General features: G+C 35.5%; 1 protein-coding gene across 1 annotated transcript; it reads left to right on the plus strand.

Moving 5' to 3' along the window:
• Positions 1-22205: 22205 nt before the first annotated feature.
• Positions 22206-81911, plus strand: MMRN1 (multimerin 1). Its single transcript, XM_019024933.4, has 8 exons — positions 22206-23076; positions 36532-36651; positions 39204-39310; positions 50396-50500; positions 55015-55188; positions 62073-64061; positions 78889-79035; positions 80282-81911. The coding sequence occupies exons 1-8, from the start codon at positions 22454-22456 to the stop codon at positions 80701-80703; spliced, it is 3687 nt and encodes a 1228-aa protein (XP_018880478.2). The 5' UTR covers positions 22206-22453; the 3' UTR covers positions 80704-81911.
• The last annotated feature ends 62268 nt before the right edge of the window (positions 81912-144179 follow it).

The following is a 144179-nucleotide window of genomic DNA, read 5'->3' on the forward strand; positions in this document are numbered from 1 at the left end:
TTACACATTTATACATTTTAAAAACAGAATAAATATTCTGATTTCAGGTTTTAGAAATCAGGCTGGTCTCGAACTCATGAGCTCAAGTGATCTGCCTGCCTCGGCCTTTAAAGGAATTAATTTCTTAAACATAGAGTTTTGTTATAAAATTATAATTGACTTAAACATTAACACTATGCATACTTCAGAACCTCACCGCCACTTTATTCTTTCTATCCATTTTCTAGCTCTTATTTGTCTAAAGTTCACCACCTCACCTGGTATATTCCAACATGGTCTCATCTTTCATCATATTCCCATTAAAACGTTCATCATTTCTTGATTGTCACAGAATCAACTATCTAAACTTTCATCATGAAGTATAAGAAAATAAAAGTTTAATTTTCCAAAAGGCTTATTTTAAAGCAGAACTTGTGAATCTAAATGAAATTTTAGGGTGTGAAAAGTTCTCTGAGATATTTTTGAATGAGGGAATATTTCTGCACTTTTTGGCCTATATGGGCTGTGAGTCACATTTGCAATGTTGCCTTTCTTCCCTCAATACCTTTTTTTCATTCTTTAAACCTTTGCCTAGTAACCACAAGCAGAAATATAGCTACTCTCTCATCTTTCAGAATCTGTCCTATTACTTTATTCAGCAAGTACTAGAAACATTGCTGTTACTAGAGCAGAAGTAAAATTCTGCCTTAACAGAGTTTACATTCTACTGAGGAGGGGGGCAAATAATATACACAATTAAAAGTAAATTGTGGCTGGGCGCAGTGGTTCATGCCTATAATCCCAGCACTTTGGGAGGCCAAGGCGGGCAGATCACTTGAGCTCATGAGTTCGAGACCAGCCTGAAATTAGCCAGGCATGGTGGTACACACCTGTCGTCCCAGCTATTGGGAAGGCTGAGGTGGGAGTATGGCTTAAGCCCGGGAGGCAGAGTTGGCAGTGAGCCAAGACAGCATCACTGCACTCCAGCCTGGGCGATAGAGCCAGACTTTGTGTCAAAAAAAAAAAAAAAAAAAAAAGTAAATTGTGTAGTGTATTAGGCAATAATAAGCAGTATAAGAAAAATAAAGCAAGGAAACATATACAGAACATTAGGGGAGGGTGGTGGGTATTACTGTGTAAATCAAATAATCAGGGAAAAGCTCAATGAGGTAATAAATAAAGAAAGACTTGAAGGGGTGAGGGAGCAAGCCCTCTGGAAGAGCCCTGTGAAACCTGGGCAAGAGTGTTTCTGAGAGAAGAAACGGCCTCTGCAAGAGTCCTTAGGAAAGAGCCTCCAAAGCAGCCAGTGTGGAAGCCAAATGGATGGCGTTTTCAAAACGACTGTCATATTTATTTTTTATGCATTTCCAAGCAATCAATTTTTCATTGATTTTGCCTATTTACTCAGTTCTCCATTTTAAAAATTTAGAAAGAAAGAAAATAATAAATTCCCATATACCCAATACCCAAATGAAAGTATCACAATTTTGACAAAATTGTGTTTTTAAATCTTTTTTCCTTTTGCTGAAGTATTTTAAAGCAATTCTATATCACTGCATTCCTGTTCTTCAGCATGCATCTCTAAATGTATAGCCATATTCTTATATAACTACAAAATTATCACATGGAACTAAATCAAATTATTCCTATTTATCTAATACCCAGTCCATAACTAAATTTTTCTGATTTTCTCAAAATGTCTTTTTGCAATTGATTTGTTTGAATCGACACCCAAATTTGATGGCATTTCTTAAAGTGAAATGACAATTTCACTGTATTTGTACTACTGCCTTAAGTGTATGCTATTTTAAAAATATTTTAATCTTTCTTGAATATTAAATTAAGGAGATAATCGAGCAGTTATTTATAATTATAAATATTCTAAAATTGACACTATATATGACTTCAAATAAAGGTGCACAACCCAAATAATGCATCTGTATGATTTTTATCATTATTATTATTAATACAACTAATTTGTTATACTATCATCTAAATCACATATCGGCGATTTTTTTTTAATCATAGAGGACTTAGCTCACATAGGTACAGCTTAGATGCACTTAAACATTATATGAAACAGCTAGAGAAAAGAAAATAGCAAAAGCAGCCCAGGAGATGATGACAGAGCACAGAAAATGAAAATGGTCCCAGCAGGAGTAAGTGGAGACCCAGTATTCTTTCAAATAAGCATTTGTTCAACCTATTACAATTAGTAATGTCAGGTCTTAGTTCCAACATTATTTCAACACGTTTACAAAGCAACATTTGATTCAGGCCACATGTACACTCAGTAATAAAATCTGTCAGGATTTTTACAAAGCCTTAAATGTTTTCTTTATATATTTCCCTAAAGGTTAAATAAGGTTTTCATAAAAATAAAAACTGTTCTCCTTTTTTAGTTCAAAATCAATGATAGCATTTCCTTCTTTTCATATATGTATTGAGTTTCGCTTTCCTTTATTAAACACTCTTCAATAGCAAATCACCTGATGTGAGGAGGGTAGAAAATGATTTGGTGCTGATCACGCCATTCATCAAATCCCAGAAAAATATGATTTTGTGTCATTTTCCAATGCACATTTCCAAACCCAAACTGAACAGAAGAGACTCAACTTTAATTAACCATCCTATCCTTCTATTCCAACAATCATATGCTTACTGATGGTGAATTTATCTGTCTCATTCAAATTTGAGAGAGAGATTTTTGGAAGATGATACTTGAAAATTCTGAGATATTCAAGTCACCATATAGTTTTCATAATAAAGGCAGATACCTCACTGGCGTTGGATTATAAAATTAATTTCCAGCATCTAGAATTGTTTTTTCACCTTTGCAGCATATGTACATATATACATATATATGCAATATTTTACATATAAATGTAAAATACTGAATTTTTTCCACTTTCATGGATAAATGTTAATTATAAGTTTTTTTAATATCTTTTTTATGTTTTATATCTTTTTCTTGCCAGTAGTTCAGTATGGCAAAAGTATCCTTGAATTGTTTTTCATAAAGGTGTTCTATGGATTTTTTTCATAAATAAAACTTTTACTTTCAACTCATTTTTGTCTTAAATACAAAAATAAGTCATTATATCCACTCAAACATATATCTCAAATAGATGCTTTAATTCTCTCTCCTAAGCTAGAGCCTTTGCTTGGTAATATACAGAGACAGAGAGAAAATAGACATTACTGATAATGTTTTTATCTAACATTTATTAAATATTTTCTACATGGAAAGTCTTTTGCTAAATTCTGTGTTATTTTATTTACATTTTGTAATAATTCCTTGAAGCAGGTATTACTGGCAGATGAGGCAAATGAAGATTGTAAAGTTAGATGAACTTGGTTATCAGATACTTTGCCAGTACTGCTACAGACAAAGAGACCACACCTCCATCTACCAAAAAACTCAGTGTCCTAAACAAAAGTTTCATAATGTTCAATTCCAAGTTCAAATGTATTAGTACGTCTGTCTATATACCAGCAGAATTATAGAGTGTCTTAGAGTGTGACACTGGGAGTTGCATGTACAGTAATTCACATCATCTACCACAGCAGATATATAGCAATATCTGTCACCAGTGCTATAGGAGACAAAGAAGGAAATCAAAACATATGCACTGGACTCATGGAGGACCTTACATTACAGTTACATTCCAAATCACTCTAATACAAGGTAGAATGAAGTGCTTATAGCACAATACAAATAAAGAGCTATGGGAGTTCAAGGTTACTTTTCACCACTCACTTAAATATTTATTAAGCACCTACTGTATGTAAGATATCATACCAGGCAGTATGATCAAACAAATGAACATGATAGATATGTTCCTTTGCCACTATGGAATTTAGTGATTCAAGTGGGGAGAATGATTGAAAACAAGTAATAAGTAAAGGAACAACTAATTGTGATATGTGGTAGGAAGGAAATGAGCAGTAAATGAATGACTAATTGTGAAATATATTGTTTTTAAGGAGATACTTACAGAGAAGAGGGAGTTATATAAGCTGAGAATTAACCATGAGAAGGAAGCAGCCATGGGGAGAAGGGAAGATAGATTTCTAGGCAGGGAGCAGAAAATGTTCAATTACTAAAAGGCAAGTTTGAGAACTGAAGAAAGCCAGTGTGGCTGGGACCTAGTAGGCAAAGGAAATGGTGGGTGTGAAGATGCAATTGTAGTGGTAAGAAGACCACTTCGTGCCTGACAATCTGAGCAATGTTTTAGACACAACGGGAAGATAAAAGTTTAACAAACACAGGAGCATACATACTCTGATTAACATTTTCCATAAACTACCCCTGGCTGCAGAAGAAAAAGTAATACTGAGAGATGTAAAAGGCTTCAGAAAAAAAGCCGGGTATGGTGACTCACACCTGTAATCCTAGCACTTTGGGAGGCCAAGGTGGGCAGATCACCTGAAGTCAGGAGTTCAAGACCAGCTCGGCCAACATGGTGAAACTCCGTCTCTATTAAAAATAAAAAAAATTAGCCGGGGGTGGTGTAGGGCGCCTGTAATCCCAGCTACTCGGGAGGCTGAGGCAGGAGAATTGCTTGAACCCCGGAGGCGGAGGCTGCAGTGAGCCTAGATCGAGCCATTGCACTCCAGCCTGGGTGACAAGAGGGAAACTCCATCTCACACACAAAAAAGGGCTTCAGAATATGTGGCGTTACTTAGTTTTTGAGAACTGCTTTTAGCATTCGTTCAACAATTATTTATAAAACATAGAAATGTGCCACTTTCTAGAAATACAGTGATGGGATAAAAGACAACATTTCTTGCCTTCTGACGCTTACTTTTCCAAGCAGAGAGCCTCTCTCTTTCTCTATACGTGCGTGCATGCACACGCATGCACACATACACACACACACACTCATTTGTAAAGATGAATGAATGAAAAGAAACCTCTGAAAACTTCCATAGCTCTTTATTATTTTTTGTTCTTTGTTCTTTAAAATGCTTATTTCTTCCTATATTTTATTGGTGTTATTTAGTATGTGTGCACATATATATATATGTGCATTCACACTACACATACACTAAATTATGTATGTATTTCGTATGCTATATGTGTATATTATGTATATATGTTTATATATTATATATGCTAAATATATAATTCTACATAGATATTATATTACATATAATATACTGTGTATTAAATTATGCATTGTTGTTTTCATATTTTTTGTAATATTTGAGTAAAGATACGAATTTTACTCTAATAATTAGCACATGGTGAGCTCAATTTTGTCATGCCTGATACTGTGCCTCATGGCCACACAGTGCTCTCTGTTGAATTCTCAGACTTGTGTTTTATGTTGCTGTGAAATCACAGCAACATTAATAAAAATATAAAATGTATTAATAAAATATATTAAAATATGAACATAATTTTATATTTTATTTTGCTGGATAATTACTGTTATAAATATCTGCCTGTTTAAATTATGTGAAAATATATCCACCTAAGCATAATTTATTTTAAAAGGTAATGTTTAATCAAACATTAGTGTCAAAGCAAAAATATTTTTACTTATAACTCATTATTAATTTAGTCTACTTGTGATGGGATAATTTATTTATAAAGCAATTAAGAAGTTATGTACCCTGACTCTAAATAGGATAGGATAGGGCCACGTAGAGAAGAGCTGAACTCAATGCTGTTCATGAATTTGGTAAGTCATGTTTGCATGGAATTCTATGATAGAATTTGTATTATTTTATGAGAGAGATTTATGATAGTATGTTATGGTTCTACTCATTTTATAAAAGCAAAACAACTAGTGGAATGCCTGCTTCACTTTAAAAAAGAACACCATGTTCTAGTTTTTCTTTCCTCTGTATAGACTCTGTCTTGTCTCTCAAAAGTATAATATTTTAAAACTCGCTGAAATTTAGATACAATGGCACTTCGGCCTTTCAAAAGGGTTCAAGCAGAGGGATCTGAATGTGCAAAGTCTGGAGACTTTTTCAGCAGTGAACAGCCTGGAGACTGTTTGTCAACAAAGAACAATGTGCTTAGTCGGGAGTCTTAGCTGATCAGTGAAAAATCCATAAGAGAGCAAAATACATGTGGGGAAGAACTCAAACTTATGTCACAGCTTCCACCACTTTGAGCTACAAAAGCAAATAGGAAGTCACTTCAATTCAAGACATTTATCAATCACCTGTCATGTGCAAGATTGGACCTTTGGTATTAAAAAGATGAACAAAAGCACAAGTCCCTCCCCACCACCAATTCGGAGAGGAAGGTCTGGTTACTCAACAGAAGAAATAGGACAAATGTTGCAACAGAGAAGGACTCTAAGTACAAGAGATTCAGCTTACTAGAGCTGACTGAAGTTTTCTTACGAAACAAACTCTGGCAACTCATTTTCCATCCACTTAAAGAAGCTGTATAAGAAATTATAAAATACTTTGGCTAAGTCTTGGAGATTTTATCAATGACTTGTGGGTGACTATGAAATGCTCTCAGGAATGTAATCCAGGGTTGCAATAATCTTGTTAATCAAAAAGCTAGAGCAGGAGATTACCCCAGCTTCCATGATTTTTTTGTTTTGTTTCTAAACTGGGTGGAATTAAACATTTAAATCTTAATGTATAAGATTTATCTATTAGGCCTATTTTCAGTACTGGCTGAAGTATTGTTAATCAAGAAGATATAATACCATCAATATTTTTGAGAAAATTATCTTAACCGTAACATTATTCTGAACACTTTAATCATGGTGGCAGCTAAACCTTCAGGTTGTACAACACTTTTTAGTAAGAGCTCTAGGATCCTAGCTACACTGAAAGGACGTGAGGCAGGCTAGGGGGTCAGTGCCCTCAGACATCTTAGTTTCTAGGTCCCTGGACTTCTGTTGCTAGGCATTCACTGAGAGAATAATGGCAGGGCTATTGTAAGGGTGGTTTTCTCCCCGCCCTCTTCAAACTTGTCTTTCTCTGCTTCTGAAAATAAGTGAATATTTGGAGACAGCCTACAGAGAGGCCAAGAGGTTTCTGCTTCTATTGATGTTAGCATTTGATTATAACCACGGGCAAAGAATATTAAGGTAAGAGCTACCGATAATTTTTTAAATTAACAAGTGCTTATTTTTGTAAGATAGAACTTTGTTAATGTTTATTCAAATAAGATTACAGGCCTATTTCAAGTATTAGTAGTTTAGCTCTTTGTGTAACATACACTGTCTTTAAAAAAAAAGCATAATTTTCCTTTATAATGGGCACTTAGAATGCAGTAAGAGTGTGTAGAGAAAATGTTCTGGCAGAATTCAACAAGACATGTGAAAATAGCCTGAAGAAAAGCATTTATGTTGAAAACTGTTATCATGTTATTGTTTATGGCATTTTGATTGACAGACTGAATCCACTACTAAATCAACAAACTTTGTACTGTGGAACTGTTAATCTTTTGGACATGGTATGATGCTGGTTTTAATTTTACAGATATTCTGACTGCTCTGGGTATAGAAACCCTGGGGGAGGACAATTGGTGCACTTACAAATATAGCTGCCTGCTTTTCTTTTGAAGCCAAACTCTGGTTTAGCTGTTTACATGTTTTCTAATGCAGCAGAAATTGACTTCTTTGTATCAACACAATTTCTAAGAATCTAAATTAAAACATGAAATCAGTTAAGTTGGGGGAGAAGGTTGAGTTTAAGCCCTAAAGCAAAAGGATTTGGGTTTAAATGGCAGTTCTGTCCCCTCTCAGCTGCCATATCTTGGGCAGTTACTTGACTGCTTGTTAAAATGGGGATTCTGAGTCACTATGTCACAAGAGTTTTAGAGAAATTAAAAAATATATTATAGCTTATATGCCACTTAATAGAGTGCTTAGCACAAAATCAGTGTACAAAGAGTTAACCATTACCTACTATAATTACCTAAAGAAGGAAATCAGTATTAATCTGCCCTTCTATTGGCATCAGAAAATTCAGAAAATCTGTAAGTTGTCCAACAAGAATTTACAGAAAAGGTGAGTCACATAGAAGGCTCTGTGGTGCTTAGAGGAAGAATAACTTTGCCTTGAAGATCAAAGAAATTCAAGGATAGGTGAGTCCAGTCCCTTCTCATGATGAGAGGAGAGAAAACATAATGGGCATTTAAGAATTGATAAATTATAGCTTTGGTTTCTTATATAACATCTCTCCTTTTTACCAATATCTCGCTTTACATTGTATGGAACAGTCCTAGGCAGTGACCCATGTAATCATGGGAAGAAGAATACAGAGGAGATAACTGAGGCTTGGCAAGATCAAGGGATGTGTCTAAGACCACACCAGCAATCCCTGACAGCAGGGATGTTAAAAAACAGTCTCAGGCTTGATCCTCATATTTCTTTCTACACTGCACTGCATGTAATTCTAAAAGAAATGTTAAAGGGTTGGGAGGGAAGAAGTCCATAAAAATATGAGAAAAACTATGTGCTTTCATAAAGTCGATAAATGTAATAACTATTGGGATTTAGGAGCAGAAGCACTGATAAATTAAGGGTAAGGCATTTGTTGGCTCCTTTAATGCAAATCTGCAGAATTGCTTTGCCTGTATTCACTGGAACTTTTTCAGTGACTAATTTCTTTAATTTAACCAATGATAACACAGTTTGCATACAGTAAGCTAAGCAACAAATTAACTGCCAGCGGAGGCAACTTCTTAATTTTATTGGGGCATATGCTAGCATCTAGTTAAGTTTAAATTCCAATCTGGCACATACTTACTTCAAAACTCAAACTACATTTGTAAATTTTAAGCAAATACATTTGTAACACATTTCTTAAATGTAGGACCTGCTTATTTTGAGGTGTTAAAGGACTCCAGCAGAATGTGGCCGTTTTCTAGTCATGACATACAAAATCTCCACAAGTTGAGAATGAATGTTGTATGTACTTGTTTTGTTAAAAATGATTTCTTCTAACTGTAAAAGCAGGTGTTCTCATTTTGTATGAATTCTAATGTGTGTATAAAAGAATTATATGCCTTTTCATTTTCTTGTAAATGAAGGATGATAGAATATTATTGATATTAATTAAAGAATATTATTTAATATTCATTAAAGCCGTTTTGTGTTTGTCAAAGGTGCCCATGGTGAATGGAAGAAGTCTTTTCTAGTCAGTACTGTTACTACACCTCTGGTATTGATTCATCTAGTATTGATTCATATTTTTGCCCAATTAAATGCTGTACACCTGCTTCAATTCATTAATATATTGTTGCAAGTTGTGTACCGAATTCACTTTGGACTTATAGTTAGCCTTTGAGAGCTAAACAGTAATGAGTCTAGTATAATAACTTATGCATTAACTATTATTGAAAATATTTCAGATGAATGTAAAGTGCTTTCTGGGCTATTTTGTATTTTCACTTTGATCATAACACTTGTTTCCAATATGTATACCTTAAATTTATTACTAATGAAAGTTTGTCAGCAGCAGGGATCTCTCTAAATTTAAGCTAAATAACCCTCTCAGAAAGATTACGTTAGTATTTTGGTGATGTTGATGTATCACAATCACATTCACTAGAATGACCATACGTCTTTAATTTAATTACTATGATATGGAGTGGGGGATATTGTTGTCTCTTAATTTTACTGCCTTAAGTGGGTTTTGTCATGTAAAAAAGAGAATTTGGATTGCTATTCGACTACTTCCTATGAGTTTTTATTGTTGCTGTCTCTATAAATCCATGTTCCTAATATTGAAACATTTCTATCAATATTATTTTGTGTAACAGTATATATATAAATATATATAATCTTAAGAACAATACTTAACATTTTTTCTTTCTTTAATAAAATTAGAAAAAATCTTCTCAGTTTTAAATTTATGTGCATTTAGGTGATTTTAAGAGGACATGAATGAAGACGGAGTAAGGTATAGAAAGACTACTGATCTAGTTTTAGAAAACTTACATTTTAGTCGAACAGTTTTAACAGTGAAGTTTTCTTAATGCTCTTCTGCATTTTTTTCCTCCATTTAATGTCCTAGTCATATTACATCTTTGATAAATGTCAGTTCAATTTAAGTTGACTCTCTGTGCTGTAGATAATTGCTGCTGTCCAGAAGAATATATATGTGTTGCATTCAGTAAGCAAAAGATTGAATACTTGATTTAAGAAAGATGAATACAATGATAGGAAGAGGCAAACATTCTTTATTACATTTTCATTAAATTCTTTTCTTTCACTTTAAACACTTAATGTGTAATATATACACAATAAAATGCACAGCTGTTAGGTGTTCTGTTTCATGAGTTTTGACAATTGCATCTACTCAGAATCTACAACCGAAAGCAAGATGTAAAATATTTTCATCATCCCAGAAATACTTTCCATGTCCCTATCCAATCAATCTTTCCTCCTCTCCTCCCCAGAAGAAACTTCCTTCTGATTTCTATCATTGTAAATTAGTATTTCTTGCTCTTGAACTTCATATAAATATAACTATAACATAAGCATTATCCTTCATCTCAAATCTCTCAGTAATCATATTGATTTTTGACATTCATACATGTAATTGCATGTATCAGTGTTCATTCCTTTTCATTGCAGAATATTATTTCATTGTATGAGTGTAATATTCCATTCCTTGTTTATATCTTCTTCTCTTGATATTCTCTTATATTTGGGCTGTTACGAATATTCTTGAACAAGTCTTTTTGTAGACACATTTTTTATTTTCCTTGTGTAAGTATCTCAGGCAAAATTCTTGAATCACGGATGACATGAATTTTCAACTTTGTAATTGCTGCACAATTCTCCAAAGTGGTGGTACCATTTTATTCTACCTGAAATGTATGAGTTCTGATTGCTTCACTCCACTCCCATCCAACATTTGGTGCTATGAGGCTTTTTAAATTTTAGGTCTCTTAATGGGTGTGAAATGGTATCTCAGTATAGTTTTAGTTGCTTTGTTTTGCTCTGATCACTAAAGATGCTGAGACATCTTTTCACATGTCTGTTAGCCAGTTGTGTATCTTCATTCGTGATGTGTCTGTTCAGGGCTTTTGACAATTTATTAATTGGATTGCTTGTCTTTTCATTATTAATTTATAAGATTTCATTTTATATTTTAAATGGAGTAATTTGTTCAAATATCTAAATTTCTATTATTTTCCTCCAAGATGTGGCTTGCCAATTTGTTTTCAACTATGTCCTTTGATGAATTAAAGTTTTAAATTTGGAGGAGATGCAGTGTTTCAACTATTTTTAAAAGGTTCATGTTTTCCATATCTATCAAATAAATCTTTCTCTATACCAAGACCATGAAGACATTTCCTTACACTTGCATCTACAAGGTGTATGGTTTTAATGTTTATATTTAAATCTATGAAACATCTCAAATTAATTTTTGGATTTGGAGTGGATTCAAGGTAAAGTTTCATTTTTTTAAATTCACATATTTGTTCCAGTATCATTATTTAATAAGATATTTTACCATTGAATGGACTTGGTGCCTTTGTCCAAAATTGGTATAGATTGATTTTTGGACTATTTTGTTCCAGTGCTCTATTTTTCTATTTTTACACCAATATTATGCTATTTTTGCTTATTGTAGGTTATGTCTTGACATCATGTAGTATTAACTATCCAATTTTTTTGGAAAATTGTTTGAGTTTTTAGATCCAATGTATTTCCTTATTAATTTTAGCATTGCTTAGAAATTTAATCAACAAAAATCTGCTAAGATTAATTAATATTGTATTGAAGGTATAAATAAACTTAAGGAGGATGGACTTTTTTAAATATCAAGTTTTCCAGTCCTTGAACTTGGCATATTCACTTATTCAGGTGTTTCAAAAAAAATTTGGCAATATCTTGGTGTTTACACTGCAAAAATCTTGCAAAATTTTGTTTATTCCAAGATTTTGATTTTGGTGGGTTTTTGATGCCATTATAAACGGAACTTTAATGAATTGCTGTTCCCATTGCTTGTGGCTAGCATATGAACTACGATTAATACATGAATATTAATCCTTTATCATGTGAACTTGCCTAAATTCACTAATTGTGAATTGTTTTTCTTTTTCTTTTCTTTCCTTTTTATAGAGACAGGGTCTTGATATGTTGCCAAAGCTGGCGTTCCTCGGCTATTCACAGTTGCAATCAGAGCACAGTGCAGCCTAGAACTCCTGGGCTCAAGTGATCCTCCAGCCTCAGCCTCCCAAGTAGCTGGGACTACAGGAGTGTGCCACCACACCCTGCTTTAAAACCTTTCAGAATTACATAGAATTTTTATGTGCACAGGCAAGTCATTAATATATAATACAGCACTTTACATTTTCCTTTCCAGTCATCCTGCTAATTTCTTTTATTCCTTATTGCATCAGCTAGGATTTTCAATGCAATAGTGAACATAAGTTGTGAGAGCAAATATTTTTGTTTTTTCTTTTTATGTTAGGGAAAAAGCATTCAAAGTTTCATAATTAATACAGATGTTAGCTATAGACTCTTTGTAGATGCCTTCTATTTCTAGTATGCAGATAGATTTCTATATAAACTAGTGTTTAGTTGTGTCAAATGTTTTTACGGTATCTACTTAGATGTATATACTTACATTTCCTTCCCTCCCTCCCTTCCTTCCTTCCCTCCCTCCTTCCTCCCTTCCTTCCTTCCTTCCTTCTTTTTTCCTTTCTCTCTTTCTCTTTTCTGTCTCTGTCTCTCCTTTCTCTCTTTCTTTCATTCATTCTAACATGGTGAATAACATTGCCTGACTTCTGAGTGTAAATCAACCTTAACTTCTTTGAATTACCCCTGTGGGATCATGATATATTAGCTTTTTATATAATGTTATAATTTTGTTTAATACTTTTCATTTTATGTCAATGAAAGATATTGGTCTGAAGTTTTGTTTTTCTTGAAATATTTTTTGTAATATTTGGTATTAGGTTTTTATGGCCTTATAAATGAGGTTAGGATGTGGTATCTCCTTTTCTGTTTTTGAAAAGAATTCATGGAGATTTGTATTGTTTCTTCTTCAAATGTTTACTAGAATTTACTAGCGAAGCCATTTTGACCTGAAGCTTTACTTGTGGAAAAGTTTTTATTATGAATGGAGATTTTTAGTTTTCTAAATGTCTCTTTCTACCAGTTTTAGTTTTTAAAGGAATATTTTCATTTCATTTAAGTTGCCAGATACATTGGCATAAATCGTTCATAATGGGACCTTACTATTCTTGCAATGTGTGTAGTCTCTTCATAATGTCTCTACTTTTATTTCCTAACATTTACAATCTCTTCTCGCTTGTTTTTCTTGATTAGTCTTACTAAAGGTCAATTAATCATATTAATTTTTACAAAAAATCAACTCCAAAAATTATTTTTCTCTCTTCTTTGCCCATTTTCTGTTTCATTAATTTCTGCTATTATTTCCACTATTTCTTCCTTCTACTAACTTTGGGAAAATTTTGATCTTTTTTACCTATTACTTAAAATGGAAGCATACCTCAATAACTTCATCCCTTTCTTCTTCTTTTTTTTTATTTTTTATTAGCAACTATGCCTGGCTAATTTTTTATTTTTATTTTTATTTTTATTTTTGTATTTTAGTAGAGACACGGTTTTGCCACATTTCCCACACTGGTCTCAAACTCCTGAGCTCAGACAATCCGCCTGCCTCAGCCTCCCAAAGTGCTAAGATTACAGGCCTTAGCCTGAACCACTGTGCCTGGCCCCTTTCTTCTATTGTAAGATAGGTATTTCAAGTGACAAAATTGCACAAAATTTGATATGTTTTGATTATCATTCAGTTACACATATTTAAGACATCCCTGTTATTGCTGCTTTGACTGAGGATTATTTAGAAGTATATTGTTTTATTTAAAATATTTAGGGATTTTTAATACTTACTTTTATTTATTGTAACAACAGTTTTGTGTTTATAGAATATTCTCTTTACGATTTTTATGCTTTGTAACTTACTGAGAAATAGTTCATGATCCAAAACATATTCTGTATCAATGATGGTTCCATGTACATTTAAAAAGTATGTGTTCTGTAGTTGTTGGATGTTCTATGAATATCAATTCGATCCAATTGGTTAATAATCTTGTTCGAATCTTCTATATCATTGCTGATTATGTGAATATTTGTCTACTAAAGGAAGGATGTTAATATCTCTGACTATGATAATAGATTTATCCATTTCTCCCTTTAATTCTGTCCATTTTGGCTTCATGATTTTTATTTTTTTATTTTTTATTTTTATGGCTACATAATGGTTGTACATACTTATGGGGTACATGTGATATTTTGATACAAGCATACAATGTTTAATTATCAAATCAAGGTAATTAGGATATTGATCACCTGAAATGTTTATCATTTTTTTGTGTTATGAACATTTCATATCCACTTCTCTAGTTATTTTGAAATATACAATAAACTATTGCGAACTATAGTCACCCTATTGTGCACTATAGTCACCCTATTGTGCTACTGAACCTTATATCTTATTTCTGCCATCTAACTGTATTTTGTATCCCATAACCAACCTTTCTTTATCCCCTGCTCATCACTATCCTTCCCAGCCTGTGATAACCAAAATTCTACTCTCTACCTCCATGAGAGCAAATGTTTTAGCTCCCACAAATTAAAGAAAACATGTGTATGTTTCTGGAGCCTTTGTCAAAAATTATTGATGAAAGCAATTGAAGGCGACACAAAAATGGGAAGATATCTCATGTTCATGGATTCAAAGGATCAATATTGTTAAAATGTCCACACTACCCAAAGCAATCTACAGATTTAATGCAATCCCTATCAAAATACCAATGACATTCTTCCAGAAATAGAAAAAAATCCTAAAATTTAAATGAAACCACCAAAAATACAGAATAGACAAAGCAATTCTAAGCAAAAAGAACAAAGTTGGAGGAATCATATTACCTGACTTCAAATTATACTACAGAGCTGTAGTAACCAAAATAGGATGGTGCTGGCATGAAAACAGACCCATAGACTGATGGAACAGAATACAGAACCCAGAAATAAATCCACATATTTACAATGATTTTGGCCTCACATATTTTGAAACACTACTAGGCACATTTATATTCAGTATTATGTGTTCTTAACTGAGTCTCCTTTCATCTTTTCTTGCCCTTTTTATATGAAGTGAGTACTTTCTAAATATTCCATTGTAATCCTACATTGATTTTTAAACTACATTTTTGTTCTAACAATTAAAATATGCATTTTAATTTATTCTAGTATATTTTCAAATAACATTTTACTTTTCACATATAACATCAGAATCTACTTATAACTGTGTAATTCCATTTACACACCTGCAGGCTCTCTGTGTTCCTCTGTCTTGAATTTTAACTACAAATGCTATCAATCTCACCATACATTATTGCTGTGATTTTTATCTCAACAGTCAAATTAAAAAAAATTTAATTAATTATCATTTCACACTACATATGAAATTATGATGCTCTCTCTCTTCTTCTTTATTTCCTCCAATTACAGGTATGTTGAACCATATGAAATTGTTCTACAGATCTCAGACACTGTTCATTTTGTTCACATATTCATCTTTTTTGAATCTATAATGAAGATAATATCAATTATCTACCTTTTTCAATCGATAATAAAGATAATATCAAATTTGTTTACGTATATATTTAATTTTTCTGATGCTCTCCATTCATTCTTGCAAATCTAGCTCCATTTTTCTATAGTTTCTCTTTAGCTCAAAGGGTTTCTTTAGTATATCTTGTAGGGTGGGTCTTCTGAAATCAAATTCTTTCATGTTTTACCTATTAAAGATGTCTTTATTTCCCCTTAACTTTTGAAGGATATTTTTACAAGATATAGAATTATAAGTTGGCAAGTTATTTTTTTCCTTTGAGCACTTTAAAGAGGTAATTCTATTGCTCTCTCATCTATTTGACTTAATGAAAAGTCAGCTATAATTGTGCTCCCCTTTATGTGATATGGCGTGTTTTTTTTTTCCTGATAACTCATCAATTGTGTCTCATCAATTTTGGAAAATTCTTACCTATAAATCTTTAAAAAATTATCTTTTGTCCTATTTAGTCTCTCTTTTCTTCTTTATTCCCTCCATTTATAGGTGTGCTAAACCATATGAAATTGTTCCACAGATCTCACTGTGTATTTCGTTCACATATTCATCTTTTTTGTGTTTCAGTTTTGATAATCTCTTCTGACCTATCTTCAAGTTAACTGCTTATTTTCTTTGATATTTCCAGTATGCTATTAAGCTTATCAAATGACTTCTTCATTTTTGATATGTCTTACTTCTGGCATTTTCATTCAACTTTTTAAAAAATAATTTTTATCTCTGCTGAAATTCCCGTTCTGTTCAGACATGTTGCCCATCTTCAATACCACATTCTATCATAGTTATTTGAAATTCTCTCTCTTATACTTCCAGTATCTTGGTGTTTTCTTGATTTTTTTTTAGGGTTTCTCTCTTGACCATTAATTACATTTTCTTATTTTTTCATTTGTCTTACAATTTTTATTGTATGAGGCATTATGCTTAAAAGAATAATAAAGGCTATAGTAAATAATATTTACCTCAGAGAAGGACATTCTTATCCTGTTAGCCGTTTAGTGTAGGAGCTGAGTTATCCCAATTTGTAATTGAGCTAGGTCTAATATAAACCAAAATTGTTGTAGCATTAAGTTTTAACTCACCACGCTCTTAAAATACTTTGAGGACGTGATAAGGATTTTCCTTTCAACTAAGTTTGAGATGTGAGCACAGGCAAAGCTCTGGAGAGCTCTTTATCCTTGACAACACAGAGAAAAAGCTCTCTGAACTGTGTGTGATACGAGGCCTAAAATTAAGACGCAGAATTATGTGCCGTCTTGACATCTGAAACCAGAGGGCGTCGAGGGCCTTAACCCAAAAGTTTCCTTCCCCACTCTGCTCTTGTGGATAAGGTCCCCAGCCCAATATCCACTGCCTTATCAAAGGGACCAGGCATAGTTCCTGCTTATCCCTGAGTAGTAGGTTTCAGTTCCCTTCCAGCCCACAGAATTATTCGAACAAGCCAGTCACATCCGCCTGTGGGAGCCAGGGGACACCTCATACTCTTGATATTACAAAGTCCGCCTTCTAGCATTGTTGATTGTTCACTGTATTCCCGAGGGCAGCCCTGGTGTGGCCCTGCGTGATGTGCTGTGTCCTCTTCCCCAGGGCTTTAGTTTATGTATAAACTGCTTCCAATCTCATCAATTCAACACTAGACATCATGTGCTCACCCATTCTTATAACCTTAGGGTGGGAATTCCTCCGTCACCAACCGGGTGAAGAGAGGATGATTAAAACACTACTTTACAATGAAAAATCTTCTTGTACTTGCAACGAAAAATCATTTTAAAAAAAATCTCTAGTACATTCTCATTTCTTTCCAGACCCACCCCTGGATTTCTATACCTTGGAAGACATCTTTCCAACCTCTTGCCTTATCTCTAGCCTTTGGAGGACCTTTCCTCCAAAGTCACTCAGTGAAGACCTGCCATGCCTCGAAGCTATTGATTTTCATTCTTTTCCTTTCACTCAGCTTTTGGAGAGCTATGGCAGTGTACTCAGGCGAGGCTTCTTGATGAAGAAATTTCTGGCTCCTCTGTTGGCCTTCTCTGAGACTACCCCAACAGGAGAATGAGGGTTGGGACACCTTGTTACAACCTCATGAGGTGGAAGTTTAATTCTCCCTTCAGGCTTTGCTGGCAAGGGTGGGTTCTTTTGTCTTTTATTTTGCTTTTTTTTTTCCCCCTGTGCTGTATGGTGGGAGTAGAGCGGTTATTTTCTAAAAACTTTCTGTTCTTTCCAGGCTGACAATTCTCTAGTCCTTGGCCTAAAGAGAGCTTTTACTGGGGCTTTTATTGTTTCTGCCCATTAGCGTTCCTAGTTTGCCAAATTCCCCAGTACCCAGAAATGAGGCAAAAGTAAACTTGGGAACTCAGTGCTTCATTGTTCCTTGGGTCACCTAGCCATTCTGCCTTCTTTTCTCCACTCTTCAGAGTCTTCTTCTATTTGTTCTATATATAATGTCCATGATTTTCAGATGTACTTAGCAGAAGGAATAGGGAGATATGTCTATTCCATATTTCCAGAAGTGGAAGTCACTAATGATAATCACTTGATAACCAGATACAGCTTTCCATTAAGAAAATGAAAATATGGTTGTTTCTAAAATGATCAAAAGAAATGCGTTTTGAACTCTTTCACTTCAAGGGTACTGTTCTGCTTAAATGGGAAATATGAAATCAGCAATGACATGGTTCTGTGAACTATTCTTACATTCATTTTCTCATGAGGGGCATTTGGTCATCTTTATCAGTATGTTCCTTATGATCTTATAAAGTTAAAATTTTAATATTAGGACAAATATGTTGTTTTTTTCCTGATAAACTAATATGTTTCTCTCACTTAATATTAAGAATTATATAATTCATTAATTTTCCATCTTCCCTTTCCTGCCAGCCCACTCAAACCTAAATTTTCTTACTTTCAATTTATTTGCTTATCTTTAATTTTTCTAGCATCGCTACTGCTTCATTATCTTTTATTCTACAACTCCCAGTCTTTGGTTTATTATTCTAATGTGGCTGCGACGGCTTCAAAATAAACCTTCTCATATTTATTTTGAGAATAGATAATATAGAAACAATGGGCTTTCTGAATTTTCTTTAGGAGTAACTTACAGGAGGCAATCTGACTGAATGGGTATTTCAGAAGACTTTTGAAGGTGTGTTCCTGGAACAAGTTCATTATATTTGTTTAGATTACTTTTTTTTTCTTTTGTGTGGCTATAATATGTGAAATAGAGCCCTCTTCAACCCATTTGTTATCACTATACATAGGAGTATGGTCATAGCTTCATCTATTCGTTCAGTGATTCAACAAATATTTATCGAATACCTATTGAATCAGGATTGGGCGTAAATATCTGTTCTAACAATTACTAATGTGTTACCCTAGGAAGTTATTTAACTTCTTTAAGTTTAACTTCCCATGAGTATAATGAGAATAGAATACTTACCTAACGTGTTTGTAAAAATTAAATGATATGCCAAATTTAACTTACTTAGCACATTGACTCATCAAAATCATGCAGAAATCAGTTTCTCTTCTTCTCCAGCCCTTTTGCTGTATGTTGATAACCCCCTTTGTCCACATGTAAATTTGACAGGTTTTCAATATTTTTCAAACACTATTAAATTGAAAAAGCTCTAAAATTTGTTTTCTTCTATTATTTTTGACAGATACGTCTTATGGAGGAAGGTAATAATGAAATCATATTTTGGATGTTTTAAACTATTTTAAGAAAATAGGAATTTCTCATGTGAAAAATGAAGAAAACAGCTGCTGAAAAATCTTATTAATCTGGTGGAAGTTAGCCCATACCCCCAACATTTTACAAAGAATAAGTCTTGCAACTATAAAAATGCTTTGAATAGTACACAGCACCATCTACAGTGAACTCCTCAATCTAAGATTCTCTTTTAACTCACATTTATATTTTCTTTTAGCTTAATAATCTTTTTTTGTTTTTTTTTCTTGTGGTTAGAAAATTAATTCATATGCATTATAAGGTGGAAAAGAACCAAACCCATTATCTCATCACCTACAGACAACCCATGTTGCAGTATATAGTGAATCCTATGTTTATGATACAATGAAAAATGACATAAAAATCTCCTGATAACTCATAATATAATAAGTTTCATGATTTTTATCTTATAAAATATTCATGGTGAACAAATGGCAAGATGGTAAAACATAATTTAATATAAACAACCAAGTGGGAAATGGGAGGTATAGCAAAATGACAGGGTCCAGTTATACAAAACTGATGATATAGTTTAATCCAACAATAGTATTTTAGTATCTAGTATCTAGTATAATAGTATCTAGAAGAATGAGTAAACTGAGTACTCTTCAGCCAGGCATCTCAGCAATATTATTTTTCTTAATTGTTATTTAATGAGTATTAATTAGTCTCAGAAAGCAGAATTTGAGACAAGGTCTCTGACAGTTTCTGGAGTATTTTATACCTCTAATTAAGGGCTGATCCATATACCCAAAATCACTAAATGAGCTTGAGATTCTCTGGGGAGTTAAAGCGCAAGATGGCTTAGTAGATCAATAGTGAGATAAGGAACCTTTAGCCTTCTGATTTCAGGGTCCCTTGTAAGCTAGGATAGGGGTGAGCAAAAGTCATTATTGGTCAATACCTTATAAGTGGTTAAATGAATTGCTTAGCTTTGTTCAGTTTTTATTATCATTGGATAACTATTTGTTATCAGTTATAGATCCAATGGGTGACATTTTACCACTAAAGTTCACTTGCCAGACCAGGTTTGAACAGTCTTTCAAACTGTAGAAGAAAACAAAAAATCAGTGAATGTCATTATTTTGGCAGTTTTGTAAATCTTCGAGACAGTCCATTCATCTATTTTTACTAAAGCTAGGAAAATTGGTGTAAAATTGAATATAAATAGGAATATTTTTCCTAAATTTTATGAAATTACTGCTCTTCTATAAGCCAAAGCTAGTTTCTTCTGTGTTTTCCAGATAAAGACACTGTAAAGCCTTTTTCTTTCTACTGAAAACCATGTTTGTATTGTGACAGTTGTGCAGTTTCATTGCTCTTTTTAGTAACTAATCGTTTCCTGAATTGTCTCTGCTGGACCTTTTTGCTCCTTTACTAAGGCAAGGTTTGTGGATTGTTCCGTGGTATATCTGAGAAACGGATGCTTTTTACTCCATATCAGAGTCTATTGGGGTTGCTGATGATTGTCTTAGTTTAAATAAATACTCTCTAGTAGGTCAACAATACACTTACGGAAATAAATGGCAAAGATTGAGGGAAGAAAAAAATATTAATCCCAAGTAGTTAGTAGCTCAAGGAAGAATTAGGCCTTATTTCAAATCCTGGTGCACTGTGTCCAGGAATAAGGACTAGAGAAAATATCTACAATAAAACATAACCAAGCAGGCATTAGATTTCCAATTCTCTAATTTTGAAAGAAGGAACTTAATAATCTAATAACAAAAAATAAAATCTAATAATAGTTTAACAATCAATGACTGAATATTTAGCAAGAGCGTAATGCCTGGCACAGAAGTTGACAGAAAGATGGGTTACACATGGATTTAGCTTTCAAATAACATAACAGACAATTAGCAAATTGACAGCAAAGAATATTTTTGTTTTCCTTATAATCCTAGCACATAAGAGAGTGCTTTGCACAGAATGAGGGGTTACGTAACTACTGAATTCATGAATACATAAATAAATGAATGAGTGAATGAATGAATGAACTATTATAACTTAGTTTGTATATCTATTTAAACAGACTGATATGAAATTTTATAGATAAGAGGTTAATTGAAATCTGAGGATCAGAGATTTGCTGGAGAAATTAAATGATAAATCTCATGAAACATCTCTACCAGAAAAAAACCCATAGAAAACTCAGATAAATCTGGTTCTCTGCTACCTACAACTGGCATAATTTTGTCCTACAGTAAATGTATAAAAGCATTCTATATGATCCCATTTTAATTTATTTTTATGTGACTCCATTTTTTCTTCATCTATCCCTTACTAGTAAAATATTGGTTACCCCCAACCATCAGACAATCATGATTGGAAAATAAAGGAAGTAAAATTCTGATTATTTATTCCATTAGTGGGTATCTCTGGTAGAAGTTCCAGGAGCAAAATTTAAAGTGACTTCCTGGTATACCTGTCTAATTCAATTACTTATGCTTTCCTTTTCTGTTATTACTTATAATCATTGAGATTAAGTAATGATACAGCTGAAGTGTATTTATAAAAATAGAAAGATATACATGTATGTAGATAGATGTTTTATAATTTAGAGTATATGTACCATATGAAAGTATAGAGACACTGTAAACAAGCTTTTGATTATGTGTATGCATGTGGATATACACTTGAACAAAATGCAGCTCTCTGGATAGAGCACAGCAGATAAGTATCTTAAAAACTTTTCTCAGTGTCTTTATGTAGTAGAACAAAATGTTAAAACTGTATTCAGCCTATATCAACAAAATTTTACACTCTCTATCGTGAACCTGAAATTTCTCTTTGAAATCAGTGAAACGTGAAACCAGGGTGTGCTCAGGAAAAGAAAGTTACTTCATATTTTTTCATGGGTTTTCCTGATAATAATTGCCTGTGTTTTCCCATTTACCCTTAGCTTTGTCAGAGACCCTTCAGCATTTCCATAGAGCCATCCCACTAGAGGTCACAGATCACAAAAACCCTACAGAAACAGGAAACCGAACTTCCTGAGTACACTACAAAACACAGAAACCTGTTTCCTCTACACATCTTAAATTGGCAAAGCTCAGTCTTAGCAGATTCAGTGTGGAAGCAGCTATCAAAAAGGCCATACGGATTTTGTCCCCAAATTTCACATGAGCTACCTTGCTTCAAACTACTGAGATGAAGGGGGCAAGATTATTTGTCCTGCTTTCTAGTTTATGGAGTGGGGGCATTGGGCTTAACAACAGTAAGCATTCTTGGACTATACCTGAGGATGGGAACTCTCAGAAGACTATGCCTTCTGCTTCGGTTCCTCCAAATAAAATACAAAGTTTGCAAATACTGCCAACCACTCAGGTCATGTCAGCGGAGATAGCTACAACTCCAGAGGCAAGAACGTCTGAAGACAGTCTTCTTAAATCAACACTGCCTCCCTCAGAAACAAGTGCACCTGCTGAGGGTGTGAGAAATCAAACTCTCACATCCACAGAGAAAGCAGAAGGAGTGGTCAAGTTACAGAATCTTACCCTCCCAACCAACGCTAGCATCAAGTTCAATCCTGGAGCCGAATCAGTGGTCCTTTCCAATTCTACACTGAAATTTCTTCAGAGCTTTGCCAGAAAGTCAAATGAACAAGCAACTTCTCTAAACACAGTTGGAGGCACTGGAGGCATTGGAGGCGTTGGAGGCACTGGAGGCGTGGGAAATCGAGCCCCACGGGAAACATACCTCAGCCGGGGTGACAGCAGTTCCAGCCAAAGAACTGACTACCAAAAATCAAATTTCGAAACGACTAGAGGAAAGTAAGAAATCTTCTTTTCTTTTTGTTCTTTCTCTGTCTATCAGGTCTAGAAGATTGCAAGTGAAATTTACCTCACTCCCAGAAAATTATTTCAAATTCAAGATGAAATTGGATCATATTTATAATTTCACCATTTCAGTTAGATAAAGTTATTGTTAATTTATCTAATAGGGAAAAATGAACAAATAAAATGCAGCAATTTTGTTTTAACTGAAATAATCATTCACTTTTCTACTCATTTATAGAGGTAGTTTTACTTAGAATAGTCATTGCCAAGCAAACTAGCACCACAGTGGCTGTTAGTTTAATTCAACTCAAGGATATGTTGATTGTGTTCCCAACCATACCCACAATATGAAAGACAACAATAAATAAATAAATAAAATTGGGGCATGAACAGATGTGAAAATTGGAATAGCAGTATTATAAAAAGTAACAGTTGTCAAAGATCGAAACAAGCACACCAGGGGTGCAATCCTGGCTTCAGTATGGTCTAGTTCCATGATTTTGAGCAACTCAATTGATCTCTGTGAACCTCAGTTTCTTCATATGGAAACTACAGATTTAATACAAGGAATGTCAATAAAAATAAAACTTTGCAGGGTTCTCATTCCGATAAAAATGAATGAAAAGTGCTTAGATGCATGCTCCTCACAGAATAGGTGCTCAACAACTCAAATTTTGCTAGTACCGTGATTATTTTGAGTTGTGTTGCCATCATGAATATGATGAATCAGAAAACTTATTTTTCAAATTAATTTTAATTTAAAGTTAGAGCAATTTGAGTGGTTGAAATAAAATAAAACAAATTTAAAGGAGTATTGTTAAAGAGGGTTTTCAGAAGAAGTGATAGTCAAATCAAAATAAACAAAGAAAAGATATCTGGGTGGGTCAATATTTTATTCATTTAATGCTCAGAGTCATCTGTATGTTTGGAATACTAGAAGTTTAGTATTGCAAAACTAAACTTACAAATAGTTTTTACATATAATAATACAAAGTCAAGACACCAGACATGTCTTGGGAGCAAAATGGGGTTAAATATCTTACTAATAATAAAATAAAATTCAAGTTAAAAATAGAAGTTGACACACCTGCTACGTGAAAGGCATTTGGTTACAGCTGTTGCTGATATAAAGGTGAGAAGAAGAGAGACACTGGTAAGAATTCTAGCCAATGAATTTACTTATTTCTATATTATTTATTATTCAAGTCTATTTTTCACTATATTTCAAAAGTTATAGAATTTTTCGAAATATATAAGTAAATCTGATTGTAACTAAAAAAGTATTCACTTGGTGGACTTTGGAACAATCCCAGCTTACTGTAAAACACATAGTACAGATTACAATATGTTCACTTTGGGACAAGTAAATTTGCCATTAAAAAAAGCATTTAACAGACATGCATTAATCTTTCTCACTTTGGGGGACAACAGGATTTTATCTATTAAATAATCAGAAATGTCATTTATTGAGAGCTTTTTCTAAATCACTTGAATGCATCATTTCTGTTAATCATATTTTATTAGAAGCTGTAATTAAATTTTTTAAAACTAATTACAGTAAAACCCTTGGACATTCATGGGAAACGATTGTGAGATTTTCAGAGATGCTATAGCTAAGAATTTTTTTCTTTTGAGACGGAGTCTCGCTCTCTTGCCAGGCTGGAGTGCAGTGGCACGATCTCGGCTCACTGAAATCTTCGACTCCCAGGTTCAAGCGATTCTCCTGCCTCAGCCTTCTGAGTAGCTGGGACTACAGGTGGTGCGCCACCACACCCAGCTAATTTTTGTATTTTTAGTAGAGATGGGGTTTCACCATGTTGGCCAGGATGGTCTCCATCTCTTGACCTCGTGATCCACCCACCTCAGTCTCCCAAAGTGCTGGGATTACAGGCATGAGCCACCGCACCCAGTCAGAATTTTTTAATAGAAAGGAAAATATAATAAACAGAACAAAGAGAATTCAAGTTAAAATAGCATTTAAATTTTACATACCATATAGAAAGTGGCATACAGTTGTGTCATAATTAGAACTAGTAACTAATAGTTTGATAAATACTAGTTTTTAAATAAATGCTAGTTGTTTTATCCAAGGTCCTTGCTTTCAAATGTTGGGAACAATTTGATGAATATTTATAATTTGCCCATCATGTGCCAGCACTGTGCTAGGCTTTGGGTTACACAGAATTTAAAAAAATAATAATAATTCCTCTGTCTAAGGAATATTCCCTATAAAAAGTAAACACTAGCATACCTATCAGACTTCAAAAAATTTTAATATGTGCTATGAGAAAACAAGATACTAAAGGTATAACTCGCTGAACAGAACTTTATCCTCTGGATTTTCCAACAAAAATAATCTTAAACTCTTTCTATAGAAAAGTACTAACTGCATGTAGGGATTCTCTCATTTGAGGTCCTAGAGAGCCTGAGGTTTTCTTTTAGTAATCCTTTCCATTACCAAGATTCCTTACTCATTAGGCCATGCAAATGACAATGCATTAGAGAAAAACCTAGGTCCTTCGCTTTTGGACACAGTGCTGCTGCAAACCCTTGATAAGGTCCAAAGAAGTCCTTCGTACTTTCATTTGATTGGCAAATAATAATAATAATAGTAGCAAACACTTATATGGCATCTGTTACTAGTACTCTACTATTGTGAGTGAATATATTCACTCATTTAATCATTACTATAACTCCGTAAAGAAGAGGAAGATTTTATCATTATTTCTTTACAGAGGGATTAAGTAGCTTACCTAAGGTCACTTGGCTAACAAAGCTCAGGGCAAAGACTCAAATCCAAGCTGGCTGGCTTTAGAGTCGTAGCTCTCAGCTCCTACATTACACTCCCTTGGCAGGTACAGTCTCTTATCACAAGTGGGAGGATAAGCGTGACCAGTTCACTTCCCAGCTCGTGAGGCTTCACAGGCTATTCGTTGCCTCCAGAATACAATCTAGATTTGTTACCCATTTAGTCACACGATGCCATCCTAGATCTGCCTCCTGCCTACCTCCTCAACCTCATCTTCCGCCACTTCCGGCTATTCAAATAAGTGGTTCTCCGGTACAATATGTGCTGTTTGTTAAACCCACCTTTCTTCCCTGTCTGCCCCTCTGACTAACAATGGGCCCTCTTTTGCCATCGTTGTCTCTTTTCACACCTAATAATAACTCCAGGAAGCCTTCTCAGGTGAAGTTAGGTGGCCTTTCTAACTGCTCCTACAGGTCTCTTTGAATTCCCCTGTTCACTGCACTTACGACACTGCATAATAATCATAATGAATTTGTAGTATCTTTGCATATAGGGACTTATTTTCAGAGCTAGCAAAGTCTCTGGTTTATAGCAGGTACACAATCAATATTTAATCATACTGAATGTGAAATATGAGGATTAATATGTGAATATAAAGAAGAAAGCTTCCCAAATAAATATTTGCATTTGTTTATGAAAAAAACCTGGTTATTTAGAATAAACTCATATTTGTTCTTTTTTCTACCATTCTTGGAATTTTATAATAATTCTTAGTAAAAGGAATATTTATGTTTATTACAGGTTCTTTTCTAGATTATTCAGGATTATTCTGGCATATTTTTGTTTCATCTTGTAGTTTTTCTTCTTTTTTTTTAGCCTTGCAGGAACTCCTGGCTAAAATAGACGTATGGTTTCCTGTCTGGCAGAGTGGGTGTTAGTCAATGACCAAGCACTTTGAAATAGGAAGGATGGAAATAAGAAATTAGGATTAGTGTATTTATATGTTGAACAAATATTTGCTGAACACCTTATCTGTCCCCAGCACTGTGCTTGTGCTGGGAGTAAAACAATGAACAAGAACTCCTACATGTCCTGCCTTACGGAACCAACAGCCCAGTGGCAGAGGTGAGAGGGGGAATAACAGTGAATCACAAATGCTGATTCTGAATGAAGCTTAAGAAATTGTAGTGTATAACAGGGGGAATGGCCTACCAGTTGTGAATGGGGTCAGTAAACCTTGCCTGAGAGGATAATAGGTGAAATGAGGTAATGATACAATCTAACTGCCTACTTAACTTTTCCCACAATTCCCAACCCCTGTACACATGTATCTTAATTTTTACCAATCAGTGAATGGCTAGTTCCATAACTAGAAACCTTGGATAGATCTTTGGCATTTTTCTCACCCTCTTGGTTTTTATCTAATCTATCAAAAAGTCTTGTTACACCTCTAATACATCCCAAATACCTCAGCTTCTCTCCATCTTCTACTTGCCATTATTCACCACTAGTGTTCTAATTGGTCCACTTCTTTCCACTCTTGTCTACCATAATCCATGATCCACAAAAGGGAGGGATCTTTTGAACAGTTAAGTCAGATTAATGCGTTTCACTGGATTAAGTCTTCATTATTGTAAGTGACACATTATTTAGGTACTAATCGGAAGGAAAAGTATGACATCATACTTGCTTAATTTGAATTTTTAGATTTGTCTTTCAGACTTTGAGATTTTGGTCACATATCACTTTTGCAAACTTAAGAAGGAAATGTAAATGAAACTGGTAAAGTATTTCGAAGGCAATGGCAACAACTGCTATCTGACCGCTAGTGACTGAAAAATGCCTTTGATTTCAAGACACATTCTTGATTTCAGAGATGTGTGTCTTAAAATGTGTGAAATTTGGTCTTTCATTCATTGTCACACTCCAAGATCACTGCACTTCATTTCCTCCAGCCACGCTGGCTTCCTTTCTGTTTATTGAACATGTCAAGTTAATATCTCAAAGGAAACTTTTTTTGCTCTTACTGGAATGCTCTTTCTGCACCTTTTATAATGAAGGACTCCTGTTCCACTTGCACATCCAGCTTTAATGTCACCTCTTCAAAGGGACCTTCTCTTACCACCCAATGTAAAGTTAACTATGCTCTCACTTGCCATTCCTTATTTTGTCACCTTTATTTTTTTCTTTGTAGGAATTATTTGAAATTATTCTACTTATATAGACAATGGTGTATTTTATGTCTTTCCGCAATACATCCCATGAAAACAGGGACCTTGCTTGTCTTATTACTGCTCTATTTGCTGCCTAGAACAGTGCCAGGTGCATAGAAAGAGCTCAATAAAACTCTGTAAAATCATGGATTATTAGATGGATTTGGCATCCAGAGGGGAGATCAAGGCTAGAGATATAAATTTGGCAAAGCATTGGTGTATAGAAATGTATTAAGTCATAAATGTGGATGATACTGAAAGAAAGAAGGACCTAGAATTATGAACGGAGAATCTCTAATATTTGATGAACTGATAGTGGTGGATGCCAGCAATACAGCCTTAAATGGGGTGACCAGAGAAGTTAGGAAGGAATCTATAAAAGTGTGGTGTCATAGAGCAAAGGAAGAAAATATTTTAAGAAGGAGGTAAGTGATCAACAGTGTGAAATGCTGCTGAAAAAGACAAAATGAGGACTGAAAAATAGCCACTATTTCAGTTTAGTGAGCACCACGCTCTGGCCTGAGAGAATTGAGGTATGAAGGAAGGCAAAAGAGAGCCATTAAAGCCAACTCAATTAAGGAGGGCTTTTATGAAAAAAAAAAAAAAAAAAAAAGGGAGAAAGTGGTCAGAAGCCAAGGCTAGTCCAGTTATTTATGTTTTGTGTTTGTTTCTTATTATATTTCATTTTATATACAGAGGGCTCATACATATGTTAATATGTTAATGAGAAGGGTCAGAGGAAGGTAAAATTTGAATATGTAGAAAAAAAGGGATTTTTTTTCTGAGTTTAATGACAAATTAGAAAATTAGAAATTATTATTTCTGAGTTTAATGACAAATTAGAAAATTATTCTGAGTTTAATGACAAATTAGAAAATTACAAAAATTAACCATTAAATTCTGCTATCATACTTTTTTCTGCTCATTTTGTGTGAATTATGAATAGGTTTTAGAAGTGAATTATCTGATCAGCTAAATTCTTGTGTTGTTTTCAAAGTTATTATTAGGCCTAATAACATCCAAAATGGGTTATTCTTACATGCTGTTAAATTCTAAAGATAAACCATTATACTAAAGGGTATTTTCTTATATCTTTGTGAAATAGATGTCTCTATTACATTACTGCCAGTGAAATAAACACTACATAAAGTATATTCTCTATCAACTTTTACCCATTAATCACATTCTTTATTTCATTACTTTGCTGTTTCTACTATGTTACTATAAATATATATTGCATTTCATATGCTAGAATTTAATGAGTGCTTATATATTCCTAATAATTAAGTGGGAACTTTTTGTATTCGCACACCTTCTGCTTTTCTGAATATAAAACTATAATTTTAAATGTATTATTTGGGGGTAAATGCTAGGAGAGTCAGTTTACAGGAACTGGATTAAGCATAGAATTCTGCATCACGGCATCTGTTAGCCTGCCTTTGTGGTCTGCACGCTGGGAAAGCCTGACACCTACTGGAATAGAAACAGTTTACAATGCCCGGAATACGCTCAAGTCACAGTTTTGCAGGGAAGGGGGAAACAAAAAAATAAAATTAGGTAAAATAAAACAAATTCATGGAAAAGGTTATATTAAAGGTTGACTTTAATAATCATTACTTATAAAATATATATGTTATACATATTTAATTCGGTGTACCACTTTAAAAATATACTACTTTTCACTTTAAAATTGGAAAATAGGTTGGATCCAAACAGCAAACTCTATGTACATCCTGTGATGGGCATACATTCGGCTCGTTCTCATAAAACTTTACACTGACAATATTGTGTATAGACAGTAATTTGTGGCTGTGAGTCACTCTACAGTCGTCTATCATTGAAAACTCAATTACATTCACCACACTGTTCCCACTACAGAAAGCAAATAAAATTATGCCTGACAAAAATATTTTAATTGCAAAAGTTGGTACATAAAAAAGGGTTTCTTCTTAAAGTCTAAATTAACCATAAATCAAAGTATCTAAAATTCCCCATAATCTGAGCTTTGCATAATTGCTTTTCAAAAAATTATTTTAAATATCAATTTATTTATATGATTCTTTTACAAAACTGATATTTTTATCTCAGTTTGAATACTATATAAAATTTTGTAAAAGGATTAAGCATATAAAGATACACTACAAAAAGAGAACCACAAACATAAATTATTTTGTCGTTAGGAAATAAAACAATGATTTTCTTAAGGAAATAAGTATTGAGATGAACTTGTCTTTTGGACTTTTAGCCAAAGCTAAATATCAAATGTCTAACGCTTTATTTAAATATAATTTACATATCAAGAATCTTTTCATTAAGTGTAAATTATTGCTTCCCATTTTTATTATCTTTTTTTATGTTGTATATATTTCCCTTGAATTATTTTCTCATTTATGACTAGTGAACTACATGCAAATTATAGTCTTTCAAGTTAATAATTTGATTAAAAACTCCTCTTTTTAGCTTGATTGGAAAAAATAAAGATTTTAATAAATAGATTCTATAACACTTTGGAAGTATTTATGTTCATGACTTCTTAAGACTGTAGAGACATTCTGAACGTTTTTTTTTTTTCCTGAGAGGCAAGCTTCATCTGAATTGAACATAAATGATGATGATGGTCTTCTGTATTGGCTTTATGGAAATTATTGACTTGAAACATACAAGCAATTATGGTTAAGATGAATTTATCAGGTCATTAAAGAAGCAAAACAGGAGCTGTGTTTCTTTGTATCTGAGGCAAAAAAATATTGAGGCCATATTATATATATCCTCTTCAAAAAAAATCACACTTAACTCTGAATCATTTAATTATTATAAGCAGTGATAGCAGCAAATATTTTGCTTTTCCTAAAACATTTAGTCTCACGACAATCGTGTGAGGTAGATAATTTTATTGTAGATGCTTCGTAGATGAGGTAGTCACTTTTCCCAGACAAAGTCATGGCTATAAATTGTGGAGTCAAGATCTAAAAGCAGGTAGCCTGGCTCCAGCGACCAACTATGTTATGGGAAATTTTTCAGGGAAATTTTGCTTTATTTTCCTTTGCTTATGCAGGTGTGCCCACTGCCCCCACCCCTCACCCTTGCCTAATTCAGGATTAGAAAAAACAAAAAAAAAACAAAAAAACTCTAGGCACAGAAATACACTCTCTTCTTTATTCACACCTATGTGTGCAGTTAAAAGGAGAATAAAAATCTTGTCCAGCAGGCAGACCTTCATCATCAGAAATGACCTTCTAATTCTGATCTACGAGGTGAAAAAAGCATGTATTGATGACAACTCTGATGTTGCCAGAAATACCTCATTCCCCTCCTCCTCTCTTCTTTTCCGCTTTCCTGTTATTTTGTCCTATTTTTTCATCCTTTGCTCTATTTCTTACTTTTTCTTCTTCAACTCTCTGATTTTGACAAGAGATATGCAAAATTATTATTTTTCACTGTGTGTGGCATTTTTTTCAGTATGTATGTATTTATTTATTTTTATTGTGGTAAAATATACATTAAAAAAATTACCATTCTATCCGTCTTTAAATGTACAGTTCTGTGGCTTTAAGTAGGTTCACATTGTTTTGCAGTCATCACTGCCATCTATTTCTGGAATGTTTTCATCTTCCCAAACTGAAGCTCTGTACCCATTAAATAATAACTTCCCATTGCACCCTCCCTACCATCCCTAGCAATCACCATTCTATTTTCTGTCTCTATGAATCTAACCACTTAAGTACATCATATAAGTGAAACTGTACAATATTTGTCCTTTTGTGTCTTGTTTATTTCACTTAGCATAGTATTTTCAAGGTTCTTCCTTTTCAAAGGTTGAATAATACCCCATTTTGAGTGTGTGTGTGTGTCTGTGTGTGTTTGTGTGTGTGATTTTCTTTTTCCATTCATCTGTCAATGGACACTTGAGTTGCCTCTACCTTTCTGTTATTGTGATACATGATATTTTAATGACGTTCTCAAATTAGGGTAGTGTGCTAGGGAGAACACGTACTCTGACTAGTGGTGCTATCTAAAATCTGTTCTATTTTTATTGACTTAGGACACATAGTTTTCCTCAGGGACTTAATAATTGAACCGTTAAAACAAATGAGGGTTTAGCTGAATTTTTTCCCTGATTATTGACACCAATAAAAATAGGTTTGTTAAGATATAGTTACCTTTAAAATTCTATTTTCCTCTTTAAACAAATTATTTTTTACTAAGTGATATTTTTTAAAAAGAGAGAGGGGGGAATTAACCACATATGTCAGACTTATAGAGTTGAGAATGAGATGAGCAGGTTGGATTTGCAAAAAGTAGTAAACACTTATAAAAAAATATAAGACTAACTTTTATATATTTAGGATATGTTTGTCCCACTTATCACTGAATTGGGTGGGGATTTTATCGCTATGGACTTCAGGAGTTTAGTGTAAAATGGTGTACAACACTATTATTTCATAATTTTGCCATTAGTAATGGTCAAACAGTTAAGTTTTGTTTCGATGTATTTTCATGCAATAATAATCTTATAATTAAGATGATAGTATTTTTCATGAGGTAAATTAGGAATAATATGAATAAATTATTCTCTTATGAGGGATTAATATTTTTCTCTCTAAATTAAGTCCCACCGGAGACTTAGTTCTTCCCCTGAAGCATTTATGAATTCATTAATGTATTCATATGTTGTCATTTGCGAACTGTAGTCATCTTTAAGTACAAGGTAAAGAAATGGACATTTGAGATCTTATACTTTCTCAAGTCAGAGAGGCATGGGTGGGTATTAGGTGAGGTGTGAGGGGTTATTACTAGAGTCACCTGATAATCTTATTTCTTCGAGAGAATGTTAATTTTCAGAAGCAGTTATGTCTGTCTTGTCCTATTTTGTTTTCCTCTTGTTCCCTTTTAAATCTCTACGTTAAAGGGGATGATGGGAAACAAAGGTCATTCAATCCATAAAGTCTCCCCCAGAAACAAAATCTTCTCCCACTTCTCAAAGAAAATTATATACCATTGGCTTGGTTTATGGTGGCGATTTTATTGTCTTACCTTGACTTCTAATGAACATCCTCAGGACTTGGTATTTTCATACTATTGTGTCAATTAAAGCCACAGTTTATTAATATGAAAGTTTAAGTATTTAGCTTCTTTTGAATTAGATGACAAGCAGTCTATTCATCTGGGTTCTAAGAACTAGTATAACTGAATAATGTTAGTTCTTAGATTATCCCTTTATTTCTTGGGAAAATATTCTGTGTGGTCATTATTTAAAGCCATCTTTTTTGCTTCAGTCCTCTCTCACTCAGTTCAGGATAAGAATTGGTATGACTGGGCCATTATTTAGTCAGTTAATGGAAGTTTTTTACATTAGTCTTTTCACTAGTTTCCTGAAAGACTGAGTTTCTAAAATGTCAAAATAAAAAATATAGTAAACTGTTTATTTATGATGCCTTCTCTTAGTTCATTATCCACAAGTCTTTGAGTTTTATGAATCATAATAGAATCCTTTCCCCTCTCTATTTTATATGTTCAACAAGCTAGGCCTTTGCTCATAACCAAAGATGTCTGCTTTTCCCTAGAACAAACCTTTTACCTATTAACTTGGAAAATCCAAAGAATCAATACAAGCTTTTTTTCAGTACATGTTGCTGCACAAAAGCAACAGAGTTATTACCCTGAAAGAGAATCCCAAATGTGGTCTGCTGGATGGAAGGTTATGACCCCATGGAAAACTAAACACTTCAAAGTAACTGCTCTCCATCCACCATAATCAGTCTAGAAAGGTACAAAGGATTACTAGGTTTAAGCAAAATGCTTGTCTGGGATCATTGCATTTGCCTTTAAACTGCCCATCACCATTTTGCCATGCTTCATTTTCTATTTTTAAACCTACATTTTCAGATAATTTGGCTTTAAAATTATATTTACGTTTTTAATATGCCTTAATGAGCTTATTTCATTGGTAGCATAAACCTAATTATGAGTCACACCAGGGGCTCTTTTGCTGTGGATAGTTCTTCCAATTTACCCTGGATCAAAGATTGCTGGGCCATGAGCAGTCTGCTGATCTGCTTCTTTGCCTCCTCAACTATTTTAGTCATGAGATTGTTTTAATATTTAGGATTTCAAAAGGTCTCTGCCAGGTGACACTATCATTTTGCCTCACAGAGAATGAATATACTTTTTTTCTTTTCAAAGTCCTGAGCATGTAGTGACGGTGATACTTGTGTTGTTTCTGCCCCACACTCCCTCCTTCACAGTCATTCAGAGAATGTTCATGTGACAATTTAATTGTGCTTCTGTTGAAGTGAGTCAGTCTCAGTAATTAGGATCATCATTGCATTTGCATGAGGAATCTAGTTAATTTTTTAAAGATCCCTTTATAGTGGTCCTCTCAATTTTAAATCTTTTTATTTTTATTTCTTGCTTTTTCCAGTTCTTTGTTTTACATTATTTTTTGCCTCAGTTGTCACCAATGATTTAACAACATGTGCCAGCATGTCTTCTTACTTCTTTAAGGGGCCTGAAATTTTAAACATCGCATTCAAAAGAACACAATAAGTTCTATGGAGCTCAATTTCTCTGCCTTAGATGAATGACAATGTGGAATGATTAAATCAAGCAATTAACATATCTTTTTTTCTTTTTATGTGTTGTTTTCTGGAATTTGTGTATGATGTACTTAAGTGAGGTTTTACTTTGTGTTTATCCTCTTGGAATTCATTAAGCTTCTTAGATATGAGGGTTGATTTTTTTAAAAAACAATTTTAGGAAACTTTCCCTTTTTTTCTTCTCATGTTTATTCTGCCCAATCTTAGGACCACTTCAGTTTTGCTCATTTATATTTTTGAATTTTTTTCTCTGTACTTCAGTTTGGCTGGTTTCTCTTCCTTATCTTCGAGTTTATTGGTCTTACTTTCTAAAGTGTCCAAATTTCTGTTAAGAACATTCAGTCCATTTTTAATTCACATATTGTATACTTCTCGTTCTATTTAATGGTTAATTGTTTTAAAGTCACGGGTTGCTAATTCCAACATCTATGTCATGCCTGGTTTTTTTTTTTTTTTTCTATTTACTGGATTTTTTACTCCATATACTGGTCCTATTTTGCTGCTTTTTCTCATATTTAGTTTTGTCTGCTTTTCATGCTGGGCATTGTGGATGCTATGTTATTAGTGTCTGGATTTTGTTGTTTGCAAGCACAAAATAGTATTCAGTCCAAGATTCAAGGGCACCCCTATATTGACATTTAAAATGATATTTCTGTCTGGCCCCCTCATTTTATTAATCTTTAACACATTTTTTAACCATGCTAGTATCCCCAGACTCAGATCTCTATTTTCTTTACTTGGTGTCTTTTCTGGAATCCATCCTTCTGTGATGCAGTTTGATAATTGTTCCCAGGCACAAAACTAGATTGAATGTGGAGCTAACATCACATATTTTCCCTCAAGAATCATATCACTGCATTGTCTACTGCCCAACATCTGAAAACTGTTGCTTTATACATCTTGTCCAGATTTATAATTTTTGCCATAAAAGGTAAATCTGATAGTTTATATAGCCAGGGACAAAATTCTCTGAAATTTATGTTTTTAGTTTATTATATGAAAAATTATAGAATAAGCTCATTTAACTCCTTATATCAAGCTAAGATTTGTTGTGAAAATTCATAGAATTTGAAGATTAATTTGTGGAAAATTGACATATTTGCATTGGGTTTCCCATTAATTAACATGATTCATTGGCTTTTTCTTTAAAGCTTTTCAATAAAGTTTAAAATTTTTACATATTAAATCTAACACTTCTTTTGCTGAATTTATTCTTAGGTACATTATTCTTGTTGTTATTTTTTGCTATTGTTAATAGTGTCTTTTTGAATTTGTTGTTGGTACAGAGAAATGTAACTGATCTTAACTTTGTGATTGAATTAATATAACTTAGTCTTGTATTAACTCATAAACATTTATATTTGATTACATTGCTGAATTGTCTTTTTAATTATAATAATCGGCATCTAGACCATTTTGTATTTTGTTTGGTTACAATCATATCCACTGCAGCTAATAACAGTTCTTTCTCTTCTTTTTTGATTTTTAAACCATTTATTTACTTATTTACTTATGCTTTACTGCACATAATTTAAAGTAATGGACCCGGATCTGAGTTTTTTATCTCAGTACTAATATTAATATTTGCTACAAGAGCATTCTTGCATTTTGATTTATCTTATAGCTAAACTCTGCAGGTTTCTCATTTTAGCTTTGATTTATTCTTTTCTTTATTTTGATCTTGTTAGTGTTTCCTTATAGTCCCTGAGTACAGCAATACAGTAATAAGTTATTTTCTCTTATATTTAAATATTTTAAAGCTAAATAGCAATCTTACAAGGTTTCTGATCTATAGTATGGCAAAAATAAATGTTTGTCTGTGAAAATAATTTTGATGAAAAGAATTCTTTTTGACAACAGTTTTTTCCCTAACAATTATGATCTTCTTTAGGAATTGGTGTGCTTATGTACATACCAGGTTATCTCCCACAGTGATATTGGACAACCAGGTCACTTATGTCCCAGGTGGGAGAGGACCTTGTGGCTGGACCGGTGGATCCTGTCCTCAGAGGTATGTAATATTTCTTGAAAATAGCCACTGTTTTTGCACCATAATAAATTATAGCTGGGAATATATAATGTTATTCATCCAAGGTACATAATACATAGTACGGTCAGGGGATGGTAGTCACATTATGCTTTAGTAAGTGAAAATGCAGACACTAATAATATTTGCCTCATATGATCATTTTTAGAATCATTTGAGATAATGCAATACTGTATTTAGCCTAGTGCCTTGTGCCTTATGAGCATTCAATAAATGTTAATTCTCATGCTTATTTCTATTTTTACTATCACTATTACTTTTACTCTATATCTGGTCAACAATCCTGTCCTTTAATTGCTTATGAATTTCATGCACAATTTTGAAGATTTATTATTTTCTCTTCATGCTAGGTCAGAAAGAAGTTTATAATTTGGTTCATAGTCTAAAATTAGGAGAGCTTCTAGTTACAATTATGCATGGTAAAGCAGCTAGGTGAAGCTTTTCTTCTTGTATCTATTGTAATTAGCCATGTCATTTGATTATCATTTTTTAAAAAAGTCTATGCTGTTGTCCTAAAAGATGGGGTTGAGTAATTGATAAATTCTCTGAATTCATGTAGTCACAGTAGCTCAGCTGGGGGTGTTTCCAAAGAGCCTGCAATAAAAACTCCAATTGTTATTCAGGCCATGGTGGCTAATGTTATGCAAATAGCCATACAAATAACTCAGGCAATGAATCTGACACATGGCAATCTGGAACAGTGCACAACAAGGATACATAAAATCAAGGTGTTTCTTAGTCCCTTGAGGAATAGCTAAGGTTCATGGTCCAGAGAGCTAAGCACATCTTAGGGATTTGGGAGAGCTGAACTCTAGTTTTGTTTTCAGCCCTCACTCTCTTTGTGACAATTTCCTTGCCAATACGAGACACAAAGAACACATTGCTAATTCTTTAGTAATGAAAACTTTACCACAGTAGCCCCTAGCATACTGCCTTTCTGGATTCAAGGTGAGCTCTTTTTATTTTTTTCTTTTCTTTAAAAAAACCATAAGTATTTATCTTTATTCTCGAATCTTATCTTTTTTATGCCTTCTGAGTGGGTGCATTCATTCGCTATTTTTAATACTCATGTCATAATTGCCACTTTTTCTTTTATTATGTCTGAGCTACATGCAACAGATATTCAGTTTGCCAAAGCAGGAACATTGACCCCAATAATAGTTCAACTAACTGCTTGAGCTCATCCTTACAAACTCTATATACAGTCCCTTTCCAAATTGCTTTGCTTCCTACTTAGCTTTAACTATGAGAGTGCAGATAGTATTTCACCAGACAGAATGATTTAGTGAAATAAATGAGGGTAGATGATTAGCATGCTTTTCAGGTGGAAGGGATCTTGTAGCTCATTTTGCAACTGACAAATAGCCTCAGACATAACTCGGTTACCTGTCATGTTATAGCAGAAACTGAAACTTAAGTCCCTAAAGGCCAGTCTGTTATAATGCTATTGCTCCACATATTCAGGGTTTACCCATGTAGATGACTGTTGTCTCCATATAGTTGTACGTGGCAAACTCCAGGATAATAACAAGGGAGGCTAGCCCACATGACATGGGCTAAAATCACAGCTCTACCCCTTTTAGATATGGGACTTTGAGAGAGTTATTTCATCTCTCTGTTCTTTGGATTCCTCGTCAGCAAATCAGGATAATAATAATGCCTTCATCATAAACTAAAATGAAAATTAAGCAAGATAGTATGTACCCATTTTACAGACCCATTTGATAAATAGCAACTAAATATTAAAGTCACATGGGTAAGACTAATATGGCCAAATTGTACTTATGACTTACATTTACAAACACACAGAGCTCACAATTTAGTAGCAGTCACTAATTATATTGATTGTTGTGTTGAACTGCTATAGTTTCCTTATTTCTTTCCTGCTGTTCTATGATTTCATCTTAGAAATAAAATTTCCTCATATTACATCCCTTCTCTCTCTCTGTCCTTCTCTCTCTCTCAGAGAAATACTATATGACAAAAATAGTAGGTAGCATAATTTCAAAACTTTGAAGATAAAAAATTCAATGGGAAAATGATAGTGGTTATCATAATTTCAATTAGGTCACAAATATCCAATTTGTTTCAAGTTGTTTGATACTGATCTGGAGGAAATACAGATCTTTTTAAATATAACAATATAGGAAATCATATGAATTGAAGTAGAATAAATTATCTCCATATAACTTTAAAATTGGAATGAAAATAAGTTTTAACATTGATTTAGCTAGAAGTATTATCAAGAGAAAAGCTATAATATCTTTAGAAAGTCAATGGCAGGTATCAATTTAAAATACCAAATACCATAACTACTAATGCTTTTTGTAATGTATTGAAAGAAACCTAAGTTAGGCAATAATATTGATGATGAATATTATGGTTATAACAGCCGATACTAAATAAATGCTTGTTATATTGTAGGCATTGCCCCAAAAACTTTACATATATTATTCCAACTGATAATTTAATGTGAAACAAATAATCGATTTCCCCCCAATTGCTCAACTCTCTAGATCTCAGAAGATATCCAATCCTGTCTATAGGATGCAACATAAAATTGTCACCTCATTGGATTGGAGGTGCTGTCCTGGATACAGTGGGCCGAAATGTCAACTAAGAGGTACACTCTAATATTAATAATCACAATTCTGAACAATAAGAAACTGATTCTATTGAAGAAAAGAATAGCATTTCCCCTTTTGAACCAAGGTAAATTAACATGAAGCCAAACTCCTAGGACTGTTATACTTTCTAAGCTTTCTAACTTGGTAGCTTTTATAACACTCTGAAGTCTCATAAGCTATTCTTTAACTTCTCACCCCATTTTTATGTTGGATTTATATGATGAGCAAATGGAAATCTGATGAAAGATCTTACTTATTCTTAACAACAAGCTATAGAGGCATGCCTTATTAAAATATCAGGAATGCTAATTTTCAATTTTTAAATAAAGTGTTATTAGAAGTGACTCAATATAAAAATAAGACTACCATCTAGTTTTGTTCCAGTTCAGTTATTTGAAATACTGTGCATATGAATGAAATTTAGTATTAAAGGACATACAAAGTATGTCATGAATAATTCTCTCTTTTTCAAAATTCTAATGGAGCTATTTTTTTGTTTTCAACTGAGGTTTTAAGGACCCTCTGGTGGCAAGGCTGATCAAACACATGGTAACCCGCTGTGGCCTAATATCCATGTGACTATTATTTTGCTTTTGGCTTTAAACAGGTTTCCTTTGAAAAATAAGATATGGCATCAGCATACATATTTTAAATGAATGAATATTACAAGAAAGGCCATTAGCAGTGGTGGGGAATTCAATCAACAGTATAAGAGACTGTGATTAAAAATTAATATAACTGTGGAGAAACCGTTATGACTCACATTAAGAAAAAGAAAATTGTAATACAAAGGCTCTAGGAATCCTGCATTTTAGTTAGGGATATTATTTATGGTTTTACTAGCCTATACAATGAGAATCTACAGGCAAATTTCACCATAATGCTATTTGTTCTGGGTCTGGCCTGAATTTCAAAGATGTTATAAAAATTCAATTTATATTCAGACTACAGAATGAATATGTACTTCATTTATAACCAGGTAAAATAAACTTTTAAATAAAATATAATCTATGCTGAAAATATTTGGAAATAAGGAATTTAGCATATTTTAAAAAGACCCAAATATGGCCCTGATTTCTGATTTCCATGAAGTACACAAATATATACTCACAATGGTAAAACATATTTGTGTCTAGAATTGGTGAATTGTTAAAAGTTCTGGATAATATTTAGAATTCTGTTTCTGAAATCTGTATTTCTCTTCTTCTACAAAGAAGGATATCATGAGATTATTAATTCCATCATTATTTCTTGATGATTCAAGTTTGTTTGCAGAGCACATTTCTAGAAATTTAGGATGTTATTACACATCTTATTAGTAGACACGTGGCAGGGAAAAAGTCTACTAATGAAATGTCATGGACTCTAGTTGATCAGAGCGTTGTTGCTCCGTGCTTCAACCTTTTATACTTAGGAATCAATTCTTTATCACTGTGGTGGACTACATACATGTAGGAAGAAAATACCAGAACATCACTGTAAATATAGACACAAGAAACAAAGACTAGCTGACAGTTTCAAATATAGACTGTGTCCTGCCACTCTCATTTTTCAAAGTATGATATGAAATATTTATGAATTCAAGTAGTTTAGGGATTGTCTGATGACACCTTATATCCTAATTAGAAGCAACCTGTGGATAGGTTTTATACTAGATTTACAAATCATTGTATTAATTTCCAGTGGCAAAAATGTCCCAGAACAGTTCTGATTATGACCTTCTGTCATAATAGTGTAATTGGAATCACTCATAATTCAGGTATCTGCTGATTAAGCTGTTATTGAAAGGCCTCTTTTCTATGGAAATCTACAATGGGAATAATGTTCCAATGGCAGATATGCATATTGTGTCATATTGTCATACAACCAATTCTTATATAGCTTTGATTCCAAAAGAGCCTCCTGTTGCTCTCTGCTATACTTTGACCATTCTACTTTTCACTTTTTAGTGCAGTTGTATTTTCAATGGCTGAATTTTCTATTAGTGCAATTGATGCACTGGTTGTATTAGGAACTACTGTGTCCCTTTGTCCCTTGAACCTTCATTATATCTCTCCTGGGGGGATATTTGCACATTTTCCCCTTCTAATAGCTAACCAAATTGCAGTAGGAAGATCTTCTAAATACGCAGGGAATATCACCAGTTCAGGAATAAATTGGAGCTGTTTGCAATTGTACTCTTTTTTACTTCTTCTCCCCCACTTTTGTACCCTTCTTTCCATTTCTTTCTTTTATACCCTTCTTTCTATTTCTTTGGGGATGTGGATCCATCTCGAAACTGTTAGAAAGAGATGTGGTGACTCAGAATACATGGCAATTCTCTCTTTATTCCACAATATGCTAATCTGCTACACACGTACTTTAGCTGCAACTCAGATAATCAAAATACTGGTAGCCACAGTTCTAGATTACCTTATAAAAATATTCATCATATTATCAAAAGGAAACCAATTTTTAAAAATCTAAATGAATAGAACTTTATTGGGGGAAAAAAGGAGCACTAAGTCCAACATCAAAGTAATAGTTCTGATATGTTTTACATTTGTTATGTCATTTTCTCTTTTCAAACATACATATTTGTACATAATGAGGAGTGAGTCATCAAAGACAGTTTGCACAAGGGTTTTGCCTTTAGAAAGGACCTAATTTTGTGATAAGGTATTCAAGATACTTTTCAAAAAGTCAGCAGTAACATACACTTAAACCTGTTTTATAAAATTTGCAATAATGCTCTTTTCCAGTAGATGTCTCTAAAATATTCTGAAGTGGAACAAGGAAAGTGTGACTTGCTTTAATGACACAAAGGGCAATGATTTAAATACAAATAGTGTTAGATTACAGAGGATGAAGAAAACTTGTTTGCAAATCTGTTTTTAAAAATCCAGTGGCTTTAATCATCAGATCCCTTATAGGAAAAAGGTATCTTATAACATTCTGTTTTGTACTGCAGATATTATGAATGCTGACAAAATGTGAGCATGTACAAGTGCTGAAATAAACTGGCCCCTACCTTATGTTATGAATATATAAAAAATATTTGGTTTTACAAATGCTGTGAAATCATGCAATAAATTATATAAGAGCTACTGTAACTAACATTTGAATATGGGGCTCCTCCAGCAGGAGTATTTTAAAATGCATTCCCTGTAGTTTTGCATATCTAGTTCTTCCCAGCAGTAGCAAATGCTTTCTTCTTTGAGAAAGAACATTACCTCCTCTAAGCATCTTTCACAATAAAATTATGATGCATTTAGTGAAGAACACTGTGTACCATAAGTGGTTGTTGCACCAAACTGCCTACTTCAATTTACCTAGTAAATCTCAGTAAAGCTTAGTATGTACACCGAACATTCACCATGCAAGTTTTCACTTGATATTGAGGGATCAGCTGGAAATCTGTCTCCTCAAGCCACACAGGAAGGTTTTCTGGTTCTGAGTGAGAGAGAGCAAACATCCTCATTACTGAGTTGCCATTAATGACATCCTCCATATGGCTCAAAGGCCTGGAAGGAAAACAAAAAAAACTTGCAAATAAAATCCATCTAATTAAAAAAAAAAGCGTCTAATAAGGAAGCTGTTGCTCCTACTGTAGACACTTGCTGACCTTGCTTTTCTAAGTCCTTGATCTGTCAAGGTCAGGGCTTCCATTGCAAGGGGAAAAAAAGAGAGTAACTGTCCTGGGAGAAAAGCAAAAAGGAATCCAACTTAAAAAATATATTGCATTTAAAAAAATCTGAAATGCACAAACATCTTTAAAAATTTAGTTGACTGAAATAAATGTCCTTCTGTCCCTGTACCTGTCGCTTAGAAGGGAACAAGAAAAAGAAACTTAGAAATCTGTCCTGTATGGAACAAAGCAAAGGTCTGTGCTCAAGCGAAAGACAGATTGCTTGGAAAACCTAGAATCTGTGGCAGTCCTTGTGGTAGAGAATACATTTGGGGAGACAGAAAGATTGCTAAATGAAAAAACAAAAGAGCATCAATCAACGAGGCTCTTTATCACAAGAGAGTAACTGACTCCACTGTCAGAGATCCTATCAGCTCTTTGCTGTGGCTGGTTAAATCCCGTGTAATAAATTGGGATGAATGCAAGTACTGAACTCCAGTCAACAAACAAAGGTAGGGAAAGATAACATAAACTATTGAATTTGTAAAACAGGCATTTCAAGTTTTCAACAGCCTTGGCAGGGACTCCATCCAATGAATTCCGGAGCAAAGAGATTCATGTGACAACTGGATCTCAAGGATCTTTGTGTGATGCTTAATAGTTGTTTCTTTTATTCAGGAGTACAGTTTTCTCACTTAGATTCTGAAAAAAAAAAAAACAATAAATTTAACAATGCTGCTAAAAGCAAATGGGAAGCTTTATGAACATGCATGTGCCCACATGCAATTACATTAATTTTTGACATTTAATACTAAAAAATTTAATCACATTTTCTTTCAAATTAGTGATGTTGAAACTATAAAATATGAAAAAAGCTTAATTTTTCTCATTTTATATATATTATTTTCATACACTGAGGAATGAATCATCAAATTTTAGTGTGCAGGAAAACTAGATTTTCACTTGATACTTCTATGTATGTTTATTTTTTATCTTTTTCAATTGCTTGTTTTTTTTCTTTCTGACAGCTTTTCAATTTACTCTCTCCTCTCCTTCTTCTCACTGATTTTAAAGTTTTTTCTTATGTTTTTGGTTACTATTTTCAATCTATTGATCATCTCCCGCATATCACTGTCTATTCCCTTTTTTAATGTAATAACATTTTCCAAGATCACATGAATGATATATGTCTCAAATTCTTTTGACCCTCAGGTCAATAGAAAATTAAACTTTGATGCTCTTCATTTGCTTCCTTTCTATTCTTGACACTTTACCTCTCACCTAGGTAAATTTTTACTTCTTGAACATTCACGATCTTTCCTAGACTGGGTAGCACAGAGGGAACTATATCTTGATGACATGCTCCTACTGAAGTCTCAAATAGGATCCTAGAAGAGTTAAAATCCCCCCACACATCCGTGTGTGTGTGTGTGTGTGCGTGTGTGTATGTGTGAAAGAGACAGAGAGAGCCCTTGTCCTTGTTTCCCCAGTCTTTGAAGGATGTTAAGTAAAACACTGTTATAATCTTCGTATTAAATATGCAGCATGTAATACTTTGTAAGAAGTAAAATTAAGAGACCTGATTAAAATTCCATTATAAAATGCAACTTAAAATAACATGTCGCTATTTATAATAAAGCTTTACCAAAGTATTTCGAACCCCTGGAAATAAATCCTGTGTAAAATGCTTTTGTGATTTGTATTGAGGTCTCTCCACTTTGGGATCACGAGCACCCAAACCAATCTGCCTCTTGATTATGATGATTGGTGGGAAGGGGCAGCAGCCACAGTCAATATTGTATATAAATCAAAAATTAAGAATGCATTACTTTTTATTTTCTTAAATTAGAGCATTGTCTATAATACAGTCTAAAACTACAGACCAAGTAATATACATCATACCAAAAATCACCCATATCATTCTAATAATTTCTAAGCAATTTATTGATTTCTACAAATTACATTGGTGTCGTCTTTCTTTTGCCATGGATGATACCAGCTAAATGATGTCCTTGTCAGAGAGGTAATTTAATATAGGGAACCCTCTCAACCTCCTTTAATGACTTACCCATCAGATTTAGAGTCACTGGGTGACACGAGGTCTCAATAAGTTTGTAATTTTATTAACATCAGTTAAATTATCCTCCTGCTGAATTATCTATTGGGCTTTCCTGAATAAAAAGTGATTGCATTCGATTTTTATCAGCACTTAAATACTGTGTGTATTTTTGAATGTTTACTGTCTTTATTATTAACTAAATCATGAAAATTATTATCTAATTATCCTATTTAGTTTATAGAGCTTTGTTAAGGTCATTAGGCCAAATTCATCTGGCAGCATAAATCAAGGAATATTTATTGCATTTTTTTAGTTTTGTCATATAAATTTTATTTTCAAACAATTTATTAGAAAATCTTTTTCTTATATAATTGGCCTTTTACTAATTTTTGTTTCAAATAGTATATATACATCTATATATTTCAATTAATATATATTCATTTAAAATAGAATATATACGTTTCAAATGTATATTTATAGAATACATGAAATTTTTATATCTATACTATCTTTGATCAGTTTTTTAACTATCTCCAGTTTAATAAGGGGAATTTTCTTTTCTTGTAAAGCTGAAAAAGGATTGGCATTTCTGTTAGAGTATCATCTCTGAAAATCAGTTATTTTTTTAAAAAGTCTATTTTCCAAATGTTAAATTTCACAATTTATATGAAAGTGAATTCATAGGGCTTGATATAATTTACAAAATGCCTTTTTAGCTATAACATCACAGGCTATCTTTGAAGTCCAAATATCCTTCCAATTTTTATTATTTTAATTTTTAGCATGTGCTCTTGCTTTCCATCTCTCTTTCCATCTTTCTCTCTCCCTCTCGTCTACTTTTATTGTCTCTTCTTTATTTGATATATAGCAGTAAATATGAAATTCATCTAGAAAAGATTTCAAGTGTTTACTTGATAACACATTATACTTTCAGTCAGAAATATTTGAATACAGTAGCTTATAGTGCCAAAATTTTTAAAAAACAGAAGTCTACCTAAAACTTTGCCTGGAACTCCTGGTTTACTTTTTCACTATTATTGCACAGGCTTCACCTATGTAAAAAATTAAATTTTCACATACACAAATTTTGTGGAAAATTCCTTTCTCAAGTGTTCATATGTATTACTACACTACTAATGTAGTATTAAAGATGTTTTTCCTTCTAATTTACTGAGATTTAAAAAAATTAACTGCTTTAAAATTCTTGATTTTTACATTTTAGGAAAATTATGAAAATACTTGTATATGAAAGAGTTCAAGTTTCATTAATAAATACTTTTAAATTTTATTAAGTTGACTTTTAAGTTTTCTGAGAAGTTGTCTTACAAAAAGCAGTATCATAAAACTCATTTGCAATTATATTCCTAGATCAGAATTATTATATTAGGTAAGTTCTGTAATACTTTTCTTTTCTAAAATGCTCTATTATTTTTAAATGCTCTTATTATTTTAAAAAAGAAATAATTTAAAATTCTGATTTTTTCTAAATATTTTATTATTTTATGGGCATTTTATTAACATTATCTGATAAAGTATTTTTTAAGTTTTTTACTTCAATTGATTTCATTGAACATTTTTATTATTAGGAATACTTATTTTGTGAGACTAATTTCATAACATTTTTTAATATTTTCTTCTTCATGATTCATGGTTGCAAACGATCTTTAACATAGTGGGTGAATGCCATTATGATGAAAAATGAGTCTAATAATTTTATTTCTATATTATACAAATTTGTAGGATTGTTTGAATCCAACATTTACCTAGCAAGAAAAAATAATCTACCAATATTGAAAATCAAGTTGATTTTCATTCCAGAAATGTAACTTATTTATTTTATATTGAATTTATTTTTTATAATTATTTGGTATTATTTAGATGTTGTACATATTAAAAGATGTTCCAGACTAACTGAGTTTGCAGAGTATCATTACCTAATTTACGACTAGGTTCCTAAGTGATACAATTTTTGTTTTATTCTCAGATTCAAAAAATTCATACTCAAGATACCTGAAACAAATGCTTTTAAAATTTGGTTAAACTTTTGTTTCTTTTTCAGTGTCTTTAATAATTTACTATAAACTTCTGGACCATAATTATCAAATAACTATGCATTTAGAACAATTAGCACATGCTAATAAGTAAAGTAAATTGAGCATCAAACTATCCGGAAGTTGTAGCAAATACATAAATCATAAGCAATGATGAACTGTTCATTCTACTAAAACACTGACTGTTTCACAAAATCTATGCACTGCCTGACATCAGTCCAACAAAATGCTAATTCTGAAAAATAGTTTTCAGATGTTGCCACAGTAGGAATTCCATTCATCACATATCCTACAAAATACATCCTTTATCATGTATCCATGATTAACTTGTAATTAGTTAATATTATAATTTGTATAACTCAGCTTGTCAGTTATTGGACTTCAGCATTATATATTTGCCAACAGTTGTGGCTTTATTATATTTCAATATTTTAACAATTGGCCGACCACATTGCTACATACTGGCAAAACACAATCATGGAGTTGGGGAATGTGCAATGTTGCTAGATGGGAGTAAGGAGCAACAGTCTGGCTTTTGAGTGGAAAGTGATTTTATTTCTGAGACATTCTAAAATTGTCATTGGGCTGTAGATTTGATTGCTGTGAAGGCAGCACAAACACTCTTCATATGTTTCCATGCTTAACAGTGCCTCTTTAGGGATCTTGTGTTATAACAATAGAAAGAATGGCAATATCTGCATGAGGAAATCAGGAAGCGGTGAAAGGTACCTTCCACCCCCATCCCACTTCACTTACTCTTTAAGGAATTGTGTGAGACTCAAGGTTTTCATTTCTTAAACTTTATTAAATCTGTCTTCAACACACGCCTTTGTTATTAACAGGAATGCTATTTAAAAGTCTATGAAGATTGATTTCTGGATTGCAATTTTAGTATTAATATATCTAGTATTTTCTGCATTATAACAATGAATTTACCTCTTAGAAGTAGAAAGCTTAGCAATTTGTTCAAAATTAGTCTTCCTAACCATGGCCATACATAGAAATCACCTGTAGAGTTTTGTTTTTTCTGTTTGTTTGTTTTTTTTAAATACGCACCTGCCCCATTCCTCAAAATAGAGCTACTGAATGAGAATCTCAGGTGAGGGAGTGGAAAGAACATGGACACTTAATGTTTCAAAGTATACAGGAACTTCTGATTTCCATCCATGAGGAAAAAAAAATCAGTATTCTAATGGGATGTAAAGAAATATGTGTTATAATAAAAGTTAATGATAGAAAAGGAAATTCGAATAGTAATCTTGTTTGTATTCAACAAAACAATATTATCTTTGCTTTCACTATAATTGTGCTTCCCTTCCTAACAAAGTATCCACAGCCTACTGAGTTATGGTACTACCTTCAAATGCACCAGCTCTTTTTTTTCCTATGATCTAGCCAAAAAGGTAAGCAGCAAATAAATGAAAAGATATTGTTCATCTGTTAAATTCACCTGTTCTTACTGCTATAAATATTTATAAGTTAGTATCCTTAACATTCATATTTAAATTAATAGATCTAAGGTGGGACTCTAGAAGTTCTACCTCCAAAAGTTTCCAGGTGCTGCTCATACTGCTGATTAAGGGACCCCAGTCTGAGAACCACTGCTTTACTCTCTAGTTATACTCCTGGATGGATTTACATTTAAGCTGCCAGAATAAAATGCCTTAGTACACCATTTAAGGAGGAATCGTGATAAAAATTTATGCAATGATTAAATGGTTGTATCTGTATGAATTAATCTAAACTTACACTATAATAACCTTATTGCTAGGTCTTAGAAGATTTACACTTTTCCCCACCCAATCCATCCCTTAAATAATTACACTATTCCCCAAGCTGCAGATTGCTTTTGTCCATCAGATGAGTCAACAATTACACAGGACTTTATAGAATACAGCGGAGGAAACGAAAATCAAAAAGAAACAGCATCAAAACAAAAATCTTGGACATGAATGGAAATTCATTAATTTAGCTCAATGCCCTGAAGAAAAACAATGCAAAATTCAATCTAACGATATAGACTCACCCAAATTAATGCCAAATATACTTCCTGTGGAGTAGAGAAGCTTAAGTATTATAGTCAAAGCCACATATGGCTTAGGGAGCATAATTAACATGTGCCAGAGATGCAGAGTTTCATTGGTTCATAAACTCACCTGGGAAGAAGCACGGCTAAACACAACACTTGTTTCCTCATGTCTGTCATGCAGACTTTAACGGATAAATTTGTTTGTTAGAAGTCTGCAAATTAAAGCCATATTATTTGATGTTCTCAATATTTTATTTATTTTTAATTATTGATTGCTTGATTGATTGATAGGCAGAGTCCTGCTCTGTCCCCCAGCTGGAGTGCAGTGGTGCCATCTCGGCTCACAGCAACCTCCGCCTCCCGGGTTCAATCGACTCTCCTGCCTCAGCCTCCCAAGTAGCTGGAATTACAGGCACCCGAGCCACCACATCTGACTAATTTTTGTTTTTTTAGTAGTGACGGGCTTTCACTATTTTGGCCAGGCTGGTCTTGAGCTCCGACCTCAAGTGATCCGCCTGCCTCGGCCTCCCAAAGTGCTGGGATTACCGGTGTGAGCCACCGCACCTGGCCTGTACTCAATATTTTAAATAGATCTTTTCTCTAAATTGTTTTCCCCAATGAAAAACTATATTGCCATTTAAAATATTATTTGATTCATGGGAAATATTACTTGCCATTTAAAATATTACTTGATTCATGTTAAATTCTTCAATAGAGTAGATTTATTTTAAAAGAATTTCTATTTAACGAAATTTCACTGACTTTACCAGCTGATTTGCTTGAAATGTGCCTGCAATAGTTTACTTTTATTTTTAGTCCAGTTTGAGACTATCAAAATCTGGAAACAATCCATTTAAGTGGCACTATTAATGAAATAGCTATTTTTATCTTAGTAAGGAACCTGTAGCTCTCCCTTTTTTCCAAGTAGACACCAGTTGGGAATTGCCTTGTTAAACAATCAGCCTTTGTGGCAGTCCACTTATAAGAATGCTATAGCTTTTAACACAGCGGATTTAAAAATCCCCTCAATTATGCAGGCAGTTTACATCTGCTAGTTTACACAGCTCCTCCAAACTACCATCCATTTTCACGGAAAGGAGGCCTGAATAATTTTATTTTTTTTCCAAGCAGAATTAGAGTCCTGCATTTCCCACTCCAATGTGGTGTCGCATTGCCCTATGGTTGGGGGCGGAGCAGCTTACTCTACAATCATCCCCGACCATCATGCTTCAGTACACGGGAAAATGAATGTCAGCCAAATTATTGTTCAGGACTGGAAAAAATGAGGCTGTCCCAGTGCTTAACTGTCTCTCTTCTCTTTCTGCTTCCTTCTAGCCCAGGAACAGCAAAGTGTGATACACACCAACCAGGCTGAAAGTCATACAGCTGTTGGCAGAGGAGTAGCTGAGCAGCAGCAGCAGCAAGGCTGTGGTGACCCAGGTCATAGATTGTAATTACTATCATCTCTGACCCAATTATTGTCAATGCTATTTATTACAACTTCCAAGCAAGAAATCTCTTAGTTGTCAAATGATTGATGGTGACACATTAGCATACTTCTCAGTCCTTTTCTACTGGTGCTGGATGTTGGGAGAAATTGTGGATAAGCTATAATAGGTACTGAAAAGACCATGTATAACTATAGAAGTTTTGTGTGCAAACACAGAAGGAATAAAAATGCTGTGATACTAGGTTGTAAGGAAACCACAGGTTTCCAAAATAAGACCAAACTTTTGTTCTCCAAAGAGTGCCATTATGGAAGACCCTTGACATGGAAGGAACAACTTATTCTTTTAAGGGATCTAAGAAGGCTCTCTTCAATTCATTAATAAGAGGTTGCTTAATGGGTACTGATCCTTAAGAAACGGGATTATGACTAAGAATCAACAAGAACCTCCTGCTGATCCAAAGTTGGCCTGTCACATATTTTTCCATCTTTCTAATCAGTTTTTGCCGTTTCTTTTAGGCTAAACTTTAGCTCTTACAAACATAAGGTTGGTTACTGCTAAAAACATCTATTCACTGTGTTTGGCATGGATCTAGTCATACAAAACAAGGCACTCAATTAAGAAATGTGACTTAAAGGGCTGTCTTTAAGAATGCAGCTGAATATCCCTTAACAATGGTGTTGTAATTTTTTAAGGGATTGAAATTCAGTATCTTTATAAAGGACCATAATATTCTTGAATTACTGCAATACATGTGTGAAGGGATAGACAGTATTATTGCTATATAAAGTGATTCAAACTAAATTATAAGTCTCTTTATCTTTGATTAACGAATACCTCAGTAAACAATAAAATTCTCAGAACATAGCTACAACTACATACATATATATAGCTGCATATTTTTAATGGTGAGGTATTGAATTTGGAAGCAGAAGATGAGCCATCAGCTCTGTAACTGCGAGCAAGTTATTTTGGTTTTCTGCCCCTTTGTTTCTTTTTGAGAGTGTAATAGTAACTCTTTGAAATAATTTTTTTTAAAACACTGAAAATTCTGGGAAAAGTTAAAACATTTTAGAAATCTAAGCTATTATACTACTCTTTACAAATTTCTACGCTTAGTCTTAACATTCAAGTTGCCATTTCCTAAATGAATATAGTCTTGTATTTTCAAATGTATTCCTGCAAATATAGTTTATTTGAATTACCTTCAAACCTATCATGAAATTTAAGTGATTTTTAAATATATATATATTTAATTTTTAATTAAAAATTTAAGTGGTTTTAAGCTGGGCACAGTGGCTCATGCCTATAATCCCAGCAATTTGGGAGGCTGAGGCGGGTGGATCACGAGGTCAGAAGATCGAAAACATCCTGGCCTATATGGTGAAACCCCGTCTCTACTAAAATAAAAAAAAAAAAATTAGTCTAGTGTGGTGGTGTGTGCCTGTAATCCTAGCTACTTGGGAGACTGAGGCAGGAGAATCGCTTGAACCCGGGAGGCAGAGGTTGCAGTGAGCAAAGATCATGCCACTGCACTGCAGCCTGGTGACAGAGCGAGACTGTCTCAAAAATAAAAAATAAAAAATTAAGTGTTTTTAAATATATATATATTTAACTTTCAATTTTTGTGGGTACATAGTAGGTGTATATATTGTTTTGATACAGGTACACAATGTGTAATAATCACATAATGGAGAATGAGGTATCCATCCCCTCAAACATTTATCCTTTCGGTTACAAACAACGCAATTATATTCTCTTCGTTATTTTAAAATGTACAATTAAATTATTATTGACTATAGTCACCACATTGTGCTATTAAATACTAGATCTTATTCATTCTTTCTTTTGCTATTCTTTTTTATTATTTATTTATTTTTTTTTTTAGAGACAGGGTCTGCACCCAGGCAGGAGTGCAGTGGAGTGATCACGCATCACTGTAGCCTCCATCTCCAGAGCCCAATCAATCCTCCTGCCTCAGTGCCCAAGCAGCTGGGAATACAGGCACGTGCCACCATGCCTGGTTAATTTTTTCTTTTTTTTTTTGTAGAGACGAGGTTTAGCCATGTTGCCCAGGCTAGTCTTGAATCTCTGGGCCAAAGCAGTCCACCTGCCTCAGCCTCCCAAAGTGCTGGGACTACAGCCGTGAACCACTGTGTCTCAGTCTCTAACAATTTTTTTATACCCAAATAAAAAACAAATTTTTATTTATATTTTTAATATATATATATTTAATTTTTAATTAAAAATTTAAGTGGTTTTAGGCTGGGTGTGGTGGCTCACGCCTGTAATCCCAACACTTTGGGAGGCCAAGTTGGGTGGATCACGAGGTCAGGAGATCAAGAACATCCTGGCCAACATGGTGAAACCCTGTCTCTACTCAAATAAAAAAATTTAGCCACACGTGGTGGCATGCACCTGTAGTCCCAGCTACTGGGAAGGCTGAGGCAGGGGAATCGCTTGAACCTGGGAGGCGAACCATCCCCACCTCACTCCAATCAGCCATTATCCTTCCCATCCTCTGATAACCATCCTTGTACTCTCTATCTCCTTGAGTTCAATTGTTTTGATGTTTAGATCCCACAAATACATGAGAACATGCGATGTTTGTCTTTCTGTTCCTGGCTTACTTCCCTTAGCATAACGATCTCCAGTTCCATCCATGTTGTTGCTTTGTTTTTTATGGCTGAATAATACTCCATTGTGTATATATACCACATTTTCTTTATCCATTCATCTGTTGATGGTCATGTATGTTTCTTCCATATCTTGGCTATTGTGAATAGTGCTGGCAATATACATGGGAGTGCAGATACTTCTTGGATATACAGATTTCCTTTCTTTTGTGTGTATACATAGAAGTGGGATTGCTAGATCATATGGTAGCTCTATTTTTAGTTTTTGAGGAACCTCCAAACTGTTCTCCGTAGTGGTTGTACTAACTTACATTCCTACCAACAGGGTATGGGGGTTCCCTTTTCTCCATATCCTTGCCAGCATTTGTTATTTCCTGTCTTTTGGATATAAGCCATTTTAACTGAGGTGAGATGATATCGCACAGTAGTTTTGGTTTGAGTTTCTCTGATGATCAGTTATGTTAAGCACCTTTTTATATGCCTGTTTGCCATATGTATGTCTTCTTTTGAAAAATGTATATTCAAATCTTTTGCCCTGTTTTGATTGGATTATCAGATGTTTTCCTATAGGCTTGTTTGACCTTCTTTTATATTTTTTTATTAGTCCCTTGTCAGATGGATGGTTTGCAAAGATTTTTCTCTCATTCTGTGGGTTGTGTCTTGACTTTGTTGGTTGTTTTTTTTTTTTGCTGTGCAGAAGCTTTTTAACTTGATGTGATCCCATCTGTCCATTTTTGCTTTGAGTGTCTGTGGTTGTGGGGTATTACTCAAGAAATTTTTGCCTAGACCAATGTCCTAGAGACTTTCTCCAATGTTTTCTTGTAGTAGTTTCATGTTTTGAGGTCTTAGACTTAAAGAGCTAATCCTTTTTTATTTGATTTTTGTGCGTAGTAAGAGATAGAGGTCTAGAGTCATTATTCTGCATATGGACATCCAATTTCCCCAGCACCATTTATTAAAGAGACTGTCTTTTCCCTGGTTTTTGGCACCTTTGTTGAAAATGAGCTCACTGTAGATACATGGATTTGTTTCTGGGTTCTCTATTCTATTCCATTGGTCTATTTGTCTATTTTTATGCCAGTACCATACTGTTTTGGTTACTACAGCTCTGTGTTGTAATTTGAAGTCAGGTAGTATGATTCCTCCAGTTGTTCCTTCAGTTGTTCTTTTTGCTTAGGTAAGCTTTGGTTATTCTGGGTCTTTTGTTGTTCCATATAAATTTTAGGATATTTTTTGTATTTCTGTGAAGAATGTCATTAGTGTTTTGATAGGGATTGCATTGAATCTGTAGGTTGCTTTGGATAGTATGGACATTTTAACAATATTTATTCTTCCAATTCATGAACATGGCATACCTTCAATTTCTTTCATTAGTGTTTTATAGTTTTCATTATAGTGACCTTCCCTTTCTTTGGTTAATTGAATCCTTATGTATTTAACTTTGTGTGTGGCTATTGTAAATGAGATTACCTTTTTTTCTTTCTCAGATTATTCACTGCTGGCATATAAAAATGCTACTGAGTTTCGTATGTTGGTTTTGTATCCTGCAATTTTACTGAATTCATTTATCTATTCTAATAGTTTTTTGGTGGAGTCTTCAGGTTTTTCCAAATATAAGGTCATATCATCTGCAGACAAGGATAATTTGACCCCTTCCTTTCTAATTTGAATGCCCTTTATTCCTTTGTCTTGTCTGATAGCTCTAGCTAGAGCTTCTAGTGCTTTGTTGAAAAATAGTGGTGAAAGTGAGCATCTTTGTTGTGCTCCAGATTACAGAAGAAAGGGTTTTAGTTTTTCTCCATTCAGTATGATACCAACTATGGGTCAAAATATATTTTTTAATGGTCTCAATTTTCTCTTCTATATGCAGAAGTGATGCAAAAAATGACTGATCAGGTGAACTACCAGGCAATGAAACTGACTCTTCTGCAGAAGAAGATTGACAATATTTCTTTGACTGTGAATGATGTAAGGAACACTTACTCCTCCCTAGAAGGAAAAGTCAGCGAAGATAAAAGCAGAGAATTTCAATCTCTTCTAAAAGGTAAAAATGAAATAAAATAAAATATTCATTCAGTAACACAGAAAGCAAATGATTCATTTTTCTTTTCTTACATCACTTTGGGATCTTTGCTTTAGTTTGGGTGGTATGGAAACCTAAGAAAGATATTTTTTGAATGAGATATAAATTCACTAAAATTCTGAAATAATTTGAAATATCTACATTTTATTATATATACTGAAGTCTTTGACTGAATATTCCATTTGGTTGATAAACATGATGTCTCTAACTATAGCCTAACATATTCATTTTTAGTTAAAGTGAGTCATATTAATTTACTTCCATTGTGTTATCTACTTCAAGAATAAAGATGCAGTTAGGGGATCAAGATAGCTAGTTGCATGGTTGTCTCAATACTATTGATGGAGACATTGAGGATAAATCTGAAGTGCATTATTCCCCAAATTTTCTAGGTTATGGTGTAAAATCTATTAAATATATCCTAAAACATTCCAGCTATTATTAATATTAAAGAATAATAATTTATATATGTGAATAGGCTTTGCCTGAATTTTGTGCTCTTCAAACAGTGGGCTTAAAAGCAGGCTATGTTTCTTTCTGGAGGATCTACAGGATAATCCATTTCCTGCTAATCCAAGATGCTGGCAGAATTCATTTTCTTGCAGTTGTAGGACTGAGGTCTCTGTTTTCTTGATGTCTGTAAACTGAGGCCCATTCCCAGCTTCTAGAAGCCACTGCATTTCTTGACTCATCATCCTCCATCTTTAAAGCCAGCTACATTGTGTTGAGTTCTCCCTGCATCTTTCTGACTATGTAACTCCGTTGGACCTACCTGGATAATCAGAAAAATCTCTCTATCTCAAGGTGCTTAACTTTAATCACATTTGCTGAGTCCCTTTTGCCATGTAAGGTACATATTCATGGATACAGGGAATTAGCATATGGACACCTTGGGGGAAAGGGGTGTGTATTATTCTGCCTACCACAGAGATTTATGTATAGTGAGTAATTGTTATGATAGTGTTATACACAGGATACAATGGGACCACTTGACACTTGCAACAAATCCGATCTAAGGGGACCAGGGAAAGCGTCTAGAAAGAGAAACCATATCAATTGATGTTAACCATGCAAAAAGGTTTCGGGTAGGGCAAGGATGTTCTAGGTATGCAGTTAGTTTGATTCCTGGGAGCGTCCCAATCGGGATTATTGTATGAAACTTGTCTGTTTGCAAGTTTCAGGATTACTGTTTTTTTCCTTTTGCTTTATTCATTAAAAAACTCAGTGTACAATCCAATTTTTATCATTCACAAGTTATCTTTTCTCTATTGATTTAAAAAAGATAAATAGGTGGATATTTAATATATCATCTACCAGTACGGATGCTTACATAGCTCAACAACAATTATGTTTTTTAATCATATAAATAATTGCTGCTACTCAACCACTAAAAGAAAGACCCTGTCCTACATATCTGGTATGGCCCAACCTTACCAATGCTAAGCATGAGAAGGAAATATTTTTCCCCCCTGAAGTGACAGCATGAGAAAGAAGTCAAATAGAAACAATATGTAATTGACTATAACCATCTGAATGAGATTTGTTTAGCAAGATTTGGTTCTCATGACCTAACAGAATTAGCCTGTCAACTGTTTTTTTGTGACCTACCAGCCTACTACAAAGATTCTGGCACTGACACAGGAGAAAAATCACACACTCACAGCAACAGCATTAATAATGAAACTCCCTCCGCAATAGGAGGAATTAATTGTGTACTGAGCACAGTCATTAATTATAAGAACCAGAGGGCTTGTAGTTAATGAATATTCTTACAGGAAACAAAAACTAAACCCACCTCCAAGGTGCTGTGCTTGCCTAGCGAAACCACAGCTTCCTCCCTAGTTTACTTTACATCCAAGGTGAAAAACACTGTGTAGTCTGCCAGTAGCCATAGAAACTGTTGAAAATCAAATGTCTCAACTCCGTAAGAGGAGGTGGATACCTTAAGAGGTACCTAAGTGTTATTAAAAGGCCATACATTCACAATTACAGAAGGCGAATGCTAAGGTATCTGATATCAAATATATCTGGTAAGTCACCAAATGTAATATGCTTTTAAGAAAGTGGAAGCATATGAGTCACAGGAAACAGAAACAAACAGAATTAAAATGATGTGCCCACTCAACTATTAACATAAAGCACTTTGACATATTCTTGGGAAATCAGATTCTTGTACAGATGCTTGTTTAGTAACAAATTGTAGAAATGTTATCTGAAAAGCTTCTTATCCCAAAACACATTTTTAAGCTAATAATATGTTTAATATCTTTTCAGACATTGCTGTGATTTTGCACTTTCTTCAAAGTATTTTTCCATAAAAGTGTTAAAGTGTAACAGCTAAAGTAATTTATATTACTCATTTTCATTGTTTTTTCTCCCAATTATGTTGATCAAGATTTTGTACTGAGTTTTATCTATCTGCAGGGTTTTTTGCTTATTGTTTTTCTTATTAGGACTTTTAGGCATGTAGTTTTTTGTTTGCTGAAGTTAAACATTTATTGTCATTGTCCACAACTAATAAATTCAATAAAGCTTAAATGTTATTGTACCTTTTCAATCTTGAAAAACTGTAAGATTATAAATTTAAAGAAGGTCGAATCTGAACCTTAAATATTTTATTATATTTCATCAAGTTTTTGATGTCATGAGAATTAGAGTCATTTTTAACTAATGGGAAATGACTAAATGTTCTTATAGAAAGAGTAATATTAATATTACCATTGAATAGTACCTTACACTCAATGATACTTACATATTCTTTTTTGTAAGACCAGAAATCTAATTTTCTAAATTTTACTTACTCTATATAGCATATAGAATGTATTTCATCAATATTTATTGAATAAATGGGTGACTGGTTAAATGCTAAGCAAATTTGCTTAGCAAATGCTAAGCAAAGATAAAAATACTTAAAAGGCTTTCTGGTGTGATTATCCATGTTATCTGATACAAAAGCTAGGACTATTTCTGTATAATTTATCTTAATTGTGGCTAGTTAGTCTTTTCTAATTCATTTAGCCTTTCCTTAGTACTTTAAGGCTGTGTGTCATATTGATTACTATTCTATATTTCATGTTTTGTTTTCTTTTTTCCATTACATACAAATTGATCTTTGGACTTTTAAACTTACTTTAGTTTCCTCTAAGTTTATAAAAAGTAAAATAAAATATCTTTCCCATTTTATTTTCATCTGGCAACATGGATCTTTAGGGTGCAGGATTTCCAGAGAAATGTATATCCATCTAAATGTTCATATTTACAGCTTCGTTTTTGTACAAGATTGTCAATATCAAGATGCTCAAACAATACATCATTCTATTTTTAATAATCACTCTTTCACATATTTTAATGTAAGTCCCTCATGTATTTTAAGTACTTTTTAAAACTTACTTACAAAATGGAGACATGTAGAGCCTATTTTTTTAATCCTAGGATGATCTTTCTTTAATAGACTACATAGTAGCTATAACTGATGGCAATATCCCATTGTACAGACTTTCCTGTCTAAAATGCTTTGCATTGTATTGTGTGTATTTTACATTATAGTCATTAATTATTGTGTTAGTCCATTTTCATATTGCTATAAAAAAACCCTGAGACAGGGTAATTTATATAGAAAAAGAGGTTTGATGGACTCACAGTTCCACATGGCTGGGGAGGCCTCACAATCAAGGCAGAAGGTGAAGAAGGAGCAAAGCCACGTCTTACACGGTGGCAGGCAAGAGAGCATGTGCAGGGGAACTGCTCTTTATAAAACCATCAGATCTTGTGAGACTTATTCACTATCATGAAAACAGCATGGGAAAAATCCCTCCCCATGATTCAATTTATCTCCCACTGGGTCCCTCCCACAACACATGGGTATTATGGAAGCTACAATTCAAAATGAGATTTGGGTCAGGACAATGCCAAACCATATTATTTCACCCCGGCCCCTTCCAAATCTCATGTCCTCACATTTCAAAACCACTCATGCCTTCCCAACAGTCCCCCAAAGTCTTCATTCATTTCAGCATTAACTCAAGAGTCCACAGTCTGAAATCTCATCTGAGACAAAGCAAGTCCCTTCTGTCTATGAACCTGTAAAATCAAAAGCAAATTAGTTACTTCCTAGATATAATGCAGGTACAGGAATTGGGTAAATACACCCATTCCAAATCGGAGACATTGGCCATAACAAAGGGGCTACAGGCCTCACGCAAGTCCGAAATCCAGTGGAGCAGTCAAATATTAAAGCTCCGAAGAGATCTCCTTTGACTCCATATCTCACATCCAGGTCACACTGATGCAAGAGGTGGGTCCCCATGGTGGTGGGCAGCTCCATCCCTGTGGCTTTGCAGGGTACAGCCTCTCTTCCAGCTGCTTCCATGGGCTGATTTTGAAGGTCTGTGGCTTTTTCTCATGCACGGTGCGAGCTGTCAGTGAATCTACCATTCTGGGGTCTGCAGGACAGTAGCCCTCTTCTCACAGCTCCACTAGGCAGTGCCCAAGTGGAGACACTGTGTGGGGGGTCCCACCCCACATTTCCCTTCTGCACCACCCTAGCAGAGGTTCTCTATGAAGGCTGTGCCCCTGCCTGGACATCCATGTGTTTTCATACATTCTCTGCAATCTAGGTGGAGGTTCCCAAACCTCAATTCTTGACTTCTCTGCACCTTCAAGCCCAGCACCACATGTAAGCCACAGGCTTGGGGCTTGCACCCTCTGAAACAATGGCCTGAACTATACATTGGTCCCTTTTAGCCATGGTTGGGACACAGAGCACCAAGCCTTGAAACAGCACAAAGCAGCAAGGCCCCCATGAAACTATTTTTTCCTCCTAGGCTTCCCAGCTGGTGATGGGAGGCACTGCTGGGAAGACCTCTGACGTGCTCTGGAGGCATTTTCTCCATTGTCTTGGCAATTAACATTTGGCTGCTTATTACTTATGCAAATTTCTGCCACCAGCTTGAATTTCTCCTCAGAAAATGAGGTATTTTTTCTTTTCTATTTCATCATCAGCCTGCAAATTTTTGAACTTTTATGCTCTGCTTCCCTTTTAAACATAAGCTCCAATTCCAAGCCATATCTCTGTGAATTAATAAAACTGAATGCTTTTAAGGGCACCCAAGTGATATCTTGAACTCTCTGCTGCTTAGAAATTTCTTCTGCCAGATATCCTAAATCATTTCTCTCAAGTTCAAAGCTCCACAGATCTCTAGGGCAGAGCAAAATGCCACCAGTCTCTTTGCTAAAGCATATCAAGAATCACCTTTGCTCCAGTTCCCAATATGTTCCTCATCTCCATCTGAGACCATCTCAGCCTGGACTTTTTGATCTAAACCATTTGACAAGTCTCCAGGAAGCTCCAAATTTTCTGACATATTCCCGTCTTCTTCAGAGCCCTCCAAACTGTTCCCACCTCTGCCCGTTACCCAGTTCCAAAGTCGCTTCCACATTTTCAGGTGTCTTAATAGCAGTATCCCACTCTATTGATAACCATACCCCACTCTGTTGGTAAAAGCTATATTAGTCCATTTTTATGCAGCTATGAAATAGCTGGGTAATTCATAAAGAAAAAGAGGTTTAATGGACTCACAGTTCCACATGGCTGGGGGAGCTTCACAATCGTGGCAGAAGGTGAAGAAAGAGCAAAGCCACATCTTACATGGCGACAAGCAAGACAGCATGTGCAGGGGAACTGCCCTTTATAAAACCATCAGATCTTGTGAGAACTCACTTACTATCATGAGAACAGCATGGGAAAAAACCCACTCCAGTGATTCAATTACCTTCCACTGGGTCTCTCTCACAACATGTGGGGATTATGGGAGGTACCATTCAAGATGAGGTTTGGGTGGGGACACAGCCAAACCATATTAATTATATTTTGAATTTGAATGGACATATCTTCCAGTTATGTGTACTTCATCACTAGATATTATAAATATATCTCTAGTATATATATCTTTTCTGTTTTCTTTGTATGCAAGTTTTTTTATATTTTAAATAGTCATTTTCTATTCTAAATAGTTATGAATATTAATAGTTGTGAATAGTCCAGTACACTTTTCCTGTTCCTTTTTTTCATGCTACATTTAGAGACTACCACAATTATGGCTTATGATTAACCAATGTTTTCTAATATTTGAGATAGTACTATGTGTTTCATTACTTGCAAGTTTTCTCTTCTCTTTTTGTTAAAAATTAATGTCATACTATAATAATATGTCAGGTGTATCTTGAATTCCTATTTTCGTTGGAGGAAGACTTAATTTTGAAATCCCCAAATCTCATTATTATTATTTTATTGTTATTATAAAACACTATTAAATCTTATGAATATTACTTCATTTTTCCTCATTTGAGAATATCACTAAGGTTTTTCCCTGCAGTCAATTTATTAGCTTTTATAAGCTCAAAGCATAAGCTCTGCAACTTAATTAGTAGAAACCTAACAACACAGTCATGAGCTAACACCAGGTATTATTTACTAAGGCAGAAAGCCCAAAGCCATTTATTTTCATACAAAATTAAAACTAGACCTAGAATTATTGTACACAAGGGTGTATTACTGAAGTCAGTAGTAGTTCCCTCATGTCTTTCATCCAAAGGACCTTAGTTTTATGGTTTTAGTATGTTCTAGTATGTTCTGCAAGTGATATCTCCTCTCAGATTTATTATTCAAGGAATTGATCACCTTTTATAAATTATAGTAATTTTTAAAATTTTATAAGTAAATGTAGTTAAGAGATATTTTTATTATTACGTGTTATTAATGTTTAATTTCAAACTTTTTATCGTTTAGAGATGCTTAAAATCTCATATAATTAAAACTATGTATTATTAATTATTTCTTTCTCTAGGTCTAAAATCCAAAAGCATTAATGTACTGATAAGAGACATAGTAAGAGAACAATTTAAAATTTTTCAAAATGACATGCAAGAGACTGTAGCACAGCTCTTCAAGACTGTATCAAGTCTATCAGAGGACCTCGAAAGCACCAGGCAAATAATTCAAAAAGTTAATGAATCTGTGGTTTCAATAGCAGCCCAGCAAAAGTTTGTTTTGGTGCAAGAGAATCGGCCCACTTTGACTGATATAGTGGAACTAAGGAATCACATTGTGAATGTAAGGCAAGAAATGACTCTTACATGTGAGAAGCCTATTAAAGAACTAGAAGTAAAGCAGACTCATTTAGAAGGTGCTCTAGAACAGGAACACTCAAGAAGCATTCTGTATTATGAATCCCTCAATAAAACTCTTTCTAAATTGAAGGAAGTACATGAGCAGCTTCTATCAACTGAACAGGTATCAGACCAGAAGAATGTTCCGGCTGCTGAGTCAGTTAGCAATAATGTCACTGAGTACATGTCTACTTTACATGAAAATATAAAGAAGCAGAGTTTGATGATGCTGCAAATGTTTGAAGATTTGCACATTCAAGAAAGCAAGATTAACAATCTCACCATCTCTTTGGAGATGGAGAAAGAGTCTCTCAGAGGTGAATGTGAAGACATGTTATCCAAATGCAGAAATGATTTTAAATTTCAACTTAAGGACACAGAAGAGAATTTACATGTGTTAAATCAAACATTGGCTGAAGTTCTCTTTCCAATGGACAATAAGATGGACAAAATGAGTGAGCAACTAAATGATTTGACTTATGATATGGAGATCCTTCAACCCTTGCTTGAGCAGGGAGCATCACTCAGACAGACAATGACATATGAACAACCAAAGGAAGCAATAGTGATAAGGAAAAAGATAGAAAATCTGACTAGTGCTGTCAATAGTCTAAATTTTATTATCAAAGAACTTACAAAAAGACACAACTTACTTAGAAATGAAGTACAGGGTCGTGATGATGCCTTAGAAAGACGTATCAATGAATATGCCTTAGAAATGGAAGATGGCCTAAATAAGACAATGACTATTATAAATAATGCTATTGATTTCATTCAAGATAACTATGCCCTAAAAGAGACTTTAAGTACTATTAAAGATAATAGTGAGATCCATCATAAATGTACCTCCGATATGGAAACTATTTTGACATTTATTCCTCAGTTCCAACGTCTGAATGATTCTATTCAGACTTTGGTCAATGACAATCAGAGATATAACTTTGTTTTGCAAGTTGCCAAGACCCTTGCAGGTATTCCTAGAGATGAGAAACTAAATCAGTCCAACTTCCAAAAGATGTATCAAATGTTCAATGAAACCACTTCCCAAGTGAGAAAATACCAGCAAAATATGAGTCATTTGGAAGAAAAACTACTCTTAACCACCAAGATTTCCAAAAATTTTGAGACTCGGTTGCAAGACATTGAGTCTAAAGTTACCCAGACACTCATACCTTATTATATTTCAGTTAAAAAAGGCAGTGTGGTTACAAATGAGAGAGATCAGGCTCTTCAACTGCAAGTATTAAATTCCAGATTTAAGGCATTGGAAGCAAAATCTATCCATCTTTCAATTAACTTCTTTTCGCTTAACAAAACTCTCCACGAAGTTTTAACAATGTGTCACAATGCTTCTACAAGTGTGTCAGAACTGAATGCTACCATCCCTAAGTGGATAAAACATTCCCTGCCAGATATTCAACTTCTTCAGAAAGGTCTAACAGAATTTGTGGAACCAATAATTCAAATAAAAACTCAAGCTGTCCTATCTAATTTAACTTGTTGTATAGATCGATCATTGCCTGGTAGTCTGGCAAATGTTGTCAAGTCTCAGAAGCAAGTAAAATCATTGCCAAAGAAAATTAACGCACTTAAGAAACCAACGGTAAATCTTACCACAGTCCTGATAGGCCGGACTCAAAGAAACACGGACAACATAATATATCCTGGTAAGCTGTTACTGAAAAGTAACTTTTAATCTCTCTTTTTACTTAAATGATATTTAATAGATCTGTACAGTTGAGCAAGACCATTAAACATAAAACTACATACTTGAACTTGGATAGATAGTCAAGTTGTGAAGATCACTGACATTATTTAAATCTGAATCTATCTTACAGTATTTCAGATATCAATACAAAACAAATATTTCTAGTGTATATTTGGTTATGTGTTTTTAAAATTTTTCTGACTAGACCTCTATAAAATAATTAAATTTGCTCCTATGGAATAATTTGCTTTGCACAAGTAATTAAACAAAGCTATTAGGCAAGGAGATCTTTAATAGACCAGACTTACTTATTTTGGCATTTTACCATATCTGATATGCAATAGGAACTCAGTAAATACCTGTTGAATGATCATCTGACAATGAATGTTCAGGAAATAGATTTGGGTAAATCATAGAAGGCCATCAATGCCAAGCTAAGTACTTAGACATGATTTTGTAAAGAGTAGGGTGTCTGAAAATTGGTATCAGTGGATTGGTTGTGATAAGAGCTGCAACTCAGAAGCATGAAGCTAGCAATAGTGTGTAGTGTGATTGCAGAGGTGATATTAGGGATGTTACTGAATGAATATTGGCAAGAGCCATAGAGGAAGCTCTAAGGCCGATGTGAGAAATGTTGGAAAGTTCCCATCAACAGAAACAGAGGGAGAGTGGCAAGAAAAATGATTTGAGGAACATCAAATCTTGATTCTGGTCCTAGATGTATTAGTAAGTTTCTGTGTTAGTTAATAGCACTAGGTAAAAAGTTCACCTCTCTAGGCCTTAGTTTCTTCCTTTTAAGTGATGAGATTGCAGTAGGTGATTTGTTGAGGTGCTTTGTAGAGATATGCTGAAGACTGCATCACTGTAAAAAAATCCACGATCTGTTCACAGCCTTAATGCATGACACTTGGAGAAGAGAGAGATCTAGACTTTCCCGATGTTTTGAATTTGGGAAATGACAGAATAGTGGTACCATTAACAGATGTTCTAAACACCAAGGAAGAAGCATGTATTTGGGAAGAAAGAGGAATTGTGTGGTGCATATAAATTGCATAATAGTACCTCTGTATGAAGGAAGTGTTTTATGAATATGGTTGTCATATAAGTAATATTGAATAATCTTTTCTAAATATGAATATCTCTTCATTCTTACAAAAAGAAATGGCTGTGTTTTTCTCATGAGTCTGCTGTTAAATTATAGCCCATTTGTATGAATTTTGTACTTTATTGCTTTTTAATTACAAAGGATGATCATTATTCTAACATAATATGACTTCATATTTAATGTATGAATGTTTTGATAATATTAAAAATAACAGAATAATAGAGTTGAATTATCTCTACTATTTAAATTAGTATATTTATTTATGACTCCCCTAGAGTAATCCGACCTAATAGAACTAATTTTACTTCTGTAGGAACATAGAAGAGACTATTTAGACATATATGTTTCCCAGAGAAAGGTAGTATCTCAATATAAGATGTTCTTAAAATAACAATTTTGGGAAATATAAGGAGTTGTTTTTTCCATACTATTTCCATTATTGGTCTTCATGTGGACACTTCATCATGATCTTCAATTAGCTATACAGCATGTGTGACCACACACCAGGCAAGCTATGTCATTTTTTAAACATATATATATATGTTTAAAATATATATATATATGCTATTTTCATAGTAAGTATAAAATTGAAATAGCCTCAAATAAATTGAGGAAAAACATTTATAGAACATAAGAACTTGCAAACTTTGATAATATAATGAATGCGTGTTAGGACATTATAAAAATTGTATCTAGATACTTATTGTGATTGACTCAATATTGGGCTTAATAGACTAATAATAGGAAATAACTCAGTTTTGATTCTTATTTTCCAATAAGGCTTTGATAACATTGCTTCCTGTTCCTTTATTTACTGAGTGTAGAACTTTTTATGTTCCTGTCTACCAAAAATAACTATTAAAGTTCTTTATTTTATTTAAGCAAAGATACCAATAATGATGACAAGGTAATAAAGATATACTGACCTAATTCCCACGTGCAAGGTAGATATTCCTTTTATGCCAGGCCGGGCCAGCAACATAATGTATGGGACCCTTTTTAGTGGGTGCATAGGTTTGCATGCCCATTAAGCCAGCCATACTTCCATGGGCCATAGAACAGATGTCAATCATTGGGCAGCTCAGCAGGTAAGGTCTATGAAAGATGATGAAACCAGTGGACTCAGGCTAAGTTCTCCTGTAAGAATAGAACAATTGCAGAATAAACTACTACTTTTGATACCCTGTTTTATACCAGGGGTAGGACACACTGTTTAAATTTGGCTGTTTCATTTCACCTTTGATATTATATAAGTATTATACAGCCACATTGCTCTCCCACATAACTAAAGCCAGAAGATAATTTATCATCATCTTATGAATCTCAGAGTCATATTATTCAGATTCTAGCTGCCATCATTTGCAAAATAAGTACAGTATATAGAAAAAAGCAATATAAATATAGTGTTTTAATCTTAATTTTAATAACTGATAACTTACTTTGAAGCCTGATAATATGAATACTGTAATAATATGACATTGGTTAGTATTCATTAACATTTACTGTATCTCAGGCACTGTGAAAATTCCCAATATTCATAACTTCATTTAACAATACCTGTGAGGTAAGTATTATTATTTATTCTGAAGATGAGTAAACTGACCCTCGGAGACATTAACTAAAGTATCCTGCCTAAGATCATTCAACTAGTAAGTGATAGAGCTTGGCTTCTGGCCAGCTAGACTCAGGGCTCAGTCCTCAACCACATGCTCAAAGAAATTATAGAGTGTGTTCACATGCCTTTCTTTTCTTTCTGTTTCTGTTTCATGCATCATATGTTCTTCAGTCTGGCCATATCTGAATATTCCATATGGCTGGAGCCGATATTTTTAGGGAGTTTCTTTTCTTGAAGATCCAAATACTGACAATTTGTTTCTGCACATGAGGAAGTAGAGGTGCTACTTTTCAGTTTGGCTTTTTTGGGATATGGCCAGTGGGTACTTATTGAAAGTCACCATCAGATAGTCACAAGCTCTTCCTTTGACTGACGAAGAAGAGGGACAAAATTCATTATTCTCATCCCTGCCACTTCCTTTTGAGCCATTCCTACATTCATTCATGCTATTTCTGATTCCTAGTAGGCCACTGATGATAAGATATTCTGGTTCAATTGCTAAATATTTGATTTGTTTCTAAACAATATTCTAATAGACACCAAGAGGTTTTTATTTCATCTTTGAAGATTTGTTTGTACAGCAATTGGCAGACTTATCCCTGCAGAGAGCTTTTGGCTGCTTGCCCTTCCAAAAGCAGCTGAATCCTGACTTAACACAATGTCAGCAGCTCACTGCTGAGCATGTGCACCTCCTGCTTGTAAAACCATTGGCTTTTTATTTCAACTTTTTCTCTAATGTTTATCAATTTAGCTCTCCTTCATAAACCTCTCTTATTATAATAATTATTCCTGTACTCCCAAGAAAGATTACTTTCTATAAAACATTTGGTAGTGTTTTAAAATGTAATTTTAAAAATTATCATTGATGTGAATATATGCTATTTAAAAGAGAAAAAATGAGGACCTAGTGAATATTTAACTGTCTTATATCACATTGAAACCATTTCTAAATTTTGTGACTCTGCATAGGGGCAGCTGTGATGACTAATGAGCCCTGAATTTGGAATCAGGACACCAGGGTTCAAGTCCTGCCTGGCAATATATTTATTTGTAATAAGTCATTTATTTTTCTAGGCCTTTCTTTCCTCATTTATAAAATAAGAATAACATACAAACCTTATAAGTTTATTTTGAGAATCAAGAATATAATCTGCAGATAGTGTATTATTAAGTTATTACTATATGATGCAATTTTCTTAGCTATATTCAATGTATATGCTTTTATTTTCTCAACATTTTCACTTAATATTTGATATATAATTATTTCCATGCATCAACATAGTTTACAAACTTATAGCATTTCATTGTTACTTATTATTACTTTGATAATTCACTGTGTTTTAAACTCCACATATGCTTATAACTTAGCTTATGGTCATCATGCAATGATAAATCAAAAAGAATAGGATACAAAATATAAAGACTGTGTAAAAACATGTGCATTGATAAGCACTGAAAATAAATGTCAAAGAATGGTTTTCTCCAAGCGATTTTCTACTATTTATATGATTTTCCATATTATAAAATATTTTCAAATATACCTCAAGATAACTAATAGGTTATCTTCTGTACAAAATGGCTGAATATAAGCCAGTTACATTTTGAAAGCTATCTGCTTCAATTTAGAATTTAGATGTGTTTTAGAAGTCCCCCAATACGTGTACGCATTTGGTAATTCAATAGAAGTGCTCACAGGATCTAGCATACCCATAGTGTTCACAGCTGTGGCTTATCATGGCAAAAAGTTCATAATAGGATCAGCTAAGGAAAAAGATACAAGCAGAGTCTGGAGAAATTTAGGCACAGGATTTTTTATGTTTATCCCTCCCATGAAGGACAACATTTCTGTGTGCTCTTTTTTTCTAGTCACACACACGTACACAAAATTAGTAACGTGTACATTAATTCTGCCCATACAAGCCCATCAGATACTCAGCACTCAAGAGTTTTATTGGGGGCTGGTCACATAAGCATCCTCTGCCTAGGACATACCAAAACTCCAGACTCTCAGAAGGGAAGCAGATATTCAGCATAAATCATATTGTTTGTACAAAGAGTCTGGGCATGGTGAATGACACTTAGGGAATGGAGAGAAGTCAAGTTCCCAGATGCTAACCAACTGCAAAATTTTCCAAGTAGGCCTTTCTAAAGATATCAGTCTCTGGCGTACGATGTTCACTCTTTTCTGCAGATTATCTTAAAGATATTCTTTGTGTCAGAACTGGTTAGGAGGCCTGTCTGCTGGGGATGGCCTCCCCAATTTGTGTCATTAAAACATATCAGTGTTGAAGGGAATAGTAAATGAACTAATTTTTGTTCATGGCTCTCTGGGAGAAGAACAGACTCCTCCAGATTTCCATATGATTCCCTTCATATGGAAGAATGATGACAGCTAAAGAGCGAATGCTGACAAAATTGACAACCTTTTCCGTCACCTTGTCCTCAGTAAAGTAGCCAGGCTATCTAAGGTGCATAGTCAGAAACCCAGACGTTTAATGATCACATTCTCTGAACCAAAATGTCTAACATTTGCTCTGACATGAAAAAGGAAATGGGATGGAATTCCAGGTTCCATTTACACAGTCATTGCATATGCTTGGGTTCTTTCCCAAGCAAAAATCCCAGGAGCTACTTCCCAACAATAGACAATTTCTTTGACACCAAGGATTTGAAATGAAATTTGATTCTTAACTTGTCTGTAAATTAAATGCAATAAACATATATTTTTGTACTGGTCATTAACTATATTATGAATTTAAAATTGTACACAATAGTATTATTTTGTAACTTATTGATTATCAAACATGAAAAGGAAGGTGGCAGGATTATTAAATTACAGATTGTAAATTTGCTATGGAATGATCTAAGTGAACATGATATTTTCATCCTGACAAAAATCACAGCATAGAAATAATAGCTGTGTAATATACTAACTGCATATGAAGTCTGAAAAACATACTTTAAGTTTTTAATTGCCAGTTTTACTATACATAGCTTAAAATGAGCTCTCCAAAGAAATAATTATTATTTTAGGATATAAACCTAATTTGAACTTTTTAATTCCAATTATGTTGACAGCATTGTTTTAGGGGAAAATATCACATGAAACTCCATTGATATCAATATTAATAAATCTAAACTCAAGTGTCTTTACCCTAAAATCAAATTACCAGTAAAATTATGACACAGTGTTTGGAGAAATAAAGCAATCAATGAAAAAAAAATGATCGCATGTTGTGCCAGAATGATAAAAGTTCTAAACTACACTTATTTTTTTTACTTTTTACAAAAAAGTAAACAATTGTTTTACAGTTAATGAACCTTCCTTTCAGAATTCTTTTCCAGACTTTATAATCTTAAACGAGTGTTAAGATTTGAGATTTGCATGGAAATTTAGATTTGAGAGGTATTGGCATGAAAATGGTGTTTGGAAACTCTGGGTGTGGGTGAGCAGAGCCAGGGGACTCATGTAAGAGCAGAGTCAGAGTAAGAGCAACCTCTAAAGCATAACTGGAGAGAGAGAAGTCTGGAGAGAATATCAAGAAGAAACAAAAGAAACAGGAGGATAAGCACATCTGATGTGGACGTTAGCATACGATTGCATTTTCGAGGCCTGCCAAAATAAATTGGAAGTTATAAAAAATACTTACTATCCCAAATCATCATCTGAATAATAATGAGACATCAACACTACCTTTTACATATAACCTAAATTCGGTGACTTTATTGTCAACTAAGAAACTGCTTGTACACAATCATGTGTACGTGTATTTAGTCATTTATTTGAATAGGAAATTTGTTTGAAAATGTGAAATTGCAGATTTACCTCAAGAAGATCTTTGTAAAACACCTTCCTAGATGGATGCTACAATAAAGACGTAAGATAATTTCTATTATTCATGGTTATATTAGCTTAAAATGTTGTGCTAAAACTTCTTAAAGCAGTTTTTGTTTTAGGACCCAAATGAATTATTTTTAGAATTATGAGTATTATTGGAAAGTTATAATGATTCTTAATTTTCCAACTTGATTCAACAAATATTACTTAAGTCCTAAGTGGGATCAAGTTAGAAAGCAAGGCTCTGGCTCAGAAAGCTTTGTAATTTTTTGTTCTAGAAGAATTTGATAGTGAGGCTGGGAGCGGTGGCTCACCACTGTAATCCCAACACTTTGGGAGGCTAAGATGTGCAGATCACTTAAGGCTAAGAGTTCAAGACCAGCCTGGCCAACCTGGCGAAACCCCATCTCTAATAAAAATACAAAAATTAGCCAGGTTTAGTGGCACGTGCCCAACTACTAGGGAGGCTGAGGCAGGAGAATATCTTGAACCCAGGAGGAGGAGGTTGCAGTGAGCCGAGATCATGCCACTGCACTCCAGCTTGGGCAGCAGAGCAAGACTCTGTCTCAAAAAAAAAAAAAAAAAAAAAAAAGATGGTGAAAGATATACCTATCGAGCCGTGCAATGTTCTGTTATATTTTATCCTTTTTTTGATATTTTGGTATGTGCATAAGAATACCATATTATTATGAAGCTATTTTGAATGTGAAAGAAAAGAAACAACATACCACAGCATATTCTAACTATTTATCTAACTTGTATTCAATTTTTGACTTTTGTACATTTTAATTTTTTTCTCTATTTTAAATAGTGCCACACTAATTAATTTTTGTGACCATCTCTAATCTTATTTCCTTAAGATAACATCCAAGAAGTAAAATTACTGGTGCAAAGCCCATGCACATTTTGAAAGAATTTGATAAATATTGCCAAGTTTCTCTTCAGAGAGTATCAATTTACGCTCCCTTGAGCAACTTATGAAAGGGCCAAGTGTTATACCTGTGTGCACATATATACACACGGGCACGTTAACTTTGCCCAAAAAGTTTGTCCAAAAAATTAAAAAATATTTAAATATGAGACTTTTAACAGACAATGATGACACTATGGATATCTTTTATTTTTATCATTTTAATAGGTGTGCAGTTATATCTCATTGTAATTAGGGAAGCAGATTTCACAGCTATATGGATGAGGGTTGTTTAGAGGCAGGCAAAGTGGTGTTAAGACGGCTGTAATCATCTAGATGTGAGAAAATGAGAGCATCAATTAGAAAAGTTAATGGGGATGGAATGGAAATCAAAGAGCAGGGAGATTACTTTTGAGAAGTTACATTTGGTAAAATAATAAGTTTTATAGACAACAAAAAAGGTGGGATGATGAACTACAATATTCTTAGTGATTTTGAAATCCTAGGTGGGAAATTAAGGGACTTGAAACAACGCGAGTTTATTTGTTTGTGGTATAACTTACGTTTAGTTAAATGTACTAATGTTGATAGATAGCCTATGAGTTTTGACAAATACATAGTCATATAACCTTCACCATAATCAAGATAGGGATCAGTTCCATCACCACCCCAAATTTCCTCATGCACCTTTGTAGTCAAACCTGTTCCTACTACCAAGCACTGGCAACCAGTGATCTGTTTTCTTCCCAGACAATTCTATTTTTTCCAGAATATGTAAGAAACAAACTCATACAATATGTGGAGGCTTTGGAGTCTGGCTTCTTTCACTTCACGTAACATATCTGAGATTCATCCATGTTCTTGCATGTATTCATTTTTATTCATAAGTAGTGTATAGTATAAATATATAATTTCTTTATCTATTTACCAGTTGAAGGATCTTTTTTTGGTTGTTTCCAGTCTGGGGTTACTGTGGATAAAGCTGCTATAAACATTCACATACAGGTTTTTGTATGAATGTCAGTTTTTGTTTCTCTTTTATAATTATACAGCAGTAGCATAGTTTGGTTATAAGATACATAGTTTTAACTTTAGAAGGAATGACTAACCACTTGGCATTTCCATGAATAATATATGAGAATTCTAATTGCTCCAAATTTTTGCCAGCACTTGACATTGTCGATATCTTTCATGTTATTTTAGTAGGTACATAGTTATATCTCACAGTGGTTTTGATTTGCATTTTCCTAGTGACTAGGAACACTGAACATATTTTAATGTATTGGCCAGACAATGTTTTTAATTCTTCTCTTGATTGATGGTTATAACTCTAAAGAAAAAGGATAAATCAGTTTACGATATCAAACAAAAACATTTAATTTCCTAGGTCACAGCTTAAGATAACAAAATAATAGCAAGGGATAAAGTAAATCCTTTGGGACAGGTCTAAGATATTTGCTGAAGATTGCTGATACAACTAAATGTGCCTTAAAGTAATATATGAAGGGTTGAGGAAAAAAGATCCCAGAAAACAATATAAGAAACAATTGGTGTGATATAAGAATACCAAAAATAAAAACTGACAGTTTGAAGGAAAAGCAGTAAACATGGTTTGAAACAGTATTTCCATCCATCTATACACCAAAGAACACAATGTTAGTAATTAGAGCAATGCATTTGAAAACTTAATAAAAACAAATAAATATTAGTATTCCTAGAAGTTGCTGGCAATGGGCATATGAAATATTTCTAGAGCAACAGGAAGATAAGCCTTATTTGATATAAACAGTTTTGACAAATGGGGAAGCATAATAGCACTGAAAGTTAAGAATGTGTCCATTAATATGGAAATGAAAACATTTTACAGAGCATTGGAATCAGGATGAAACATAAAGAAAAGTGCAAATGTTGTGTGGGCATATTACCTAGGAGCAGATTTGTGTAATGCTTTCATCTGTGTATTATAAAATGGGAGGACAGGCAAAACGATAAGTTCCCTCGCTAGTCTCTTGGAAACTCCATTGTGTTCTAGCAGAGATCAGTTATCTGCCCTCTACAATGTTACTGTTTACATGAAGAAATTAAGATTTTGATGCTAAAGTAGAAGTAAGCAATAAAATATAAAGTAAAATTAAAATAAAAGTATATGATAGATAACATTATATGTAATAGAAATAAATGTAAGACTACAGTAGAAATCATCAACACAATGTATCCCTTTATTCATCAAATTCCTGTTGAATGAGTTCTGAATGAGCACTGAGGAAAGTTGAGTGAATAGAGCGGTAAACTCAACACAGCCCCTCTTCTCATGAAGTTCATACATTAATCGAGTAATTATAATAAAAAATGACAAATATTAGGAATGACAGGGTGCTTTGAAAATGCAAGGTGCTCTCCAATTAGTTCAAATATGTACATTTATGAAATACGAAACTAGGATTAATAGAAAATTGTAACTAGAGCACATATTAGGGTCCAGAAAGCAAAGACCAGAATAAATTGAAACTTATAAATGAAATATCAGTTATGCTACTTGCACAGTGGTAGAATGTTGACTTGGAAGAACTATTGAACTAATTGCACTGATCTCCATTTAAAAAAATGGACAGGAAGGAGTTTAAGAGGTTATTGAAGCTCAAGGTAAGGGGAGAAGTTGTGGAAAGTTTGCTTAAATGGATTCACTTCTGGGCACAGTGGCTCACACTGTAATCCCACATTTTGGGAGGCCAAGGCAGGTGGATCACCTGAGGTTGGAAGTTTGAGACCAGCTTGGCCCACACGGTGAAACCCCATCTCTGCTAAAAATACAAAAAATAGCCTGGCATGGTGGCGCACACCTGTAGTCCCAGCTACTTGGGAGGCTGAGGCAGGAGAATAGCTTAAGCTCAGGAGGCGGAGGTTGCAGTGAGCCAAGATCATGCTACTGCACTCCAGCCTGGACGACAGAGCGAGACTCCATCTCAAAAATAAATAAATAAATAAATAAATAAATAAATAAATAAATAAATAAATAAATAGATTCATGTCTCTAGGATAACATGACAATGATAGCATAGTATCAAACTCTGTGACATTTGAGAAACTGGGAAGAAGGTTGAAATTTGATAAGAATGTGGTATTCTATTCCATCTTTTATTAATTTGTCTATTCATTTTTAAAACTACTTTAGTATTTTCTATATGTCAGGCACTGTGCTAATAAGGTTGATATGAAGTTTAAGTCATAGAGAACATGATCCCTGACCTCATGAAAGCTCATACTCTTGTTGGAAGTAAGAAAGACACCAAAGCAATTACAGTTGAGTGTGATAAATTCAAGAAGACAACTTTGGAGCATCAGGCAGAAATGGAGAGAACTAAAGTAATTTACTCGTAGGGATGAGGAAAGATGTCAAAAAGAAAATGATGCTTTATTGGAGTTTGATTTTTGTTGGTAATTCAAGAACAAGTAGCCTATTAAGCACAAATATGAGCAGGTACTTATAAAGGTACCTAACCATTTTTTAAGCGTTTTAATAATAAAGGAGAAAAATAAGTCAGGTGGTGTACAAAAGTTGATTTTGTTTTGTTTTGTTTTGTTTTTTGAGATAGAGTCTCACTCCATCGCCCAGGCTGGAGTGCAGTGGCGTGACCCTGGCTCACTGCAACCTCCACCTCCTGGGTTCAAGTAATTCTCCTGCCTCAGCCTCCCGAGTAGCTGGGATTACAGGCACACACCACAACACCCAGCTAATTTTGTATTTTTAGTAGAGATGGGGTTTCACCATGTTAGCCAGGCTGATCTCAAACTCCCGACCTCAGGTGATCTGCCCGCCTCAGCCTCCCAAAGTGCTAGGATTACAGGCGTGAGCCACCGTACCCAGCCAAAAGTTGATTTCTAACTCATTGTATAACAAAGTACAAATAGCTTCAGTTGGAAAATCAGTGCAGGCAATCTTTAGTTGTCTGTTATAAGGCTCTGTACTTGTCACTAATCCATTTGGTATTTTTTTTCTAGTAGGTATTTTTATCCATAACTTGGAGGAACGCATGAGACATAAATTTGGAAATGATAACAAAGATAGGGGAGGGTGGCTGAAACATCTCATACAGAATAAAACTGAATGCTTTCTATGGACAGAGATGGTAACTCATGTCTAATAAGATAAATTTTATTATCAATAATAATTGTAAATTCATGTTTAAATGAATTAAATAGACATGAGATTTTAGAAAGCTTCAATACATCAGAGCACAGGAGACCTGTTATGAGACAGTGTGATACAGATGCAGAAATAGACAATGAATACTTTAATGCTTGTGTTATCTTGACAGAAGTGTAAGTTCATTTCAGCAGGGGTAACTAGCAATTGCTACCATAACCTACTATGCTTGGGCTCCATTGGTACAATATGTCCAGTTCTGGGTGCCGTGGACATGATTTTATATTTTAAAATGTGATTATGTTGGCAGAGACTTGGAAAGTCCAGACATACCTAAAATAGCAAAAAGAGGCACAGAAAGGAACTTAAAACAGAAGCAGTCGAAGCAGGTACAGACAAGTGGCTGAGGCATCCTCAGCAGATAATCAGTAGGCACCATGAAAGATGTCCTAGAAGGCAAGCTGTGTGCAGTCTCAAGAAGTTTGGGCTACTGTAACAGTAGTAGTAGATGCAGACCTTCAATTAAACTTAAGCGTAGCCCTACTCCAGATGAATGACCCTAAAAAGAAATTGGAAAATGGGGTAAAATAGCACCCTATGAAATGACTCAAAGAACTACAGCAAGGCAAGACCCAATTCCTAAAGTAATGGAACACAAAGAAGCAAAAAATGGAATGCTGCTCCTGGACATTAAATAGCAGGCAGAATCCTTGATCCTGAAGATTCAGAGTAGAGCCAACAGCAATGCAGATAAATCTATTTTTTTCTACAGTTTCTTAAGTTCTCCTTATAGCACAGCTTTGATCCCTGATTCATGAACCGGGCCAAGGTTACAGGTGACTGTGATTTTTTATATTTGGGAAAATTAAAATTATAGAGCTGATCAAATTACATAAATAAGTTAGTGTTCCCCCCAACTCTACTGCACAATTGATACATTCCTAGTGAAACCCATTAATTGAAACTTCTGCTGTGAGTTGATCACTGTGCTAAATTCAGAGAATGTAAAAATAAATGAAGCAAATGCTTTGATACAGAATATTCACATTACTATAGGTAATGAAAAGTCATTGATGTTTTTAATGCAGGAAAATAAGGGGCAAAGTTCTGGAATGTTAATGAGCAGCAAAAAAGGGATTTGATAATCTATTCACATGCAGCAAAATGAGGTTAAATGAATGTTAGCCAGTTGAAATATTTGTTAAAAGGTATTACACACATGTAATATTTTAATACTTTTCTTAATAAGGAAAATAGTTTATAGAATATTGCAGAGAATATATCAAGATAATTCTGATTAATTTCTCATTACATAAGTACAATATTAATATATTTGCTTTGCAAAATTTAATAATACAAGCATGCAGTTTGGTCACATTTTATGTGAATTTCAATTATATGGCTATGAAACAAAATGTATATAAAAATTTATAGATCTCACTTCATGAGAAAAATATTACACAAAGCAAATAACTTCCAAATTAAAAATCATCAACAATCACCTGGTTTGAAATGAGTGGATGGTAAACTACATCATTACCATAAGGTGGGACCAGAGTAACTGTGGCAAGTAGTATAAGCGCTGAATTCTTCTGACCTTGTTTCTGCATTTACATAATTATGCATTATGTTTATAACCATATTCATAATTTGAAGCTTTCACAACAAATGAAATTATTCTATATGTAATGTGTGAGCTGTAACTTTCTGTCTTCAGTAAACCAAACCTGTTGGGGAATCTACCTCATTCTTTAATTGCTGTCTAATATTCCTCAGTGGGAATATGTTATAATTTATTTAACAAGTCTTGCATCAGTGATCATTTAGGAGTCTTTAAATTTTTCAAGAATGCAAATGATATCATTTTGAATTGAAGAATTGTCTTTGTGCACATGGACAAGTATGTCTGGAGTATATATATACTGCCAGAAGAAATGTTTGGCTCAAAGTAAATTAACCTTTTTAATACTGATAAATATTGTCACATTGTCCTATTAACAGCTATAGCAGTTTACACTCCAGCCAGCATTGCATGAAAAGGCCCATTTTCCCTTATATTGACATGACTGGATATTTTCTATGTATCTTTTTAAATGTTGCCACCTTATATTTAAATAATGTTATTATTGCTAAATTTATTATTTCTGAATTAGTAATGAGGTTGCATATGCTTTAAAACTTTTAGTGACCTTTTGTGGGTTTTGTTCAATGATTTGCCTACTGATACATTCTCCATTTTTTAACTTATTTTTTTCTGATCTTTAAGTGAAGACCATTTTCTTATTTTTATTTATTTTTTATTTAAAAAATTAGAGATGGGGTATCACTATGCTGCTCAGGCTGGTCTCAAACACCTGGACTCAAGCCATCCTCTTGCCTTGGCCTCCTGAAGTGGTGGGGTTACAGGTGTGAGCCACCGTACCCGGCCTCATTTTCCATTTTTTAAGGGAGAATTTTTTTTTCTTTTCAGAGTTTTTCATATGTTACGAATATTAGTCATTAGATTGCCATGTCTTCTAATTTTGTAACTTATCATTAAACTTTGAAAATGGTGGTTTTCAATGCAAATGAGTTTTAATTGTTAGGTCAAAAATGACAATGTTTTTCTCTTATGGTTTCTGGGTTTTGTTTTCCTTTGCTTTGCTTTGTTTTGCTTTGAAAGAATTTTTTAAAATTTTAAAGCTCTAGAAAGATATTCTCCTTTTTTGTTTTAATGCAATGACATTGGTTTTTTTATATTTAGTATTTTTGTATATGTGGAATTTATGTTTTTAATATATATTCAATACCACCTTAGCACCATGTATTGAACAGATATTTTTCTTCTCAGTGATTTAAAGCATTACCTTTATCAAGTACCAGTTTCAAATATACATGATTTGTATTGAGATAATTCTATTCTGTTCTGCAGTTGACAAGAATGTTAACATTTCACACCAATAAATGTAATGGATCACAGAATTTTGCCCACTTTACTGAAGGAGATAGAGAGATCAGAGCTAAGGAATTTGCATGACGTCCTGTGCCCAGATCGACAGGCATCCTGGGCCGTGGAGCCCATTTTTCTTACTTAAAATTCAGTCTTTTTCCTATTCTGCTGCAAACTACAATTTGAGATCAACAGGAAAATAGGTCACTTTATTCTCTTTTACCTTGATTCTTTTTCCGTAACAGAGGAGTATTCAAGCTGTAGTCGGCATCCGTGCCAAAATGGGGGCACGTGCATAAATGGAAGAACTAGCTTTACCTGTGCCTGCAGACATCCTTTTACTGGTGACAACTGCACTATCAAGCTTGTGGAAGAAAATGCTTTAGCTCCAGGTAAAAAAAAAGTATACGCATCTTTGGATTTGCTCATTGTCATAAATAGAAACACGTTTTGAAAATATTTATTAATGAATATTTAAGCCTGCTTAATCTGGATCCACTTGACAATTCCTTTTACTTTTTCGAAACTTACTGAAGAATGTACCTGATTTACAAGTGGAAATGTTTTTTTGTTAGGCAAATTCTTATTCACATGCACCTGTTGAAATTTTCAATATTGCTATATAGAGGCAGTTTATGGAAAATTCTACCCTCTCACAAACTTTTTTTCTCTTGTGCATCCTAAAAATATATGGATGTATATATCTGACTGATAGAAACACTTTCTCCTCAAACAAGTAGTTAAAGAAATACGCCTTTGATTTATGTCTGGTATGGTCATTTAAATGAGGCTTTAATACATGCTTAGTAACACGTTTTCTGTGAAGGTTAAACTAATGGCGCCATTTTGACTGTGTGAGAACTGTTAGAACATGCTCAAAGGTATTAAGTAAAACAAGATGGCTTTTTTATTTATTTAAATTCATAAGTATTGGTGCTTTGGATTTACTTCAAGAGTGCACCATTTCTGATTTTTATACAGAAATTTATGTGCAGCATAAAAATGTGTTATTTAATGACTGCAAAAAAACCTATTTCAAATCAGCTTTTTCTTAATAATATCCTGCATAGTGAAATGTAAATTTTTTAGTCTGTTTTTAGATCTCAGCCTTTGTAAGTACAATTGGCATTAATTACACAGAAAATTGCCTTTGTCTACTTTGCTACAGTGAATATGACTTTATATGGTTTTCGTTTTAGCCTTTAGAAACTGCTTGACAAGGTGCCGGAAAAAATGTTTCTACATCATGTCAGCTTCAATTCCTGCAAGGGGCTTTAAAACATTCTGACATAACCATAATAATCATAGAGTGCTTTGAATTCCTTTATCTCTGGGGAGATCAAAGCAACATGCAAATTATCTTTGAGGCATTTGTGTGAGGAAGGTATCAAATGTAATTTTTATTCTATCCTGATCTAAATGGAGAAACTGAGGCAACAAGAGGCTAAGCAATTTAGAGTAATTTACCCCAGAGAAGAGACAGGCATTGAGACACGTGCACCTTTGCTAAGTTTGATGGATGGCCTTTCTCTTCTGCTAAGACTTTTTGTAACTGAGATAAAAATGACGAAGATATAAGGAAAGACAAAATAAGATAAAAACATGAAAATTAACTCTTGCCATTTTTTCCTCTAACAGATTTTTCCAAAGGATCTTACAGATATGCACCCATGGTGGCATTTTTTGCATCTCATACGTATGGAATGACTACACCTGGTCCTATCCTGTTTAATAACTTGGATGTCAATTATGGAGCTTCATATACCCCAAGAACTGGAAAATTTAGAATTCCGTATCTTGGAGTATATGTTTTCAAGTACACCATCGAGTCATTTAGTGCTCATATTTCTGGATTTTTAGTGGTTGATGGAATAGACAAGCTTGCATTTGAGTCTGAAAATATTAACAGTGAAATACACTGTGATAGGGTTTTAACTGGGGATGCGTTATTAGAATTAAATTATGGGCAGGAAGTCTGGTTACGACTTGCAAAAGGAACAATTCCAGCCAAGTTTCCCCCTGTTACTACATTTAGTGGCTACTTATTATATCGTACATAAGTTAGTATGAAAAACAAACTATCACCTTTATTGAGAAACAGCCAGTGTTTTCATTTATCTTTGCTTGCATATCTGCTCTGTTTTGGTTTTTCTGCAGGAAATGAAAATCAACTTGTTTTTTTAATATGAGTAAACTTGTATGTCTATTTTATAAAATTATTTGAATATTGTTTAATGTCTGAATATGAAGGAGTTCTTGATCCTAAAGAAATTTAGTGGCACAGAAAACAAAGTGAATTTGTTAGCATAATTATTCCTATTCTTATTTCTTCATTTTAAGTCATTGCAATGGAAAGTAATACTATAAAATGGTAATTACAACATATTATCAGTCACAGTTTTCTTTCCAATTAAACACTTAACTTTTGTTATTCCCTGTATATAAATATATAACACACATTTTCTAGATTCACAAATTTAAATAAATTACTCAAAAAATGAATATTGATTTTGTAAACTTTTATTTTTACTCTTTACGTTGAGTTGATCAATTTTCCATACTAAGATTTTCATTCAGAATCAAAATTAAGAAAGTTGAACTGAAAATATGAAAAATGCTTAACTATTGTTCTCTTCCTATAATTCTCTAATTATAACATAGTAATTTACATGTAGTTGGACATGTACACTCAAGTCTAAGACTATGTGAGTGGATCATTTACCCCCCCACACCCCACAACATCTATAAGGGGAAAAAAGTCTTTTTCTAATAAGTATTCTTCTATGGTAGTACCTAGAGATCTGCCCTTCTTCTTTTAAAGGGTAAGTCATAATCTGTGTAATACTACAGTTTATGGGATGCTCACTATGCCCTGTTTCTCTTCTAAACAATTTACATGTAATGTCTCATTCCTCACAATAACCCTTGTAAAGTGGGCATGATTACCATGATTTTTATAGTTGAAGAACCTAAGACACAGAGACCAAGGCCCATGAGCTCATAGGGCTGAGGCAGGATTTGGAATCAGGCCATGTCTTCTCCAGAGCCCACATCCATCCTTTCTCTATATTGCCTCCCACAGATGTGCTAAAATTTATTTAGCTAATCCTTTATCCTCTATTTGTGTTGTCTCTCATTTTTTATTACTACAATATTACTGTGGTGAACATGCTTAAAAATACATTCCTTGGATATCTGACAACGTGTTTGTGAAAAACAGATTTTCATAAGTAATAATAAAAATAATAAAAAAAAGTTTTGGTATGGTAAGCCTTTTTTATGAACTGATTTGTTTCATGATCACTATAACATAGTGAATTACATATTAACCTATGATATTTGTACTACATGTTATTACTCTCTTTCTGCCCATGAGAATCAGAAGCACATAGAAGTTAAGTAATTTTCTCAGTAGTATAACCAATGATGGAGAATTTCTGGGACAAAGGATGATCATAATTTTCCATTTCGATAGGTACTAACAATCTAAGTCTTATCAATATGAAAAACTGCTCTTTATACCCCACACATCCTCATCAAAATTAACAATTTTTGAAATATTTCCAGTCTTGAAAGTGAATATCTTCTATTTGTAGAAGATACTTGAAAATTTTTCAAATTTGCTAAAACTTGACAGCATACATCCATACAAAGACTTGTAAGTAAATGTTCATAGTCAGTTTATTTGTAATAGCTGAAAACTGGGAATCACCCGCATGTCCCGCGAGAGACAAATGGTTAAGCAAACTTTCGCATACAAATACAATAGAGTACAACACCTGGGAATTTCACAATAACTATGCAGAAGATTTTAAACTGCAGTCTAACAAACTTTGTCACCTCTGCAAGGAGGAACTCTAAAGTAAGTATTGTCCATCAGAATGTCCTGCGATGAGTCAAAATAATCAGGCCTTCATACCCTAGCCTCACTCAGTACTAGATTCAAGCTGCTAAAGAAGAGTGTGACCTAAGAGTTAAAACTGACAGCTGGATGCATTAGTCCATCCTCGCATTGCTATAAAGAACTACCCGAGACTGGGTAACTTATTAAGAAAAGAGGTTTAATTAACTCACATTTCCACAGGCTGTGTAGGAAACATGGCCCGGGAGGCCTCATGAAACTTATAACCACAGCAGAAGGTGAAGGGGAAGCAGGCACGTCTTACGTGGCTGGGGGAGGTGGAAGGGGGAGAGGTAGGAGGTGCCACATACATTTAAACAATCAGATCTCATGTGAACTCACTATCAGGAGAGTAGCTGGGGGGAAATTCACCCCCATGGTCCAGTCACATCCCACCAGGCCCCTCCTCCAACACTGGGGATTATAATTCGATATGAGATTTTCGTGGGGACACAAATTCAAACATATCACTGAATGATGACAATTTTTATCCTGTTATGTGTAAACATGTCATTTTCAAAAACATTTAAAAAGTTCTTATGATATCTTCAGTCCCTGCCTAAAAATTTACTGTAATCTAAATTTTTAAAATTTTATTTCTTCAAGTACTCACAGATTAAAATACAATTTTTGCTTTCCAAATATACTTTTCAACATAGATTTCAGTGATTTCATTATATTGTTTTTCTTTACTGTTACCAGAACAGAAGGAAGTAAATCATTTGACAATGTTCATCATTGCATTGTCCAATATAATTTATTGATTTTTAATTAAATAACATTTAGCATTAAATAATGCTTTGGTGTTTAGAAATATAATTATTAATAATAGTCTTTATTTTTATATGGATTCGTAGAATATACAATTAAATAACAAATTGCCACCAATAGCCAAGAGGCATTATAGCAACTTTTAAGTTGCTGTGAACTTGCTTGGCTATATTTTTAAAGCCACTCAATATAATCAAAGATAATTTAGTATTGTATTTTTAATGGTCATCTTCAAACTTATTCATGTAGAAAAAAATATAGCACTGGAATATTTATTTCTTCTATGGACATAGCCAAGTACCTTGAATATTATTTTGTAGATTCAATTTCAGAGCCCTTCTCTCTCACAATATCTTCCTGCCACACCAGCTCCCAAAGTACATCAGGTCACTAATTACTGATGAAAATCTCAAATCCATTCATTTATTACTTAATAAGTAGCTAATTATATACCTAATTGAAGGTACATAATATAGGAGGCATGATAAATTATATATAACAAATAATAAAAAGTATATAAAGTAAATCAGTACAGACAAATGTTGCATTTGAAATACATAATCCGGGGTCATGATGGCATTTACTACCACCAGAATCATGGATAGCTCTGTAAGAATGAGAAATTTATCTTCAATAACCACCGGCCTCTTTTTTTTTTTTTTCTTTGCACTATTGACCAATCTTCTATTACCTCCTTTTGTATCATTCTCGGAATTGAGAGACTTCCTATACAAAGCCATAAGTGTTTACAATTGCTCTTTCTTACTCTTTTCACCGGTTAAAATTCTCAATTTGGAAGAATAAGCTAATATTAGTTAATCATTAAGAAATGATTAAAATAAGCCATCCTAATTTTCATTTGGCTTGTTTTTTGTGCACATAGAGATAATTTTTTGGTTGTTGTTCATCTGTTTCAAAATATAAATTTATTAATTCACATTGGAAACCTCGTGAGCCATACATAGTATATGTCTTCAACAAAGATAATTTTCAATGTAGCAAAATTTCTCTCATTATTCAAAATTTTTTCTATCATTGATCATTGCAAGGCATCTGTGGGATACATTAAAGCAAAAATATAGGCCTGCCCTTCCTAGAGTGTACAATTTAGCTGAGTTGCTCTCCTGTGTGGAAGGCAGGGATGTTTGCTTATTTCCTGTCCCAGTGATTTCAAACCGAGGGTTTCATCAACAGCCTGGGGAGTGTTATTAAGAACCTTCCCTTGAGTGCTTTTACCACAGCTCAGTGAGAATTCTCAATGAGCTATACTGCATTTGTGTTCAGAGAAAACAACAATAAAGTAGTATTTATTTCTCTGGGCTGACATCCTAATTATACAATCTAAAACTCTGGGAAAAGTCCAAATTTTGGAGTTTTTATTATATTTACTCATGAATTGCTTCATAAACTTTCAAAGCCAAGGCTTTAGTCAAAACACTTTTCAGATTCCAACCATTTAAGTTAGCTTAGGCTGCCACAACAAAGTTCCATAGTCTGGGTGGCTTAAACAACAGACATTTATTTCTCACAGTTCTGAGGGCTGACAATTCCAAGATCAAGGTGCCAGCAGATTTGGTGTCTCTAGTGAGGTCCCTTTTCCTGGCTTATAGAAGGCAAAAGGCTGCCTTCTCATTGTGTCTTCACATGCAGAGAGAGAAAGAGAGGAAGAGAGAGTGAAAGAGGGAGAGAGAGGAGCATGAGGGTGGAGAGCACATGAATGCTCTGGTCTCTTCCTTCTTTTAAAGACACTAATCCCTGGTCGGGGCCCATCATGGGGCCCCACCCTCATGACCTCATCTAAACCTAATTAACTCCCAAAACCCCACCTCCTAATACCATCACATTTGGGGTTAGAGCTTCAACATATACATTTGAGGCAGGGAGGGGGCACAAAGATGCAGTGTATAGTACCAAGTGTTGAATGTAGTGATATTTAGGATGGTGTTTTAAAACATGCTTTGCATAGATTTTAAAATGTCAGTCTATAGTAGATCCTAGTTGTAACGTGATTTCCTATTAGATTCAAATAAACATTTATATCAAGCCCACTGAAGATAACAGTGAAAGTGCTACGTAACATTGTCTTAAAGTTGATGTTTTTTTCAACATATTATTTGGATTCAAATATTTATTTGGATTTCCTATTTTTTTGATTCATACTAATAATTATATCTACTCAAGTTAACAGTGAAAATAGTACATGATGCAACCCAAGGAATGGGTGTTCTTATAAATACCACTTTACTCTCCTAACTTCAAGCCACTGATAAAGAAAGAAATTGACTCACTGAATTCCTCTTACCAGGATACAGACGATTATGGATAGTTTCTGTTATTTTTGTAATTTACTTCCCCTCATTTATGTTTGCTGCCACTATCATCTTCAAAATATGTAATTATGCATAATATATATATAAAGAGAACCACATGTACATTTCTTTATTGGTATGAAATCTGTGGATTAAGCATGATAGTAATTTGCCAGAAAATATATGTAGGAAAAATACATTTATTTGTGCTTCCAAACCCTTTCTAAAAGCAATTTAAGGTGACTAGATGTATAATTTGTGTTGAGAAAAGTACTAAAGTTATACAAAGACATTTAGTTGCTATTTATATATCAAATATATCTCAAGAATATGGTCTTTCCTTATCCTAATTTCTTAGGTATATTCACATGCATTAATTTTTATGATTTGTCATAGAGTAACCTTGCTATTAACAAAAAATAACCTACAAAGATTCCTCCCACAGTCTCAAACCCTCCTTCAATTCTCTACTCTACCTTTTTGCCTACCTCACCATCATAGCTTTGCTATTTTAATGAATGTATTTAGATTTCTTTATTCCAGCTGAAGAGAAAGCTAAATAGTGTAGAAGTTATTCTGTAGATGAAATTCAAAGACCCTCCAGAGATTGCATGTCTTTTTAATGTGACTTTTACTGCCCTTTCTGAATCTTGTCATTAAATCCCTTGAATCTTGATTCTATTTCATACATTAATTCTATTTCCTTTAAATGGTCAGCAGACTGACAGATCAACAGTGAGTTTTCCTCTATCACAGATCTCTGTTAACAGCAAGTTATGTAATCTACCCCATGCAATGAAGGGCAGAATAAACAAAGGTGGAGGGAAGAATAAACAAATTGCATTTCTGTATAATTGTGGCTTCTTTCTTTCCATGTGTACACTCAAAGGAGAACATCTGTTTGAGAAAAAGAAGCCATCATTATTATCAACAGCACACCTACATGCACTAAAGGCATTCTCGGGTATCACAAAAGAACCTTTAAATTTAAGAAATACATTGTAGGTATCATTGGAACAATACTAGTATCTGAAAACTGATTCTATAATCTGTTTTGAAGAGTAAGTGTATTAAAATGCCCACAGAGCATTTTAGAGTTCCATGAGGCCACATACCAATTGCTCATCAATAAAGTTCTTGGCACTGTGGCTGGTGGAAAAAACACTGAATTCAGTAAATGCTCAGAACATGCTGGAAATATAGAAAAAATTAAATGTCTTAAATTCATGAAAAAAATATCTGAGAAAGTTATAAAACTTAGAAAATTTTGTAGTAAAATTCATTTTACACATCTTAATGGAGATACATATGAATTTTTAAATATCAATCCCAAAACTAATCCTAATTTTTCTTTTTATAATCTGAAGAGGTAAAATATGACATCTACATTTGATTAATGTTGTCATCTTCATTGAATTAAGCCTACAATGAAGACATCGAATTTTCTTAAAATATCCTCATTCTGGGTTTTAACAAACAGCTACTACATGCTCTAGCTATATCCTAACACACTGATGCAGTTTTGCCAACAAGATGTGACTTCTTCACACTTCAAACTAAAATCCTGAGCACCTCCACCAATTGAACAGATACATCTTGGCCAAGGGGATCCCAGAGAAACCTTAAAAACTGAGTTCCTGGCCATGACAGGATGGAAAGCCAAACATGCCTCGTTATACTGAAACAGGACATTTTCCATGACCACTTTGTGGGCCTCACCGCAGAGGTACCTCACTTACTCAGTCCAACCCCTCACAGGAGTGGGAGCATACAGGTGAAAGGGTGCAAGAGATAGGGCAGGTGCTTCTGGGCGCCAGCAGAAGCAAAACTCCATGCAGGCCTTGTAGCAGCATCTCGCAGGAGTACCCACAACCCCCAAAGCCCCAGAGGGGTGTGTTACAGTGCACTCTTTTAGCTTTGCAATCTGTGGACGACTTAAGTGTTAAACAGCTCAGTTGGCCTCTGCCTTTTTACGTGAGGCAGTTGCTCTCCACCAGTGAGGGCAGAGGGTCAGTGTGACAGCCTTTAGCATCCACACCTGTGTGGCACCCAAGCTCTTGTTCAGTGTCCAGGAAAAATCAGATTGCACAAATGAATTAAAGGGTGGTGAATGAGGAGGATTTTATTGCTGATGGAAGCGACTCTCAGAGGAAGGGTGAGCTGGAAAGGGGATGGAGTGGGAACTTCCCCTGAAGTCCGGCCATCTCCAGCCAGACTCTTCTCTGAAGTCCTGCAGTCAAGCCGTCCCTCTGAAGTCAAACTGTTTCTCTCTGATGTTCAACCGCTTCTTCTCTTCTCCACTTATCTGCTCTCTGCCAGTGGATCCTGGGGTTTTTATGGGAACAGGATGGGGGTCGGTGCAGGCCAGGGATGGTTTTGGAAAAGGCAACATTCAAGCAGGAAAATGGGGATGTAAAGTTCTCACTTTGGGCCGAGATTTCAGGCTTGAGGGTGGGGCCCTGGGCAGGAACCCTCCCCTTTCTGCCTAGAATTTCTCTGCCTCCTGTCCCTAACAATACCTCCTCTCTTTTGGGGTCTAGACACAACAATTGGCCAGCATTGATGTTAAAATAAAGATCACAAGACTGACAGAGAACAGACTCTTTGTGGCAATAAGATATCAAATTATAAACAGCAACTAAGGCCATGCCAGGCAAGGGTTAAGTCATACACCCCTATACTTAAAGAATAAACTATATTTTAACTGCCACAAGGGTTTTTTGTTGTTGTTGTTGTTGTTTCTAGCAACTAAACAAGCACTGCCTTGAGATAAGCAAAATTAAAACAATTTGCAACTCTACCACACGCTGACTAACTGGCCCCTGGCCCCTGCTCCACAAGCCATAACTACAGCTTTGATTGGGCAAGAGACTGATTTCAGTAACTGCCTCCTGATAAGACCACTGACCATGGACTGGTTATGGCTGAGTGCCTCTGTATCTCTCCTTCATCTTTTGATGTATAGGATCTAACTGTAACACATTTAAATGTTAAGTTGCACCCCAAGGTAAACAAGGGTCATATATTACATGCATGATTACTTAATATTCATGTGTCAAGACTACCTTCATGAATATTCATAGCTCCTCCTGTAACCTGTTGAATATGTATGTTTGGCCAACCTTTTCAACTTAAATTCTTGTCTTACCCCTCCTTTCGTCAAAGTGCCTGCAAATGGCTTCAGCTGGAGGCACACTTCCCGGCCTGCCAGATGGGCTCCTCGCAAGGCTGTAACCTTCTACAAGAAATAAAGTCTCCCTTTCTAAATTTATACATCTCATGATTGTTTTAGGTTAACCACACCAATGGAGAAATTGACTTGGCAAATGACCCTGTGAGAAAACTATTTTCAATAGGGCCAAATGGTTCCAGCCTCGGGGGAGTGACCACATTCAACAGTGAATAATAATGCAGAATTGCTTTTGTCATTTTCTTTTTGATGTGAACATTACCCAGAGTGACTAATCTTCCTTATATCACTACACTTTTAAAGGCATAATATCATTTTTTCTATAATTGTAAAATATAAAGCAATACAAACTTCAGGAACAAACCTCCTGGATGTTTTCTTTCTCTATTGTTTTTCATCTTCTGGTGGCTACCTGGCAGAAGTTAATAACAAAGGCAAGAAAAGAACAAGAATTAGAGGTAGGGGACAAAAGAACAGAACAGAAATAAGGAGGAGGAAGAGGAAGGAAAGTGGGAGAAAGAGGAAGAGAAGGAGGATGACAATGAGAGAAAGGAGGGGAATGAGAAGGAGGAAAAAACGACAATTGACCCCCTGTGCATCAAAAATCTGCATGAAAATTTTAACTCCCCAAAAACTTAACTACGAATAGTCTACTATTGACAGAAGCCTTATTGATAACATCAACTAGTCAATTAGCCCATATTTTATATGTTATATGTATTATATACTGTATTTTTACAATAAAGCTAGAGAAAAGGTTACTAAGAAATTCATAAGGAAGAGGAAATATATGTATTATTCATTAAGTGAAAGTGGATCATCACAAAGGTCTTCATCCTCATCTTTATGTCCAGTAAGCTGAGGAGGAAAAGGAAGAGAAAGGGTTGGTCTTGCTCTCTCCAGGGTCGGGGGTGAGAGAGGCTTAAGAAAACCTGTGTATAGGCCAGGCCCAGTTGCTCACGCCTGTAATACCTGCAATTTAGAAGGTCAAGGGGGCTGGATTGCTTGAGCACAGGAGTTTGAGATCAGCGTGGTCAACATGGTGAAACCTTGTCTCTATTTTAATTTAAAAAAATGTTGAAAAGAAAACCTGTGTATAATTGGACCCACACAATACAAACCTATGTTGTTCAAGGGTCAACTGTATATCCAAACTGGTAAACTGGTCTGTGTTAAGAGATAGAGGGTGGACAGACACAGTGTGACATAGTGTGACTTGCAAATTCATCTTCAACACATTTTGAGACATACTTTTGAACACATTTTAAGTCCATCCTTTAGACTTTGTGAAATTGCCATTCTGCAACAGATGCTGGCGAGGTTGCAGAGAAAATGGAACACTTTTACACTGTTGGTGGGAGTGTAAATTAGTTCAGGTATTGTGGAAGACAGTGTGGTGACTCCTCAAAGACCTAGAGGCAGAAATACCATTTGACCCAGCAATCCCATCACTGGGTATATGCCCAAATGAATATAAATCATTCTATTATAAAGATACATGCAAATGTATGCTCATTGCAGCACTATTATTCACAGTAGCAGTGACATGGAATCAACTCAAATGGCCATCAATGATAGACTGGATAAAGAAAATGTGGTACATAAACACCATGGAATACTATGCAGCCATAAAAAGGAACAAGATCATGTCCTTTGGAGGGACATGGATGGAGCTGGAGGCCATCATCCTCAACAAACTGACAAGGAAACAGCAAACCAAACCCTGCATGTTCTTACTTACAAGTGGGAGTTGAACAGTGAGAACACATGGACACATAGACGGGAATAACAAACACTGCAGCCTGTCATTAGAGGTGGGGGAGGTGGGCAGGAGAGCATCAGGAAAAATAGCTAATGGGTGCTGGGCTTAATACCTAGGTGATGGGATGATCTGTGCAGCAAACCACCATAGCACACGTTTACCTACGTAACAAACCTGCACATCCTGCACATATATCCCTGAACTTAAAATAAAATTGAAGAAAAAAAAATTGTCATTCTGTGAGTAACTTAATACTGTAGCTGCCCAAGGGGTTCACCTTGCTCTCTGCCTAGACAGAGCTGATTCATCAAGACAGGGGAACTGCAATAGAGAAAGAGTAATTCACGCGGAGCCAGCTGTGCAGGAGACCGGAGTTTTATTATTACTCAAATCAGTCTCCCTGAGCATTCAGGGAGCAGAGTTTTTGTTTTGTTTTTGTTTTGAGACGGAATCTCACTCTGTTGCCAGGCTGGAATGCAGTGGCACAATCTCGGCTCACTGCAACCTCCACCTCCCGGGTTCAAGCAATTCTCCTGCCTCAGCCTCCTGAGTAGCTGGAACTACAGGTGCTGCCACCACACCCAGCTAATTTTTGTATTTTTAGTAGAGACGGTTTCACCATGTTGGCCAGGAAGGACGGTTTCGATCTCTTGACCTTATGATCTACTCGCCTTGGCCTCCCAAAGTGCTGGGATTACAGGTGTGAGCCACTGCGCCTGGCCAGGAGCAGAGCTTTTAGCAATAACTTGGTAGGTTGATGGGGAGCCAGTGAGTCAGGAATGCTGATTGGTCAGGGCTGAAATCACAGGGAGTGGAAGCTGTCTTCTTGTGCTGAGTCGGTTCCTGGGTGGGGGCCACAAGATCAGACAAGCCAGTTTATAGATCTGGGTGGGGCTAGCTGATCCATCAAGTGCAGGGTCTGCAAAATATCTCAAGCACTGATCTTAGGAGCTACATGACTCCTAAACCATAATTTCTAATCCCGTGGCTAATGTTAGTCTAGTCCCCATGCAAGAAGGAAGTCTGCTTTAGGAAAGGCTGTCTTTGTTTATACTATAAACTACAAACTAAGTTTCTCCCAAAGTTAGTTCAGCCTACGGTCAGGAATGAACAAGGACAGCTTGGAGGTTAGAAGAAAGATGGAGTCAGTTAAATTGGATCTGTTTCACTGTTTGAGTCATAATTTTGCAAAGGCGGTTTCAATACTAGTGTCACAAAATGGGAAGAAAAAGGACTAGGATTATGCCTCCATTTAAAAAATTATTCGTGAGTATGTGTTCTCATTTATTTCCCTCTTAACTCTTGAAACTAGTAATTTGCCTAACGAGAGAAAAAAAACTTACCATTTTCATAAATTTTCTTTTAGTGGTATCTTTCATGCGCGTCCGTGTGAAGAGACCACCAAACAGGCTTTGTGTGAGCAACATGGCTGTTTATTTCACCTGGGGGCAGGGGGGCTGAGTCCAAAAAGAGAGTCAGTGAAGGGAGACAGGGGTGGGGCCGTTTTATAGGATTTGGGTAGGTAAAGGAGAAAGGGGGGTTGTTCTCTGGCAGGCAGGAGTGGGGGTCACAAGGTACTCAGTAGGAGAGCTTTTGAGCCAGGATGAGCCAGGAGAAGGAATTTCACAAGACAATGTCACCAGTTAAGGCAGGAACAGGCCATTTTCACTTCTTCTGTGGCGGAATGTCATCAGTTAAGGCAGGAACAAGCGATCTGGATGTGTACGTGCAGGTCACAGGGGATATGATGGCTTAGCTAGGGCTCAGAGGCCTGACATTCGTGTCTTCTTATATTAATAAGAAAAATAAAATGAAATAGTGGTAAAGTGTTGGGACAGCGAAAATTTTTGGGGATGGTGTGGAGAGATAATGGGCGATGTTTCTCAGGGCTGCTTCGAGCGGGATTAGGGGCGGTGTGGGAACCTAGAGTGGGAGAGATTAAGCTGAAGGAAGATTTTGTGGTAAGGAGTGATATTTGTGGGGTTGTTAGAAGGAACATTTGTAATTTAGAATTATTGGTGATGGCCTGGATACAGTTTTGTATGAATTGAAAAACTAAATGGAATAAGAGAAGGAGAAAAACAGGTATAAAAGGTTTAAGAATTGGGATGACTCAGGATATCTGATTAGAGAGTGCCTAAGGAGATTCAGCATAGCCCTGCCAGCAAAGATTATTTATTTACTTCAAGAGTTAAGAGTGGCAGTTTGGGGATAGCACCAGGAGATATCAGCTGTGATGGCTTGGAGAAACAGTGTAAACCGGCAGTGTAAACAAGAGCAGGGCATGTATGAGTAGTTGAGAACGGTGAATAGGAGTATGACTAGACAGAAGATAGTAGGGATGACAAGGTTTTGGGGGCACAGTCTAAGTTGGTCTGGTGTCTGGAATGAGACTGGGGCCTAATAAAAAGGAGCGTCTATACAGGAGCTCAAATGGGCTGTACCTTGTAGCATTCTGAGGACAGGTCTGACTTCTGAGAAGGGCAAGTGGTAAAAGTATTGTCCAGTCCTTTTTAAGTTGGTGGCTGAGCTTGGTGAGGTGTGTTTTTAAAAGACCTTTAGTCCATTCTACTCTTCCTGAAGATGGAGGACCATAAGGGATATAAAGGTTTCACTGAATACTAAGAGCCTGAAAAACCGCTTGGCTGATTTGACTAATAAAGGCTGGTCTTTTATCAGACTGTATAGAGGTGGGAAGGCTAAACTGAGGAATTATGTCGACAGAAGGGAAGAAATGACTGTGGCAGCCTTCTCAGACCCTGTAGGAAAGGCCTGTACCTATCCAGTGAAAGTGTCTACCTAGACTAAGAGGTATTTTAGTTATCTGACTCGGGGCATGTTGAGTAAAGCTAATTTGCCAGTCCTGGGTGGGGGCAAATCCTTGAGCTTGATGTGTAGGGAAGGGAGGAGGCCTGAACAGTCCCTGAGGGGTAGTAGAATAGCAGATGAAACACTGAGAAGTGCTCTCCTTGAGGATAGATTTCCATGATGGAAAGGAAATGAGAGGTTCTAAGAGGCGGGTTAGTGGCTTGTATTATATAGCATAGCCTGCCTTTGCTGGTGTGTGGTGATTAGGCCTGGTAGAACTGCCATCAATAAATCAAGCGTGATCAGGGTGAGGAATAGGAAAGAAGGAAATATGGGGAAATGGGGTGAATGTCAGGTGGATCAGAAAGATACAGTCATGGGGGTCAGGTGTGGTATCAGGAATAATGTGGGAGGCCAGATTGAAGTCCGGGCCAGGAACAATGGTAATTGTGGGACTTAACAAAGAGTGAGTACAGCTGAAGGAGCCGGAGAGCAGAAAGTGTATGCGTCAGGTATGAGGAAGAAAATAGATTTTGGAAGTTACGAGAAATGTAAGAGACTAAGCTGAGCATAGTTTGTGATTTTGAGGGCCTCTAAAAGTATTAGGATGGCAGCAGCCGCTGCATGGAGACATGATGGCTAGGCTAAAACAGTAAGGTCAAGTTGTTTGGACAGAAAGGCTACAAGGTGCGGTCCTGTCCTGGCTCTTGTGTAAGAAATCTGACTGCTCTAACCATGCCTAGGAAGGAAAGGAGTTGTTGTCCATGCCTAGGAAGGAAAGGAGTTGTTGTCCATGCCTAGGAAGGAAAGGAGTTGTTGTCCATGCCTAGGAAGGAAAGGAGTTGTTGTCCATGCCTAGGAAGGAAAGGAGTTGTTGTCCATGCCTAGGAAGGAAAGGAGTTGTTGTTTTGTAAGGGATTGAGGTTTGGGAGATTAATCGGACGCGATCGGCAGGGAAAGCACGTGTGTTTTTATGAGAATTATGCTGAGATAGGTAACAGATGAGGATGAAATTTGGGCTTGACTGAAGTAATGGGGGCTGTCTGTGAAGCCTTGCGGCAGTACAGCCCAGGTAATTTGCTAAGCCTGATGGGTGTCAGGGTCAGTCCAAGTGAAAGCGAAGAGAGGCTGGGATGACGGGTGTAAAGGAATAGTAAAGAAAGCACGTTTGAGATCCAGAACAGAATAATGGATTGTGGAGGGAGGTATTGAGGATAGGAGAGTATATGGGTTTGGCACCATGGGGTGGATAGGCAAAACAATTTGGTTGATAAGGCACAGATCCTGAACTAACTTGTAAGGCTTGTCTGGTTTTAGGACAGATAAAATGGGGGAATTGTAAGGAGAGTTTATAGGCTTTGAAAGGCCATGCTGTAGCAGGCGAGTGATAACAGGCTTTAATCCTTTCAAAGCATGCTGTGGGATAGGATATTGGCATTGATCGGGGTAAGGGTAATTAGGTTTTAATGAGATGGTAAGGGGTGCATGATCAGTCACCAAGGAGGGAGTAGAGGTATCTTATACTTGTGGGTTAAGGTGGGGGAATACAAGAGGAGGACACAAAGGAGGCTTTGGATTGGGAAGAAGGGCAGCAATGAGATGTAGTTGTAATCCAGGAATAGTCAGGGAAGCAGATAATTTAGTTAAAGTGTCTCAGCCTAATAAGGGAACTGGGCAGGTAGGGATTACTAAAAGGAGTGCTTAAAAGAGTATTGTCTAAGTTGGCACCAGAGTTGGGGAGTTTTAAGAGGTTTAGAAGCCTGGCTGTCAATACCCACAACGGTTATGGAGGCGAGGGAAACAGGCCCTTGAAAAGAAGGTAATGTGGAATGGGTAGCCTCCGTATTGATTAAGAAGGGGACGGACTTACCTTCCACTGTGACAGTTACCTGAAGCTTGGCGTCCGTGATGGTCTAGGGGGCTTCTTAGGTGATCGGGCAGCGTCAGTCTTCAGCTGCTAAGCCAAGAAGATCTGGGAAGGAGTCAGAGAGCCTTGGGCCAGAGTTCCAGGGGCTCTGGGAGTGGCTGCCAGGTGAGTTGGACAGTCCGATTTCCAGTGGGGTCCCACACAGATGGGACGCAGCTTAGGAGGAATCCTGGGCTGCAGGCATTCCTTGGCCTGGTGGCCAGATTTCTGGAACTTGTAGCAAGCTCCTGGGGGAGGAGGTTCTGGAGGAACACCTGGCTGCTGCGGTTCAGGCGTTTGGAAGTTCTTGTGTGCTGGAGATGTGGCTGGGGTTTGTCTCACGGTGGAGGCAAGGAATTGCAACTTTTTTCTATTACTGTACACCTTGAAGGTGAGGTTAATTAAATCCTGTTGTGGGGTTTGAGGGCCGGAATTTAATTTTTGGAGTTTTATTTAATGTCGGGAGCAGATTGGGTAATAAAATGTATTTTGAGAATAAGACGGCCTTTTGACCTTTTACGGTCTAGGGCTGTAAAGTGTCTCAGGGTTGCTGCCAAACGAGTCATGAACTGGGCTGGATTTTTATATTTGATGAAAAAGAGCCTAAACGCTATCTGATTTGGGATAAAGAAAAAGGAGTATTAACCTTGACTACACCTTTATCTCCAGCCACCTTTTTAAGAGTAAATTGCTGGGCAGGAGGGGGAGGGCTAGTCACGGAAGGAAACTGTAAGCCGAACCAGGTGTGAGGAGGGGAGGTGATAAAAGGATTATAGGGTGGAGGAGCGGAGGCTGAGGAAGAATTGGGACCTAGCTGGGTCTGGCGAGGAGCAGCCTGGGGAGGAGGGGAGAGGTCAGATGGGTCTGTAGAAAAGGAAGATTAGAAAGACTCAGCAACTCTTGGGGTTGGGACTGAGGGGACAGGCGGAAGGGAAAGAAGCAAGATTTGGGATGAGTTGCATTGGGCACAGAGACTAGGAAGGGACTGATGTGTAAAAGAATGCCTGGATGTCAGGCACCTCAGACCATTTGCCCATTTTACGACAAGAATTATTTAGATCTTGTGGGATGGAGAAATTGAAAGTGCCGTTTTCTGGCTATTTGGAACTACTGTCGAGTTTGTATTGGGGTCAAGCGTCATTGCAGAAGAAAATAAGACGCTTAGATTTTAGGTCAGGTGGAGTTGAAGAGGTTTTAAGTTCTTAAGGACACAGGCTAAGGGAGAAGAAGGAGGAATGGAAGGTGGAAGCTTGCCCATAGTGAAGGAGGCAAGCCCAGAGAAAAGAGTAGAGACACGGAGAGGGGATGGGGGGTTCTTGCCCTCCAGAAAAGCAGAGAAGGGGTCGGGGCACAGAGATACGAGGTCGGGGTGTGGAAATAAGGGATCGGGGTGCAGAGATTTAAGAGGTCGGGGCATGGAAATAAGGGATGGGCACAGAGATATGAGGTTGGGGTACTTGCCCCTCCTCTAGAAAAGTGGGACTTGCCACTCAGGATGAAGGAGAAGAGGTTGGGGGTTTCTTGCCCCCTAGAAAGGTGGAGAAGGGGTAGAGACACGGAGAGAAGGGGTTGGGGTACTTGCCCCTTCCCCAGAAAAGTGGGACTTGCCGCTAAGGGTGAAGGACCAAGGCAGGCGTCCCTGCGTGGTCTGACACCTCTGAAACCTGGGTGAATAATTAGAGAGGTGTCCCTGCAGTGATTAAACACCAAGGGAAGGCTGCCTTCCCAGTCCGTGCCCGGCGCCAGAGTTTTGGGTCCACGGATAAAACGTGTCTCCTTTGTCTCTAGCAGAAAATGAAAGGAATTGAAATTAAAAGAAGGGAGAGATTAAAGTGTGGCGCCAAGATTGAAAGGAGAAAGAGGTTGAGTAATAGGGAGGTTGGAGAAGAGAGTAAAAAGAGGCGGCTTACCAGATTTGAAATTGGTGAGATGTTTCTTGGGCTGGTCGGTCTGAGGACCTGAGGTCGTAGGTGGATCTTTCTCAAGGAGCAAAGAGCAGAAGGACAGGGGATTGATCTCCCAAGGGAGGTCCCCCGATCCGAGTCATGGCACCAAATTTCATGCGCGTCCTTGTGAAGAGACCACCAAACAGGCTTTGTGTGAGCAACATGGCTGTTTATTTCACCTGGGTGCAGGTGGGCTGAGTCTGAAAAGACAGTCAGCGAAGGGAGATAGGGGTGGGGCCGTTTTATAGGATTTGGGTAGGTAAGGGAAAAAGGGGGGTTATTCTCTGGCAGGCAGGAGTGGGGGTCACAGGTCACTCAGTGGGGGAGCTTTTGAGCCAGGATGAGCCAGGAGAAGAAATTTCACAAGACAATGTCATCAGTTAAGGCAGGAACAGGCCATTTTCACTTCTTTTGTGGTGGAATGTCATCAATTAAGGCAGGAACAGGCGATCTGGATGTGTACGTGCAGGTCACAGGGGATATGATGGCTTAGCTTGGGCTCAGAGGCCTGACAGTATCCTAAGATTATTTCCTGGTTTAATGTGACCATTAGTTCATTTGTTCAGCATACTCCCTGAAGTCGTATAAGGCAGCTCTTCCCATTAAAACAAAAGGCATAAATGGGTAAATTGGGTACAGTTTTAATAAATGGAACTTAAGCTCTCATAATGGAATTGCTAAATTTCAACACTGGCATTGCTACTGAATTAAACTAGGAAATTAGCAAATGCATTTAAACTTTTCTGTTTACTGAGCTCTAAAAGTGGGGGAAATGGCATATGAATTTTAAAATATTTCTTAGAGTAATGGCTTTAAAATGAGTCTTCATTGAATTCAGTTGGCCCTTAGTACAAAATATGTTCTTATAAATATTGATCAGAAAATAATCTGTAATAATATGTACTACTGTCTCTCCCAAAAAGCTCTTAAAGATAAAACAAATTTCCACTTAAAATAAAACTTTCTTGATTTCATTCTGCATTTATTTTGGAAAAGGTGAGAATCTCATAAACAACAGTGGGAGTGGAGTTTGGGAAAGGAGGTTCTTCATAATGTCAGAAAAGATATCAAAGGCACATTCTTTTGATTTTTTCTTGCTAATATGTTTTATAATGTCATCCAGGCAAGGTTATCATGATAATTTTTTAGAATGAATGAAAAGATATTCTAGAAGTTGCTCTGTTTTGTTCTCCAACCCTTTGGATAGAAAAGGCAACAAAATAAGCGCAATTTTGTTCCTTTTTTGCCAACTTGAAATCTTACTTTGACCTCTAGATTCACCAGCCTTATGTTTCTGGGCAATCCCCCACATTTCCTTGGGAGCCTCTCAAACTGCTGTCATTTACCCAGCAACAAGGACAGTTCCAGGCCTAGACAAATGGCATTTGCAGTACCTAAGAACTAGCCAAGACCTAATGGTCTCTCCCCACATCTCATTGGCAGGAACGTTCATTCATTTTTCCCCACGTCCACTTCTTTTCCATGAAAGCAAGCCCTAAGGCAGGAGATCACCTTCTCATTACCCAACAGCTTGATTCTCTACATGATCCTCTGAATGTCAGCAGGTGAATGTCTGGCTTTGCAAGTGAAAGGAAAAGCTTTGGTCTTTTTACTCACAGGATCCTGGTTCTCCTTTTGCTTCTCCATTCTTTTTCTTTCGCCATCTCTTCCCTCTTCCCTCCTCCTCTTCCTCTTCCTTCTCCTTTTCCTCTCCTCCTTCTCCTCCATCTTTTCCTCTTCCTCCTTTTCTTCCTATTCTTTCCATCAGTTTTTTCCATACTTATTACTGTATTTCTCTTCTTTCACTTTCAGTCTCTCTTTTGCTCTCCTCCTTATTCTTTTTTCTCCTTCTTACTCTCTTTCTGACATACATTTTCATAAACCATCATTTAAAGAATGTTGTTTTGTTTTCTCATTTTATTTTATTTTTACCTCATATGTTCTAAGATCCTAAGATCCTAAAATAATACAAAACACGCTCTAGGAAGCACTGTATTATTAATGAAATTAATTTCCATTGAATATAGTACTGAAGCAGGCCTAAATTGTATTTCCTTTATAAGAGTATTACTGCTAATGTGCTGTTCCATAGGATTTTATAGCGATCTAAATTAATTACGCTGCCATCTGTGTAGTATACTCCAAAGAAAAAAATTAACACCATTATTTACAAATTGCATTCAGTTTAAGCATAGATGATATTTTGCCTATTTGGGTAAAATATTTTTCATCATGTGCAAAGAAACATGGGATGATCCAAAAAATAAAAAGACTGCATCTATAGAAAGAGATAGCTACCTTTTTAAATCATGTAATATGAAATAATACACAACTAAATAAAATTACAATCAGGATAAAGAGACACATCATTTAACTACACACAAAAAACTGTTTGAGTCAAATTTGTTTTTCTAAATATCAGAAGCCTTTTGAGTGTACAGAGCTGACATTATTGAAAAGCAGTAGTACATTTCAATTGATGAAGATTAAGCATGATGAATGCTAGATTGTCTCAGATGAAATCACATGTGCTGGCAGAACATCTGTTACAGCCTCCCTTCTTGTTATTTTATTGCAAATTTACAACCTATTGCAATTAAAATAACATGATTAAAATTATACACATTTTGAATAAAGGGTAATTTATAGACCTCTCTAAATAATCAAACCTATTTTCCAAATGACCGAAATTTTAAAAAGAAAAGATTTTTGAACCCCTATATATTGCTTTTCATTACAAAGAAACACTGGCATTTAGTATTTACATTCAGGCATAGCTACTACAGAAAAAAAAAATTCACTCCCATAATCAGAAACCTGCAATACTCACTAGTTACATTTATTAGAGCTATTTCACAGGGACCTAACATTGGTTTCTCTTGTTCATAATATCTATAAGGTCCATCTCAATGGTCAACATATAGTAGATAATTTATTTAATATGTTTTTAGTGAATGCTTGACTTAATATGAGTGAAGTATTCATAAGGACATATGTTTTAGGTGTGCACAAATATGTTAGCTAAAATCTCTTCAAACAGAAATATGCTATGAAGAATCACATAATTTATACATAAAGGTGTGTGGAAATAGTAAGGGTAAAATTTAATTTTTATAAAAATAATCTCTCATATAAATCCAGTTCCCTGTGATCATTGTCTGTAACAATTAAATGAAGTCTATAGTACTAAATCAACTCCAAAGACAAGTCTGTAAGAATCATCTGTAAACCATAGTTTGATTGTTTGCGTGTCTTTAAAAGTTCTGATTCCACTATTTATTTACCTTAAATCAAATTTTTTTTTTACTGACAATAATCACAGATTTAGGTACAAAGATAATCAGGCTTTCCCTTGTAAACAAGGCCTAAAATCAGTTGTCAGTTGGTCAAACCCAAAGGTCGTACCTATCTGATGCAAGAGGCTGGTTAGTAAGGGTGGGGAATCATGTGGACACAGATTGATTGAGTTTAAACTGCAGTCATCAACCTCTTGACCTCAACTTGTTTGTGCCCCATTTTCTTCACCTGTAACATGGACATAAAATGATTCCTACTTATTAAGATTCTTATGTAGATTAAATGTGACAATGCAGGCAAAACATTAAGCACAATGACTAGTACTTAGCAGATACCCGCAAAATGATTGGCTAGCACTATGATTATGCTAGAAAAAAGATTGTGAAGGATAAAGAAGAATGCACAGGAAAGAGGAGACAATTAGAAAGCTCTAAATAACTGCTTATTTTTGGATTCAAGTTTTAGCAAAGATGAACAGAACTGGCAGAGTAAGACAACTTTTGGAAATGAATAGATCAAGAGATACTATGTCACCAGCATAAGCTCGCACAGGCATCATCTGACAGATTAAAAAACTAAAAGGAAAAAAATAGATAAAAAGATAGCCTTACACATTCAATCGCTTACTTCTGAAATGAAATATATCCTTAGCCTAAGGTAATATATCAGTGTTTCAGCAAAAGGCTGGCATAGGAAATAAGGACATATGAACAAGAAAATGCAACAGGAAATTATTTGTTGAACTTCAGGAAGCTATATTAATTTTTCACTTTTCTTTGTGTCATAGTGACACAAACCTTGCAGCGGTGTAAAAAAATATTTACTACAAAAGGTTTTGCAAAAATAATCATTACCAAAATGAAAAAGGACTTCTCCCATAAAATGTTTAATCCATTTTTAGTCTGCTTATTGTCCTCCTACATCAGTTTTAATATAGTATTCATAGATTCTTTAGCTATTATATTAACCATAAATGTCAATATAACAAATCACACAGACCATGTAAGAGTTAGAGCTATTGAATATCACAAGCTGTTCTAATGCACCAAAATTAAATGAAAATTAAGGAATCTATTTTATATTGCTAAAAATTATTTGGCTCCGTAGTAATAAAATGCTTCACTAAAATATTTTGATTGATCTCCTTAAATTAAGAATTTTCAAATATTCAATTAAAAATATTCTTTCCTCACTCTAGCACACTGGAAAGGACATTAGATTAAAAGCGGCACAGAATAATTGAACTAAAAGGATTTTTTTAAGGAGGTGGAATGCATAGTGGCTACAAACAAGACTGCTTACCTCAAAATCTGGCTTTTCCACTTACCTGCTGTGTGCCCTATGGTTAGTTATTTAATCTGAGTGACAATTTCATCTTCTATAAAATGAGAAATAATAAAAATTATATAGGCATATCTCAGAGATACTGCAGATTTGTTTCTAAACTGTTGCAAAAAGTAAATATTACAATAAAGCAAGTCATGCAAAGTTTTTGGTTTCCCAGTGCATATGAAAGTTATGTTTACATTATACTGTAGCCTATTATGTGTGCAAAGGCATTGTGTTATTAAGGTATGTAAAGAAATACAGCATTAAGTTGTTAAGGTATGTAAAAAATACATATCTTAATTTAGAAATAGTTTATTGCTAAAAAATGCTGACAATCATCTGAACCTTCAGCAAGTCATGATCCTTTTGCTGGTGAAAAGTCTTGCCCGGATTTTGATGGCTGCTGACCAGCATGGTGGTTGCTAAAAGTTGGTGTGGCTGTGGCAACTCCTTAAAAAAGAAGACAATGAAGTTTGCTGCGTCAATCGACTCTTCCTTTTACAAAAGATTTCTCTGTGGTATGTGATGCTGCTTGATAGCACTTTGCCAACAAGGGAACTTCTTTCAAAATTGGAGTTAGTCTTCTCATACCCTGCCACTGCTTTATCAACTCAGTTTATATAATATTCCAAATCTTTTGTTGTCATGTCAACAATTTTGAGAACATCTTCACTAGTGGATTCTGTCTCAAGAAACCACTTTCTTTGCTCATCTGTTAGAAGTAATTCTTCGTCCATTCAAGTTTGATCATGAGATTGCAGCAATTCAGTCACATCTTCAGGCTGTATTTGTAATTCTAGTTTTCTTGCTCTGCAGTTACTTCCTCCCCTGAAGTCTTTGAAGTGTTGAACCCTTCAAAGTGATTTACGAGGGTTAGAATCAACTTCTTCCAAATTCCTATTGATGTTGATATTTTGACATCCTACCATGAATCACAAATGTTTTTAATGGCATCTAGAATGGTGGAGCTTTTCCAGAAGATTTTCAATTTACTTTGCCCAGATCCATGAGGAGAATCACTGTGTATGGCAGATGTAGCCTTACAAAATGTATTCCTTAAATAATAAGACTTGAAAGTCAAGATTACCCCTTGATCTATGGGCTGCAGAATGAATGTCGTGTTAGCAGGTATAAAAACAGCATTAATCTCCCTATACTTCTCCCTCAGAGCTCTTGGGTGACCAGACACGTTGTCAATGAACAGTAATATTTTGAAAGAGATCTTTTTTTTTTCTGAGCAGTACATCTCAACAGGAGCTTAAAATAGTCAATAAACCATGCTATAAACATATGCATTATTATCAAGGCTTTGTTGTTCCATTTCTAGAGCACAGATAGAGTAGATTTAGCATATTCATTAAAGGCCTTAGATTTTTTGCATGGCAAATGAGCATTGGCTTCAACTGAGAGTCACCAGTAGCATTAGCCCCTCAGAAGAGAGTCAGCCCGTCCTTGGAAGCTTTGAAGCCAGGCATTGACTTCTCTTTAGCTATGAAAGTCCTACACGGCATCTTCTTCCAAAAGAAGAAGGCTGTTTCATCTACCTTGAAAATCATTTATTGTAGCCTCCTTCATTCAATGATCTTAGCTAGATCTTCTGGATAACTTGCTGCTTCACTTTGCACTTTTGTCTTATGAAGATGGCATTTACCTAAGTCTTATGAACCAACCTCTGCTAGCTTCAGACTTTTCTTCTGCAGCTTCCTCACCTTTCTCAGCCTTCATGAAATGGAAAAGAGTTAGGGCCTTGCTCTGGATTAAGCTTTGACTTAAGTGAGCATAGTGGTTGTATTGATCTTTTCACCAGACCACTAAAACTTTCTCCATATCTGCAGTGAGGCTGCTTCATTTTCTTATCATTCATGTGTTCCCAGAAGTAGCACTTTAACTTTCTTTCTAGATTTTTTCTTTGCATTCAAAACTTGGCTAACTGTTTGGCACAAAAGACCTAACTTTTGACCCATCTCAGCTTTTGACATGTCTTCCTCACTGAACTTAATCATTTCTAGTTTTTGATTTAATGTGAGAGACATGCAATTCTTCCTTTCACTTGAACAGTTAGAGGCCATTGTAGGGTTATTAACTGGACTAATTTCAACATTGCTATGTCTCAGGAAATAGGAAGAACCAAGAAGAGAGAAAGAGATGTGGAATGGCCAGTGAGTGAAAGAGTCAGAACACACACATTTATTGATTGTTTACCATCTTATATGGGCATGGTTAATGGCAACCCAAAACAAGTACAATAGTAACATCAAAAATCACTGATCACAGATTATCATAACATATAATAATGAAAAAGTTTGAGTTATTGTAAGAAACACAAAGTCTCTTTGTGACATTTTGGTCTATGGTTGTCATTTTTTCCAATAGCCTGTGTTATTCCAATACCACAGGCTATTGGAAAAAAAATGGCGCCCAGAGACTTGCTCAATGTAGCATTACCACAAACCTTCAATTTGTAAAAGAAAATGCAATACTTGCAAAGCCTCAATAAAATGAAGTGCAATAAAATGAGTTGTGCCTGTATCTACCTCAGAGATTTGGTATGGTGATTAAATTAATTAACAGACATACAGCATTTAGAATACCACTTGGCATGTAATTCATACTCCTGAAGTATTTGCCACTGGTAATTCTGGAATTCTTCACTTAAAGATGATGGCAACAAACATTTGAAACCATGTCAAAGTGTAAAAAAATATGATAGGAACTTTTTGGATGTCAGGACACTATTGCTCAGAGCTGTATGTTTCAATTTATTATCTAAAAATGTTTTTTCCTAATCTCAAAAATATTTCACATGAAACAAAGATTTTGAGATGCTCAAAGAATCTTTCTTGAAATAAATATCAAGACAAGGCAACAGGAAATACTTTATTAAGAATGTCTTGAGTAAACCAATGTAAAACAAGAACTTTCAGATACTAAAATTAATTTCCCACTCATTTCTTTCTATCTATCTCTGTCGCCCTTCTGAAGCTGTTTTTCTTACATGATCAGGTACCTTGGCTATAGTCTAGGGAAACCACAGGTTTCCAACTTAATCCACATAATTCCTGCATACTTGACTTAGTTATGTGTCACTGAAGCAAAAGGTTAGAAATGATCTAATTAGCTACTTCATGAAGTGGTTAGATATACTATGAAGAGAAATTCTGAGAAAAAGAATAGTGATGAAAGAATAAGTATATTAAAACAACCTCATCGACCACTGGCAACAAATGCAATTCGGGGAAGTAAGGTGGGAATAGAACTAGGTTGAGACTGACTCAGTTGTATTGTTAGATTCATGATTTGGCAAAACAAAAGAAAAGCAAGATTAGAAGTGATAGAATATTAACAAAGCATACTCTTTTATCATATACTTGCACATTTACAAATATATAAACACATAGACATCTTGTAAACTAAAAACAAAATCCTAAGCACCCCATTGCCGGAACTGATCCCCTCTTGGCCAAGGAGACCCCAAAGAAACCTTAAAAACTGAATTCCTGGCTATGATGAGATGGGAGGTTGGACAGGTTTCATTATACCCCTGCCCTTTTGGGGATTATACACAGCAACTGACCAGCATTAATGTTAAAATAGAGATCATAAAACTGACAGAACAGACTCTTCGTGGCAATAAAATACCAAATTTTAAACAGCACCTAGGCCCATGCCAGACAAGGGTTAAGTCATGCACCCCTGTACTTAAAGAATAAAATAAGTTTTAACTGCCTGGGGAAGGTCTTATGATTCATGTCTTATATCCTGTCTTTGAATAAAGAATCTTATCGTGAGATGTTCAAATCTGATCGTGAGTTCCTCAAATTGTTGACATACTGATTAACATGTAACCTACTGACATTGAAAAGGACACTAATTTGTTTCTAAATCATAAAGTTTTGCTGATTTCTTTCTGAATCATGAAGTTTTACTTATTGTCTTGTGCATAAAACATTTGAGCCTGTAAGATGTTATCTGTAGCCAGTGATTGTAACCTCTGGATTTTACCCTCCAATGAAAAAGGACAACTCCAGTATGAGGAGTCACCCTCCCTTCTTCTAAACTTTCTTACAAAAGCATTCCAACTTGGAACAAACTTTGGAACACACCCACCTTTGTTGGTGTGTCTTTTTTGATTGATCCTCAAATTTGGCTTTCAATAAAATTGTATAATTTTTTTTTCTGCTTCAACAGTCTTAATTTTGGTCAATGGCTGAAAATTTGAATTACTGAAAGAAAATAACTGAGGAAAATGGTTTTGCACTCTGGGTTTTCCAACTACAAATGTGTCATTAACTTCTAGTAAAAGAGCTCATACATAGGAAAAAAACTGAATGCTTTAAAATGAGAGCATACAGAGAAAGAAAATGTGATATGAAATTATTTTCTAAAATAATTTGGTATGGTGACTAAATTAATTAACAGATATACAGCTTTTAGAATACCACTTGGCACATAATTCGTACTCCTTTATATTATCTTTATATTATTGTATAAATCAAGACATATTTGGTTTCATTTAAAACTGAAAGTAATCAATATGAATTACAACATGTCTATAGATTTAAAATATTTAAAATATTATTATATAAAAATCCCTGATTTTGAGAACAATCCCAATGTAATATTTTTGTTTTCATGCTATGTTTATCCACTTTACTGTGACAAAATATTGGAAAAAAGATTAAACTTAACTCACAATATGAAAGAAAGATCAATTTACTTGTTAGATGTAGGAATTCAACTCTCAGGCCACAAATGCAGATGTCAAATTTATTTCCCTTTCTTTTGGTACTTATCCCCTCCAAGCTAAACCTAACTCTTGAACTCATGGCTTTTTTTGCAGTGTATACCACAAACTGGGAAGTGTAATTCAGTCACTCCTGTGAACCCTCAGTCCCCCACCTTCTTCCTTCTTTTTTCTTTTTTTTTTTAACCGGAGTTTCACTCTGTCACGCAGGCTGGAGTGCAGTGGCTTGACCTTGGCTCACTGCAACCTCCGCCTCCCAGGTTCAAGCGATTCTCCTGCCTCAGCCTCCAGAGTAGCTGGGATTACAGGCACCCATCATCTCAGCCTGGCTAATTTTTGTATTTTTTTTTTTTTTAGTAGAGACGGGGTTTTACAATGTTGGCCAGGCTGGTCTCAAACTTCTGACCTCGTGGTCCCCCTGCCTCAGCCTCCCAAAGTGCTGGATTACAGGCGTGAGCCACCACACCCGGCCCATCTTCTTCCTTCTTATGCTTGCCTTTCTTTTGGAAAGTAGCTCTTCCAAGCAGAAGACTCTCTAGATCTTTGGGAATAAAAAAAATGTCTTCAGTTGATTTGATCTGGTCATATGAATCTTCATGAATTAAGAGACAATACAAGGAGTGGATGTATATCCAAAAAAAGTCAACATTTTTTAAATCATTCAAAAAAATTTATTTGAATATTATGGTAAGCTATTACAGATCTTAAGCCATGAATGGACTGCACAGTTAATTCCGTGGTGGGGAGGTATGGGGGAAGAAAATATCAATACATAATTGCTTTTATACCGGGGAGAGTATATACCCGCTTCAAGAAAATTCCCATAAATAATTTCTCACATTGCTTTTTAAAATTATTAGGTTAATTTTAGAATTCAAAACCCTTCAAATAGTGAAAAGCTGAAGGAGAATAAGATGGTAACTATCTCAGTATATTTCATAGCCTTTGACAGTCCAGAAACCCTGGATGCCATTATATATTAAAAGGGGCCCAGCATTTCACTTACCTCCAAGTTTATTTTCCCTGACAGGAAACAAATTAATGTATAACCACACTGCAAACTTAGGTAATGTGCAAATGATCCAGTTCTGTTAACAGTAGACATGAAAAGAGAAGAGTATTTTGTGGGGAGTGTTGGTCTGGAGTTTATCCTGTCCCTGGACACTTTATTGGATGAGGGGTTATTATGTAATGAGAAGCTCATTATATTTTGAGGCACATAAATTGTTCTCAATATTGAGCTAAGACTCATTTCTCCATTATTTTCATAAGTTAGTTTAATTCTGTCATATAGAGTTCTGTAGAAAATTATTTTCAGGGTCTAACTACTGCTTGTCAATGCCCCTTTTCGAGCGTCACACCCAGAAGCGCGTGCTGTGCTGCAAGGCCAGTTCAAATGTCATGTGGGAGGATGCTCAGGTGCTTATGCCCAACAGGAGTTGTCAAGGGCATCAGGCTCTTGACATTGAGATTGCCAGTGTCCACCCCTCAACATTTCCAGTTTCCCAGGAAGTGTCACCAACGATCATTTGAGATAGGACACCAGGCGTTTTTTCCTACTACTGTAGCAACTGATATCTAAAATGAGTCTAGAGCCCTTTCACATTAGTTAAGACTGTCCATAAATTAAAAAAAAAATCACTGAACTTAATGGTAAAACAGCAATTGTAGTAAAACACATTATGTGATTAAACACACAACATAAAATAATAAAAAATGTATTGTTATGAAGTGAATTGTGTTCCCCAAACCCCAAATTCTTATGTTGAAGTCCCAACCCCCAGTATCTCAGAATGTGACTGTGTTAGGAGGTAAGGACTTTAAAGAGAGGATTAATGTGACCAGTAGTAGAAACAAAATTTAAAAAAAAAAATAAAGAAATGATTAAGTTAAAATGAGTTATTTAGGGTAGGCCCCAATCCAGGCTGACTGGCGTCTTTATAAGAGTGATGTTCACAGAAGAAGACCATGTGAGGACACAGTGAGAAGGCAGCTGGCTGCAAGCCCAGGAGAGTTCTCAGGAGAAACCAAACCTGCTGCCATCATGATCTTGGACTTCTTGCCTCCAGAATTGTGAGAAAATAAATTTCTGGTTTGAGCCACCTAGTCTGTGGCATTTTGTTATGGCAGCCCTAACCAACTAAACTTTACAATTCTTGCTTTCATAGGAGCTGTGTTTATTCCACAGCTATAGAGATATTTTGATTCACATATTTAGTAATAGCAGGAAACTTCACTGGAGCTTCAGGTTGAAAACATTTTGGTACTTCTTTGAAATGCCTACAAAGAAACATCCGAGTATTTCATCATATTAAGTCATCTTATATATGTATACCACACACATACATATATATATGATTATAAGGTTTTTATAACATTATGTCTCTGTCTATATCATCTATAGCTTATGTATCTCTATGTAAATATCCCCAAAAGGATGAATTCTTTTAGGAGAGATGATGTAACTTATTTATGTCAGCATGTAAGTTTTATAAGTATTTGTCTAAATTTGGAAAACACTGTGAATATTAAAAAATAATAGATTGCAAAGATAATGATCTTATCCATGACGAATACCTCATGGACAGTTATGGGGATGTGATGATACCACTATCTTACCAAAGCAATTTGCCTTCTCTAGCCAATTGCTAGAGCAGCATTTTAAAAAGTGCTGACAACATACTTACACAATTGCCTCCAACGTAACAACCTTAATGAGAAATTTCTATCTGTGTTTTGATCTTTCCATAGCATGATGGCTGCCCTCTTTCAGTGAATTGCACCAACTCATTTGCTCATGTATGCTAATAACACCATGCCGTCAATTCTGTATTGTTGGACCTGTCTATTTTATTTGTCATACTTGATCACGAGTCCTCACATTCTCATAGAGCATATGTCACTACTTTAAATAGGGCTTGTTTTTTGCTCAGGCAGTATATATAGTACTTTATTGTTAATATTGCCAAGCATTTTCCCATTTGCCATTAAGACCCATGGAGTTTAATTCTTGAATTAAGGTGTCTCTGGAATTCATGACTCTAAGTTATATTTTTCCTTCCAAGACCATCATTCTATAACAGTTTCAGTTGACATTGTTATGTTGTTGATAAATGAGTTTATTTTTCATCTCTCAAAAAGCAATTTAAAAATTGATTAAGTACCTGAATGTCATTTGTAAAGTAAAATTGTGCGCATCCATCCATCATCTGAATGGTGCTTCATAATTCTTGCTTTCAAATGAGTTATGTTTATTCCATAGGTATAGGGATATTTTGATTCATATATTTAGTGATAGCAGGAAACTTCACTGCATCCTCCTGTTGAAAACTTTTTTTGGTACTTATTTGAAATGCTTACAAAAGTAACATCTGAGAATAATGTCATATTCAGCATCTTATATATGATAGCTATTTAAGAGACTATCAGGTATGCATTATTATCCCTGTTTTACAGAGGAATTTACTGGGAGACTCATAAAAGTTACATTATCCACTAATCTGAACTAGATGTCAAAAGGAATATGTGAACCACGCCTGATACCAAACCTACACTTACTTACTATGCTACATTAACACATAACTCTCATTCAAATAGTTGTGCATGAATTCCAATTGGGTTTTGCACCTGAAGATTCATTATTTTAAGGTTGATGTCATTCAATATTCCAGCTTTTTAAAAAGTTATTTAAATTCATACAGCTGGCTGATCATGTGATTCAAAACAAGTCTTAACAATAATTTTTCAAACCCTATCATAATAGAAAAAAGTTGATATTTTGTTTGATACTAAAATTAATAATTGGTCAGTGTAAGAAAAATTAAGAGAGTAAGAAGGTAACCTCCAAAGGGAAAGAGATATTCTGAATAAAATATGTATATCCAACAAAGGATTTATGTTTATAACATATAAAAAACTCTTACAAATCAATAAGAAAATAAAATATAGCTGAAAAGAAAAAGAGACATAAGTCCTCTACCAGGGATTTGACAAAAGAGGATATCCAAATAGACAATGAACATGTAAATGAATGCATAACATTGGGAAATGCAAAATTCAAGCACAGCGAAATATGAGTACATACCACTGAATTGCTGAAAATAAAATGCTTGAAAATAACAAGTATTGATAAGGGTGAAGAGAAATGAAATTAAGAACTTTCCTGAGTGCAGAAGTTAGATTCAAAGGCCCGGTGCAGTACCTCATGCCTGTAATCCTAGCACTTTGGGAGGCCGAAGCAGGTGGATTTCTTGAGCTCAGGAGTTCAAGACCAGACTGGGAAACATGGCAAAACCCTGTCTCTACAAAAAAAAAAAAAAAAAAAAAAAAAAAATTAGCTGGGCATGGTGGCACATGCCTGTAGTCCCAGGTACTTATGGGGCTGAGGTGGGAGGATCACTTGAGCCCAAGAGGTCAAGGCTGCAGTGAGCTGAGATCACACCACTGCACTCCAGCCTGGGTGAAAAAGTGAGACCCAGTCTCAGCAACAACAAAAAAAGCAGTTAGATTCAAAATATAGTATTTGTCAACACTCATTTTTCAGAAAAGGTGTGGTGGGGCTGAATGCATTAATATTTGGAAAAGGTTCCTCAATCAGGAATCATATATGAGAGCTCCAAACAGTAGTAGGCATGTCCCAACTATTTCCAAGATATGCTAATATTATGTCTTTATTCTTTTCTGTGACAGCTTTGAGTGACTGTGGAATAATCAACTTGAATTTGAATGTTTTTCTCCTACATTTTATGATTTTTTATGTAAGACTGATATGACACTTGGAAAAGTTTGCAATGATGACTGACAAAAACAATTTTACCACATGAACATCTACTGTGCTTTGATTTTATCGTCTAAGGCAGGGTTTTTATTTTATTTTTATTTTTATTTTTTTTGAGATGGACTCCCTCTGTCACCCAGGCTGGAGTGCAATGGCGTGGTCTCGGCTCACTGCAACCTCCACCTCCTAGGTTCAGGCAATTCTCCTGCCTCAGACTCCCAAGTAGCTGGGACTACAGGCGTGTGCCACCACACCCAGCTAATTTGTGTATTTTTAGTAGAGACTGGGTTTCACCATGTTGGCCAGGCTGGTCTCGAACTCCTGACCTCATGATCCGCCCACCTGGGCCTCCCAAAGTGCTGGGATTACAGGCGTGAGCCACTGTGCCCGGCTGGGTTTTTAATTTTTTTTTTCGTTTTTGGTTAGGAAGCATTTATGTGTAAAGTGTAAACAAATAAACGTTAAAAATGTGTACTAACCTGGTTGTAAAGGTGGTTTGGGAAACATGTAAACCCTGCTTGCTTTGTCTCCTTCCTCAGCAGGGATGATTTGAACCACATACCATTTAATTATCTCTCTCCAGTTACTTGACGAAAAAAAAAAGTTTATCTGAATCACCAGTGCTCCTAGTGTTTTTGAGCACTTTCTTCAAAAGTAAAGTCCCTGGAACCCTCAGGAAAGTCATTCACAAATTCCCTTAAGAAACACTAATTGAAGACACTAAACTCTATAATAAAATGTATTAAATTATGAATTATCACTATAAATGAGAGGTTTTGTGAGTATAATTTTTAAAAGTAATTTTCAGTTATTAAAATAAAATCATAAAACTTAAAATTTCTTTTCAAATTTTTTATCTTCAATCTCTGTGATTCAAAAATCTCTAGCTAGCCTGTACAAAACCAGTGTCAGAGAACAAAAAAAATGTCATCTTGCTTCTAATTTAATGCATGGTTTCTGCAGCAAGGAGACTGGCCTCTGGTTTCAGCCCTGTCTGTGATTGGGTATACACCTGCATGAGTAACTTGAACTCTGCTTCATTTTCTCTTATCAAACATGACAAAGAGTCAAGTTAAATAATGTATAAAGACTTGCGGTAGGCCAAATAATACTCCCTAATAATATCTGACTCCTAATCCATGGAAACTGTGAAAGTCAAATCACATGGCAAAAAAGGACTTTGAAAATGTGATTAAGCTAAGGATTCTGGATGAAGAGATTATTCTGTATCATCCAAGTGGGACTTAAGTGGAATCACCAATTTTTTTTTTTATAAAAGGGATATTTGATTCGGTAAAGACAAAGGCAATGTGCCATGGAGGAATGCAGCCACACGGAATGATGCAACCACAAGCCGAGGAACACCAGTAGCCACTAGAAGCCTGAAGAGGCAAGGAACGGATTCTCCCTGGAGCCTACCAAGGGATTATGGCCCTGCTGACACCTTGCTTTTGGCCCAGTGATACTATTAAACTTTCAAACTGCAGACTTCCAGAACTGTGAGATAATAAATTTCTGTTGTTTTAGACCATCAAGTTTGCAGTAACTTGTTATAGCAGCTACAAGAAGCGAATAGAGGACACTTCCAGCTTTAAAATTGTATGGGTGGCAAAACAAACTGAAGATGTAAAAATCAATAGGCATTTGGAATAACTTGCTTTTTCCTAACTAAAATTCTAAAGTACAACTGAGCATTAAAAGTTGTGGGCTTCTTGACATCTGTGACTCTGGTTGAGAGATTTGCTCTGATTTTTTTACTTAATGGGAATGCTTGTTACTTGAAAAAGAAAAGCAGTCATTTGCTACTAGTCTGTAACTCACCTAATCTCTTCTTCTGATCCTCTTCTTTTGACTACTAATTTTTAGAATTACTCAGAGATCAGCCATGAGTATTATTCTTTTCTATTTTTACCCACTCAGTCTAGGTGATCATATCTATTCCCGTGGCTTTAAATGCCTTCTGAATTCTGATAGCTCCCTGACTTACATACCTGAACTTCAGATTAATAAATCCAATTGTGAGATTCATAGTTTCTCTTCAATAACTAATGGCATCTGAAATTTAAATTGTGCATTAAAAAGACTCACTTTTCAACTTGCACACTTCTATCTGTGCTTTCTCCAGCATTTCCTATTTTAATAAGTGGAGCCTCCATCTACCAAGTTGCTCCAAGCAAAATCTGAGAGTAATCCTCAATACTTCCTTTTCCATCACCCACCATGTTGGATTCATCATCTAATTTTGCATATTATGTCTCAAACATTTTCTGTTTAATCACATCTCTCCATCTCTAGCGCTATCATTGTCTCTAGCCCAGACTCCTCCTAGGTGGTCCCCTACTTCTAATCTTGCCTGTTTCCAATTCATTTTCAACATGGAAGCCAGTTTGATATTTAGATAAGTTTACTTGCCTGCTTAAACACTCTAATTTTTAAATAAATAAAATCCATGCATGACTTAGTCCCTTCCTCTTTCTCCAAACTCATCTCAAACTCTCCATCTTACCTCATACCTATTATAAACACTCAGGCCTTTCCTCAGTTCCTTTAAAACTTCATTTGTTTCCTGCCTCCAGGTCTTTAGACTGATATTTCCTTCTGCACGGAACACTCTCCCAAACCCAGCCCCAGCTATGCATGACTTTTCATTACTTTTTCAACTTAAATTTCACCTCCTTAGGTAAAATCTAAAATTTTCCTGATTCATTCAATGCAAAAAAAAAAATCCTCCCCAGCTAGTGTCTATCAGGGCACCCTTTTTGTTCCTCTCACAGCACACATTAGAACTTGTTGCTTCATTTTACTTATGCATTTGTTACTTGACTGTATCCATTACTAGGCCATAAGTCCCATGGGAGGATGGGATCTCATTAGTCCTTTTTAATGTTTTGTTTTTATTATATTTTGCATTTTGTTAAAGTTTTACATGCATAGAAACTTTTGAAAGACAAATAAATGGTTCTGAAGGTCACGTTTGTATCCCTATTTCCTGAGATTTCAGTTTCAGGAATTATTTGGTCACCTGCTATTTAGGAGGAAGAGCAGTTAACTTTCTTCCCCCAAGCCCCATGGACATACACACTTGCCACCACCAAACTTACCAATGTAGCTAGATCAGTTGTTGGATTAGATTAATATTTTATGTTTACATTAGGATGATTATGCAAATGTTAGTCACAGATGAGTTTTCTCTGGAGCTAATTATCATGCTTTCATTTGCTTGTTTTCTTAGTTTTTTCTGTACTCACCACTAATTCAATTCTAAACCCTTTGCCGATTGTCTAAATCTTCGAAATGATCAGACACATGAATCATTCTATGAATTTCTTTTTTTTGAAGAAATATCTCTCCTCTCTGGCTCCAATCTGGGTTCATTGCCCTCTAGGCCTGGTGAACATTTGTCATATGGATACTCTTCTTACTCTCATAGTGAAGATTCCCTTATGTCTCTGCAAACGGAAACTATTCCATGTTTTCTTCTTTCTTGTTTTAGTCCCTCATTTTAATGGGACATAATTCTTTGCTATCCTGCATGACTAAGATACTTTAATCCTTTCCTTGTCCTTGATTGAATATGGATTGATTTCAAATCCTCAATTTAAAATCAATTTCTTTCAGCAATCTCAGCACATCGCTCCGTGACTTTGTCAGTTTCTTACATGGCTATAGAGAAATTCAAAGTAATTTTGACCCATCTTTTGTTAATACCCCTTTCGTTTTTTCCCTCTCTCTGAAAGTTTACAGAAATTTCTCTTTGTCCGCAATGTTCTGGATTTTCACAAGTTCTGAATGTGCCTACAGATAGGTTTATTTTTATCCATTAATTTGAACACTCAATGAAAAAAGGGAAGGATGAGAGTAGGAGAAGATATATTTGTAACTGAGATGGCAAAATTGAGGTAACTTCTGGTGAATTTCATTTTTCTAATGAGGTAAAGTCATCTACTAAGGGCCAAAAGAATTTTTGAAAAAGTTGTTCAGGTCTATTGAGGAGACTGAGAGATTGCTTATTAGGCAATTTGATTCTAATTCTTCATTAAACAAATGGAACTCATTGATTTCTTCTTGCTCAATAACATCCTTTTCTTTCAGATAGAAGAAGTCCCTTTAGCATTTCTTGTAGAACAGTTCTGGTGTTAATGAAATTCTTCAGCTCTTGTCTGGGAAGGTCTTTATTTTTCTTTCATGGTTGAGAGATATTTTCAGCGACTATACTATTTCAGGATAATTTTTGTTTTCCTTCAGCACCTTAAGTATGTTATGTAACTCTCTCCTGGCTTGTGGGCTTCCACTGAAAAATCTCCTGCTAGATGTATTGGAGCTCCATTGTATGTTATTTGTTTCATTTCTCTTGCTGCTTTTAGGATCCTTTCTTTATCCTTGACCTTTTGGAGTTTATTAGATGCCTTGAGGTAGTGTTCTTTGGCCTAAATCTGTTTGGTTTTCTATGACCTTTATGTACTTGAATGTAGACATTTTTCTCTAGGTTTCAGAAGTCCTTTGATATTACTCCTTTGAATATACATTCTACCCTGATCTCATTGTCTACCTTCTCTTTAAGGCCAATAGCTCAGATTTGCCCCTGTGTGGCTATTTTCTAGATCTTACAGGTGTGCTTCATTGTTTTTTATTCTTTTTTCTTTTGTATCCTTTGACTGTGTCTTTTCTTACAGTCTGTCTTCAAGCTTACTAATTCTTTCTTCCACTTGATCAGTTCTGTTATTAAGTGATTCTGACGCACTCTTCATTATGTCAATTGCATTTCTCAACTCTAGAATTTCTGTTTGATTCTTTTTAATTATTTCAATTTCTGTGTTAAGTTGATCTAATTTTGAATTCCTTCTCTGTTTTAGCTTGAATTTCTTTGAGTTTCCTCAAAACAGCTATTTTGAATTCTCTGTCTGAAAGGTCACATGGCTCTGTTTCTCCAGGATTGGTCCCTGGTGACTGACTTAGTTCATTTGGTCAGGTCATGTTTTCCTCGGTGGTCTTGATGCTTGCGGATGTTCATTGGTGTCTGGGGATTGAAGAGTTAGGTATTTATTGTAGTATTTGCAGTCTGGGCTTATTTGTGCCATCTTAGTTGAGAAGGCTTTCCGGGTATTTGAAGGGACTTGGGACCCAAGCCTAATATCGCTGTGTTTTTTGCAGACTCATAGAGGTACAGCCTTGGTGGTCTTGGATAAGATCCAGAAGAATTTTCTGGATTACCAGGCAGAGACTCTTGTTCTTTTCCCTTATGTTTTCCCAAACAGAGTCTCTCTCCATGCTTAGCCAATGAAACTGGGGTGTGGTGATACAAGTACTCCTGTGGCCTGACATCTATAAATTTAAGGTATAGTGAAATTAAACATGTACAGATCTGATTTAGGCATCATTCAGTAATGGATAATCCTTGCCTGTTCTTCCCACATGTATATCATTTTATGTTACAGATTTTATTTTTTTTTCTACAGATCACAAATATAATTTAGGCCCACAAGTTCAGCTACATTTCCTAAAGTCAACAGAAGAATGTTGGTAACCACTGATAAAACATAAAATAATTAAGATATTATAATTTACTAAATAGAGTGAGTGGTTTTTTTTACAACAAATTCAAATAATATGCAGGTATAGTTACAATGAAGTTCTTGTTAATTACCAATACTTTCTTAATTAGCCATTGAAAATACCTCAATCCAACTGACCAATCGTTTTTTTTTTTTTTTTTTTTTTTTTTTGAGACAGAGTCTCGCTCTGTCGCCCAGGCTGGAGTGCAGTGGCGCAATCTCCGCTCACTGCAAGCTCCGCCTCCCGGGCTCACGCCATTCTCCTGCCTCAGCCTCCCGAGTAGCTGAGACTACAGGTGCCCGCCACTGCGCCCAGAGAATTTTTTGTAGCTTTAGTGGAGACGGGGTTTCACTGTGTTAGCCAGGATGGTCTCGATCGCCTGACCTCGTGATCCACCCGCCTCGGCCTCCCAAAGTACTGGGATTACAGGCGTGAGCCACCGCATCAGGCCTGACCAACAGTTCTATAAAGATTTTTTGTTCTTTCATCTTCTGCTTTTCCATTTCATGATCATTATATTCTACATAGGAATTTGCTAAAGCAAAATTTCCTTTTATCAGAATTGATGAGAAAATTTCAAAATTTCTCAGCAATTTAGAAACGATGGATCTTTAATCAGAAAATTTGAGTTTGAATCGTAGTTCTGTGTCCTTTTGAATGATGTAGCCCTTGTTGTCCTAGGGCTCTGCAATGCAAAATGGGACTATCTTTCAGAGCTGTATGAGGATTTGAGACACCTTGCATAGGGCTGGGTGCAGAGTAGGTACCTATAAATGACGGATTATTTTTTCATTTTTTCCCTTTAATTATTCTAGGTTTAATCATAAAACTACAATGATTTTCTTTATCAAACAGATTTTATTAATCTCATTTTCATTGCTCTAGTCCTTTAATAAGTTGTTGACACAAACATCCATGCCAGAAAAGAAATTGTAAACTAAGGGCCTGTCAGATATGTACACACGATCGACAAATTCTGTGAATATGTTTGCCACAAAATGCCTTCTACCACAGCTGAAGTAGAGTTTGCATCAGCACCCCTAACTTTCATGGGAAAAGAAAATCTAGACTGAATGTGGCCTTGAACACAACTAATAAGAAAAATGTCCTTTCGTCTATCATATTTAGTGCATCTTTGCTATCTCAACTGCAGATGAGCTCCAAAGCTGTTCCTTTTTTAAATTCTGTATTAATAGTATTTCATTGCTTAACTACTTCAGTTCACAAGCATAACCTGGAGTTTCCTCACCCCTTGAAATTTATTAAGATAAATGTAAACCCCATTCTGTGCCCATGTATAAATAAGAACATTTGCTAAGGTTTATGAAAATTGTCAAAGGTTTATGTTCAAATGGCCAAATTCTGGTTCCAGATTCCTTGTAAACATGCTACACAACCCATTCATGAATCTGAAGCTTATACTTAGTTTCTGCTAAAATTACATCATTCATGTAAGATGCTGGATGAAGAAGATCTATAAAGACTTCTGTGGGGGTGGTTGAGTTGAAAAAGATTTACATTGAAGCAACACCAACAACTTCCACTCAGACATTGACAACCGTGTTCTTTAAAATCCTTTTGGCTCTCATGCTATTTGGGGCTTTTTTCTTGCACTTAGTTCCATAGAGTGCCAATCCTTCAACCATCATACTCGGTACTTCCCATCCCCACCCCATTTTCTTGAGTCTTTTTTTTCCCTCTAATTCAATCCCTTGAATTGCGTTAGTTTACTAAAGAAGACTTTTCATATCTTATGTCATAATATCTTCATGTCTTGCATCACAGTGTGATCTAAAGTTCTTAGTCAGCAAAGGTCATTAAATTCCCTAGAAACTGTTAGTCTTGCTTTCCATGTTAAAAGGCACATTTGAATAAGTTTGGTCTTTGCAGCAGGCATTATGATGTGTCACTGAGATCCCCTTTCAGGACTGATCAACCTTTTCCCTGGGTAGTTATAATATTGTTGCTGTGAGCCCTCAGCTACCGGCCTTCTTCAGAAATTGGCTCAGGTGGAGATAGTCTCCTTGCCCAAGTTCATGCTCCCATTCTAGGAGCAGTACACAACTAATGACTGATCGATGTGGAGGTATAAAGATCTTGGTTCCTTGCTTAAACTCAGAAACTTTGACAGCCATATCAGTCTCAGAGCTCCCTGTGGGATCAGCTGACTGAGCTGAGATCCTTGTTTAACTATGTTGTGGCTTAACCTCTCCCTCTCCTCCATCCTGCTTCCCTCCTACTGTAATCTAAATGTTTGTATCCCCCCAAAATTCATACGTTGAAATCCTATCCTTCAATGCAAAGGGATTAGGAGATGGGGGTCTTTGATAGGTGATTAGACCATGAGGGCTCTGCCACCCTTACAAAAGAAATTCTGGAGAGCTCCCTCTCCTTTTCCACCAAGTGAAGACACAGTGAGAAGACAGCTGCTATGAACGAGGAAGAAGACCTTCACCAGAACCTGATCATGCTGACACTCTGATCTCAGACTTCCAGCCTCCAGAGCTATGAGAAATAAATTTCTTTGTTTAGAAGCCAACAACTTTAAGGTATTCTGTTACAGAAGCCTGAATGGACCTAGACGTTTCCTTTTCTTTCCATAGTCGTTAATCCCGACACTACTTTCTAACAAATAAAAGAGATCTTATCTCAGAGTCTGCTTCCCAGCTGCAACAGTCCTTTGGTAGTTAGGAACATGCAATAAGTGAGATAAAGATGTTTGAGAGGGAAGGAGGAAATAAAAAGTGTGGAGAGACATAAAAGACGATAAGAGGCTAAGAAAAGCAGTGCAGATGGAAGTAACCAGGAGTTTCAACACTTAAGAGTGAAAATTTCAGTCGTGGCATCTTGGTAGAATCAGTCTGAAAATATTATAGGACAGTGAGTAGCAACTGATGGAGATACAAGAGTAAGAAAAGAAATGATTCAAATAGCAAAGTTTTATTGCACTATAGAAATATCTCTATTGTAGTCAAAATAGCATAGTAGATTTATCTTTGTGTTTCCAGCAGTTTTGAGGTATATAATGTATACTTCCTTGAGACATGATTTTTGGTTTATTCATTAGAAATCCAAAGATTTTTACATCTTATCTAACTATAGAAGCAGAGGATAAATGCCTGATTATAAAAATCAGGATTATTATAGCAACCTATTTGAAAAACAATTCCCAAGTGACATAGGCTGTGAAAACCATTGAAAGATATTTCCTTGGCTTTGGTCACGGTAGATTCACATCTGGCATTTGGTCAATCACTCATTTAATATTAACTAGCTTTATTTATGCAATTTCAAGGCTCCTTTTACCCTTTGAAGGGTTTCAAATGTGCATGTAACAGTTGATGACATATTAACTATTTAAGTAAAAGACACTTGAAAACAGCAAGTACAAAAAGATCACTTTGACCTTCATGTTGTTTTTTAAAAGCAAAGGATGAGATTCCCATACGAAAGACGTGAAAGACCCACCTGATATGAGAAAGAAGCAACATCCTTATTTTTCAGGAAGAGAAGTCAAAAGCAAGAGAATTTTGTACAGACTTTGTTGAGATGTCTTTTATCTTTTAAGCATCCCACATAACTTAGCTGTTTCTTCATAACTTACTATTCTCTGTCCAATCCAATATATAAGTAACTGACTCAAACTGCTTCTTCAGGTCTTCATTTTTTTATGAGGGCTTTCATGCCACATAAAACTTGTATTATGCTTTTCTCTTGTTAATTTTATGTTATGTCAATTCAATTCTCAGATTTAGTCAGAACTCTAAGGTAGAGTTTTTAACCCCTACATCTTTTAATGGAAAAAATGGAAGGAAAGGGAATCTTCAAAGGATAATTAGGTTCTTTCTCACTGATCTGGAGATTGCTTATCCAATTAACGCAAATTTCTTCTCTTCATTTCTCTTCACTTTAAGCATGAAATATAATAGAAACAGTGAACTAACTACAAAGAAAAGCTTTTTTGTTCTCAGCATGAAATTTCCTTCCAAATAGAATTATCCAATTAATTTATATTAATATAAACAAGAAATCCGTACAACATTTAACATTTCCTGAGTCTGTAACTTCAGTTATTTAAAATATATGAAATAATTTTCAAAAAGCTTAACTCTAAAACTGAAGACTTGTATATACAGAAAGCTATGCATATGTCTAGTTATAGCTAAAACATGATGCACAGATTTGGCACCTAAATGTGCCAAAGGTTTGAAAATATTCAATGACAATGCAAAAATTAAAAATATTATTAACTTTGAGAATAATAACATGCCTCAATGAAGTAATATAATTCTTTTTTTTTCAGTACACATCTGAGCCTCTGTTGCATGCTAAGCATTTGTCCAAAGGGTTTCAGAGGTAAATGTGACTCCCTACCTAACCAACAAGAACTCACCTTCTAGTGAGGTAACTAATGACAAGTTAGCTATGTAATACAGTGATAAAAGTATCATCATAGGGAAAGTAGGAAGGACCTAATTCATCCTGAGGAATGGGGCACAATCAAAGAACACTTTTTTATGGAGTCTAAAAGGATGAGTCAGCCATACACCTCAAGGTGGGTGGTGAAATGAATGAATAAGACCTGGATAGGGAAAAGGAGGGAGACATACAAAACTGGAAGCTTTGAGGGATCCTGGCACATGAAAATGGCAAATGTATCTATGTCATTGGACAAAAAGCTGTGTGTGTATAAGTAAGTGTGTGTGTGTGTGTGTGTGTGTGTGTGTGTGTGTGTGTATACAGGGCAGCTACAGGGGAAGGAAAACAATTTTTTCTTTAACTCATAAATTCTTAGTTGGAAGGAATCTCTGTAATGAAAGACAGACAAACAAGAGAAAAGCAAGGAGAAGTTTATTTACAAGTATATTTCATATATACATGGGAGATAACGAGAGAATGAGTAATTTTCCAAGAAGTGTTTTTGAATTCCAGCTTATATAGCATTGTCAACAAAGAACAGTGGATTTTTAGAGAAGTGAAAGACAAAGCAAAAGGACTTTGAGTCTCCAGGGATTGCAACTTGTGGGGAAAGACAAATAAATGGCAGATAAAGGCTATTAGTAAAGCTTGTTAATACAGATTCCTCTGGTGCCTTTGCCAGGTCCATAGTGGTCAAAAGTTGTCCGTAGTTATTAACCTTGTTTTTCCCTGGTAGGGATACCTTTTGTCTTTGTAAATCTATATCCTGCTTTTAGGTAAATAGAGGGAGGGCAGAGAATGTTCTTGCATCTACTTTTAATTGCCTTCAGTTCAATAGTCTTTCATTTTTTGGTGTGGCATAGTCTGTTATCCCACAGCAGCTGATGAGTTTGAATATGCAATAGTATGACACTAATGAAGGGTCTTATATGCTCTGTTAAGAATTTTAACTTTATCTTGAATTCCATGTGGATTCAATGAAAGGTATTTCAAGAATCAGTTACTCAGGAAAAGAAGTAGTTTGAACTTTAAGAAACTGTTTGAGGTTAATCTTTTCCAGACTAATGAATATGAGTTAGTATAGGGGTGTGTCCTACTAATTATTCTGGTGGCCATGGTTACACACAACACAGAAGACCAGATCTCCTTAGCCTACACCAGAGATTCTCATGTGAGAATTGCCTGAATATCTGCTTTAATGAATCCAAAAAGGTCTCTGTCTCTGAGTCCCAGCTACTTGGGAGGCTGAGGTGGGCGGATAACTTGAGCCCGGGAGGTTGAGGCTGCCATGATTGTGCTACAGCACTCCAGCCTGGGTGACAGAGTGAGACCCTGTCTCACACAAACACACACACAAAAGTCTTTGAATATGGGCATTTTAAAAAAAACTCTAGGTGATGTTAGTGGGCAGCAAAAATGAAAGCTTCTAACTTGCTTTTGGTCATAGAAGGAAAAATAAAATATTGGGAGGTTTATAAAGAATGGAAAAAACATCAAATTGCAGTGTTCAAGTATTTAAGATGTTTGTATCCCCTCAGAGTCTAATGCTTACTAAGTGTTTAAGGGGTTTAGAGAAAATGAATGCATTTTCAAAGAAGGTTTATGAGCTAAAGTACAACAATTAAAGTTGGAGCTGTAGTCTATCAGTCTCCCAAGACACTCTAAGCACAGGATTCTTCAAACGTTCTATTTTTACATATATGTGCCTTTGTTCTCTAGAATAACGTTTTTTAGACTACTCATATGGAAACATCTTAACTGTGTCTTGAAGCTGTATTGCTGGGTCTTTCTCAGCACCAACTTCACTTCACTTCCAGGAAAGAATAGATTGTTCCCTTTGTTTGGCCTTTCTAGCACATTTTTATTACTCTGATAAAGCACTAACCACATTGGGTCGGCTTTTTTTGCTGGACTGTGGACTCCATACAGAGTAACTCACCTAGATTCCCCTTGTAGTATCTAACAGCAAATGTTTGAAAGTTGCAGGTGATGTATGCAAGGATGCATAATGGGAAGGTGAGTGAGCAGAGATCAAAGAGGATAAAGGTTATTTAAGAAATGTTTTGCTTGACTAAAAGAATAAACAGAGGGTTGAAACAAAAGGAGCATTGATTTTTATACAATATTGATATGGAGGAAGCTCATCACACTTTTCTATCTGTGATATTGATTTAGACTGGTCCTGGATGGAGTGAGAAAGTATAGCGGCCCCATAATCCTGCTTTTCATTTGCAAAAAAGTTGTGTGGAGTACCTGGATAAACAGGTCCTTATGGAAATTCTCAAAGCTATTTGTGATCTAGATAATTACTTGGTGGAACTCAGAATGATTCACATACACTACTAATATTTTGTGGTTTCTACTGAGTCAGAAGGTTTTTTTCTTCTAACAATTTTTTCTTTTTCCTTTTTGACATCAGACGTTGGGAATCACAGACAAGCAAGAAAGGGAAAACTCAAATACGTCTTGTACTGCTTTGGATAGGAATAATAAAAGACAAAAACAAAACAATACCACTATATTTGGTATATTGTTCCATTTATATGCCTGAAAATATATGTTCAGACTTGGTTTCTAATCACATCCGTGGAAGTAGGGCCCATCATGTCACATCCACACCTATTGATGTGGATAATTTGGGTAAGCTTGTTTTCAGCATTGTCTTTGATTTTTCAAATATAACTTCTTACTGGAACTACAAGTATCAAACCAAATCTATTCTTTCTTTTTCCCTAATATATGTTCTGATTATGTTAGGCAAGAAGTAAGACTAGTCTATCTTCTTTAGGATATCAGCATCTCTATCATTTGAAGATGATTTTTGAAATGATACAAAATCTGCATGCTATGCTGTTTGTAATGTGCTAGAGATGAACAAGACTCTGGGTTATAAAATATTTGCTTAAAATGGAAGACATACAAACCGGATGCTTGCGATTCAAAATACACAAACCTAAGATGTAGGATATTATTAAACCTAAGTCTTCAGATTTCATTTTCTATAAAGTCACAGTATTATTAAGGATTAAGTAAAATTGAATAAAAGGTTGGCTTTCTTTTTTGTTCCTCTTTCCAGCTTATCTGATTTAAAAATGAAGTTAAGATGTCAAAGCCACTGTTGAAATAGCATGAGGAGTGCGATTTGATTCTGTGCATCGATAGACTCTGCAACCACGGAGTAGTCTTTTAACCTTTTTGAAATTCGCATGCACTATGTCAAAAAGAACTTTATTACCAGGTTAATAAGATCATGTCTGTAGAGTATTTTAAGCTCTTTTATTCTGAGAATGATAAGCAAATGTGAGGTTTTATTATCATTATCATTATCATTGGCTTCAAAGGGAATTTGGCTTTCATAGCTCAGTGGGGTGAAAAGAAAGATAAGAACCTGGCTGGTGGTGTTCAAATAAATGTCAGGGTTAAGAACTCAAGGAGAAGCTGAGAAGAGACAGAGGAAGAAAAACCTTGTTTCATTGGTACATTAGTTGAGAGCCAGCTGGAGCAAGATTGAATCTTAAATAAACTATCAGGGCAAAATATACATACTACACAATCATACTCTCTGTCTCTCTCTCTCTCCCACCCACACATATACATGCACAAACACAATCTTTTAAATTCATTTCTCTATTATTCGATCTAATATATTACTCATTCCTCAGTGTTAAATTCAAAAGATAAGGATAAGCAAAATTACTGTAATTGTATTTGTGACTGCTTCTCTTAATGGATGTGTTAATGGAATTTCCTTACATGTTTAATGTTGCATGTATTAATGAAAAATATAGCAGAACACTTCTGTTAGATTAGACCAAAACAGCTATTTAGTCCTAAGAAGTAACGTAAGTAATTTCCCAGTTTGAAAAGGATGGTAATATTGAGAGGAAAAACCTTAACATTTTATGGTGGTTGTAATCCTATTGTGAAATCAAAAGTGACATTTTAACATAATTTAACATTTGCATTTTTTTAGCTCAGCTGAGAGCCAAAAAAAAAAAAAAACAACAACTGCTTCATATATCTAATACTGCTCATTGAAATGTAAATCACAGTAAATGACAAGCATAGGAATAAATGGACAAACAGCAGAATAAATGGACAAACAGCAGAATAAATAAAAATGTATTACCTTTATACAGCCATTTGTCTTCTGATAGCATGAGTAAAGCTTAAGTCAGATACAATTAAATGGACTGAAGCTTTAACAATGACTTTTGAACTGCTTGATTTAACAAAATCAATCCTCATAAATTAAGCTATCAGTGATCTATGATACAATTAAGTTCCATAATCAAAAAATGCTACAGTGCATGCAGTGTCACTTGCACTATTCCTAACGCTGAATTTTAACTACTCCTGGCTACCTCTTCCTGCAGGGTTGTGTAAAACTCCATCTGGCACACTAGACACTAACATTATGATACATGGTTTCTTTTCTATTCTTCAATTTAGGCTGACATCTGGTGGTCCAGGGGAACGACAAGCAATGCCTCCGAATGTAAACCGATTCACAAATGCGGCTTTTTTTTTTCCAGTTTTCCCTTTGTCTTTTTGAAGTGCTTGAAATTGCCACCAAACCAGTTAATTACATGGAAATTCACATAGAATAACAATTTAAACAGCAGAACAATAAGGGTGAAGAAAGTGACCTTCACGTGATGAATTATATACATGTAAGTATATTGAACTCAGCGGTGACTACAAAGCATCAATAGAAAGCACCATATATTGGCCAATTAGACTCACTCAGAAAGGGTACTATTTAATGGCACCACACTGGGGATCATAATGGGAATGTGGTACATGTAAGATTTCCTTCTTTCTTTCTCCCTGTCAAGATAGTTGGAGGGAGGGAAATGAAGGGAATGAGGGGGAGGGGTAGAGGGAGCTACTGTGTATAGTGAGAAATTGACGTTTAAACAGGCATGAGGTAGTATTCAGAAGCATTTATCTTTTATTTTTCTTTGGGAAGAAGCAGACACTTCCAGCAGTTAGCAGCAGTCCAGATGGCAAACACAGTGGGCAGAAGCAGGGACAATTCAACTCTCCCCATGCTTGGGATTTAAAAAAACAACAACAAAAAAACCTCTCAAATACCTCCAATTAATTTACTATGGTATATGCTACTAATTACCAAATCACAGAGGAACAGAGTGATACACTGTCAGCCTTATGACGTTCATGTTATTTGTACAATTTATCTGTACAGAAAAAGGAAAAAGCACCTCTGATTTTTCTCACATTCTTCACTTAGCTACACCATTCTATAATATTTTGACCAATGAAGAGTCTTAATAAATGGGCATTTTGTGTTCATTTTTTGTTTTTTCATATCTTTTGCAATGATTGGAAATAGCATAAGAAATAAATGTAATGCTTAGATTGACTTTGATCTATATTTATGAAAGGTTCTGGACTGACAGAATTATGGGTAAAGTTCCCCATTGTGGGAAAAACACACACACACACACACACACACACACACACACACACACACACACACACGCACATAAAGACGAAACAAAACAAACAAACAAGCAAACAAAGGCTTTAACCTTGTCCAGCAAAGACCGTTCTGAATGTTTGGGCTGGTCTCTGTTTCCACCTCACCTTGTGACTCTGAAAAGGTTATTGGAAGGAGTGCCAATTATGTTGCTGCTTTTGAAATATGGCCAAATCCTCTAGGAGGTAGACTCAAGCTGCCAATACCTAATCTCATAAAGGTCACTCAAAAGTTCAAATGAAATTGCTTTTAGTTACTATAAAACTTACCTGAGTTGAAATGATTGTGCTAAAGGAAAAATATTTCCACCTGCTCTTACCAGTCCTTTCTTCTGTTTTAAGAGTAAAGTTTAATCAGTAGCCATAAGATTTCTCAAGAAAGAGGAATTATTTTAAATAAACTTAACAACTATCATATAAACTTTTAAAGAAGGGGAAGAATGAATATATGTTGTGTAAGAAAATTACATGCCCAGAATGTCTACAACAAACCATCCGCAAGAAAGGTAGTGGCATTCTGCTAGACTTCATGTGACTATTATATTTATTAAGGAATAAGGCAGAGGAAAAATTGTACTGTGATTTTAGAAGTATTTAAAAGGTCTTTCTCTCACAAACATCTTACATTGATTGTTAATGAATAGCTCTCAAAATTATACATTAGTTCTCTTGGCTTTGGGCTTTGTGGCCTCCCAGCATATAAATATTTTTCCAAGCAATAACTTTTAGAATTATGAGTTTCATTTTTATGAGTCTTTTTTTTTTTTTTTTTTTCCCGAGACAGAGTCCCGCTCTGTCACCCAGGCTGCCGTGCAGTGGTGTGATCTTGACTCACTGCAACCTCCACTCCCAGGTTCAAGTGATTCTCCTGTCTCAGCCTCCCGAGTAGCTGGGACTACAGGCATGCACCACCATGCCAGCCTAATTTTTGTATTTTTAGTAGAGACAGGGTTCCACTATGTTGGCCAGGCTGGTCTTGAACTCCTGACCTCGTGATCCACCCGCCTCGTCCTCCCAAAATGCTGGGACTACAGGCGTGAGCCACTGTGCCCGGCCACAAGTTAATCTTTATTTTCAAGATAGAGTCTTGCACTCTTGCCCAGGCTGGAGTGCAATGGTGTGATCTTGGCTCACTGCAACCTCCGCCTTCTGGGTCCAAGCCATTCTCCTGCCTCAGCCTCCTGAGTAGCTGGCGTGCCACCATGCCTGGCTAATTTTTTGTATTTTTAATAGAGATGCGGTTTCACTGTGCTAGCCAGGATGGCCTTAATCTCCTGACCTCATGATCCACCCACCTTGGCCTCCCAAAGTGTTGGGATTACAGGTGTGAGCCACTGCACCCCGCCTCGTGAGTCAATTTTTTTAGGAATTTTATTTCATATATGTAACATCTATTTCTTCTAGCTATCCTGGTCTTGGTATAAAATGGTGGCATGTTAAGAATAATTAAAACTATTTCTTTGCAAACTATTAATATAGTATTTTTATCTTCTTTAAAGATTTTGCCACATATTAGGCAGAGTCCTAAAAGAAAAGCATGTTGTATGTAATTGTGTAAGTCCTCTATTCTGAGATCTCCATTTCTGAGTAACTCACATAAAACTTCCCCATCAGTTCTACCAGTACCACTTCCCATTGCCACCTCTACTACCACCACTATCGCCACTGCTCCTCGGCTGCTGCTGCTGACGTGGCTGGTGCCAACAAAACCACAAATTACAGCCCTAGACCTCCTGTCAAGAACACTTGATGGTTTGGTTTTGGCATTGAAGCACAAAGGCAAAATGCCTCTTTCAGATTCACACTGAGATTTACTTCCTTCCTCTCCATGTTCCTTCCTTTCTTCCTTCCTTTCCTCATCCTTTCTTTTCCTTTCTTTCTTCTTTATCAAGAAAACTGTAGCTCAGATAACACGTGTAGACATTAAGCTACTGACATAGGATGAAAATACAGTTACCACGGAATTTTGTGATCTGGTTCCAAGCTTTTAAAAAATATAGAACACACTCAGAAGGAAGCAGAGTTCTATAAAAGATTGAACACTGAGCCAAGAATGAATCTTTTCCTTTCTAGGAGAGTGGAGCTAGATTATTTTTAAATACTTGGATTTCTTAATTGGTGCTAGTTTTTGTTGGGTGATACCCTGCTAATCCTATTCTAGAATCTAGAACTATACGGACCCATTTTTGAAGCTTATAAACAGACAATAGCACAATAAAATACACAGTAGGCAAAATGTAGAAATAAAATATAATAATATACAGTTATATTTACATATATGAATTATATTAGTGTCCTTATTTTTCTCAAGTCTTATACGAACCATGGTTTACAGATGGTACCAGTAGTAGAATACTGGGAAAGGAAAGGGAGAGAGGGAATCACTGAATCTAATACAGGCTTTATTTTTTCACATTGTTCCCCCAAATCCTCTTGAGATTGTGGGAAGGAAAAGACAATATAACCAGTTTTATTCAATAGAACTATTGTTGAAATAGCTTCATTACTTTCTACAATAAGATACGGAAGTCTTGTTCATAGTACATGTATATCACTTTGCTGTAGATAAAAAAGTAATAAAAATATAACTAGTAATATGAAATATGTTAATGCAAAGTAGGAGATTTATTGTGGATAATACATTTTAAGTTAGGTTTTATGTGAAAACACAGGGAATGTGTTTAAACATTAAAGAGCATCTATAATTTGTACATTTATTACTGTATTGAATGCTATTATTTTAAAATAACTATCTTTTTTATGCAACAGGGCCCTTTAACAAACAAAATTCAGTCTGGTATTAATGCATAGGTATTAGGGATCCATTTCAGCAATCTTCGGGGACTTTCTGTAGCTCTAGCAATTGGACCTACTATATGTTTTCAATTTTAAAATATTGTAAGGGGATCCTGATTTGGGGCCAAGGCTACTGTGCCAGTCTATGTCTGGATGTCATGCACCCACGGTGGTTCATCATAGCAAGCAGGTTCCATTTCCAGATGGTTAGCTTGAGTAGACGAGGAGATTAGATGCCTCTGTTGTCAGACAGCCAAGAATTCCTGGGATGGTCCAATATTTGCATTCCAAAAAAGCAATAGCTGGATGAAGGCGGCTCTCATAGCTGCTGAAATTTCTTTGTACAAAGGGAGCAATTGCTCTCCTTTGTTGAGAGAGGCTGGGTTTTTTGTTATTGTTGCTTTATTTTTTTACCTGCATAGTCACAGCCAAGATCAAAATGGTTTGCATTTGTTTATCTCCTTTGAGAGCCAGTGCTTTTTTCTGCCCAGCTGTCTGCAGTTCCAGAAGCCATTATGCAGGAAGTGACAAAAGCCAAGTCGTAGTTTCCTCAATTCATTCCTCAATAACTTTTCCTTCTATTCTTTCTCATTCCTACATGTCCACATGGCCTCATTACAGGAGCGAGAACTCAGAAAGTGAGTCAGACAAAGGCAGATTGAGGTTTCCCAAATGTAGCAGCTGAACAGCAGCAATTAAGCTTGCCTTAAATGTAAGTGGCACAGTTTGAAAAACATAAGTGATTTACTTTCTTTCCTTTCTCATGTATGTGACCTGGAATTTTCATATCTCTGGAACTTATCTCCAGGTACTGATAAAAAGATGACTAAGAAATTATCCCACCAATACTATCTGATGAGACAGTGCTTCAATAGAAGTATACAAGGTACTAAAAATGGAAAAGGATGTACCCGCCTAGGCAAGAGAAGGGAACCAATGGACATGAGATTTGAGGAATGAGTGTCTGTAGCAGGTGGAGAAAGCAGCACAGTGTTTCAGAAGAATGAGTGAAACAGCACAACCTGAGGAAGTAGTGGGAGAAGAACCCAGAGTGGCAGGCAAAGACAGAACCTGGGGTCTGGGTATGATTGCGTATATAATTGAAGCTATATTCTAGAGCTTTGAGAAACTGCTGATAGATTGTAAGCAAGCAAATAGTATGATCAGATTTTCAGTAACTCGGGAGATGAGTTTAAATGCTGAGGATTGAGAAACACGATTGATGCAAAGAGCTGGTTGAGATGGAGAAAGGCTGGTAAGAGTGGAATAGAAAGGCCACAGATGAGAAGGATCTAGGGATGAATATACACATGTTTAGGGGTGAGATTTTCTTTTGAAGAACATCCATGAACATAGTACCAGATGTATGTATTGTATCTGTTGCATATCAAATTGTAGACATTGAAGAAATATTGCACCAGACAAGTAAGTTCAAGAGTCAGAATAGGAATGTAGGACTTGCTCAAGGAAGAGAAGGGATGTTTGAGGTAAGTCTGTGGAAACAGAGCAGTAAGAGGGCATCAAATACACTGCAGTGTGCAGAGAAACTCAAGTGTGAAGGGTATTTACTTCCCAATTGCTCAGTTGCATTGCGGTACTAACAATTTATCAGATGATAGCAGCTACCTTTCCATTATTTAAGTTTTAATGTTAACTGTAGTAGTCCTTGATTCACTTTATTGTGGCTCTTTTATGACAATTGAGAAAATGAAAGTAGTTCTTATTAAAGCCTTTTTTTGTCCACTAAAATTGAGTGACTAGCATTATTCTGGAGGTTTATAAAGACAGCATCAATAGTCTTAATTTTGTTTTTCTTGAGTATTTAGCCAATGAATAATTTTAATTATAATTTTCATAAAAAATACACAGATAAATTATTGATGAGAATGCAAAATGCACATAAAACATAGGACTTGGAATTAATCTAATGTGAGAGGTCAGTTCTCATATGTTTATCCTTCTCTATGTGAGATACATCAGTGAAGTATTTTGAATATACTGCATTAAGACATTTTTAAAATAATAAATCGTCTTTAGTTTCTAACTGAAAATGAAAATATTTGGATGTATTCATGGCTGATCAAAAGAGTGAAAGGAGTAAATAATGTGCTATTTTTTGTCTTATTCCAGTATCCCTAATGGAACTCAGCCAATAATTCCCCATCATCTTTCTCATAACCAAATGTATTCTTGGTGGTATTGGTAGGCAAAAAGAAAAGTTGGATTTTGGATTAAGGTTAAAGTGGGTTGGACATTGTGGTGACAGCTTTCTCTCTTTATCCAGTGAATTTATCTCTGCCCACAAACTCCCATCATTTGAGGTTTTGTTTGGTTTAAAATAAGAAGATAACTTTCTTAATTTGATACTTGATTTCCATTTCAACAATGCTATCACATTGTAACCTAGTGGCAGAACTGACAATATTTGCACATAATGAGCAAGAAAGCTTCTTTTCACTTCCAAAACTATGCTTGCAGTTCAGGGACCTCATTAAGCTTGTCTTACTTACTACAATAACCTTCTGACTGGTCTCTTTGCCTTTAATCTCCCTGACTTGAATTCATTGTTCTTCTTGATTAATTTTCTTTTTGTACCATTCTACTCTGACCACTACCCTTCTCAAAAAACTTTAATGACTCTCGATTCTCCACTTCAAAACGTATTTTAAATTCTTTAGATCAATTATTGTAGTACTTTTGGTTCCTGTACCAAAAAATCTTATCGAACCTGATGACAGTTATGGACACTCTCCCAGTAAATTGCAATTATGTTAAAACTTACATCAAAGTTTCAAAAAATGTCCAGCTGATTCACAGACACTCTGAAACATATAGGGAAAAACACCTCCATATTTCTTCCTTTCATTCAGCAATCCGACAGATATCAGTAGTCTTTTATTATATATTAATAACTGTTCTTGATGCCTAGGATAAAGAAGTAAATAAAACACATAAAAATTCCTACCTCATTTGACTTATATTCTAGAGTGATCAGGTAAACAATAAAGATAAATAAGTAAAATACACAGTATGTGAGACCGTGATGGGTGCTAAGGAGGAAACAGACAGAAATCAGAGAAGTAGGATATAAAATGTTGACGGGCAGTTGAGAAACTAAATAAGTCAATCAGGAAAACTTTCATTGAGAAAGTAGTTTTTGAGAAAAAACCTGAAGGAAGTCAGCTAGCCATATGAATATTTGGGAATAGTATCCATGTATCAGACCTAGCAAGTACAAAGGCCCTGAGATGAACATGCTTGGGAAGTTTGAAAAACAAAAAGACCATTAGAGCTGTAGTGAACAGAAAAGAAATGAAGTCAGAGAGTTACATGTAACCAGATAAAGCATAGCTTATAAGTAATAGTAAATACCTTGCTTTTTATTATGAGTGAAATGTCAGCCATTAAGGCATACTCAAATTTCTTCCCAGTCTGGTTTTAACCAACTTTCATTTTAACTATGACCACTCTCCAAACCATATAACATGATTTTAGTTGATCCCCAAAGCAATGTAAAATGTAACTACCAGTATACACGAATCTCATATGTTCATATGGCTAGCTCACTTCCTTCAGGTTTTTTTCTCAAAAACTACTTTCTCAATGAGAGTTTTCCTGGTGGACATATTTAATTTCTCAACTGCCCTTCAACATTTTATATCCTACTTCTCTGATATCTGTTTCTTCCTTAGCACCCATCACTGTCTCCCATACTATGTATTTTACTTATTTACCTCTATTCTTTACTTCCTTATATTAGAATATAAGTCAAATGAGCGTAGGAATTTTTATGTGTTTAATTTACTACTCTATCCTAGGCATCAAGAAGTGTCTGATATGTATTTTAAAGAGATATATAAAATAAAATACACACATATATTTGTTAAAGTAGGTATTTAGATGTGTAATTTAAAAATATCTTCCTTTCTGAGGCTATCGACTGAATGTATGTGGGTCCCATCCCCCCCATTCATATGGTGAAACCCTAATCTCCAGTGTGATGGTATTTGAGGATGAGACATTTGGGAACTGCATCTAAGATACCCCAACTCATCTCCATTTGTCACTCATCCTCCAGGAGGCTAGCCTGGACTTCCTTATAAGAGTAGTCCCAGAAATCCCAGTAGCAGTAAGGAGGGAAAATCACACAGTACAAGTGTTTTTCAATCTTCTACTTAGTCATACTTACTGTTATCATTGGCCAAAATAAGTCAAGTGGCCAAGACTAGAGTCAGTATAGGAGGAGACTTCATAGGGTGTGAGCATAGAAAGGCATGGACAAACTGAGAGCCAGTACTCTAAAAGTCTAACATAAATTACGTAAATTATTAAAGTTGACAATTTTAACAGACTCTCTTGCTTACAGTAGTAACAAGAAATTGAATATGAGAACATAAAGAAGTGGCATTTTAAAAGAAAAGCCAAAGTGTAAATCAAACCGTATAAAACAGCTTTTTTTTTTTTTTTAAAGAAAAAGGAAGTTATTCTTCAGAGATGCATGCTACTAAGAATAACCCTTATGTGTCGACTATTGGGTGCTTGGCATACATTTTTAAATTTAATATTTACAGAAAATCTGCCAGGCAGCAATTATTACTCCCTTTGTATAGAAAACAATCTGAGGGTCACAGGGGTTAAGTCTCTTGTCCAAAGTCAGGACCAAATGAATATAAAGTCTTTGGTCTTTTCCCTACCTGTCACTCTGCAATAGAAAGAGAATAGACTAGACATCAAGAAATGATACAGGGGGAAAATGGCAGATAGGAGGCAGGACTAACTTGCAGCTCCCACTTGGACCAACAAAGAAGCATGTGGAAACCCATATCAGGAACTTTTGCTCCAAGAACTATTGCAGGAATATACCAGGGAAGTGGAGAGAATCCACAGCCCCTATGAAGGAGGTGAGTTGTTGCTGCAGGCTCTGTGAGACAGCTAGGAATTGTGAGTCTTGCTTTCTTGCTTGCTTTCTCAGCTGGGAGGCTTGTAGCCTGGGGCAAGTTCTCAGCCCTGCTTATGGGCTGCCTGGAAATAAACTAAGTGCTATTGGGGGTGCACGGTGGGAGTGAGAATAGCCTTTCAGGCTGTAGGCTGCAAGGGAGCTGGGTGAGGCCATGGCTGCTGGCTTTTCCCCACTTTCCTGGCAACCTGTGTGACACAGCAGAGGCAGGCATAATCCCTCTGGGAAGGTAACTCCATTGGCCTGGGAACCACACCCCCATCCCCCACAGCAGCCACAGCAGGCCCTACCCATGGAGAGTCTGAGCTCAGAAATCCCTAACCTTGCCCCCACCTAATGGTCTTTCTCTACTCACCCTGGTAGCCAAAGACAAAGGACATAATCTCTTGGGAGCTCTATGGCCCTGCCCATCACCTGATCCTCCCTATACTATAGCAGCTGATGCATTCTTGAAAGTGCCATCTCCTGGCTGGAGGCCAACCAACACAAAACCAGTGCACTTAACAAAAATACAACCAAGGACCTTCACAGAGTCCACTTCACCTCCCTGCTACCTCCACCAGAGCAGGTTCTGGTATCTACAGCTGAGAGACCTGAAAATGGATTGCATCACAGGACTCTTTGCAGACATTCCCCAGTGCCAGTCCAGAGCCCAGTAGTTCTGCTGGGTGGCTAGATCCAGAAGAGAAATAACAATCACTGCAGTTCAACTATCAGGAAGCTCCATCCCTAGGAGAAAGGGGAGAGTACCACATCAAGGGTGGGTTCCACCCCATGGGACGAAAGAATCTGAACAGCAGCACCTTGAATCCCAGATTTTCCTTCTGAAATAGTTTACCCAAATGAGAAGGAACTAGAAGAACAAGGTTCTTTAACACCCCCAAAAGGTCACACTAGTTCCCCAGCAATGGATCCAAACGAAGACGAAATCTCTGAATTGCCAGAAAGATAATTCAGAAGTTGATTATTAAGCCAAACAAGGAGGCACCAGATAGAGGTGAAGTCCAACTTAAAGAAAGGAAAAAAAATGATACAGGGTGTGAATGGAAAAACCATAGTGAAATAGATAGCATAAAGAATAAACAATCACAACTTCTGGAAATCAAAGACACACTTATAGAATGGAAAAATCATTGGAAAGTCTCAGCAATAGAATTGAACAAGTAGAAGTAAGAACTTCAGAGCTTGAAGACAAGGCTTTCAAATTAACCCAATCTGACAAAGACAAAGAAAAAAGAATTTTAAAAAGATGAGCAATGACTTCAATAAGTTTGGGATTATGTTAAACAACCAAACCTAAGAATAATTGGTGTTCCCAAGGAAAAAGAGAAATCTAAAAGTTTGGAAAACATATTTGAGGAAATAATCAAAGAAAATTTCCTCAGCCTCGCTAGAGATCTAGACTTCCAAATACAAGAAGCTCAAAGAACATCTGGAAAATTCATTGCAAAAAGATCTTTGCCTAGGCACATAGTCATCGTGTTATCAAAAGTCGAGATAAAGGAAAGAATCTTAAGAACAGTGAGGCAAAAGTATCAGGTATCCCATAAAGGAAAACCTATCAGGTTAACAGTAGATTTCTCAGCAGAAACCCTACAAGCTAGAAGGGATTGCAACCTCTCTTTAGCCTCCTTAGACAAAACAATTATCAGCCCAAAATTTTGTATCCAGCGAAACTAAGCATCATAAATGAAGGAAAGGTACAGTCTTTTCCAGACAAATGCTGAGAGAATTTGCTACTACCAAGCCAGCGCTATAAGAACTGCTAAAAGGATCTCTAAATCTTGAAACAAATCCTTAAAGTACACCAAAATAGAATCTCCTTAAAGCATAAATCTCACAGGACCTATAAAACATTAACACAATGAAAAAAATCCCCAAGGTATTCAGGCAACAATAGCACAACGAATAGAATAGTACCTCACATCTCAATACTAACGTTGAATGCCAATGGCCTAAATGCCCTCTTAAAAGATACAGAATTGCAGAGTGGATAAGAATTCACCAACCAAGTATCTGCTGTCTTCAAGAGACTCATGTGACACATAAGGACCCACATAAACTTAAGGTAAAGGGGTGGAAAAAGATATTGCATGCAAATGGACACCAAAAGCAAGCAGGCATAGCTATTCTTATATCAGACAAAACAAACTTTGAAGCAACAGCAGTTAAAAAAGACAAAGAGGGACATTCTATAATGATAAAAGGACTAGTCCAATAGGAAAATATAATCCTAAATATATATTCACCTAACACTGGAGGTCCCAAATTTATAAAACAATTACTACTAGGCCTAAGAAATAAGATAGACAGCAACAGAGTAATGGGGGGACTTCAGTACTCCACTGACAGCACTAGCAAGTCATCAAGACAGAAATTCAACAAACAATGGACATAAATTATACCCTAGAACAGATGGATATTATAAACAGATATTTACAGAACATTCTACCCAACAACTGCAGAATACACATTCTATTCATCAGCACATGAAACAGTCTCCAAGATAGACCATATGATAGGCCACAAAACAAGTCTCAACAAATTTAAGAAATCAAAATTACAGCAAGTACTCTCTCAGACCACAGTGGAATAAAATTGGAAATCAACTCCAAAATGAGCTCTCAAAACAATGCAAATACATGGAAATTAAATAACCTGCTTCTGAATGATGGAATCAACAATGGAATCAAGATGGAAAATTAAAAATGCTTTGAACTGAATGATAATAGTGATACAACCTATAAAAACCTCTGGGATACAGCAAATACAGTGCTAAGAGGAAAGCTCATATCCTTAAATGCCTAAATCAAAAAGTCGGAAAGAATATATATAGACAATCTAAGGTCACACCTCAAGGAACTAGAGAAGCAAGAACAAACCAAATCCAAAACCAGCAGAAGAAAATAAATAACAAAGATCAGAGCAGAACTAAGTGAAATTGAAACAAAAAAATATATAAAAGATGATTAAAACAAAAAAGCTGGTTCTTTAAAAAGATAAATAAAATTGATAGGCCATTAGGGAGATTAACCAAGAAAACAGGAGAAAAGATCCAAATAAGCTCAATTACAAATGAAATGGGAGCTATTACAACTGATAACACAGAAATACAAAAGATCATTCAAGGCTGTTATGCACACCTTTATGCACATAAACTAAAAAACCAAGAGGAGATGGATAAATTCCTGGAACTAGATAACCCTCCTAGATTAAACCAGGAAGAAATAGTAACTCTGAACAGACCAATTACAAGCAGTGAGATTGAAATGGTAATTAAAAAGTTACCAACAAAAAAAAGTCTAGGACCAGATGGATTCACAGCTGAATTCTATCCGACATTAAAAGAATTGGTACCAATCCTATTGACATTATTCCAAAAGATAAAGAGGGAATTCTCCCTAAATCATTCTATGAAGCCAGTATCTCCCTAATACAAAACCCAAAATGGACCTAATAAAAAAAGTAAACTACAGGCTAACATTCCTGATTAATGTAGATGCAAAAATCCTCAACAAAATACTAGCTAACTTAATCCAATAGCATATCAAAAAGATAATCCACCATGATCAAGTGGGTTTCATGCCAGGGATGCAGGGATGGTTTAACACATCTATAAATGTGATACATCACATACACAAAATTAAAAACAAAAATCACATGGTTATCTCAATAGACACAGAAAAATCATTTGACAAAATCCAGCATCCCTTTATAATTAAAATCCTCAGCAAGGCTGAGCGTGATGGCTCACACCTGTAATCCCAGCACTTTTAGAGGCTGAGGCAGGTATATCACTTGAGGTAAAGAGTTTGAGACTAGCCTGGCCAACATAGCAAAACTCCATCTTTACTAAAAATACAAAAATTAGCCAGACATGGCGGCCCATGCCTGTAACGCCAGCTACTTGGGAGGCCAAGGCAGAATTGCTTGAACCTGGGAGGCGAAGTTTGCAGTGAGCCAAAATCACACCACTGCGCTCCAGCCTGGGTGACAGAGTGAGACTCCAGCTCAAAAACAACAACAACAACAACAAGAACAACAACAATAACAAAACCTCAGCAATATCAGCATAGAAGTGACATACTTTAAGATAATAAAAGCCATCTATGACAAACCCACAGCCAACATTATACTGAACAGGGATAAATTGAAAGTATTCCCACTGGGAACTGCAACAAGACAAGGATGCCCACTTTCATCTTTTCTATTCAACATAGTACTGGAAAACCTAGCCAGAGCACTCAGACAAGAAAAAGAAATAAAGGGCATCCAAATCAGTAAAGAGGAAATCAAACTGTCATTGTTTGCTGATGTCATGATTGTATACTTAGAAAACCCTAAAGACTCATCTGAAAAGCTCCTAGAACTGGTAAATGAATTCAGCAAAGTTTCAAGATATAAAATTAACGTACACAAATCAGTAGCCCTGCTATGCACCCACAATGACCAAGCTGAGAATCAAATCAAGAACTCAACCCCCTTTACAATAGCTGCAAAAAAAAAAAACCTTAAGAATATACTTAACCAAGGTGGTGAAGGACCTCAACCAGAAAAACTACAAAACACTGCTGAAAGAAATCGTCAAAGACACAAACAAATGGAAACACATGTCATATTCACGAATGGGTGGAATCATTATTGTGAAAATGACCATAATGCCAAAATCAATCTATATATTCAATGCAATTCCCATCAAAATACCTCCATAATTCTTCACAGAACTAAAAAAAAATCCTAAAATTCATACGGAACCAAAAAAAGAGCCCACATAGTCAAAGCAAGACTAAGTAAAAAGAACAAATCTCTAGGCATTTCATTACCCAACTTCAAACTATATTATAAGGCCATAGTCACCAAATCAGCATGGTACTGGTATAAAATCAGGTATATAGACCAATGAAACAGAGTAAAAAAATCCAGAAATAAAGCCAAATATTTATAGCCAACTGATCTTTGACAAAGCAAACAAAAACATAAAGTGGGGAAAGGACACCCTATTCAACAAATGGTGCTGGGATAATTGGCAAGCCACACATAGAAGAATAAAACTGGATCTTCATCTCTCACCTTATACAAAAATCAACTCAAGTTGGATCAAAAACTTAAATCTAAGACCTGAAACCATAAAAATTCTAGAAGATAACATTGGAAAATCCCTTCTAGACATTGGCTTAGTCAACGACTTCATGACCAAGAACCCAAAAGCAAATGCAACAAAAACAAAGATAAATAGATGAGACTTATAATTAAACTAAAAGACTTCTCTGCACAGCAAAATAAATAATCAGAAGAGTAAACAGACATCTCACAAAGTGGGAGAAAATCTTCACAATTGATACATCCAGCAAAGGAGTAATATCAAGAATCTATAATGAACTCAAACAAATCAGCAAGAAAAAAATAAACGATCCCATAAAAAAGTGGGCAAAGGACATGAATAGACAATTCTTAAAAGAAGATATGCAAATGGCCAACAAACATATGAAAAAATGCTCAACGTCAGCAATTATCAGGGAAATGCAAATCAAAACCACAATGTGATACCACTTTACTCTCGAAAGAATGGCCGTAATCAGAAAATCAAAAAATAACAGATGTTGGTGTGGATGTGGTGAAAAGGGAACAATTTTACACTGTTTGTGGGAATGTAAACTAGTACAACCACTATGGAAAGCAGTGTGGAGGTTCTTTAAAAAACTAAAAGGGCCGGGTGCAGTGACTCACGCCTGTAATCCCAGCACTTTGGGAGGCTGAGGCAGGCAGATTACCTGAGGTCAGGAGTTCGAGACCATCCTGGCCAACATGGCAAAACCTCATCTCCACTAAAAATACAAACATTGGCCAGGCATGGTGGCATGTGCCTGTAGTCCCAGCTATTCGGGAGGCTGAGGCAGAAGAATTGCTTGAACCCAGGAGGCAGAGGTTGCAGTGAGCCGAGGTCAAGCCACTGCACTCCAGCCTGGGCGACAGAGCAAGAATCCATCGCAAAAAAAAAAAAAAAAAAGAGCTAAAAGTAGATCTACCATTTGATTCAGCAATCCCACTACTGGGTATCCACCCAGAGGAAAATAAATCGTTATATGAAAAAGATACTTGCACATGCATGTTTATAGCAGTACACTTTGCAATTGCAAAAATATAGAACCAGCCCAAATGCCCATCAATCAACGAGTGAATAAAGAAAATGTGGTGTATATATATCATAGAATACTGTTCAGCCATAAAAAGGAACAAAATAATGGCATTTGCAGCAACCTATATGGAATCAGAGGCCATTATTCTAAGTGAATTAACTCAGGAATGAGAAACCAAACATCATATGTTCTCACTCATAAGTGGGAGCTAAGCTAAGAAGATGTAAAGGCATAAGAATGATACAATGGACTTTGGAGACTTGGGGAAAAGGGTCAGGAGGGTAAGGGATAAAAGACTACACATTGGGTACAGTGTACACTGCTCAGGTGATTGGTGCACCAAAATCTGAGAAATCACCACTAAAGATTTAGAAAAATTTTTTAAAAATTTAAATAACAATAATAATAAGTGAAAAAAATCAAGTTCCTTGTTAATTTTACATTTCAGGTAATAGAGATTGATGTATCATATAGTACCATCAGTTTTTACAGGATCAGAATGTAATATGATAAATATTTAATTCTAAAATGATACTCAAAGTATTGTATATTTATCATACTTCATGTATTTTGAAGGTGCTCAGTATCCTATTGTATCTAAAAAGTTTGCTGTGTTTATACTATCCTTAAAGGATTTAGATATGTGAATTTGGTGGAGAGGGCAGATATATCACCTTCTATTGTAATATTTGTTTTCCAAGTTAAATTTGAAGTATAATAGATCACCTTTTTGCAGGGGAGGGGACTAAAAACAATACAGGTTTACTATGGTGCAGTTCTGGAGGCCAGAAGTCAAAAATAGGTCAGCAGGGATCTGTTCCTTCCGGAGGTCTTAGAGGAGATTCCATTTCTTTACCCTTTCCCACTTCTGGAGGCTGCTCATGTTTCTTGGCTATTGTCCCCACCTCACTCTGACCTCAGCTTTGTTCATCACATTGATCAGGTAGATTGCTTTTCAGTTTAACTTCTCTTTGTTCTCACTATTCGTAATTCTTCTGAAATGATAGTTACAGAAAATGGTTATAATTATTTCTGTGTAGGCTGTACATTTTTATAAAATTTGCTATCTTGATTGTTTAAAAAAAAGAGTCCTAATGATTAAAAATTCAACTAAAAATAATAAATAAAAGAGTATCTAGAAAAAAAAAGAAAAAGAAATAGGATACATTTCTGGCTATAACATACTTTCTTCATGTAATCAACCTTTTAACTCAGAAATTTCTCTGGACTCCTTCTTGACTTTCCATCTTGCCCAATAGTATCCTAACCCAAGCTGATATCTTTTGCTGGAATATTACAGTGACTAATACAAGAAGTACTTTTTCAAAACTTAAATTTGCTCATGTTATTTCCCCTTCTTACAATTCTTTAATGGATTTGCTGCACAGACTCTTTCTCTCTGTCTCTCTCTGTAACAAAACTCACAAGACTCTGCAAGATCTGGCCCCTAACTACTTCTTCAAACTTTGTGCTGCAGACACAAACTTTTTTTCAGCAATTAATAAATCAGTGAATTTAATCAATAAATATTTTTGAGTGACTATTATATACCTTTCTGTGGTACTGGATATATGTAAGTAAACAAAACAAAGATCACTGCTATCAACCGAGCTTACATTCTAGCTAAGCAGTTAATGAATACACGATAAACACTAACTATATAAACTCTAAACTATGTGAAAAGGTAATAAGTCCTATGGAAAAACAAATAGACAAATAGAGCAGGATAAGCATGGAGTGGGGTAGGCTGGAGCATTATGGAAAATGGGACAGTCAGGATAGACTCCATTGCAAATGTGGACCTGATGCTTGTGAAGCAGCTGGCTCAGGAGATATCTGGTGGAGGGGACTAAAGCATTAAGATGGGAGCAAAGCTGGCGTGCTCTGAGAATGTCAGGGAGGGCACAGCATTTGATGCTGAGAGGGTGAAGGGGAGAGCAGAGAAAGGTCACAGAAGGAACCAGGGCTACAGATCAGGTAGCTCCTCATACACCTCCCGCCATGGAGCCTTTGTACTTAACATTCTCACCCTTCCTCATTTGGTAAATTCCTGCTCATCATTCCCGTCTCAGTTCAAGTTTACTTTTGTTGGAAAATCTTTCTGATGAAATCAACTAAGTCATCTTATTGCAGGTTCTCATACAACTATGAATTTCTTTTTTTTTTTTTTTGAGACAGGGTATCTTTCTGTCGGCCAGGCTGAAGTGCAGTGGTGCAATCATAGCTTACTGCAACCTCTGCCTCCACGGTTCAAGTGGTTCTCCTGCCTCAGCCTCCTGAGTAGCTGGGATTACAGGCACCTGCCACCACACTTGGCTAATTTTTTGTATTTTTAGTAGAGACGGGGTTTCACTATATTGGCCAGGCTGCTCTCGATCTCCTGACCTCAGGTGATCCACCTGCCTCAGCCTCCCAAAGTGCTGGGATTACAGGCATGAGCCACCACGCCCAGCCTCTCTTGTATTCTTTATCACAGTTACGTTTTACATTTTTGGCATGATTATTTTGTACTACTTTGACGCCCTGTTAGGCTGTAAGCTCCATGAAGATTGGGACCATTTCTGTTAGTACTTGCCACAGACTTCACAGCACATTTCACAGTGTTGAAAACCTAGTAGATGTGTAACAAATTATGTTGAACCAATCAGTAAATGGAACACATATTAAGCACTTATGTGAAGTGACACAGCAGAGTGAATATGAACAAATCACTGCCATGTTCCAAGACTGTATTTCTTCCATGTTCAATGGACAGATGGACTGAGCTGTTTCCAAGATCAATTAAGGACATATGATTTAGTGAAAAAGATTCAACATATTGCCTTCTAATTGTTTGTTGCCCTAGTTCATTTACAAAGAGATGTTACTTATATATACACCTTGTTATGGGCTGAGTTTTGTCCCTTCCTCCCTCCCCCAAGAAGTGATATACTGAAGTCCTAAACTCTAGTACTTCAGAATGTAACTGTATTTGGGGATAGGACCTTAGAGAGCTAATTAAGGTAAAATGAGGTTTTATAGGTGGGCCATTTTCCAATATGAATTATGTCCTTATAAGAAGAGGAGATTTGGACACAGATCATACAGAATGAGGACAACCATGTGAAGACATAAGAAGAAGACATCATCTCCAAGCCAACAAGAGGCTTCAGAAAAAACCCAAACCTACTGACACCTTGATCTTGGCCTTATAGGCTCCAGAGCTGTGAGAAAACAAATGTCTGTTGTTAAAGCTACCCAGTCAGTGGTGTTATGTTATAGCAGCTCTGGCAAACTAATAGACACACAAAAAATTTTTTCAGACATCTGGTTTCTGGTTCTGCATGTAAGGGGCTTAGAAGTTACCACTCCATCCTAACCACAGATAAAAAGCTTCCCCTCCCACTAAACCTCACTACCACATTATTAAAGCCTATTTAGGGCAGTTCTTTT

This window comes from Gorilla gorilla, chromosome 3 (genome assembly GCF_029281585.2).
Source record: "Gorilla gorilla gorilla isolate KB3781 chromosome 3, NHGRI_mGorGor1-v2.1_pri, whole genome shotgun sequence".
In the NCBI taxonomy this organism is placed as follows: domain Eukaryota; kingdom Metazoa; phylum Chordata; class Mammalia; order Primates; family Hominidae; genus Gorilla; species Gorilla gorilla.

Bases quoted from the DNA above. Each gene is read 5' to 3' on its own strand.
- MMRN1 (XM_019024933.4), top strand. From the start codon at position 22,454: ATGAAGGGGGCAAGATTATTTGTCCTGCTTTCTAGTTTATGGAGTGGG. The intron at 55,189-62,072 runs GTAAAAATGAAA...TTCTTTCTCTAG, and splicing joins ATTTCAATCTCTTCTAAAAG to GTCTAAAATCCAAAAGCATT. The intron at 79,036-80,281 runs GTAAAAAAAAAG...TTCCTCTAACAG, and splicing joins AGAAAATGCTTTAGCTCCAG to ATTTTTCCAAAGGATCTTAC.